Raw genomic sequence first — 144,179 nt, 5'->3', positions numbered from 1 at the left:
AGAGAGGTTCCAGGTGTGAAAAATGCTTTAATTTGCTCCCCAAGTGTATAAATGTCTCACAACAGCACCACATGTGCTCCTTTAAAACATGTAAACGGTATGTGAAGTAACCTCTGTAGTTGCATGAAAAATGGGATTTGCGATGTGCCTACAGACAGACAAACAAACAAAAAGACAAATCCTGGAAAGAAGAGAGCAGGGAGCCTCGCTGTAGGTTGGCACAGATATTGCAATGTTTTAGAGTGCAGACACACACCAATGCAGTTCTAAAAACATACTGCCTCTCTACAAACAGACTCTTAGCAGCAGGAGTCAAAAGTGTTGGTGTGTTGACTCTAAACAGCTGGGTGGATAATCAGAATCCCACATCAGTCTGAAAACAGGCAAGCCTCAACGAATCATATGATCAAGACACATGCATATCATGTGCCAGAATATACAGCTGCACAGCTGTATATTCTATTCTCCCCCGATCACAGAGAGGAAAAGAAATGTGGGATTGAGTTCAGTTCAACAGTATGTCCCTGTGGATGGTACAGAAAGAGCTACAATGTAAAACATTCAACAAAATTATGGTATTTTATAGAGTATAAGTCACATTTTCAAGAATATGCATGATGAAGAGGAAAGAAAATGTACATGCCGTAAGTCCCACCGGAGTACAAAAGTTGCACCTTTTTTCTCTATGTGGAACTGTCTTTGTAACACAGCGTTTCCCTGGAGGCGAGTTTAACAACAGACAGAAACTCAGTGTGGAACATATGCACACCACAGCCTGTGCTGTTACTGAACTCAAGGATGTTAATACTTCAAAAACAAGCGTGATGGACAAATAAATGTGAGTTAGACAACATACTGGATGTTATTTGACACAATCTGGCCACAAGAAATCATCAGATGGACATGGACTGGTGGTCTAGAAAATGCTACAATAAAAATTTGTGAGTCTGTTGTGGTTGTTTCCAGCAGGTTCCCGGTTCGAACTCCATCCCTGCCCATTTTGTAAAATGGGTAGGGGTGGAGTTCTGCCCATTTTCCAAAAAGCAGTTGCATCAGTGAGGGCATCTGGTGTAAAGGTTGTGTCAAATAAACATCCACCTTGGCTCTGCTGTGGCAACCCTGAGTGAAAACGAGGGAGATGCCGAAGGGACTTGCTGTTGTGATGGACTTTTGGCAGTGCGGTGGCCAAGCGGTTAATGTACTTGTTTCAAGTTCAGAAGGTTCCCTGTTTACGACCACCCATGTCCATTAACCGTGTAATGTGAAGCTTTGTCAAGAAGGCATCTGGTGTAAACTTTGTCCCAAATTAATGTAGATCCAAGTGAAAAAGGGAGAACCTGCAAGAACTTACTTTGTTGTACTGTACTTTTATTACTGATATTTATTAGTTTTGTAGTTGATTTTATTTAGTGCTCTGGCTCCTGGGAAAACCCTAGAATAAATACAGGGGGTTTCTCTAGAATAATGTAGTATAAGGGCGACTGCTACAGTGAGGGAGCAGAGCGATCAAGCAGGCGATTTAAAAATGCCAAGTCATAGTATTTTTAAATGGCCTATCTACCATGATTGGCATCTTTTTGGAGTAATTATACCGTTTCTAACAATCAGACACATTGTCATGTGGTGTTAACGTGATATTTGGTCAGGAAAAATATTGTAAAAAGTAATACATGAATGGCACTTGGAGCTTAACCGACATTTCGGTAAGGGGCGTACGCGAGTGTAAGGGTGAACAGCACCCCTGTTACACAGTTTAGAAAAACCCTGAAATAGTTACATTTATTATTATTAATGTACATGTGATTTTTCATTATGTAATTTGCACCCTTTAAGTCACAGCACCTCCCCAACAAGAAAAAACTACCCCAGGAAATACAGTAGGTGAAATTGACCAGGTTTCTCAATTGTGTAGAAGTGTGGAATAAGTTTGACAAAGTCTGCACATTTTTGACAGTGTTTTGGTGAAAGAAAATCCTCCTCTGTACCACTTCATCATGAAGCTGTATAACTGGGCATGCAAAATGCAAAATATGCACTATGTACAATTTCTCCAATCACAGCCAGAGAAGTCTATAACTTCTCCTAGGTTGTCTGGGTGCCTTGGTGCCTCACTCTACTCCTTCTTGAACAGTCACAGGGTCAGGGGTCAAGGTCAAAGAATTGTAATTCAACCGTACATTGGACTAAATGTGGCACACATATACAAGTGGTTTCTGTAATTTCCCTCGCAAGATCAACTGCCAAAAATAAATTAAGTGGGTGAAGAAGTATGTCAGTTTGCTCAGGGTCAACATGACTGGGGTCAAAAGTTCAGGTTTCCACAAGCAATTAAAAAATTATTGTCTGCCAGGAACTTCTGTCCTAAACAAGGTGACCAAATCCTTATTGATTATAATGATCCTACCTATCTGCCATAGCTCTTGGCATCTTCATGCCTGCACGTACTAACACCAATTAATTTTTGATGGCTTTCCTCACTCTTCTTCTTGCACAGTCACTCACTTTTTAAGAGCTATCTAATCCATACAGATTTACCATAGAGTGCCACACTGTTTGTATTTCTTCATAATTGATGTACATAAAGTCCAAGATGTATTTAGTGACTTGGAAATGTTCGTGTAGCCATCTCCTGACTTGTCTGAAGAAGACTGGCAATAAAACTGATTATTTACAGGTATTATATCAAAGTGTTCCACTACCTATGCAACCTATCACCTTGGCTTTTATATTTTTAATTAATTTGTATCAACTGTAGAGATTTGCTTTCACTTTGATTTTAAGGAAGATAATTTTAGAAAATTTTATTTTTTGTATTTGAAATGGCATAAACCAGAGGTTTTCAAACTGGCACCCCCCCAGAGGGGCCAGTTTTCTTGCTAGAGTTCTTCAGGAGAGGGGGCGCAACAAAATAACTGTAAAGACTGTTAACCAACAAAAAACAAGGGGAAAAAAAGAAAAAAAAACATTGTTAGCTAACATGCCAGGAACAAAATGGATACATTTTTAGCGTGTAAATCTACCAGTGGGAAGACAGAGTTTGGGGCAACCAAAAAAAGAAGTGCATCCCCGCATCAGCCACCTGTGTGCATCAAAGACCCAGAGTCATTGCTCACACTAAACAAGAGGTGAGACTAGATGAGAGACTAAATATGTATAAAAGTTTAATGAATATTATTTATGTTAAAATGTGTTACTTATGTCAAAGACATTTAAAACACACAGAGATGTTTAAATGTTTAAAAAAACGATGTTTAAACTATGACAAAAGATAAAAACAGAAGAATAGAAAGTTTTTAAAAAAAACATGTTTAAAATGTTTGAAAAGGGTGTAAAATGTGTGAAAGAATAGAAAGTTCTTTAAAAATATGTTTAAAATGTTTACAAAGGCTGTAAAATGTGTAAATGCATAGACAGTTCATTAAAAACATAAATATATTTAAAATGTGTTTAACGTGTAAAAGAATAAGAAACACATGAAGATGTTGAAATTGTGTGTATTTGTGTTGTGGGGGGCGCAGCTATTCATTTGTTCTCTTGGGGGGGGGGTGCTCACTCTACACTTTGAAAACCCCTGGCATAATATCAAGTGTTATATTTGTAGAGGGTTTTCATGTGACATATCAGTCACATCATTTTGTGTCCCGCGGCCATTCTGGATTACGACGCGGTGGCCGCTGTGATACGCTATGTGCATTTGGCGAACAATTGCAGAAGCTTCAACGTCGGTGTGAAGAAGCCTCATGGCACCATGGCGCTAAGAGAGATCCGCCGCTACCAGAAATCCACTGCTCCCAGAATTTTATTTTATTTTATTCGGCAATAAATTTACATAAGAATACATAAAAATACTGCCGAGGATAACACAAGAACGCTTCCAATGTGGATGCTTATTTACATTGTGGTCCTCGAGCACCGAGCTGCTGATCCGCAAGCTGCCCTTCTAGCGCCTGGTGAGAGAAATCGCTCAGGACTTCAAGAGACCTCCGCTTTCAGAGCTCCGCTGTGATGCTCTGCAGGAGGCCGGCGAGGCTGACCTGGTCGGCAGCTTGCTAGTTCAAAATGTCGCAGTGTGACACCGTCGGCCAGTTCGTTACATCGCCACTAAATTCACTATCTGGTATAAGATACAGAACCACTGAACCAGCGCATCGGAGGCAAAATATCTTGAGAATGGCATAAAATAGTCCCAAATACTTGTGCATTTTTATCAAGTTCTGTTAACTTAAATAAATATTTGTGTGTTAGCTCACTGTGTGGGACCATGGTATAAGCGGATTCAACAACGAGAAGCCATGCATTATATGGTTTGAATGCACTTCGCGGAGTAACACCACTCCGCTTTGCGTCGTGGTGTTTGAGACTCCGCGTCGTGCATTCACACCATATAATGCATGGCTTCTCATTGTTTAATCCTTACTTATAATACTCTTGGAGGGCACTGTATAAGGACCACTGCCCAGTCCACCAAACTCATCAATCACCCAAACTCGGGTGACTCAGCCTGTCAATCTTGGTGACACTGAGATACGTGGGCATGTTTAAGCTTCATTCATTCAACCCAAATCACACCGGTTGTGTTCATAGGTTGGCCGGGAGCTAGGCAGAGTCAGGCACTGCCAAGATGGTGACATCTAGTGTCGCTTCATTTGGGAATCAAACCTGCTCTTCCAAAAACCTACAGGGTTACTCCATTACATACTATAATGAAGACCAACAGCGGCTCTGTAGTGTGGTGAATGTGGCGACGAGCAGCATCAGCACACGCTCCCCGACCTGACCTGCATAACACACGTTACAGAGACGTGAGCCATCTGGTCATAGGCAGAGAATCAGTGGGGTGAAGAGCAGGTGGGAGGGGTTTAAGTAGACGCATAACCTATAAGGGAAAAGAGTGATGTTTGAAACATGAGACAATAATGTTAGTACATAGGCAGAGCTCAAAGTTCTCTCGGAGACTGGGAGAGACGGACATAAACATGTGTTATCACTCATCAGCTCACAGCAGCACAGCAGAAAAATCTGGCGCCTCAACATAATCATGAACCCACGAGAATTTACAAGATGATTATTTACAGAAAGTCTACTTGATTTGTATTTGAATTGGTGTCCCTTTATAGGATACTGCAGTGTGGTGTGCAGTGTGGTGCTGAGTCAATATTTCTTTCTTTCTTTTGTTGAGATTTTTAGGCACTGAGTGTGAAGGGTGGAGCTGTGTTTTGCATCATCGTGCACACACTACATTGCTTCCCTCTGGTCAGTGGCCATGGATTGACCAGAGGCCTGTAACTGTTTTTACAATGCACCATACACAATTCTTATCAGGACTAGGGCTGCACGACTAATTGAATTTTTGTAGGTCATTGTGATATGAGCATGCATGATAAATACACAGCAAAAGATGGCCTAAAGTGCAATAAATTAAGCATTTATTTCTTCATGCCATGAAGTAAGGTAAGATTTTACCCAGAATTACCCAAGCGCAATGCTGTTTTTACTGTAACTAGACTGGAAGCAGGGAGAAGTTCAACCTTTTTTTTTTTTTTTACGAAACTCTGGTTATCAGATGACATGGAGGAGCAAGGAATTACATTGTGTGGTTTTAAAATGTGCACAGTGATTACTTTTAAGGGTTTTTTGAAAAAAAAAAAAATAATTAGGGACAGAAACTGGTGTTAAAAGTGATACATCTGCTTGCCAGAACTTTTCCAGCAAAGGAACCAGACACCACCGGAGTTAGTGATGAAAAAAAAAGGTCAGATTACAGCAATATCTGTTCACTGAAGATGAAGGACAACTCCTGAATCCAGTGAAAACTGATGCAAATCAGAGGACATGTGAGGAAAAAAAAGACAACCTGTGAAATAAACGCTTGTGTGGACTTCATATCAAATGCATCTTCCTTTGTTATGTTGTTTTGATTTCATGTTTTCTATTTCTTCTGTTTTGTAAAACTTTGCAGGAACCTTGTAAGTGTTAGAATGGCCTATGGGTCACCTCTTTGTGTCTGGTCTGCTTGAGTTTTCTTCCTCAATATCACAGATGGAATTTTTCATTACCACTGACACCTACTTGTTTGCTCTAAGGGTTAGTAAGGTTAGACCTTACTTGTGTGAAGCGTTTGAGGCAGCTTTGACTGACACCTGTAAAGCAAACAAATAACCTCAACTTAGCAGATTCAGTGCTGGAAAACCTCATAAAATCCTACAAGCATAAAAATGCACCCTCATGCTATGTTGCACCAAAAGTTAATATAAGGCCCTTTTTAGAACTGAAAGTAAAATTTATTTGCGTCTTGTACTGACACAATTTGCCACAAAGCTTACATCAACTTACCTTTTGGCAGAAGCGCTCAAGTGACCTTTTGTCTCAGTGCTCATGCTCTGCATGAGATGTCCTGGCAACACTCTCGCTCAAAGCATTGGCACCTGCTTGACTACATCATTGTCCAAAGGTGCGACCAGAAAGATCTCATTAACTTCTGGATCTGTTCCTACTAGACATGGGCCGATAACCGGATTCATGGTATACTGCGGTATGAAAAAGCCATGGTATCAAAACCACTAAAAGTTTCCGTTATACCGTCCCTACGGTATGAGCGGGTTATGAGAATTCTTGACAGGCAAAGCGGAAGTGGCTGCTGCCGCCCTTCCCCCTGACGCGCACCTCTGTCTCTGTTTACAAACAGGGAGCTAACCTTAGCTAGCGCTGCATCATGGCTGAAGGAGGTGAAGCCTACGCTGATCTTTTCCCTCCATTTAAAAGGACTAAGTCGGCTTTTTTGTTTTATTTTCTGTGAAATAGCCCTTTAAACCAAAAACGGTGGCAACAACGCACTGTAGCTATGGCCTGTGTCGGACTCAGAGCGATTCAAGATACCCGCAAAGGATTACATGGAAGGAGTAAACTCTATTCCATCTTTGAATCCACTGAGAAGTACAACCGACTCCCTTCTGTCTGGTCATTTCTTGATAACATTTGCATTTGCTCTGATGGACTGCCCAGCAGTGGGGAATGGGTTTCATTGCACTGGAAGTCTTTCAGAGGGCGCTGTGGCTGGGTTCGGGGATATGATTCCTTCTTTGTGTTCTCTGGTGCCATGTGCCAGCGCAGTAGAGTGGCTACCTAGACTCTGTAAGTGAGATGGAGTATCTCGTCGGTGGTTTTGCATCCTCGTTGAGGACAACTTTGGATGCTGTGGCTCCTCTGGAGAGGAGAGCTTTAGATCAGGGGTGCCTGACTCCGTGGTATGACTCACGGGCTCGCAGCTTGGAGCGGATGGCCCGTGGGTTGGAGAGGAGGTGGCCTCTCGCTGGTTTGGAGGCTCTTCGCTTGGCCTGGAAGAGGAGTCTGTTGCTCTGTAGAAGGGGCCCTCCGTAAAGCTAGGACATCTTGCTGCTCATCACTAATTGAAGAAAATAATAAACAACCCCAGGTTTCTTTTCAGCACTGTAGCCAGGCTGACAAAGAGTCAGAGCTCTATTGAGCCGAGTATTCCTTTAACTTTAACTAGTAATGACTTCATGACTTTCTTTGCTAATAAAATTTTAACTATTAGAGAAAAAATTACTCCTAACCATCCCAAAGACGTATCGTTATCTTTGGCTGCTTTCAGTGATGCCGGTATTTGGTTAGACTCTTTCTCTCCGATTGTTCTGAGTTATTTTCATTAGTTATTTCCTCCAAACCATCAACATGTCTATTAGACCCCATTCCTACTAGGCTGCTCAAGGAAGCCCTACCATTAATTAATGCTTCAATCTTAAATATGATCAATCTATCTTTATTAGTTGGCTATGTACCACAGGCTTTTAAGGTGGCAGTAATTAAACCATTACTTAAAAAGCCATCATTTGACCCAGCTATCTTAGCTAATTATAGGCCAATCTCCAACCTTCCTTTTCTCTCAAAATTCTTGAAAGGGTAGTTGTAAAACAGCTAACTGATCATCTGCAGAGGAATGGTCTATTTGAAGAGTTTCAGTCAGGTTTTAGAATTCATCATAGTACAGAAACAGCATTAGTGAAGGTTACAAATGATCTTCTAATGGCCTCAGACAGTGGACTCATCTCTGTGCTTGTTCTGTTAGACCTCAGTGCTGCTTTTGATACTGTTGACCATAAAATTTTATTACAGAGATTAGAGCATGCCATAGGTATTAAAGGCACTGCGCTGCAGTGGTTTGAATCATATTTATCTAATAGATTAGAATTTGTTCATGTAAATGGGGAATCTTCTTCACAGACTAAAGTTAATTATGGAGTTCCACAAGGTTCTGTGCTAGGACCAATTTTATTCACTTTATACATGTTTACCTTAGGCAGTATTATTAGATGGCATTGCTTAAATTTTTATTGTTACGCAGATGATACCCAGCTTTATCTATCCATGAAGCCAGAGAACACACACCAATTAGCTAAACTGCAGGATTGTCTTACAGACATAAAGACATGGATGACCTCTATTTTCCTGCTTTTAAACTCAGATAAAAGTGAAGTTATTGTACTTGGCCCCACAAATCTTAGAAACATGGTGTCTAACCAGATCCTTACTCTGGATGGCATTACCCTGACCTCTAGTAATACTGTGAGAAATCTTGGAGTCATTTTTGATCAGGATATGTCATTCAAAGCGCATATTAAACAAATATGTAGGACTGCTTTTTTGCATTTATGCAATATCTCTAAAATTAGAAAGGTCTTGTTTCAGAGTGATGCTGAAAAACTAATTCATGCATTTATTTCCTCTAGGCTGGACTATTGTAATTCATTATTATCAGGTTGTCCTAAAAGTTCCCTGAAAGCCTTCAGTTAATTCAAAATGCTGCAGCTAGAGTACTAACGGGGACTAGAAGGAGAGAGCATATCTCACCCATATTGGCCTCTCTTCATTGGCTTCCTGTTAATCTAGAATAGAATTTAAAATTCTTCTTCTTACTTATAAGGTTTTGAATAATCAGGTCCCATCTTATCTTAGGGACCTCATAGTACCATATCACCCCAATAGAGTGCTTCGCTCTCAGACTGCAGGCTTACTTGTAGTTCCTAGGGCTTGTAAGAGTAGAATGGGAGGCAGAGCCTTCAGCTTTCAGGCTCCTCTCCTGTGGAACCAGCTCCCAATTCAGATCAGGGAGACAGACACCCTCTCTACTTTTAAGATTAGGCTTAAAACTTTCCTTTTTGCTAAAGCTTATAGTTAGGGCTGGATCAGGTGACCCTGAACCATCCCTTAGTTATGCTGCTATAGACTTAGACTGCTGGGGGGTTCCCATGATGCACTGAGTGTTTCTTTCTCTTTTTGCTCTGTATGCACCACTCTGCATTTAATCATAGTGATTGATCTCTGCTCCCCTCCACAGCATGTCTTTTTCCTGGTTCTCTCCCTCAGCCCCAACCAGTCCCAGCAGAAGACTGCCCCTCCTGAGCTGGTTCTGCTGGAGGTTTCTTCCTGTTAAAAGGGAGTTTTTCCTTCCCACTGTTGCCAAGTGCTTGCTCACAGGGGGTCGTTTTGACCGTTGGGGTTTTTACATAATTATTGTATGGCCTTGCCTTACAATATAAAGCGCCTTGGGGCAACTGTTTGTTGTGATTTTGCGCTATATAAATAAAATTGATTTGATTTGATTTTGACTGGAGTCGTGCTTGTGGTCAACCACAAACATGTCAAGAAGGACAAATACATCTATTCCAAGAACTCTGTTGGTGAAGCTGGGCCAAGTATTGAGCATCCGGAGTTCCGGACCTTATTACAGCCACGTTTTTCCCTCAGCAAGTAAGTCATGTTTCCCACAGGGCAGATGTCACGTGTCTAAAAGAGTGACTATTATTTTGGTATTTTCTCTAAAGTTATCAGTGGTATAGTGCTCGTAGCGGTAGACATCGCGTCAATTACTGTGCCTGAATCACAAGTGCTTCATATGCAAAAGCTATACATAACCGTGAAACTGTGGTATTTTTGCCCACGGTTATCATACCATCCAAATCTCATACCGATCCATGCCTAGTTCCTAAATGTTTCAAATCTGCAGTGATTAAATCATTACTTAAGAAATCTAATCTTGACCCTAGTGTATTTAAAAAATATAGGCCATTATCAAATCTATCATTTTGCTCTTAAATTCTGGAAAAAGTGGTTTCACAGCAGCTCATGGACCACGAGAATAATCTTTTCGAGCCACTGCAGTCTGCTTTTAGAAAATATCATTCCACAGAGACTGGTCTCATTAAAGTGGTGAATGATCTTCTGCTTGCAATGGATTTGGACACCACTACTGTTCTGGTTCTATTAGATCTTAGTGCTGCGTTTGATACCATGGATCATCATATTCTACTTGATAGGCTGGAGAATCATTTTGGAATTACTGGGAGTGCCCTTGAATGGTTGCCATCATACCTGACCAGTCGTTCTCACTGTGTTTTGGACAATAACACTACCTCTAACCTCAGTGACATGAAATTTGGGGTTCCACGGGGGTCTGTCTTAGGCCCCCTGCTTTTCTCCCTTTATATAGCACCTCTTGGGCACATATTGTGGCATTTTGGGATTACGTTTCACTGCTATGCTGACGATACTCAGTTATACATGCGATAACTGATGGTAATCTCATCCACATAAAAGCCTTAGAAAATTGCCTTGCATCAGTAAAAAGCTGGATGTCTAGAAACCTGCTACTTTTAAACTCTGATAAGACTGAAATGATGGTTCTTGGGCCAGTGAGACATCGACATCAATTTGACCAGCTAACGCTTAACCTAGGCTCATGTGTCATACATCACACTGACAAAGTGAGGAACCTTGGGGTAATTTTTGATCCTACATTGTCCTTTGGCCTCCACATTAGAGATATTATGAGGACTGCTTTCTTCCACCTGCAAAATATAGCAAAGATTCATCCCATCCTGTCGATGGCTGATGCTGAGACCCTGATTGTCTCTTCTAGACTGAACTACTGAAATGTTCTATTTTCTAGTTTACCACAATCCAGCATTAGGGGTCTCCAATTGGTTCAAAATGCTGCTGCCACAGTTTTGACATGAAGCAGAAAGTCTGACCACATTACACCCATTTTGGCATCTCTTCACTGGCTTCCTGTCCCTGTGAGATCAGATTTTTAGGTTCTGCTACTAGCCTATAAAACTGTTCACAGACTGGCACCTCCCTACTTAGCTGACCTAATTAAACCCTACGTACGAGCCCAGGCTTTGCATTCTCAGGGTGCAAGACTACTTTGTGTCCCTAGGGTGAATAAAAAGTCTGCGGGTCACAGAGCTTTCTCTTATCGTACCCGTTCTGTGGAATGATCTCCCTGCGTCAAAAAAAAAAAAAAACAGTCAGATCCTGTAGAGACTTTCAAGTCCAGACTTAAGACACACTTATTTTTCCTTTCGCATGGCTAGCATACTGGCATGTGTTACTATGCTTTTTACTCTTTTAAAATCTTTTTTTTTTTTAGGAAACAGAGCAGGCCATGGCCTCAACTTTATCTAAATTCTGTCTTTTAGTGAAGCTTGGGGCTAGTGGCCGGCGATCACCTTAAGGTGCGTTTACACATAACGATGACAAGTCACGAATGCCACGAAGTACACATTCTTGGCTGCTGATCACAAATGTGATGATTCAGGGCAGAGGCGTCAGGTGTCCTCAGGAACTACTGCAACCTGTTACCACGCGTTACGATTAATGGCACGTGTTGCTGGAGAATTATCAGGAACCATTACGCACACTCAAGAATAAGTTTCTGCGCTGTTGCATGTAACAGCGCATTGTCACGTTGTGAATGAAGTGAACTGTCTCTACACACACCCTCATTTTCATCCATCAGCTGCTGAACAATTCAAATCGCTCCAGTTAGCTCCACAACAGAAGATCTTTGAGACTGCATGCTTAGTTGGGTTCATGCGGCTCTTGTCTCGCTCATTTTCCCAAACATGAGGCACGTGCAGCAGGTGGAACACCTGCAGGAGCGTGCTGAGGAGCATTGGAACAAGACTTTTAGCCGACTTGGCGTCACTGTCTTTCTTCAGAGCAGACCTTGCAAGAAAAGAAGTCTAGGCTCCAGCAACCAAAGAGCCTCTGCAAAATGAAACTGAAAATCAAAGATGGATCAACAAGCTTGCTGAAATCCAAGCCATCCGTGACAGAAATTATAGCAGAGGCTTTTTCAATGCCAGCAAAAGCAGTCTATGGTTCCTCCACCCAAGGACAACCCCCGCTTTGATGCAACGATGGCATGAGCCTGCTGAAGACTCATGCCTTCTTGATGGAAAGAACACTTCAAAAACCCCTTGAACACCAACTCAGTCATTAAGGAGGAAGTACTCAGACATTAACCACGACAAGATACCATCGAAGAACTCAGCTGAACCCCAACTCTCAAAGAAACTCTCCTCGCCCTTAAAGTCATCAAAAACAACAAAGCAACTGGGAAAGACAACATTCCCATTGAGGTCTTTAAACAAGAAGGTCTCTTTCAAATTCAAGTTTTTTGGTTTTTTTTGCTCCCAAAAGGACAATTAATGTGCAGCAGGAATACACCACATGAAAACCATACAACAATTAAGAGAGTTAAAAGAACAAATAGCTGCAGAGTTGTGTTGGAGTATTAAATAATGACAGTAGTAAAAAAATAAAAAAGAGAGATAAAAGCAGAGTAAACTAGGTCACGGCACTCAGAACACAAATCCCTGCCAACACCATTTTTCAATTCTACACATTTTTACCTTGAAAAAAATTTTCAAGGTCAAAGTCCTGTTAGAAGAGGCTTTTCATAAGCTAAAATATAGTAATACAAACTACAGATCAAACGGGCTTTTCAATGTTACAATTAAATATCCACTAAATCTGGATGAAACTGTTAAATGGATCAAACTATTCATTGAGAGTGTCAGATTGGACCTCACTGTCACAAATGAGAGTGAGTGAGGGACTTTTGAGAGATATAATGCAAAATGTACACCAATTGGGCTTTTCAATATTAAATTCAAATGTCCACAAAACCCACAATCCAAATCAGATCCTGATCAATCTTTGCCAGGCGATAGTGAGTGCCAGTCTGCACCTCACTTTCAAATATGAGGGTGATTGGGGTGTGTTTGATTAAGATATAATGTAAAATATACATTAAATGGGATTTTCAATGTTAAATTTAAATGGCAGCAAAATCTGTAATCCAGATCTGTAATCCGATCGGGATCACACTTTGTCAGTCGATAAAGGATACCATCCTATATAACAGTCTCAAGTACCAAAGAAACTCAATATTTTTTGACAGAGTTATGAAATTTTAAAAATTTGTTCAATGTTAAAGAATGGAGATTTTTCCAGTATTCCAAGATGTTTCCTGACTTTGACCTTGAAAAGTGAATCAGTTCTTGTCTATCAGTAGAGAAATCCTGTGTAAAACGTTTTGTAACAATATATGAAAAATTGTGGGTTACAGACTGTTCAAAAACAAACAAACAGGGGTGAAAACATAACCTCCTGTAATATTAAAAATGGATCAGGAAAGTCTGCACTTTTACAGCACAAAGTCTGAAAAAGACAAAATTGTACAGCTTACTTTTGATTTGGAGGTGATGACTGTAGAAAGAAAAGCTTGTTGAGGGTTAAATTAATGCACAAACATAATCCAGAGACGGAGAACTTTAAAACCGTCACACGTCATTGCATGACATGGAGTTACAGAGCTGCAGAAGCATAAATCAGGTTTTAAATTAAATAAATCATCATAAATTGTAAATTTACATAACTTTGATAGCTCAACTATTTTTATATTTATTTTGACAGCACCTGTACGTGTTGCTGTATGTGGTTAAATGATTAAAAAAAATGTTGAAAACATAAAAGGTTCATTCAGTAGTTCAGCGCAGTTGGAACCAAAATGGCACCATGTTCTAAGCTGACATTACTCTCCTCAATCAAGGGTCTGTAATCCTGCTCAGTGTTTGAGCATAGATCTGTAAAGGCCACTAGAGAGGACATCAGCCTTCAGAACTGCCCTTTTAAGAAGACAACGGCATTAATTACATGACACGTCATGTGACTAGTCAAAAAAGTAAATAAATAAATCTGGATGGTTTTTTTCCTCTTTTGTCCGGAGGACACAACGTCCATGATTTCCAAAAACCACAGCACACTTTTCCACTTTACATCTGTCCATTTCAAATGAGCTTCGGCCCAGAGAAGGCGGCAGCGTTTCTGGATGTTCTTGATGTACAACCCCTGGCAAAAATTATGGAATCACCGGCCTCGGAGGATGTTCATTCAGTTGTTTAATTTTGTAGAAAAAAAGCAGATCACAGACATGACACAAAACTAAAGTCATTTCAAATGGCAACTTTCTGGCTTTAAGAAACACTATAAGAAATCAAGAAAAAAATTGTGGCAGTCAGTAACGGTTACTTTTTTAGACCAATCAGAGGGAAAAAAAATATGGACTCACTCAATTCTGAGGAATAAATTAAGGAATCACCCTGTAAATTTTCATCCCCAAAACTAACACCTGCATCAAATCAGATCTGCTCGTTAGTCTGCATCTAAAAAGGAGTGATCGCACCTTGGAGAGCTGTTGCACCAAGTGGACTGACATGAATCATGGCTCCAACATGAGAGATGTCAATTGAAACAAAGGAGAGGATTATCAAACTCTTAAAAGAGGGTAAATCATCATGCAATGTTGCAAAAGATGTTGGTTGTTCACAGTCAGCTGTGTCTAAACTCTGGACCAAATACAAACAACATAGGAAGGTTGTTAAAGGCAAACATACTGGTAGACCAAGGAAGACATCAAAGTGTCAAGACAGAAAACTTAAAGCAATATGTCTCAAAAATCGAAAATGCACAACAAAACAAATGAGGAACGAATGGGAGGAAACTGGAGTCAACGTCTGTGACCGAACTGCAAGAAACCGCCTAAAGGAAATGGGAATTACATACAGAAAAGCTAAACGAAAGCCATCATTAACACCTAAACAGAAAAAAACAAGGTTACAATGGGCTAAGGAAAAGCAATCGTGGACTGTGGATGACTGGATGAAAGTCATATTCAGTGATGAATCTCGACTCTGCATTGGGCAAGGTGATGATGCTGGAACTTTTGTTTGGTGCCGTTCCAATGAGATTTATAAAGATGACTGCCTGAAGAGAGCATGTAAATTTCCAGTCATTGATGATATGGGGCTACATGTCAGATAAAGGCACTGGGGAGATGGCTGTCGTTACATCATCAATAAATGCACGTTTACGTTGATATTTTGGACACTTTTCTTATCCCATCAATTGAAAGGATGTTTGGGGATGATGAAATCATTTTTCAAGATGATAATGCATCTTGCCATAGAGCAAAAACTGTGAAAACATTCCTTGCAAAAAGACACATAGGGTCAATGTCATGGCCTGCAAATAGTCCGGATCTTTAACCAATTGAAAATCTTTGGTGGAAGTTGAAGAAAATGGTCCATGACAAGGCTCCAACCTGCAAAGCTGATCTGGCAACAGCAATCAGAGAAAGTTGGAGCCAGATTGATGAAGAGTACTGTTTGTCACTCATTAAGTCCATGCCTCAGAGACTGCAAGCTGTTATAAAAGCCAGAGGTGGTGCAACAAAATACTAGTGATGTGTTGGAGCGTTCTTTTGTTTTCATGATTCCATATTTTTTTCCTCAGAACTGAGTGATTCCATATTTTTTTTCCCTCTGCTTGGTCTAAAAAAGTAACCGTTACTGACTGCCACAAATTTTTTTCCTGATTTCTTATAGTGTTTCTTAAAGCCAGAAAGTTGCCATTTGAAATGACTTTAGTTTTGTGTCATGTCTGTGATCTGCTTTTTTCCTACAAAATTAAACAACTGAATGAACATCCTCCGAGGCCGGTGATTCCATAATTTTTGCCAGGGGTTGTATATCCACCCAACGCCAATGACAAACTACATTTAACGAAAAACAGAGATTATATTTACACTGTCTCATGGTGCCCTGTGACAGATTGGCGTCCTGTCCAGGGTGTATCCCGCCTCGCACTCTATGGCTGCTGGGATAGGCTCCAGCCCCCCGCGATCCTTAATTGGACTAAGCGGTTGAAGATGAGTGAATGAGTGTCTCACAGTGTTAAAGTGTCTGATCAGCTCTCTGATGTTCAGATTAAAGATACTGTGCAGAGATTTTTGAACATAGCAGCAAACACTACATCCATCCAATATCAACTTGCGTTTAACATTATTTATGACTAATATATAACAAATGGTAAATAAATGGTAAATGGACTGCATTTATATAGCGCTTTTCCGTCTGCATCAGACGCTCAAAGTGCTTTACAAATAATGGCTCACATTCACCCCGATGTGAGGGTACTGCCATACAAGACATGTGTTACTTTAACGATGGTTCAGATGAGTGGAAGGGGCAAGGGCGGCAAAGGACTCGGAAAGGGAGGTGCTAAGCGGCAGCGTAAAGTTCTTTGCGATAACATCCAGGAAATCACCAAACTGCTATCCGCCGTCTGGCTCGCCATGGTGGCGTCAAGTGGATCTCCGGTCTTACGCACTTAAGACGCACTTATTTTCCCTTTCATATGGCTAGCATACTGGTACAGTTTTGTTTTACGCTTTTTACTCTTTTAATTCATTTATTAGTAATTGGAGCGGGCCGCGGCTTCAACTTTACCTAAATTCTGGGTCTTTTAGTGAAGTTTAGGGCTAGTGGCCGGCGATCACCTTAGTATTTCTCTGTTTTTCTTGTTGTTTAATGCTGACAAATTATACAGTATTTCTTGTCTTTCTGATGCCTGATTCTGTTTTTTCTCTCTGTTTAAGGTGCAGCTCCATCCAGAGATAGGAGATGTGTTCGTGTTGGCGATCCTCCTGTCCTGTGCGCCAATAGCATTTCTTGTATATTCGTCCGTGAATTGTTCTGTGAATTGTTCTGTAATTTATGTTTTGTAGCATGGCCCAAGCAGAGGACAACCCCTTTGAGTCTGGTCTGCTTGAGGTTTCTTCCTCAGAGGGAGTTTTTCCTTACCACTGTTGCTCTGGGGGTTGGTAAGGTTAGACGTTACCTGTGTGAAGAGCTTTGAGGCAACTCTGTTGTGATTTGGCGCTATATAAATGAAAATAAATTGAAATTAAATTGAAAAATTACATAACAAATGACATGAAATATAACAAAATAATGAAATATTAAGTGTGCATCACATTTAAATTAAATTGGCTCAAGTTGTGGTTCTTACAATAGATAAAAACATTACAAATCTTGAATCATTTCTCATTTTATTCTGTTTTAACAAATTTCCAGCCAATTCTGAACATGCATAGTCTTTTCACACAACTTGTATCGTCACAATACAAGCTGTGTGAAAACACTATATTTTTACATATTGGCAAGATGACAAAACTATAATACACAGTCTGTCACATGGATTAGAATACAGTGTTTTTCCTGTTTCATAAAACCACATATTCACATTGGCCTGTTGCTGTTCTTTCTACATTTATCTCAACATTTGACTTCAGCAGTTTGTGCTTTTATAACAACTGATAGTGTCTTAAAATAAACTAACATAAAATTTGAAACAGGTAAAGCTGCACTGACTGTTCATTAAGTCACCAATATCACTTTTAGTTCTCAGGAGCACTGATTTGGGTTTAAATTAGATTCTTACTCACTTCTATAAATGGGAAATGCAATAACAGATTTTTTTTTTTTCCATCCAGTGTTGACATCAGCATTTCTGGGATAAGGACAACTTAACTATTGTGCAAAACGACACACAAACATTTTTCACGTCATTATTAAGCATATTAAATATTCATCATATTTTCCTCCACATGAATATTTCACACCCATGTAACAGAAGAAATCACAAAATGCAGATTTAGCAGGCTAACATATCACGCTTGCATGGAGACAGTTTGATATAAATTCATCCCAAGGACAGATTTTTATTTGTGTGAAATAACTTGAATAAATTTGACAATGAATTCCGTGAAAAACATGATATACTAAGATTAATGAGTTACCGGGAGTGCTAGCTTTTCCATATAAACAATGATTAAAAAAAAAAAAAAAATCAGGTCAGCGTTTTGGTCCCTTTGGTCGAACCAGCCCCAATGAATTTATTCCTGATGAACTTTAAATCACCTCCCTGCAGCAGAACAATGTTTCATCCATTTCCTTTGTCATTTCAACATGACGTGGAGCTCAAATTAAAATCTGTAACGGCGTCTCTCATTCACTGCTGTGTGGTTGAGTAGAGGCAGATCAGGGTGTGAAAATGTGAGACCTAATGTCCACTGTGATGTCTGATCAGAGACGTTTCCAAAGAATTTTACAAATACAAACACTGTGAAAACAGACCACAGACTAAATTCAACACGAGCCAGGAAAAAAAATAACCCTTCTTTTCTTCTTCTTTCGAGTTTATTGGTGGTTTGCAAACCAACATGGTCCATTACCACCACCATCTCTTTGGGTTTGAGGCATTAATGGTTTCTGATGTATGCTATCAAAAATAACCCAGAAACGTTCACTATGTAAGTAAAAACGTGGTGTCACAGACCGAACGGTCCCCCTAAAACTCACCCCGCCGCCCCCAATGACGCGGTTCACAGATTAACACCTCATTTCTGCTTCAAACTTCACTCCAGTCATCATCTATCTCAGCACCAGATAGCTGAAGCTTTTGTACAACAATCGTTTCCACATAAATTCAGCATTATTTCATAAAATGTGGCGGATGCGATCAAAGTGCTGCGGCTAAACGAGCTGCTAGCTGATGCATTCACGGCACGTCTGACATTTCAAAGTATCACAGAATTTTGCCTCGTTTCTGCTTAAAACTGACTTTAGAATGATTTAAGAGATTTTATCTTTATTATCTGATGGTCAATAATCCCATTAATCCATTTGATTGCTTTGGATGAAGACACTCCACCTTTGATAACTGTGGTCCGAAATGATGCATGCGCAGATGCAAAAGGTGGACCGATTTTTGGGGGCGGAGCGTTCGGTCTGCGACACTGGATTTCTGGGAATTCACAGAAAACTTCCATCACTGTATGTATCATTATGTGTGATATTGAACATGTGTGCTATCACATTTCTACACAACTGCCAAAGTTGCTTCAGAATCATCTGCAAATATTCTGGTATTTCAAGAGCAGTTAGCTCCAAGTCAAAGATGCCATCTTCCTTCTTTATGTTCTCCTACTGAGCAGTTAGATGTGGCACTAACAAAGAACAGACAGACACATCTGTTTGGCTTTAATTTACTCATGAAAGGACTGATTGACTGATTGACTGATTGATTGATTTTTGGGGGCTTGATTTTGAAGTTGGTGGTTGTATTACAGACTGCAGTGATCCACATCAGATAAGATGCTGCATCCATCAATGAAGATTCTTGAGTACAGCTGTGAGATGTTTGTGACACAAACAATGGAGAAGGAAATTCCTCAGAGTCAGAATGAGAGAGAAATAAAAAACCATAGTGCAAGAAATAATAATTCTAGCAGAGGCTCTCACTGGTTGTTAGCCATGTGAGGGGGCAGAATAAAGTCCGAGGAGTGTGTGGATGGGAAGATGGAAAATGTTTGTTCCCCAGAAGTGGGGAACAAGGCAGTATGTGTGATATACAGAGTGGAATGTTTCGCAGGCTGCACACATGAACAGAAACCTGTTTGTGTGTTCTCCAGTCTGTGGGACTCGTGGGGTTCTCCACCAATAAAATGACACTCATGAGACATGCGCAGAAATATACATCATGATGTTTACCCTTCACACTAACTTGCGGATTCCTTTTGCTCCTGCTCAAGGTTCTGTTTTCCGTCTCCTCTGTGTGCAATCAGTTCCTCTGTGTTTCTCTCCCGATCATACAAGCCTTCATTCTCGGCTCTATTTGGCCCACTGTAACAGCAGTGAGACCCAAAGTTCCAGTAAATACCGCGGCATGAAGCTCATGTTGTCAGCGATTGGCATTACAGCCATAGCAGCATGTGGCTGAGTGGAAGATTCCACGTGACAGATTCCACAAGTGGTGGATAACTGCTGGAAAATACATCTGTGGGGTGGTTAGCAAAACCAAAAAAACATACCATACATACTCAAATCACTGCATCTAAGAATCAGCTGTTTGTTTGTTTTTGTGTGTGTGTTTTCCATTTACCATTTTCAAGTACTTAAAAAAAGCAGGAGTAATTATGTACCAAAAGTTGCACTTCTGTTTTACATCAAATCAGTCATCAACATGTGAAAGCTAAACAATGTCCATGCTTACATGAATGTAGAATATTTACTGGTGGAAGTAGAGGAGTGTCAAACTCATTCCTCCACTAACGTGATCCAATCTGACTCACCCACCTGAACTAAACTGGCCTTTTGGCACATGTGCATTAGGAAATACACGTTGTATTTTCCAGAGTATAAGTCACAGGTTTTTTTTTTTTTTTAATTAGTTTTTTTATTTGCTTTCAGACTCCCGTCCGTGGTGCATTCAATCAATGCAAGCACGCAGCCACCGATCCATTGCGATTTCATCTGTCAATTGAATCGATGCATACTGAATGAATCACACTGCGCACATTTGTATCTAGATACCGATTCGTATCGATTAATCTCCACATCCCTAGAGCATACGTCACTTCCAGTAAAGTGGTGAATCCGAAGGCAAGAACTGGTAGAACTGGCTGCTCGATGAAAACAAGCCTGGGCTGTACTGCTTTCTATTGAAAACAGCTGGTTTTGTTTTGTCTCTAGTTTGCTTGTAACAGCCAGCTGATAGCTATCATTTCCTGGAAGGACGAGATTTATACACCAAGATGACCTGAAATAAACCACTGTACATTAAATTGACTTTATTGACGAGTCTGACCCCTTTGAAAAGTGATCAAATTACATGTATTTGTATTGAGCTCACCGATGTGTTCATTGGCCAAAAATGGCCACCAGAGGGCACTGGGGTAAAGTCTGCACTAGAGTACCTTAATTGAGAGAGTGGTGACATGATGAGTCAAAAAGAAAAAAAAAAAGGTCACGCGACTCATGGTGCCATCTTGGGTTCAAAATAGCATTCCAGCTATTTTATTTATTTAGTTGCTGAAAATGCGGGGTTGCTGTGCATTTGGAGTCGCAAATAGACACAACAAGGATTTCAAGATGTACAGATTCCCTTCAGATCCAAACAGAATAAAAATTTGGGAAAATAAAATCAGCCGTGTGGGATGGAAGCTGAGTTAGATAAACTATGTTGCAGGCATCCATTTCAAAATGAGCAAATATCTGCACAAAAACAAAGTTTATCAGTTTGAACATTAAATGTCTTTGTGGTGTATTCAACTGAATATAGGTTGAAGAGAATTTTCAAATCATTGTATTCTGTTTTTATTTGCATTTTACACAACGTCCCAACTTCATTGGAATTGGGGTTGTACAATGGATTTTTTGCTCATATCAGATAAAATGTCCCGTCCGATCGCAGTGTATTTCCATTAAACCCCTCGCATGTGGGACCGGACTAATTTCTGTGATAAATAAAAAGCCCGACCCACAATGTGCTCAGACTCGGAGCTGCAGCCTGGCGTGCACCTGTTAAATCAGACACAGCAAAAGGCTGTGATTTGACACTTTTCTGCTTTCACTTTTTCATATTATAATAGTTTTTACAGTGCGCATGCTGATTAAAAATGGATCAGAAAAGTCCGCAACTTTACACCACAAAGTTGGAAAAAGAGGAAATTGTTCAGCTTACCTTTGATTCGGAGGTGATGACTGTAGAAAGAAAACCTTGTTGAGGGTCAGATTAGTCCATAATAAATCATAATCCAGACACGGAGACCTCTAAAACTGTCACGCACGTCAGTGCATGACACGGAGTTACAGAGCTGCAGAAGCATAAATCAGGCTTTAAATTAATTAAATAAATCATCAGCATTTGTAAATTGATGTAAATTTGATATCTTAACTATTTTTATATTTATTTTGATAGCACCTGTACCTGGATCTGCTGCTGTATGTGGATAAATGATTTTAAAGAAATGTTTAAAACATAAATGTAGTTCAATAATTCAGCGCAGTTGGAACCAAAATGGCGCCATGTTTGAATTGACGCCACTCTCTCAATTAAGGCACTCTAGTCTGCGCCAACCCATAAAAAAGGTATGAGAGTGAAAAACTATGACCAGGATATTGCCTTTATAATCCTGACAATACCAGTGTAGCCAGTTTCACCAAGCAATTGATACCTGCTAAGTAAAGCTAACAGTGCTACATGAAAATTCAATAAGACAATCAATCAATCAATCAACTTTTTTCTTATATAGCGCCAAATCACAACAAACAGTTGCCCCAAGGCGCTCCATATTGTAAGGCAAGGCCATACAATAATTATGAAAAACCCCAACGGTCAAAACGACCCCCTATGAGCAAGCACTTGGCCACAGTGGGAAGGAAAAACTCCCTTTTAACAGGAAGAAACCTCCAGCAGAACCAGGCTCAGGGAGGGGCAGTCTTCTGCTGAGACTGGTTGGGGCTGAGGGAAAGAACCAGGAAAAAGACATGCCGAGAAGGGGGGCAGAGATCGATCACTAATGATTAAATGCAGAGTGATGCATACGGAGCAAAAAGAGAAAGAAACAGTGCATCATGGGAACCCCCCACAGTCTACGTCTAAAGCAACATAACCAAGGGATGGTCCAGGGTCACCCGATCCAGCCCTAACTATAAGCCTTAGCGAAAAGGAAAGTTTTAAGCCTAATCTTAAAAGTAGAGAGGGTATCTGTCTCCCTGATCTGAATTGGGAGCTGGTTCCACAGGAGAGGAGCCTGAAACAATAATTTTACCCAACTACAATACTGGAGCACAGACTTCTTTGGTTGTCCGTTAGTAAAATGAAATAAAAACCAAGCCATATTATCTCAGATATTTCTAATTAAATGCTTAGAAAGGGCAAACATGGCCGTGTCCTCGGCAGCTAACAGGCACTGCTAGCAGTCTCTGCTCCTGAGCACATTAGCTATCACTCAAAGCAACCATTTCTCTAATTATTACTAATTATATGGATTAAAATAAATTGGCTGGATGACATATAACCTCACCTCCACCCCACTCCCATGCCCACAGTTATCATGAACAAGAAAACTAGCGAGAGACTAAAAGTGCTTTTTGTACCAAGCACGTTTATTTCTTATGTAACTTTGGACATTTTAATATTGTCTTCTAGGGGGAACTACTCACTTTTGGAGCCAGCCTCAAGTCAACAGTCAAAAAATTGCAAGTTTGGGCACTTATACATTAGCTTAGTTTTTTTTTTGTTTGTTTGTTTTTTTTCAGCACTGGAGACTACCATTTGGAAACACACTAGCTGAAATTTGAAGTTTCAAGTATCTGAAAATATCACACTGCTTCCGAAATAAAGATGATAATTAAAATGAGACATGAATGTTGCCAAACGCCCATCCTACGGGATTGCAACAATGTTATTGTGCTGCATTCACACGTCGGCTGTAAGTGGCACACAGAAAACTGGATGTTCCACTGTTTTCAATAACAGACTAATAGAAAAAAAATTTACTACCTCTGGTTGTGACTGTGACAAAAGCACGCTGCAATGGCACTCACACCAAACGTTATAAATTTTCAACTTTTGCCACTTCCCGCAGTGAAAAGGACAAACCTAGGAGGAAAGACTGACAATGAGAAATGGATTATTTAACTGAAGAGAGTCAGCCGGTTTCAATAAGTAAATGTGAATAATCTGTGATAAAACAGACAGGAATTGATTTAAAACCTCAAAAAAGTTAACTTTTTTCAGCTGCCATTAGTGCCAGGGCTTCCCATTTTAATTACCATGCTGTGTAAAATGCTAGGAACTGTATATGAATGTTTCAATTAAGTAAATTATTGTCCAGGACGTCAGCATTAAAAATGACGGCTCCTCATGCTATCACCTACAGTGTAACACTGCAGACGACTAGAAATTTGCTATTACAACTGCTATGATGGTTTTTCTGTCACCGACATGTGAATGCTGCATCAGAATATGATGTCTGATCATGTTTTGACTGCAAACATTTTTTCCACTGGTGAAAAGGAAGCTTGGTTTGGCTTACTTTAGAAATCTCTGTTGCATTTGTTCAGGCTTCTGTTTGATTCATCATGTTTACTATGTCATGCAAAACATTTCTCACATCAAACTTGTATCACAATCTGCAATGGAAACATCATACATATGTTTGAGTCATGTAGTTTTGATTTTTAGAATTTGTGCGTTTCATTTCATGGCTAGCTGACAAGTGGTCGCAAAATGCTGTTGTGAAGCATCTATGAGGTACTCCAAAAGGACATGTGACACCAATCTAGATTTTCCAACATTGGTCCCCCATAAGTGTTAGAATTCAAGACTTTGGTGATCACATTGGGAGGTCTGCGTTATCAGATTCCTCCCCAAAATTAGTCAACATCTACATTGGTTTTTCATATTTGTCCATGTTGTAATACCTGGCCAACAGATCATGTAAGGGATTACCGGCTGGGAGTGAAATACAGTTGGTACCTTGTGTACCCCACGGCTGCTATGGTAACCCAAAAGGAGTGCTGAGCACAACACAGCTAACGAGGCTCTGGTGAAACAAGACAATTTCAGTGGTGGACCAGGCAAAGGAGATGGCTTTTAACCCAGCAGTGGTGAAGGCTGATGAAGGCTGCAGCAGTTCCTCAGACGCCGACTATCTGGGACTTCCCAGCCATCAGACCAGGCTGAGGATCTGTCAAGCCCCATGTGTTTGTTGGTGTGCAAGGACATTCCCACGTTAAACAAACCTACGCACAAAGCATCTCCAGATTGAAACAGTATTTAGATTTTCTACCGCCCATCTGGGAATCGACTAGAAGACCACCTTCCTCGCTACCAAGGGATTGCTATGACTAGGTCAGGTCTGGAAGCTTGCACTTATAGCATGTCACCACAACCATATCCACTACACCATGGATAGGCCTTGGATGTATTTGCATCCACCCAAGGAGACAACCGGTCTACCCCCCCTCAAAAGTAAATAACCATCTCCTGTGGCCAGGTGAAACGTGGGTGTCTCCTTTGCCTTGTCCAGCCCCTGGGAACCTCAATACTGAGGTACCAGCATGCTGGACCATGAAAAAAGCACCATACTGCCAAAATGATATAGCTGATGTTCCCTCACCATGCAAATGAGCCTCCTCATCAGACACTCCCAAACTAACCACTCATTTAATACAAAGAAATCCAGTGGTACCAGACTTCTGCTTTTGAAGCAGTGGCTCTCTAAATTGCAGATCCATCTGTTCAGTGTATTTTTTAAAATGCCTTTGTTTCCTGACCATGAAGAACTTTGTGGCCTGGCTCTGTAATAGGCACCACATATAAATTTTACTTACTTACACTTGTATTTGAGGTCACACTTTATTTGCTATTGTGGCAAGTGTGACTAGTTAAAAAGAAGTGATGGGGAGAGAGAAAGGCAGGTGTACAGGATAATCAGGTTTAACAGTGGTGACGACAGACATCACTGACAGAAGCAGCATGCCAATAACGTGGAGATGTCCAACGGCTAACTGGAAGGTCATTCATAGGCTCTCTCTCTCTCTCTCTCTCTCTCTTTCTCTCTCACACTCACACACACACACACTTCTACTCTCCAATCTGAGGCAGCTGGAAGATTTTATGCTTTCCAATCTAAGATGGACAAAACCCTTTCACAAAGTTCTGCAATATTCTGTTTTATTATGTGGCTGCAACGCTACACGAGCTCTGATTGGCTGATTGATTACTGGTCCGATATTTTCCCATATCTGGACCGGTTACAATCGGTGCGCAACGGGTATTTTCATGACAAACCAGGAACCTAAAACACGATTAGAAAAATGAAGTTGGACATGAATGTACTCCATAAATATCTAAACAGCATCTGAAAAAACACACAGATTGAAAGCTTACCAGCTAACGACCGGACCATCTGTTAGCAAGTTCTTTGTGGAGGTGAAGCAAAAGCTGTTTCACTGAAAGCTATTAACTGATTTATGAGGACTTGGACTTGCAGAACTCATGGACAGATAAATGGATACACGGTTGGATGGATGGGGTGATTCCTATAGACCACACCAAAATTTGCTTGTGGAGGGTGAAACGAGAGAGAGAGAGTCCTGTTGCATCCTCCACCCCTCCACCCCCACCCCATATTGGCCATAATACACAGGAAAACACATGATATGTGCAGGCAAACAAGGTGTACTTGTTTATTGTACAGCACTCATAGAGCATATGTATCAATTATTGGAATGTTCTAAGAGCAGTCTATGAAAAACTGGCAAACAGAGAAAAACAATGTAGAAAATTAAAGATCTGAACCTGCCTCAAAATTCAATCAACTCTGCCTCAGGTGATCTTACAAAATCTCAAGGAAATCTGATCCCTACTTTTTGAGTGCAGAGAGTCACAAGGGGATCACATAACCTTTGCACTCCTATGCCAGTTGGCAGTGGAAGGGGTGAAAAAGCAACATTAAAATGTCAGAAAAGAAGGCAAATGAAATCAATTGCTGATGAACTACAGACCTGATTAAGCTTTCCTGGGTGAAAAGTGAAGCATTTCCACAAAATTAAACAAGTACAATTGACCTGAATCTAAAATAAATTAAGATATATTCTTTCAGAAAGCTGTTTCAGAAAACATGATGGCAAACAAAATGAATGAAAGTCTTGATAAAATTGCAAGACAGCAATAAATGGCGTAAACACATGGAGCCTTGGCTAGTTTACAAATGGAGAGCCATGTGAATGAAGGAGGTTTTCCAAGCCACCCCCACACACTCCAGGCCCAGCCAAACCTCCCATTCACTACGCGTCTACGGAATAAAGATATAGATAAACGAGGAGAAACAGCCTGGCTCTCACGTCTCTTAACTGAGAGCATCACTGTCAGATTCAGTTCCTTCTTAACCACAATCCAAAGCAATACCTGGTATTACAGACACTGCCCTGACCCATCTGTCTATATCACAGACTTTAGCTTTATATAAATGACTTCTGAGAAACCTGATTTGAGTCTGCCCTTAATCCTGCTGCAACAAAGGGCATGATGCCTTCATGACCATTTGAGACCTTAATTTAAAAGCTGTGGAAAGTAGATCTCAAGCAGCAAAGATAATTACCTCCATCAAGGAGGTTATGTTTTCATCATGTTTGCTGTAATTATAGGCCATGAGACCGATGGAGCAGATTTATGTGATGTGAAGCAGATGAGAGTCCATGACTCCCCCTGGACAGGATGCCAGTTCATCACAGGCTGCTTCCCAGCCAAGCCCAGTGCCCATTTTACAGCTAGATGGACTGACACAACCCAGATAAAGTGCCTGGTCCAAGAACACAGACCAGGAGCATAAGCAGGATGTAAACCCGGGTCTGGCAGACCAGTTCATCCACTGAGCATCCTCGTCCTTCGAACTTGGGCTGATATAGATACATCAGGGCACGATACAGGGCGTGACACATAAACAGACATGTAATAAAGATATCATATATTACAACAAAAATAAAGAACAAGAACTATATAATTATCATAGACTCCATTTCTCAAGTTTCACCAGAGAAAGAACAAGGAGCCCTCTTCTCCTTCTTGGTTCCACTCAGCCATTCAGTGAACAAGTTCACATCACTCTCTGTCTTCCTAGTGGTGTTCTTGTTCTTATGTCTCTCTATAAAGTCATGCGTGTCCTCTTCACTAACTTCTTGATGTCTCACAACTTCAGGATGAGACTCAAGTTGTAGAATTCTCCCTGCTAGTGAGGCTAAAGCTCTCCCACCTTGATCAGACATCTTGATTGAATGAATTGATCTGGATCCTGTATCAGGATCCTCCACCAGGGTAACCACCAGGGTAACACAAAATGGGAGTGTGTCATTGGTGGGGCAGAGAGATGGGGGGCTCCTGATTGGATAAAAAGCGGGGCAATACAAAGCCTGGTATTTGCAATGTATTTTTGTATTGCCCTGTTCTAAGTTTTGTATCACCCTGATTTTATTGCCACAGTTTCCAGGGTAGTAAAACTGACAGGAAAAGTGTATGCTTTATCAGCCCTTTTTTTTTTTTTTTGTATCTCATGAGGGCTGTTTTACGAGAACAGGACAAATTTTTGTTGTAGTATGTGATAAAATACCATCTCTCATCATCGGCTACTGTAATGACCACTGTTCTTTATAAAACATAACAGATCAGCCAGGTTACAGAGTGTTTTGTGAAACATTTTTGGTGGGAAACAAAGTGAAATCTAAAAGCAAACTGTTTAGGCGAAGTCTGACATTTTTCTACCTTGGCTGTATTGGTAGATGGTTTGGCATTAATCTTTTCATTCAGGACAAAAACAACTTTAATCACTACAGTATTAATTAAGAATGAAAACACCATCATGGGCTAACTGGCTACTCAGTGCAATAGCTACTTAAAAACAGTAACAGTAAAAACTGCTTCTTGTCAATGTAAGCCTGTGTCTTACATAACAAGCACCTGATTGGCAGCTGACCTGTAGCCACTCAGGGGCGAGCAGCGCAGGGGAGGACGGCAAGGCTAAGGTAAGCATCTAACTACATAATTGGTCATGTTCAAAAGATTCTTTACATTTATTGAGGTAAACATGTTCAATTCAATTTATTAAACTTATAGAGCGCCAAATCACAACACCGTCATCTCAAGGCGCTTTACATAAAACAACTCAACAATAAAAACCAATTTAAAAAAAAAAATCAAAAAGCATGATGAAAAGGTTAAAAACATGATGAAATAAAGTTAAAAAGGTAAAAAAAAATAAAAGAATAAAAGCATAGTAAAGAATATATTAATCATATAAAATAGCAAACAAATGCATCTTCAGATGCGACTTAAAAGTCTCCATAGAGTCTGACTGCCTCACTAAAACAGGGAGATCATTCCACAGGACCGGGGCACAACAGGAAAAAGCTCTATGTCCCACAGACGTTTTATTCACCCTAGGGACACAGAGCAATCCTGTGTCCTGTGAGTGCAGAGCCCAGGCCAGTACGTAGGGCTTAAGTAGATCTGCCAAGTGGGGTGGTGCCAGTCCATGAACAATGTTATAGGCCAGTAGCAGGACCTTAAAATCTGATCTCGCAGAGACAGGCAGCCAGTGAAGAGATGCCAAAATGGGAGTAATGTGGTCAAACCTTCTGCTTCGTGTCAAGAGTCTGGCAGCAGCATTTTGAACAAATGCATGTATCAGGGTCTCAGTGTCAGCCATAGACAGGATAGGACAGATATTCGCTATATTGCGCAGATGGAAGAAAGCAGTCCTCGTGATGTCTTTAATGTGGATGTCAAAGGACAACGTGGGATCAAAAATTACCCCAAGGTTCCTCACTTTGTCCGTATTATGTATAACACATGACCCTAAACTAAGCGCTAACTGGTCAAACTGATGCCGATGTCTCACTAGACCAAGAACGATCATTTCAGTCTTACCATAGTTCAAAAGCAGGAAATTACCAGACATCCAACTTCTCAATGCAGCAAGGCAATCCTCTTGGAATTTTCTATGAATAAGATTACCACCAGTTATCGGCATATACAACTGAGTATCATCAGAATAGCAATGAAAGGCAATCCCAAAATGCAGCAGTATACACCCAAGGAGTGCTACATACAGGGGGAAAAAAGCAGGGGGCCCAGAACAGATCCCTGTGGAATCCCAAACTTCATATCACTAAGATTAGAAGTAGTGGTATTGCAGATTTGAAACATTTAGGAGCAGATCCGGAAGTTAGTGAGAGATTAAAAATTTCCAGCACAGTCAGCCCAAGAATGGGTCATAGGTCCTTAAACAGTTTTGTTGGTATGGGATCAAATAAACAGGTTGTGCTTTTTGTAGACATCACAAGTTTCGTCAGCGCGCCTAATGAAATACTATTAAAATCTGTAAATTAAGTAACACCTCAGTGGTAGCACCCACTTCGATAGCAGGGTACAGTGGCTGGGCCAAGGCGTGCTGAGATATGCTCAATCTACCTCTCCGTGTTACCGTTCACTCAATAGCATTTTAACCTGTTCAGTGGTAACAAGAAGTGGTTTACTGAGAGAGTTTTAAAGATGCAATGAGCCATTACATCAACTGCAGATTTGCCAGTAATCCTGTTTGCCTTATAAATGAATACTGTACCGATTACATTTGCTCTTGACCCAACTGACAAGATTAACACCCAAACATCAAACAACAGAGTTGAGGTTGAAACATGTCAAATTTCCCCTTTCAACCTGACTTTCTTTAAAGCTACAGTGTGTAGAATTTAGGTGCCTTTACAAGCAGAAATGGAATACAGCATTAATAACCATCTGTTCATCAGTGTATAATTACAACCCCAATACCAATGAAGTTGGGACATTGTGTAAAATGTAAATAAAAACAGAATATAATGATTTGCAAATCCTCTTCAACCTTTATTCAATTGAATACACCACAAAGACAAGATATTTAATGTTCAAACTGATAAACTTTATTGTTTTTGTGCAAATATTTGCTAATTTTGAAATGGATGCCTGCAACATGTTTCGAAAAAATTGGGTTGGGGCAACAAAAGACTGGGAAAGTTGATGAATGCTCACAGAACACCTAATTGGAAACAGGTGAGCGTCACGATTGGGTATAAAAGGAACATCCCCAAAAGGCTCAGCCGTTAACAAGCAAAGATGGGGCGAGGATCACCACTTGTGAACAACTGCATGAATAAAATAGTCCAGCAGTTTAAGAACAATGTTTCTCAATGTTCAATTGCAAGGAATTTAGGGATTCCATCATCTACAGTCCATAATATAATCAGAAGAGTCAGAGAATGTGGAGAACTTTCTACACGTAAGTGGCAAGGCCGAAAACCAACACTGAATGCCTGTGACCTTTGATCCCTCAGGTGGTACTGCATTAAAAACAGACATCATTGTGTAAAGGATCTTACCACATGGGCTCAGGAACACTTCAGAAAACCATTGTCAGTTAACACAGTTTGTCGCTACATCTACAAGTGCAAGTTAAAACTCTATCATGCAAAGCGAAAATCATACAACCCCTGGCAATAATTATGGAATCACCGGCCTCGGAGGATGTTCATTCAGTTGTTTAATTTTGTAGAAAAAAAGCAGATCACAGACATGACACAAAACTAAAGTCATTTCAAATGGCAACTTTCTGGCTTTAAGAAACACTATAAGAAATCAGAAAAAAAAATTGTGGCAGTCAGTAACGGTTACTTTTATAGACCAAGCAGAGGGAAAAAATATGGACTCACTCAATTCTGAGGAATAAATTATGGAATCACCCTGTAAATTTTCATCCCCAAAACTAACACCTTCATCAAATCAGATCTGCTCGTTAGTCTGCATCTAAAAAGGAATGATCACACCTTGGAGAGCTGTTGCACCAAGTGGACTGACATGAATCATGGCTCCAACACGAGAGATGTCAATTGAAACAAAGGAGAGGATTATCAAACTCTTAAAAGAGGGTAAATCATCACGCAATGTTGCAAAAGATGTTGGTTGTTCACAGTCAGCTGTGTCTAAACTCTGGACCAAATACAAACAACATGGGAAGGTTGTTAAAGGCAAACATACTGGTAGACCAAGGAAGACATCAAAGCGTCAAGACAGAAAACTTAAAGCAATATGTCTCAAAAATCGAAAATGCACAACAAAACAAATGAGGAACGAATGGGAGGAAACTGGAGTCAACGTCTGTGACCAAACTGTAAGAAACCGCCTAAAGGAAATGGGATTTACATACAGAAAAGCTAAACGAAAGCCATCATTAACAGCTAAACAGAAATAAAACAAGGTTACAATGGGCTAAGGAAAAGCAATCGTGGACTGTGGATGACTGGATGAAAGTCATATTCAGTGATGAATCTCGAATCTGCATTGGGAAAGGTGATGATGCTTTGGTGCCGTTCCAGTGAGATTTATGAAGATGACTGCCTGAAGAGAACGTAAATTTCCACAGTCATTGATGATATGATGCTGCATGTCAGGTAAAGGCACTGGGGAGATGGCTGTCATTACATCATCAATAAATGCACAAGTTTACGTTGATATTTTGGACACTTTTCTTATCCCATCAATTGAAAGGATGTTTGGGGATGATGAAATCATTTTTCAAGATGATAATGCATCTTGCCATAGAGCAAAAACTGTGAAAACATTCCTTGCAAAAAGACACATAGGGTCAATGTCATGGCCTGCAAATAATCCGGATCTTAATCCAATTGAAAATCTTTGGTGGAAGTTGAAGAAAATGGTCCATGACAAGGCTCCAACCTGCAAAGCTGATCTGGCAACAGCAATCAGAGAAAGTTGGAGCCAGATTGATGAAGAGTACTGTTTGTCACTCATTAAGTCTATGCCTCAGAGACTGCAAGTTGTTATAAAAGCCAGAGGTGGTGTAACAAAATACTAGTGATGTGTTGGAGTGTTCTTTTGTTTTTCATGATTCCATAATTTTTTCCTCAGAATTGAGTGATTCCATATTTTTTTCCCTCTGCTTGGTCTAAGAAAAGTAACCGTTACTGACTGCCACAATTTTTTTTCCTGATTTCTTATAGTGTTTCTTAAAGCCAGAAAGTTGCCATTTGAAATGACTTTAGTTTTGTGTCATGTCTGTGATCTGCTTTTTTTTCTACAAAATTAAACAACTGAATGAACATCCTCCGAAGCCGGTGATTCCATAATTTTTGCTAGGGGTTGTACATCAAGAACATCCAGAAACGCTGCCGCCTTCTCTGGGCCAAAGCTCATTTGAAATGGACAGATGTAAAGTGGAAAAGTGTGCTGTGGTTTTTGGAAATCATGGACGTTGTGTCCTCCGGACAAAAGAGGAAAAAGACCATCCAGACTGTTACCATCGCAAAGTTCAAAAGCCAGCATCTATGATGGTATGGGGGTGTGTTAGTTAGTGCCCATGGCATGGGCAACTTACACATCTGTGATGGCACCATCAATGCAGAAAGGTACATCCAGGTTTTCGAGCAACACATGCTGCAATCAAAAAACATCTTTTTCAGGGACGTCACTGCTTATTTCAGCAAGACAATGCCAAGCCACATTCTGCATGTGTTACAACAGTGTGGCTTCATAGTCAAAGAGTGCAGGTACTAGACTGGCCTGCCTGCAGTCCAGACCTGTCGCCCATTGAAAATGTGTGGTGCATTATGAAGCGCAAACTACGACAATGGAGACCCCGGACTGTTGAACAAGTGAAGTCGTAAATCAAGCAGGAATGGGAAAGAATTCCACCTACACAGCTTCAACAACTAGTGTCCTCAGTTCCCAAAAGCTTATTGAGTGTTGTTAGAAGCAAAGATGATGTAACACAGTGGTAAACATACCACTGTCCCAGCTTTTTTGAACGTGTTGCAGGCATCCATTTCAAAATGAGCAAATATTTGCACAAAAACAATAGTCTATCAGTTTGAACATTAAATATCTTGTCTTTGTGGTGTATTCAACTGAATATAAGCTGAAGAGAATTTGCAAATCATTGTATTCTGTTTTTATTTACATTTTACACAACATCCCAACTTCACTGGAATTGGGGTTGTATCTACAACAAACAAAGTGTTTTTTTTTTGGGGGGGGGGGGTTTGAGCTAAGAATAAGCCCTTCATAGCTACATGAGAGTGAGCCCCCTCATGGAGACCTTCATGTTGCATCGCCATTTTGATACGGTCACCCAAAAAGGGAGATACTCCACCTTTCACATTTTGCAGTGCAGCCAGAAGACTGAAGAAACAAAAAGAGGAATGAGTGGTTGCTAACCTATACCGTCTCCTTGTTAACCTGTTGCTAGTCCAGGCGAACAAGTTTGAGAACCTTCATTTGTGTGAAATGAAGGATCATGCATATTGCTTATCATAAGAGAAGGCAAGGGAGCATGAAAATCCATCACCAAAGAAGCAAAAACATGAAGGGAAACAAACCTGTGACTGGCAAAGGCACAATGTAATGTGCAACCACGCCACTAGATGACAGTGGCAACAAATGCTACACACTGTAGCTTTAATATGTTTATAGCAAAGGCTGAGAACACAATAAGAAGACACGTAGAAGAAAAAAATCATATTACACTGACACACGCACAACATTGATATTATTATTTCAAACAGGTGGACAAGAGTGACTTACATACAGTCAATATTGAAAGACATTCTAAAAATTCAGTGTTACATACTTTAATTATAACCAGGCTTAAAATCTACTTCCTCAGTGAACTGATGTCTTAAGCAGAGACACAAATACACACACACGGTAAACCATGGAGTCGATCAAACACAAATCCCATTTTCTCAGACATGATTTTGGCATATATATATATATATATATATATATATATATATATATATATATATATATATATATATATATATATGTGTGTGTGTGTGTGTGTGTGTGTGTATGTGTGTGTTTATGCAAGCAGATGCCTGTCAGGATGTGACTCTATTCTCAACACTTGATTTCTTCATTTCATTTCTGGGGCAGAAATGAGAAATCTGAAAAACTCTCATCAAGCCAAGTTCACACGATGGACACGATGTCATGAATTTGACAGCCAATGAATAGAAACAGTGGATGATAGAGGGGTGGGGGAGTGGGGAACTTTTCAAACTTCAAGTCGTAAAATGACGACTATTTCTTGATACTGTCTCTTTGTTCCTCCTTCTCTTGTTCTTTGTGGCTGGACGAGAAAGACAAGTATTTTGGCTCTGGAGGAAGGCTGTGCAGGTGTGTCTGAGTCCTCGCTCTGCACGTATTATACCTGGATGACTTCTTGCACAGATGTAATGATCTTTTCATGACTTAACAGTGGAAATACCTACCACCATGTGATGAAAGAGCAGCTCCCAGCTCTGACATAGCTTTCGGTTCAGGACCATATCAAGGAAGTCATAGATGAAGTAACCTGTGGAGACAAAACGACTCGGGTCAGTCTCTCCGTACGGTTTAAATAACTAGCATAAATCAGCTCCCTGTGACAGCGGCAGCCTTGGGCATATCAAGCGTGCTGGTAGGGGGGAACCTTGCTTCCATGGTGACAAAGATAGCAACCAAGACATGTGTTGGAGAGGGTCTATTCATATCCACCAGTCCCGCACCGTCCCCACCACCAGCAGTAACCATAGTGACAGCTTTTCAGAATGCTGATACAATAATGAAGTGGTGAAGACCATGATGAATGACCACAGGGGTTTGAGGATCACTTTGGGTTTCAGTGAGGCTGAAATGAACTTAACTACACTGAACATTTAACACCATTCAAACTGCTGTAAGCAAACTTAAACACGGTACAAACTAGAAGAGAACTCCAGAGTGCTCAACATGCATTGTCTTGCAAAGTAGTTTCATTTATTTATTCAACTGTAAGAATTTCCATTCCAGGTTAGAGTAAACCATTTCAGAAAATGTTAAAACAATTTTAAAATGTAATGTAATGTATTCTTTAGTTCATCTGGATGAAACCCAAAATCTAACATCACCTGAAGGCCAGACATTTTGAGCATATTTTGTGAAAATGGGTTCTACCAACAGGGCCGATCTTGCAGTTAGGTCATGTTAGACTTGGTACCATGTAATGGTGCATGCATCTCCACATCCACCACACGACAGAACCACCCTGCATCACAGGATGTCCGGATTCCATCCACCCAGGCAGACAACCAGACCATTCCCACCTCTCTAAAGTTAACCATCTGTCTGTCACAGGCATGGTCTTCTGCAGCTGCTGCGGCCCTCAACACTGAGGCACTTGCATGTGGAAATTGGTTTCCTAGACATGTCTATTTGGTTTTCACCAACTATTTCGAACTACAATGGCTTAAAACCTTTATCCACACCAAAATGAATCCATTCCAAGATAGAACAACCATTTTAGCCAGGGTTCATAACTGTATTAATACAGTTTACCTTGAAACTTACAAAGTTTACATTCCCTGGCTGGGACAGGTCTGATCCAAAACTCTTTTTTTTTCCTAACAGGATAGATAGGCGGTGAGATGGCCAAGTGGTCACTGCACTTGTTTTCCAGAGCGGAAGATGAAGGTTCCCAGTTCAAGACCAACCCTGCTCATTCTACACACAGCACAAGGAGCTGTGTCAAGAAGGGCATCCAGCGTAAAACTTGTGTCAATTCAACATGCATATCTGCTGTGGTGACCCTGAGGAAAAAGGGAAAAGCCAGAACAACTTAGGAAAACAGGATACACACAAGTTGTACTTTTTTAAACCATTGGATTTCATGAAAAATTGTGTATTCTGATTTTTGAGTAATTCTGTTAGCAAACCAATGTTTGTAGGTGAAACAAAATAGTTACAAGTTCATCATGTTGGTTTATTTCCTTCCTATGTGATAGAATTGTTCATTCAACCATTCCTTCATTTTCTAAACTCACTTATTCCAGGTTAGAGTCAGACAGCTGGAGCCTATCTGAGCTGTCACTGGGAGAGTGGAAGAGTTTTCCCTAAACTGGTCACTCCTCTATCGCAAGGCTGATGGAATTCTTGTTAACGTTAAATGTCATTTAAACTGTGGAATTGGAAATTGATGTTTTGTGTTTTCTCTTGAGCACTTCTGCAGCAATGGTCATCAGCTATCCGAGTCATCCAACCTAGAGTTGCAATACTCATTCAAATTATTTATTAAGACAGACCGAGCAGCTCACCCCACACCGCCCTATCCTGAGCCAAGTCCTCTAATTCTTCCTGGGGGACCCCAAGGTGTTGCCAAGACAGCTGTAAAATACAAACCCTGCAGCGTTTCCTAGGCAGACTCACATTTGGATTTGCTTGGAAAACCTCCCTTGATAGACAACCCTGGGGCATCCTTACCACATGCCCAAACCACCTCAGCTGGCTCCTTTTGATGTGAAGAAGCAGTGGCTCTACTCGTAGTCCCCTCATACCAGACAAAGGAATCTCATTTCCGCCACTTGTATCGGCAACCTTATTATCTCAGTCATTACCAACAGTTCATGACCACAGGTGACGACAGGAGCAGAAATCAACTGCTAAATCAAGAGTCTCACCTTCTGGCTCAGCTCTTTCTTCAGGACCAAAGCCCAGCACAGTATTCGCAGGACATCAGACGGAGCGGCAGTCCCTCTACTGATCTCGCATTCCATCTTACCCTTACTCGTGATTAAGACCGCGAGATATTTGATCTTCTCCACTTGGGTCAATGACTCTCCCCTGACCCACATGCTATAATCCACCCTTTTCTGACAAACGACCACAATCTCAGATTTGGAGGTACTGATCCTCATCCCAGTCGCTTTACCCTCTGTACCTCAAACCTGCCCAGTGCACATCAGAGGTCACAGAACCATATTATCCGCAACAGCAGAGATGTAATTCTGAGGTCACCAACTGGCACCCACTACTCCTCACTGAACCTTGAAATCCTGTGCGTGAAAAATCACAAACAGGACTGACGTCATGGTGCAGCCCTGGCAGAGTCCAACACTCATCGGGAACAAGTTAAATGCGATGCAGAGAATGCAGAGTTTAGATAGTTTATCTTTTCTTTTGCAAGACACTGAGTTTGGACAAACACAAGATATTGAGTAAAGTACCATTCAGCTCAGCTCAGGTCTCATCTTGCCCTCTTTGTTTCTGAATGATTCATTCACTACTTTTTCAACATATAGTAAATACACATGAGAAATATCTGGTTATAAATAGGAAGAAAAACTCATTTTGCCTTTACTGCTCTTTATGTTGTGGCACAAGGGTATGATGGCAGTTTGCATCACAGATTCTGTGCACAGATAACTTCTAAGAAGAAGGGATTAAAAACACTGCTCAACTTTCCACTGACTCTGATCCCAAGAATGAACAGGATAACCATTGGAACATATAAGCATCTTTCCAATGAATTCCCTAAAAGTAATACAGTTGGTTTGCTATTTTCCCAGAATGATAAATCAATGATTCAATGGAATGTTTACACGTTCCTTTAACCCTTAGTCAAACAGTATGATTTCAGTCTGTTGCAAGCGTGCTTACGTCATAACTGATGGTACAACTCTGTAAAGGTAATAGAGCAAATACAAGATAAGTGGTTGTGGCTCAATAAGCTCAGTGTTTTACTGCTGAGGTGACTTCAATAAGTCAACATATTGCCACATTGGGTTTCCATCGTCTGTGCAAAATCTAACACCCATTAAGACTTAGCCATCAAAATATACCCACAGAGCAACACTCCAGGATACCAAAGTTTTGGCACCAAAATGAAGCAAACTCAAAACTTTGTGTGTATACTCAAAATACAGACATTGAACTGCAAACCACAACTCAAAAACAACTTAAGCCACACACAAAGCTGACCACTGGGGAGTTTTTCAAGATCTACATTCACAAGTACACAGTCCTGTATGGTACGTCCCAATGAGGACTGCAACATGACTGTATCACAACATGATGCTCCAAACAGACATGACTGATGTCCAAATGTCAAATTATGGGTGAGAGGACCCAGAGGGAAACACGCCATTTGTTAGGCACTGATCACTCCTCTTTCTGTTATCACTTGCATATGAAGTGGACAGACTGCATAAATTAATTACTTGCACACTTGCAGTCATGGTGATGTCACATGATGGTACGGGTTACGCCGGTCCGTAGGATGACACATAAAGACGTCCTTTGACGTTTTGTCCTTTGACATACAGATGCAGATCATTGCTCTGCCAGCTTCCAGGGTTAGGCTGTTTGAAGGAATGGCAGGCATCCCAGGAATCCTCGGGAGCTCTCGGTGCCACTGTGGATTCTTTACAGTTGCTGTAAAAAAAGCTTCTATCCCACCAAATGATCTAGAACTCCTTAAAGTTTAAAAATAAACATAGGGTGAATTGCTATTTTAAGAACCAGGAGCATCTTGCAGACTCAGGTTTAGAAATACACCAAAATAGTCAACTAAAACGTATTTGTGTGTACCGCTATATCTCATCTTCTGGAAAACAGTTGAAATTCATTAACAGCATTTACTACCAGCTGCAGGCCACAATTCAATTCAACTACAAATGAACCAATTTAAGTGAAAATGTAATTTTAATACAAGACAGTGTTTAATTTTTTTTACCTCCGCCAAGGAGGTTCTGTTTTCGGTCGCGTGCGTTTGTTTGTTGATTGGATGGTTGGTTGGTTGGTTTGTTAGCAGGATTATTCAAAAAATCCTCAATGGATTTCAATGAAATTTTTACCAGGGGTGTATCTTGGCCTAATTTAGAAGTCATTAAATTTTGGTAATGATCTGGAACACGATCCGGATCCAGTAATTTTTTTTTAAGGATTCTTTCTCATTGCAGGATAGGGACAATTTCAACATTTTTGCATCTGACTTCATGAAGACGGGTCACAAAGGCTGAACAAAAATTAAGTTACGACACAACAATAATTTAGAATTTGTTTCTCCTCATTGAATAAACTTTTTATTAGAAAATAAAAAACTTGTGTAGTTCATGCAGTTTCTCTTTATAAATACATTTTCTGAAGCTCTAAGGGTTTAACCCTCTGGGGCCAATGCCGTCGTATACGACGGCTGAGACCAAGCTTTACTAAATTATAAATAACACTTTAATGGTATGAGATAGAAGCTTACTTTTTTTTGCTGAAAAGTTAACTCCGCGGACTTTTGAGCCACCATCCACCATCTTTGTACTCCTCATAGAAGCTGTGTGATGATGTGAGCAATGTGACTGTCCAATCGGAATTGGTTCACCGTTACATGATTTTCCAAAATCCAATCGTAGGGCAGATTCACCTCACGTGACACACCAAAGATTGTTTTTAGGAGTGATGTGGTTACTAGTTTATTATAGTTTGCTGTGTGTTTTGAATAAATATGTGTGGAAATTTTTCCACTTTACTTTTTCCTTTCTTATTTCTGATTGTAAACCTTTATTACACTTATAAAACATAACTATAGCATATATATTTTGAAAGTACAGGTTGTCCTGAAATAAAGAGACATAAAACTTGATTATGGGATGCAGGGAGAGCTGTTAACAACAATAATAAAACATTTATGCCAGGCGAGTGAACTGTCCAAAAAAATGCCCTCAGACCCCAGAGGGTTAACCACTGAATCTGAAACATGACGGTAGATGCGTGAAACGACGTGGAATAAGTCTCTTTGCCAAAGGGTATTCCATGTGACGTCAGTGACCCTATGGCCTTGGCGGAGGTTTGCGCTCTCTGAGTGCTTCTAGTTTATACCTGGAAATACATACAATATTACAACGGCATTTTAGGGCCACACTGAATTTTTTGTTGTTGTTTTAGACTAAAGTTGTAATATTACGAGAATAAAGTAGTAATATTACGAGAAAAAACTTGTACTATTACGAGAAAAAAAGTCATAATATTACGCAAATAAAGTCGTAATTTACGAGAAAAAACTTGTAATCGTGAAAGAGAAAAAAGCTGGATTCCGAAAATGAAACATTGGCAGCACACAAAACAGCCTCCGTGACTCCTCTCTGTTGCACCGCATCCACATCAACATCTATAAAATGGTTTTACTTGTTATAAACCCAAGTTTGAAGCACTGTTTAGTTACCGGTAACTACTTCTAAGGCTGTTTCCAAAAAAAAAAAAAAAAAAAAAAAAAACCTTCTAAGGCTGCTTCCACATGATAACGTTAGCCTACATTAGCTGTGCTGATGTGTGTCGACCGGGAAACTTGTTTTTTCTCATAAAAATATGACTTTATTCTCATAAAATTACGACTTTATTCTTGTAATATTACAAGTTTTTTTCTCGTAAAATTACGACTTTATTTTCGTAAAATTACGACTTTATTCTCGAAGTCTAAAAAAATAAATAAATAAATGTTGCCCTAAAGCGCCTTCGTACATTTTACCTCAAATTAAATAGAATATTTAACATGAAATAAGGGATTGCATATGAACTCACTCCCTCTGCTAAAATGATACAAAAAAAAACACTGGCAATACTGAACGCACAGACGGTTATGAATCCTCTCTTCCATTTCTGCTCACAAACACTTTTAAATCCTGCAAGCTTTAAAACACTTCTATGATGGACGAAACTACTTTATGTGCACAATTGACACAAAGTTTGTGAAATCTGACACGCTTAAATAAGGCTGGAGTAAATACACACACACATTTTGTAATTGAGCACAGAGCACAGGCAGGCTACTCACCAATTGAAAAAGACACCAACATGTGAGAAAACACAGAGTGAGTCTCTATCAAATCCTCTGCCATTTGAGGGTGAAGAAAAAAGCTGAAAGGACACAAAATGTAAAGCGATCAGACGAAGAACAGCGTTACAGTGTGTCAGGCTCTACTTTTAAACATTTTCTGTTTTATATTCTGTTTCATTTAAAAATAGAGTTGAATCATCCAATCAATTAGTGAAACAATTTTAAAAAGTCATTCGTTTTCATAAATTTAGTAATGAAAAATAGTTGACAGTTAGTCAACTATTTTCATTTATTTTCATTACTAAATTTTAATTATTAATGGACACTGAACCTATAAACATAAAGTCAGTCCTGTCAACCTACAAACAAGTGCATAATCTGCACTAAACCACTGCACCCTGGACAACCGCTGATAAGTTGACCATTGACAAGTGAGGCTTTTCTCCACTGATTTTGACCTTGATCCCCACACTCAATAAGCTTCTTGGAGTCACCATGCCTACCAGACATACCAACTTTGGTGACAATCAAGCAATTAGGAAAGACATTATTCAAGCAGGGTGGTGGCCAAGTGGTTAAATTCGCTTGGTTTCAGTTCAGAAGGTTCCGTGTTCAAATCCCACCCCTGCCACATTTCTCCATGTAATGTGGAGTTGCATCAGGAAGGGCATCCAGCATAAAACTTTTGCCAATTCAACATGCAGATCCACCTTTGATTTGCTGTGGCGACCCCGAGTGCAAACAAGGGAGCAGCCGAAGGGACTTACTAGGAAAGACATTATTCAGCGTACAAGATTTTTATAAAGTATGCTCCAGTGACCTTCACCTTTTAAACCCCAAATCAATAGGCTTCTTGGGGTCACTATGCATTACGCACATACCAAGTTTGTTGACAACCAGGCCAAGACAGCTGATGTAATTTCTTTCACAAGTAAATGGCGCATGACTGAGTGACTGACTCAACGCACAGTGACATCGAGCCCTCGGGCAACAACAACAAAACAGAGAGAGTTCTATAATTACTAAATATCTGCTATAACGGACATTATGAACAACTGGTGACCAAGCTAGAAAAGGAGAACAAGCCAAGCTACAAGAATGTCAGTGTTTTCTGATTCATTCTGAAAAACAGGACCTTAGCTGAAGACATGATGACTGAAAATTCCAAGTTGCCAAAATGGCATGAATGCACTCAATGCACGGATTTTGGGTCAGAAAGACTTGTAATCTATGATACAGACCAAACAGCACATTCACGTCAAACCAGATTTCCTATCAGATCATCTTGAGTTTGTGTCAGGTTGGCCTGCGTGGTGTCTGTCACCTTTAGAAGTTAGCTGCGGTCAGTTTGCTAGTAAACAGTCCCAATATTCATTTCACATTGCCATCAAAAATATATGAAGCAATAATATGTACTGTAACAATAACAACAAATGCAAGAACACTTTAGAGCTAGACTGAAGTTGCCCAATTGACACCCAGGTATGTATTTGTTGAACAGCAGTTTATGATGTAAAAAACAAAACAAAACAAACAAGCAACTGTAAATCAGAGGACTGGTAGCTCAAAATAACAACTTTCTATATAGGCCCTGAGGATCCACAGTGAGATGTAGATGAGAGTCTGTATGACTCGCCTTGGATGGGACACCAGTTCATCACAGGCTACTTCCCCAACCAAAGGGAGGTACCCATTTACAGCTAAGTGGACTGGGACACTGCAGCTGAAGTGTCCAAGGACAAAGACAGGATGACTGGGAATTGAATCCAGGTCTAGCTGTTCCACATAGTTTGTGAATCTGAACTATTCCCAAACTGGATCTGGACCATATCAGAATTGTGCTACTGTACAAGACTCATGGAAGTGTGCAAAGCCACGGTCCAGAAGCAGAAGTATTGCTCAAATTTCCAAACTATTTTTGTATTTCACAAAATTAAACCCTTATTTTTATCCTACACCTAACCACTTAAGATCAAATAATTTGCAAGGTTCCCAGGTAACTGAGACAGGTTTAGAGCCTGGTTCCGACACCAGAAGCACATAGCACCCTTCCAGAAATAGCAGTCAGATTTGGAAGTGAAAAAAAAAACAAAACAAAATACAAATCCAAGATTGCCTCAGTTCACAAACTGTGTAGAACATAAGTATTAGTAACAACCCTACTGAGTTACCAATTCTGCTTTGAAGCTATTGATACAGTACTGTACGCAAACCGAGACTTGTTAATAGTACAAGCGCCCGTTGTTACGTAAGATACTCAAGATCCCAGTTCTTGCACAATCCTCAGCTTAACCCAAAGTTTTGAGCTTGATGTACAGGAAGCTTCAATTGCTTCCTGTACAGCTTTGAAACCATGATGTTTATCTTTATCTCACAATAATCACGGCAGTTAGTTGTTGGATGTCATACAAAATGGTGAAATACAGTAGCACATTAACAGCCAATTAAGAAAGCGGGTGTTCTTAGACATAACATGCATTTAACATAATGTGGTAAAAAAGGGGAAATTGTCCTTTAATATGATTTTAGTGGAATGCACAAAGGTAAGTGTTCTACTGAGTGCCCCTTTAACTTACAATTCAATTAATTTCAAGTCATTCAGCAAATATATTAGAAACTCAATATCAACAAAACCACTAAATATATTCAAATTCAATTTTAAATGTGCTAAAAGCCTGTCTGGCAAAAAGACAAACTTAATTAAAGCCTAGTTATAATGACACCTGGAGGGTTTTCTTTTTTAAATCTAAACTTCACTTTAAACTTACCAAAGTACTGCCCATATGGCAGTGACCAGGCTGTGGGACGAAGGACTGGCAGATGTTTCTCCACTTCGACGCATTTCCACAGACAGATTCTGGCACGAGCATCCTTCCCACTCCCGCGTTTCACAAGCGAGAAAAAGCCCACGGAGCCTCCAGTGGTCACGAACACTGAGCTCAGCTCCATACCTGAAACCTTCCTGTCAGTCAACACGCGTCCAAAATTATTACGGCCGAGCGAAAACCACGCTGACATTCCGGTGTGTTCCCGATCCGTTCGATCCGCCACAAGGGTCGTGAAACGAGGAAAAAATGTTTGTTTGTTTTTAAAGCGCGAGGGAAGAGGCGCGTGCCGCTTTGACGTAGGAGACAGTTTTGTGGGGTTTTGTCGTTATTTCTCTGCGGGAACTTCTGTAAAAAACACGCTTGTGTAACTTTGACGTAACAGAACGCGAGCAGCAAATTCTGCCCGCCCTACTACGAAGGGCGTGTTCCTGTGATTCACGCGCCCCGATGCGTTCAGGTGCTGAATATTTTGTCAGGGAAATGGGATTTTTTTTTTTTTTTTTTTTTTTTTTTTTTTTTTTTTTTAATGGTGCGTTTTAAAAAGCCATGTCTGGGATTATGGATACGTTGACCCCATTTGTACTATATACGGAGAGCATCTGACGTCTGTGGAAAAATCTGCTTACAGTTATGCTACTTTAAGTATTGACATAGAAAAATGTCTTGGCTTTTATGAAAGTCAGTTGTGTTCAGTTTTCTAAAATTCATTTTGTAGTCAATAAGCTTTTCTGAAGCTGCTTAACCAGTACAATATTCCATGTAAAGAAATTACGATTAACTGAAGTTTTATATTTGCACTGTAACAGTGTTCACATTAGATCAGTTTTCCACCCTTTTTTTGGGGGGGGGGGGGGCTGTTGAGTGCAAACATGTTAATTCTCGGTTTGGGGTCACATAGGAAATGTCCAGATTGAATCTGCTGTCTGGGATGTTGGAGGATGCACAGACTGATAAACTCTGTCAGGTCTGCAGCAACCTCACAAGCTTTATTTGAAATACAAGATCTTATTGTGGAAGTGCAACATCAGTGGCGGTTCTACACTGAATTATTCCCAGGCTAGGACACCCCCCCCCCCCACCCCCAAGCACAACACAAAACACGAAATTTTGCACAAACGTTTAATTATTATTTTTAATATTTTAGAAATTCCGCTGAAATTGCAATTGAAATTGACATCAAAAGACCGCAGGCTACAATATAAATCTTATACAAAATGTCCATGAATTGCAAATTTGAATACACATGCTAAATGCACATGCTAAATGTCTTAGACACTACAACCCCTGGCAAAAATTATGGAATCACTGGCCTCGGAGGATGTTCATACAGTTGTTTAATTTTGTAGAAAAAAAGCAGATCACAGACATGACACAAAACTAAAGTCATTTCAAATGGCAACTTTCTGGCTTTAAGAAACACTATAAAAAATCTGGAAAAATAAGTGTGGCAGTCAGTAACGGTTACTTTTTTAGACCAAGCAGAGGGAAAAAAATATGGAATCACTCAATTCTGAGGAAAAAATTATGGAATTATGAAAAAACAAAAGAACGCTCCAACACATCACTAGTATTTTGTTGCACCACCTCTGGCTTTTATAACAGCTTGCAGTCTCTGAGGCATGGACTTAATGAGTGACAAACAGTACTCTTCATCAATCTGGCTCCAACTTTGGACCATTTTCTTCAACTTCCACCAAAGATTTTCAATTGGATTAAGATCCAGACTATTTGCAGGCCATGACATTGACCCTATGTGTCTTTTTGCAAGGAATGTTTTCACAGTTTTTGCTCTATGGCAAGATGCATTATTGTCCTGAAAAATGATTTCATCATCCCCAAACATCCTTTCAATTGATGGGATAAGAAAAGTGTCCAAAATATCAACGTAAACTTGTGCATTTATTGATGATGTAATGACAGCCATCTCCCCAGTGCCTTTACCTGACATGCAGCCCATATCATCAATGACTGGGGAAATTTACATGTTCTCTTCAGGCAGTCATCTTTATAAACTTCATTGGAACGGCACCAAACAAAAGGTCCAGCATCATCACCTTGCCCAATGCAGATTCGCTGAATATGACTTTCATCCAGTCATCCACAGTCCACGATTGCTTTTCCTTAGCCCATTGTAACCTTGTTTTTTCTGTTTAGGTGTTAATGATGGCTTTCGTTTAGCTTTTCTGTATGTAAATCCCATTTCCTTTAGGCAGTTTCTTACAGTTCGGTCACAGACGTTGACCTCCAGTTTCCTCCCATTCGTTCCTCATTTGTTTTGTTGTGCATTTTTGATTTTTGAGACATATTGCTTTAAGTTTTCTGTCTTGACGCTTGATGTCTTCCTTGGTCTACCAGTATGTTTGCCTTTAACAACCTTCCCATGTTGTTTGTATTTGGTCCAGAGTTTAGACACAGCTGACTGTGAACAACCAACATCTTTTGCAACATTGCGTGATGATTACTCGATTTTAAGAGTTTGATAATCTCTCCTTTGTTTCAATTGACATCTCTCGTGTGGAGCCATGATTCATGTCAGTCCACTTGGTGCAACAGCTCTCCAAGGTGTGATCACTCCTTTTTAGAAGCAGACTAACAAGCAGATCTGATATGATGCAGGTGTTAGTTTTGGGGATGAAAATTACAGGGTGATTCCATAATTTATTCCTCAGAATTGAGTGAGTCCATATTTTTTCCCTCTGCTTGGTCTAAAAAAGTAACCGTTACTGACTGCCACAATTATTTTTCTTGATTTCTTATAGTGTTTCTTAAAGCCAGAAAGTTGCTATTTGAAATGACTTTAGTTTTGTGTCATATCTGTGATCTGCTTTTTTTTCTACAAAATTAAACAACTGAATGAATATCCTCAGAGGCCGGTGATTCCATAATTATTGCCAGGGGTTGTATATTAATCTGTCTTTCAGGGAGGAACAATTAGTTCCTTGGTTACTGCCTCAAATTTTATGCTTGACACACTTTTAGTTATGACTGGGTTAAGTATGCTTTTTCACAAAATAGAGTTGTAGCAAATGGCAAATGTTCATCTTTGAAACTACCTACAGATTATATGAAAAACCCCAGATATGGGTTACATATATGTTAACCCAAATAATGGATAATAATTAACTGAATGTTGTAACAGCTTTGTTGCAAGTATGAGTCATTCTTCTATTGAAGCATGTGTTAATTTTACACACATTACTACTAAACTTACTACACATTACTAATATCCACACAAAAAATAACGAAATTTATGTTTGCACTAGTTAAATAATTATTTTATTTACCTGTAGCTCAGCTTCACCCAATTTACCTCACAATGTCCCATAAATAATTTACAATTATTATTATTATTATTATTATTATTAGTAGTAGTAGTAGTAGTAATAGTAGTAGCAGTAGCAGTGCATCCCTCTGAAAAAGTCCAGTTAGCAGTGTGTAAAATAATTTTAAAAGCCTGACAATTTCTCTAACCATTTTGAGTACAATTTTATGTGAAATTAGATGTTGTGTTTGTTAAGACCGAATTATTGTATATAAGCATACCAGTTTGGTAAGCGGTCATAGCAAGAAGGCTAACAAACGTGTTACACCACCAATTAAACATTAGCCCTTCATTCATGACACGGATGCTGTAATCATACAGAGAGAACACATTTGCATACCTTTATCCTTTGCTCGTTCTCTTCTCCTTTATCCTTTGCTTGTTTTTGTAATTTTTTTCCTAAATTAGGCACCTGATGATCATTTTCAACCCCCCCACCTCACTTAGACCAGAAGTCAGGACTAAACAATTCACCTGGGTGACCACATAATTGGTTTTGTATCACCTATTTTTGTTAGTCAGAAACTGTACAGGAATTATAGGCCTGTATTTATAATAGTATGAAGAGATCTGCATTATTTGGAAGACAGTTGAGGTGTAACCACTTTAGCCCACTAACCCTAACCTTCCATGAGAGAAACCCAGAGGTTAGCCCGACAACCGTCCCTGAATTGGCCAGATACTGGCCTCTCTCTCCTCCAAAATGGAGGCCAGTATCTGGCCCATTCATAGCCGGGCGGTTGTCGGGCTACCCAGGTAATTGTTCCCCACGTGCCCCTCCCCTTTTTCACACTGCTTCTGTGTACCACCCTTCTCAGGAAGCAAGGGCACCTGTGCAGCAGCAGGGAGCGCCAATTTGCCGATTCCACACCACCAGCCCACAGTGCCGTGACTGCAACCCCCCCCCATAAATGCCACCCCAGGTGTCTCCCCGTTCGCCTGTACCAAAAACTTGAGCGTCCGTACACATACCATGCGCATTACTGATTTCTCAAAAAATATTGGTCTGATCACATTGCTATTTTCACGACTTGAATCCTCATGAAAAAATAATAAGTATGTGTAAAGGATGAAAGTTGGCTGTTTTCTGGATTTCAATGATGCTCCAGATACACAAACACACAGAGGCCACGTGGCCTTTTATTATATGGATTGTAGGTATAATGAAGGCAGGATTAACCAATGCAGGGGCAGATCTAGTGGATCCCACTATCACAGACCAAAAAAAAAAAAAAAAAATCCCTCTATTCAGCAACAAGTAACTACGTAGATACCTCTGTACCAGACAATGATTCAGCAAGGTGTAGGCAAGGATGTTCACTTTATAGCCACAGACATTTCAAATGTTCTCTGTTACTTGTTTGTTACCATAACACCATAGCATCACATTCAATATTGTACAAGTTTTAAATTAATAAAACAGGTTATAAATATATTTTCTCTGTGATATATTTGTGGTGAAATAATCACCAAAATGCATAAAATGCACCAATTATTTTATTTTTGATTCCCCTAAGGAAGTGCCTGACTGGTTCACAAATACATTGCCCCCACCCCCTCCCCCACACCCTTATAAAATCCTAGATATGCCCCTGACCAATTAAATTACTGGTTTATATGCTTGAACAAGTTCTTTTATTTCTGACCTTTAAAGATGCAATAATTTGGAACATAATGAATTACTTATTACTTTTTTGTCACCTATGATGAAACAAGAGTGAGTCTAATCACTTTAGAGTGTAGAAGAGTTTATGGTGAGGATTTAAATGTTTTTTTTAATACTTTTGATTTTTATTAGGTTTCACAATTGATTATACAAAACATTTCATAACAATTTCACAATGACAAAACAACATATTAACAGTCGGCTATTGTAACATAATCTATCCGATGAATGATATAAACAGAAGTCAGGGATGAACATGAGCAAAACTTAACAAGTTTTATGAACAGTAATTTATATGACATTTGGAAGGAGCTTAAGATCAATCATTCATCAGATCCATGTAAATTAGGCCATTTCCCCCACCTTCTTACATAGAGATCTGGGTTGTAGTCTAAGCATATATGTTAGTCTTTCCATCTTGCGAGTTTCTTCAAGTTTTCTCAGCCAATCTTCCAACGTTGGTGGATCTGGGTGAAGCCATTTTTGGGTAATCTTTTTTTTTGGCAGCAGCTCCCATCATTCTAATAGATATCCGTCATTTTTTGTAATTTCCTCTGGAGGTCTCCTAATAATAATGTCGACATGGGTTGCAACAGTTCTAAATCCATAATCCGTTCAATTTCTAGTATGACACTGTTCCAAAATCCAGCAATTTTGAGCAGGACCAAAAAATGTGGGTGTGGTTGGCCTCCATGTCCCCACAGTCTCTCCAACACTTAACAGCTCCCGAATTTCTCCTTTGTTGTTTTGGGGTTATGAAAAATCGGACCAAACATTTCCAACAAAATTCCCTCCAATAAAAAGAACAAGAGGTAGACATTGCTGATTTACACATATTTTCCCATTGTTCATCTGAAATATTCTTATCTAGTTCTTTCTCCCATCTTCTTTTAATATAATCTGTTGATTTACGGTTGCCATTCAATAGACCTTGGTTAGAGTTTAGAATGATCGATTTGCATGATTGTGGTATGTCTGTGAGCCAAACCGTTATCTCATTATATTCTGTTATCTTCACCACTTTTGTAAGTAAGTATTGACGTAGCTCTAAGTACCTAAAAAAATCTCTGTTTTCTATATTAAATTTCTGTTTGTAAATTTTGGAAAACTCCGCATGGCATTCTTATTAATAATTACAGTATGCAGTATAACCTTTATAAGACCATGTTTTAAATGTTAGTCCATTTGGTTTAGGTATGACTCTGAGTCGAATGCAGCCCATCTTAAAACTCTTATCTGATCCCACATTTTTTATTTTTCACCACCCCGAACCAAATCGATAATGTAAAAGAAACCAAGCGGACTTAAATCTTTTGACATGCCTGCCGCCATTATAATCGCCAATCAAGCTTGTATTGGAATATCTCCGTTTTTCCTTTCTATTTCTTTCCATCTAGCCTCATTTGTGTCATCACACCACAGTATAACTGCCCTAAGGTTGGCCGCAAGATAATAGTCGTGTAGGCTAGGAAGAGAAAGTCCTCCGTTTTCTTTTTTGATCTTCAGTGTACAGTATTTAACTTCTAGGTCTGTGACCTTTTCAAATAAATCTGGATATTTGTTTATCCACTCATGAAACTGTGATGAGGAATTTTAACAGGTAATGACATAAATAAATATAATAACCTGGGCAGTATCGAGATCTTTATCACCTCTGTTCTTGCTCTAAGATCTAATATATATGTTGTCCATTGTGTGAGGTCTTCCTTAATCTTCCTATTTACATCGTCATAGTTTTTCCTATATAAATCTCCTAAATTGTGAGTAAGCCATACTCCCAAGTATCTAATTGCTTTCTTAGACCAGTCTACTGTGATTCTATTTTTATTCTCTTTGAAGGTGTATAGTTAAAAGTCATAATTTGGGTTTTACCTATATTTAGTTTATATCCCTGAGTAACTACTAAATGTGTCTAATAGGTCTAAGAGGGCCCGAATGGATTGTTCTGGATTCGAGAGGTATAAAAGAACATCATCTGCATATAGTGCTATTTTGTGTTCTCTTGAATTTATTTCTAAGCCTTGAATATTGCTATTTCCTCTTATAGCCTGGGCTAGTGGCTCTATATATAAAGCAATAAAGTAGGAGATAATGGGCAGCCCTGACGAGTGGATCTCTCCAGCTTTATTCGGTCTGTTAACGTCCATTTATCTTTATTCTTGCTGTGGGTGCTGAGTATAATGTTTTGATGCTATTCATTGAGCTTTCAGAAAAAACGAAACGTTTCAGAACTAAGAATAAATATTCCCAGCTAACACAGTCAAAGGCTTTTTCAGCATCTAAACTAACCAGTACTGCTTTCTCTTTTTTGCCTGAATGTGGTGATTATATGTAGAGAGCGTCTTATGTTATCCTGAGTTTGTCGACCAGTAACAAATCTGGTCTGATCTTCTTCAATCAATTCCGAAATAATAATTCAGTCTGTTGGATATTATTAGTGCATATATTTATAATCTTGATTTAAAATTGATATTGGTCTATAGGAGCTACACAGTGTTTTGTCCTTGCCTTCCTTAGGTATAACTGTGATAATCGCCTCTGACCATGAAGGTGGTATAGTCATTTTCTTTAGTGTCCAGTTCAGTGATTTTAATAATACCGGTAATAATTCTTCTTCAAACATTTTATACCACTCGGCTGGCAGGCCATCTGTACCTGGTGTTTTATTATTTTTTAGTTTTCTCAACATCATTTTCAGCTCCTTCTTGTCAATTGGTTTAATTAAACTTTCATTCTGCTTTTCTCCAATTGATGGTAAGTCTAATGAATTTAGAAATGTTTTAACCTCTTCTAAATTTCTTTGTTCGGCTGTGTATATAAATTTGTAATAAGTTTGAAATGCTTTATCTATTCCTTCAAGGTTGTTTTCTAATTTCCCTGTGCTGGGATCTACTATGTGTGTGTATGACTGTTGCATTTGTTTTTGCGGATTTTCCTAGCCAGTAATTTTGTTGCCTTTGGTCCTGTTTCGTAGTATGTTTGTTTCAAGAATTTATATTTCTTTTCCTCCTCTTCTTTATGGATATCTGAATTTTGTCTTTATCTGTCGAATTAAATCAAGGGTCTGAGTAGTTGATTCCTAATATGTTCACTTTCGAGGATTTAAATGTTTAAAATAATAAACGTCTTTGAGTCAGTGGATCGAAATGCATTATTTGTGAGAAAAGGTACAATGGTCTTTCCAAGTGATAAATTCACTGCTCAAGTTAATAAATGTATAGGAAATACTATTTTGTTAAAAGGACAACTACTTTAGATTAGATTAGCCAGAATTTTATTAATCCCTTGGGAAGACCCCCTCAGGGAAATTGAGGTTCCAGCAGCATTGTATAGCAGCACACAGGGTAAGAAGCACACAGAGTATCAAAAGTGAAAGTAAAAAAAAAAAAAAAAAAAAAAAACAGTCTGCAAGTTTCCAGACTTACTGCTCGCTACTGGCTTCCTCTCCTTCCTATCCTCTGTCTTCCTTTTGCTCCTCCTCCCCCTGAGTGAGGAGTTGTACAGTCTGATGGTTTGAGGGACAAAGGAGTTTTTCAGTCTGTTGGTCCTGCACTTGGGAAGGAGCAGTCTGTGGCTGAAGAGGCTCCTCTGGTTGCTGATGACGGGGCACAGAGGGTAACTGGCTGCACAGAGCTCTCAATTCTCACTCATTCAGAGTGAGACTCACGCTTAAAAACGGTCCTGTCAGGTCTCATGCATTCAGCATGAGACTCAACATGTTATCACGCTCTCATGCAAATGCATGACATTCTGAAATATTTCACCACTATGCCACCGTCACCAAAGAGTCCAGCTTTGTGGAATACTTTATTGGCATATGTTGTTCTCTGATCCTATATAAATGTTTAAAAAATTATGACAATTATAGCTGTTATAGCAATTGCAGCACCATAAAAGTTTTTATTTAATCACGTTGGTGTGTTGTACATGGTGTGTGCTATTATGTACATACAAATTGTATAATTTTTTACACAAATAAATTAATTATGAATAAATTACCATACTAGGACTGCCCAGTCACACGGCACACGACGATTCCTGAACGAAGGGAAAAAGTAAAAAAACGTTACAATTCGTTGAGAAAAGGTGGACGAAAGAACTTTTATCACTGAACAGTCTGCGAAGCAAGAGCGCAAAAGGGACGAAAGAGGACTTAACAAAACCGAAGCTCACGATCTCAACGAAAGGCGCCCATGGAGCCACAGCTGGAGCAGTGTGTGTCTGCCATGTCTGCTCCAGCACTTGGCGCTGGAACGGAGCTCATAGCGCCTGAGTCCTGGAGAAACTGCAAACAGAATCTGTGGAGATGTCGATGGAACACCTGCTCTGGTTCCTTGTCCGTTTTTCATGATTCCATAATTTTTTCCTCAGAATTGAGTGATTCCATATTTTTTTCCCTCTGCTTGGTCTAAGAAAAGTAACCGTTACTGACTGCCACAATTTTTTTTCCTGATTTCTTATAGTGTTTCTTAAAGCCAGAAAGTTGCCATTTGAAATGACTTTAGTTTTGTGTCATGTCTGTGATCTGCTTTTTTTTCTACAAAATTAAACAACTGAATGAACATCCTCCGAAGCCGGTGATTCCATAATTTTTGCTAGGGGTTGTACATCAAGAACATCCAGAAACGCTGCCGCCTTCTCTGGGCCAAAGCTCATTTGAAATGGACAGATGTAAAGTGGAAAAGTGTGCTGTGGTTTTTGGAAATCATGGACGTTGTGTCCTCCGGACAAAAGAGGAAAAAGACCATCCGACTGTTACCATCGCAAAGTTCAAAAGCCAGCATCTATGATGGTATGGGGTGTGTTAGTTAGTGCCCATGGCATGGGCAACTTACACATCTGTGATGGCACCATCAATGCAGAAAGGTACATCCAGTTTTCGAGCAACACATGCTGCAATCAAAAACATCTTTTTCAGGGACGTCACTGCTTATTCAGCAAGACAATGCCAAGCCACATTCTGCATGTGTTACAACAGTGTGGCTTCATAGTCAAAGAGTGCAGGTACTAGACTGGCCTGCCTGCAGTCCAGACCTGTCGCCCATTGAAAATGTGTGGTGCATTATGAAGCGCAAACTACGACAATGGAGACCCCGGACTGTTGAACAAGTGAAGTCGTAAATCAAGCAGGAATGGAAAGAATTCCACCTACACAGCTTCAACAACTAGTGTCCTCAGTTCCCAAAAGCTTATTGAGTGTTGTTAGAAGCAAAGATGATGTAACACAGTGTAAACATACCACTGTCCCAGCTTTTTTGAACGTGTTGCAGGCATCCATTTCAAAATGAGCAAATATTTGCACAAAAACAATAGTCTATCAGTTTGAACATTAAATATCTTGTCTTTGTGGTGTATTCAACTGAATATAAGCTGAAGAGAATTTGCAAATCATTGTATTCTGTTTTTATTTACATTTTACACAACATCCCAACTTCACTGGAATTGGGGTTGTATCTACAACAAACAAAGTGTTTTTTTTTGGGGGGGGGGGGTTTGAGCTAAGAATAAGCCCTTCATAGCTACATGAGAGTGAGCCCCCTCATGGAGACCTTCATGTTGCATCGCCATTTTGATACGGTCACCCAAAAAGGGAGATACTCCACCTTTCACATTTTGCAGTGCAGCCAGAAGACTGAAGAAACAAAAAGAGGAATGAGTGGTTGCTAACCTATACCGTCTCCTTGTTAACCTGTTGCTAGTCCAGGCGAACAAGTTTGAGAACCTTCATTTGTGTGAAATGAAGGATCATGCATATTGCTTATCATAAGAGAAGGCAAGGGAGCATGAAAATCCATCACCAAAGAAGCAAAAACATGAAGGGAAACAAACCTGTGACTGGCAAAGGCACAATGTAATGTGCAACCACGCCACTAGATGACAGTGGCAACAAATGCTACACACTGTAGCTTTAATATGTTTATAGCAAAGGCTGAGAACACAATAAGAAGACACGTAGAAGAAAAAATCATATTACACTGACACACGCACAACATTGATATTATTATTTCAAACAGGTGGACAAGAGTGACTTACATACAGTCAATATTGAAAGACATTCTAAAAATTCAGTGTTACATACTTTAATTATAACCAGGCTAAAATCTACTTCCTCAGTGAACTGATGTCTTAAGCAGAGACACAAATACACACACACGGTAAACCATGGAGTCGATCAAACACAAATCCCATTTTCTCAGACATGATTTTGGCATATATATATATATATATATATATATATAATATATAGATATATATATATATATGTTTGTGTGTGTGTGTGTGTGTGTGTGTATGTGTGTGTTTATGCAAGCAGATGCCTGTCAGGATGTGACTCTATTCTCAACACTTGATTTCTTCATTTCATTTCTGGGGCAGAAATGAGAAATCTGAAAAACTCTCATCAAGCCAAGTTCACACGATGGACACGATGTCATGAATTTGACAGCCAATGAATAGAAACAGTGGATGATAGAGGGGTGGGGGAGTGGGGAACTTTTCAAACTTCAAGTCGTAAAATGACGACTATTTCTTGATACTGTCTCTTTGTTCCTCCTTCTCTTGTTCTTTGTGGCTGGACGAGAAAGACAAGTATTTTGGCTCTGGAGGAAGGCTGTGCAGGTGTGTCTGAGTCCTCGCTTCTGCACGTATTATACCTGGATGACTTCTTGCACAGATGTAATGATCTTTTCATGACTTAACAGTGGAATACCTACCACCATGTGATGAAAGAGCAGCTCCCAGCTCTGACATAGCTTTCGGTTCAGGACCATATCAAGGAAGTCATAGATGAAGTAACCTGTGGAGGACAAAACGACTGCGGGTCCGTCCTCTCCGTACGGTTTAAATAACTAGCATAAATCAGCTCCCTGTGACAGCGGCAGCCTTGGCATATGCAGCGTGCTGTAGGGGGGAACCTTGCTTCCATGGTGACAAGATAGCAACCAAGACATGTGTTGGAGAGGGTCTATTCATATCCACCAGTCCCGCACCGTCCCCACCACCAGCAGTAACCATAGTGACAGCTTTTCAGAATGCTGATACAATAATGAAGTGGTGAAGACCATGATGAATGACCACAGGGGTTTGAGGATCACTTTGGGTTTCAGTGAGGCTGAAATGAACTTAACTACACTGAACATTTAACACCATTCAAACTGCTGTAAGCAAACTTAAACACGGTACAAACTAGAAGAGAACTCCAGAGTGCTCAACATGCATTGTCTTGCAAAGTAGTTTCATTTATTTATTCAACTGTAAGAATTTCCATTCCAGGTTAGAGTAAACCATTTCAGAAAATGTTTAAAACAATTTTAAAATGTAATGTAATGTATTCTTTAGTTCATCTGGATGAAACCCAAAATCTAACATCACCTGAAGGCCAGACATTTTGAGCATATTTTGTGAAAATGGGTTCTACCAACAGGGCCGATCTTGCAGTTAGGTCATGTTAGACTTGGTACCATGTAATGGTGCATGCATCTCCACATCCACCACACGACAGAACCACCCTGCATCACAGGATGTCCGGATTCCATCCACCCAGGCAGACAACCAGACCATTCCCACCTCTCTAAAGTTAACCATCTGTCTGTCACAGGCATGGTCTTCTGCAGCTGCTGCGGCCCTCAACACTGAGGCACTTGCATGGTGGAAATTGGTTTCCTAGACATGTCTATTTGGTTTTCACCAACTATTTCGAACTACAATGGCTTAAAACCTTTATCCACACCAAAATGAATCCATTCCAAGATAGAACAACCATTTTAGCCAGGGTTCATAACTGTATTAATACAGTTTACCTTGAAACTTACAAAGTTTACATTCCCTGGCTGGGACAGGTCTGATCCAAAACTCTTTTTTTTTCCTAACAGGATAGATAGGCGGTGAGATGGCCAAGTGGTCACTGCACTTGTTTTCCAGAGCGGAAGATGAAGGTTCCCAGTTCAAGACCAACCCTGCTCATTCTACACACAGCACAAGGAGCTGTGTCAAGAAGGGCATCCAGCGTAAAACTTGTGTCAATTCAACATGCATATCTGCTGTGGTGACCCTGAGGAAAAAGGGAAAAGCCAGAACAACTTAGGAAAACAGGATACACACAAGTTGTACTTTTTTAAACCATTGGATTTCATGAAAAATTGTGTATTCTGATTTTGAGTAATTCTGTTAGCAAACCAATGTTTGTAGGTGAAACAAAATAGTTACAAGTTCATCATGTTGGTTTATTTCCTTCCTATGTGATAGAATTGTTCATTCAACCATTCCTTCATTTTCTAAACTCACTTATTCCAGGTTAGAGTCAGACAGCTGGAGCCTATCTGAGCTGTCACTGGGAGAGTGGAAGAGTTTTCCCTAAACTGGTCACTCCTCTATCGCAAGGCTGATGGAATTCTTGTTAACATTAAATGTCATTTAAACTGTGGAATTGGAAATTGATGTTTTGTGTTTTCTCTTGAGCACTTCTGCAGCAATGGTCATCAGCTATCCGAGTCATCCAACCTAGAGTTGCAATACTCATTCAAATTATTTATTAAGACAGACCGAGCAGCTCACCCCACACCGCCCTATCCTGAGCCAAGTCCTCTAATTCTTCCTGGGGGACCCCAAGGTGTTGCCAAGACAGCTGTAAAATACAAACCCTGCAGCGTTTCCTAGGCAGACTCACATTTGGATTTGCTTGGAAAACCTCCCTTGATAGACAACCCTGGGGCATCCTTACCACATGCCCAAACCACCTCAGCTGGCTCCTTTTGATGTGAAGAAGCAGTGGCTCTACTCGTAGTCCCTCATACCAGACAAAGGAATCTCATTTCCGCCACTTGTATCGGCAACCTTATTATCTCAGTCATTACCAACAGTTCATGACCACAGGTGACGACAGGAGCAGAAATCAACTGCTAAATCAAGAGTCTCACCTTCTGGCTCAGCTCTTTCTTCAGGACCAAAGCCCAGCACAGTATTCGCAGGACATCAGACGGAGCGGCAGTCCCTCTACTGATCTCGCATTCCATCTTACCCTTACTCGTGATTAAGACCGCGAGATATTTGATCTTCTCCACTTGGGTCAATGACTCTCCCCTGACCCACATGCTATAATCCACCCTTTTCTGACAAACGACCACAATCTCAGATTTGGAGGTACTGATCCTCATCCCAGTCGCTTTACCCTCTGTACCTCAAACCTGCCCAGTGCACATCAGAGGTCACAGAACCATATTATCCGCAAACAGCAGAGATGTAATTCTGAGGTCACCAAACTGGCACCCACTACTCCCTCACTGAACCTTGAAATCCTGTGCGTGAAAATCACAAACAGGACTGACGTCATGGTGCAGCCCTGGCAGAGTCCAACACTCATCGGGAACAAGTTAAATGCGATGCAGAGAATGCAGAGTTTAGATAGTTTATCTTTTCTTTTGCAAGACACTGAGTTTGGACAAACACAAGATATTGAGTAAAGTACCATTCAGCTCAGCTCAGGTCTCATCTTGCCCTCTTTGTTTCTGAATGATTCATTCACTACTTTTTCAACATATAGTAAATACACATGAGAAATATCTGGTTATAAATAGGAAGAAAAACTCATTTTGCCTTTACTGCTCTTTATGTTGTGGCACAAGGGTATGATGGCAGTTTGCATCACAGATTCTGTGCACAGATAACTTCTAAGAAGAAGGGATTAAAAACACTGCTCAACTTTCCACTGACTCTGATCCCAAGAATGAACAGGATAACCATTGGAACATATAAGCATCTTTCCAATGAATTCCCTAAAAGTAATACAGTTGGTTTGCTATTTTCCCAGAATGATAAATCAATGATTCAATGGAATGTTTACACGTTCCTTTAACCCTTAGTCAAACAGTATGATTTCAGTCTGTTGCAAGCGTGCTTACGTCATAACTGATGGTACAACTCTGTAAAGGTAATAGAGCAAATACAAGATAAGTGGTTGTGGTTCAATAAGCTCAGTGTTTTACTGCTGAGGTGACTTCAATAAGTCAACATATTGCCACATTGGGTTTCCATCGTCTGTGCAAAATCTAACACCCATTAAGACTTAGCCATCAAAATATACCCACAGAGCAACACTCCAGGATACCAAAGTTTTGGCACCAAAATGAAGCAAACTCAAAACTTTGTGTGTATACTCAAAATACAGACATTGAACTGCAAACCACAACTCAAAAACAACTTAAGCCACACACAAAGCTGACCACTGGGGAGTTTTTCAAGATCTACATTCAACAAGTACACAGTCCTGTATGGTACGTCCCAATGAGGACTGCAACATGACTGTATCACAACATGATGCTCCAAACAGACATGACTGATGTCCAAATGTCAAATTATGGGTGAGAGGACCCAGAGGGAAACACGCCATTTGTTAGGCACTGATCACTCCTCTTTCTGTTATCACTTGCATATGAAGTGGACAGACTGCATAAATTAATTACTTGCACACTTGCAGTCATGGTGATGTCACATGATGGTACGGGTTACGCCGGGTCCGTAGGATGACACATAAAGACGTCCTTTGACGTTTTGTCCTTTGACATACAGATGCAGATCATTGCTCTGCCAGCTTCCAGGGTTAGGCTGTTTGAAGGAATGGCAGGCATCCCAGGAATCCTCGGGAGCTCTCGGTGCCACTGTGGATTCTTACAGTTGCTGTAAAAAAAGCTTCTATCCCACCAAATGATCTAGAACTCCTTAAAGTTTAAAAATAAACATAGGGTGAATTGCTATTTTAAGAACCAGGAGCATCTTGCAGACTCAGGTTTAGAAATACACCAAAATAGTCAACTAAAACGTATTTGTGTGTACCGCTATATCTCATCTTCTGGAAAACAGTTGAAATTCATTAACAGCATTTACTACCAGCTGCAGGCCACAATTCAATTCAACTACAAATGAACCAATTTAAGTGAAAATGTAATTTTAATACAAGACAGTGTTTAATTTTTTTTACCTCCGCCAAGGAGGTTCTGTTTTCGGTCGCGTGCGTTTGTTTGTTGATTGGATGGTTGGTTGGTTGGTTTGTTAGCAGGATTATTCAAAAAATCCTCAATGGATTTCAATGAAATTTTACCAGGGGTGTATCTTGGCCTAATTTAGAAGTCATTAAATTTTGGTAATGATCTGGAACACGATCCGGATCCAGTAATTTTTTTTTAAGGATTCTTTCTCATTGCAGGATAGGGACAATTTCAACATTTTTGCATCTGACTTCATGAAGACGGGTCACAAAGGCTGAACAAAAATTAAGTTACGACACAACAATAATTTAGAATTTGTTTCTCCTCATTGAATAAACTTTTTATTAGAAAATAAAAAACTTGTGTAGTTCATGCAGTTTCTCTTTATAAATACATTTTCTGAAGCTCTAAGGGTTTAACCCTCTGGGGCCAATGCCGTCGTATACGACGGCTGAGACCAAGCTTTACTAAATTATAAATAACACTTTAATGGTATGAGATAGAAGCTTACTTTTTTTTGCTGAAAAGTTAACTCCGCGGACTTTTGAGCCACCATCCACCATCTTTGTACTCCTCATAGAAGCTGTGTGATGATGTGAGCAATGTGACTGTCCAATCGGAATTGGTTCACCGTTACATGATTTTCCAAAATCCAATCGTAGGGCAGATTCACCTCACGTGACACACCAAAGATTGTTTTTAGGAGTGATGTGTTACTAGTTTATTATAGTTTGCTGTGTGTTTTGAATAAATATGTGTGGAAATTTTTCCACTTTACTTTTTCCTTTCTTATTTCTGATTGTAAACCTTTATTACACTTATAAAACATAACTATAGCATATATATTTTGAAAGTACAGGTTGTCCTGAAATAAAGAGACATAAAACTTGATTATGGGATGCAGGGAGAGCTGTTAACAACAATAATAAAACATTTATGCCAGGCGAGTGAACTGTCCAAAAAATGCCCTCAGACCCCAGAGGGTTAACCACTGAATCTGAAACATGACGGTAGATGCGTGAAACGACGTGGAATAAGTCTCTTTGCCAAAGGGTATTCCATGTGACGTCAGTGACCCTATGGCCTTGGCGGAGGTTTGCGCTCTCTGAGTGCTTCTAGTTTATACCTGGAAATACATACAATATTACAACGGCATTTTAGGGCCACACTGAATTTTTTTGTTGTTGTTTTAGACTAAAGTTGTAATATTACGAGAATAAAGTAGTAATATTACGAGAAAAAACTTGTACTATTACGAGAAAAAAAGTCATAATATTACGCAAATAAAGTCGTAATTTTACGAGAAAAAACTTGTAATCGTGAAAGAGAAAAAAGCTGGATTCCGAAAATGAAACATTGGCAGCACACAAAACAGCCTCCGTGACTCCTCTCTGTTGCACCGCATCCACATCAAACATCTATAAAATGGTTTTACTTGTTAATAAACCCAAGTTTGAAGCACTGTTTAGTTACCGGTAACTACTTCTAAGGCTGTTTCCAAAAAAAAAAAAAAAAAAAAAACCTTCTAAGGCTGCTTCCACATGATAACGTTAGCCTACATTAGCTGTGCTGATGTGTGTCGACCGGGAAACTTGTTTTTTCTCATAAAAATATGACTTTATTCTCATAAAATTACGACTTTATTCTTGTAATATTACAAGTTTTTTTCTCGTAAAATTACGACTTTATTTTCGTAAAATTACGACTTTATTCTCGAAGTCTAAAAAAATAAATAAATAAATGTTGCCCTAAAGCGCCTTCGTACATTTTACCTCAAATTAAATAGAATATTTAACATGAAATAAGGGATTGCATATGAACTCACTCCCTCTGCTAAAATGATACAAAAAAAAACACTGGCAATACATGAACGCACAGACGGTTATGAATCCTCTCTTCCATTTCTGCTCACAAACACTTTTAAATCCTGCAGCTTTAAAACACTTCTATGATGGACGAAACTACTTTATGTGCACAAATTGACACAAAGTTTGTGAAATCTGACACGCTTAAAAATAAGGCTGGAGTAAATACACACACACATTTTGTAATTGAGCACAGAGCACAGGCAGGCTACTCACCAATTGAAAAAGACACCAACATGTGAGAAAACACAGAGTGAGTCTCTATCAAATCCTCTGCCATTTGAGGGTGAAGAAAAAAGCTGAAAGGACACAAAATGTAAAGCGATCAGACGAAGAACAGCGTTACAGTGTGTCAGGCTCTACTTTTAAACATTTTCTGTTTTATATTCTGTTTCATTTAAAAATAGAGTTGAATCATCCAATCAATTAGTGAAACAATTTTAAAAAGTCATTCGTTTTCATAAATTTAGTAATGAAAATAGTTGACAGTTAGTCAACTATTTTCATTTATTTTCATTACTAAATTTTAATTATTAATGGACACTGAACCTATAAACATAAAGTCAGTCTGTCAACCTACAAACAAGTGCATAATCTGCACTAAACCACTGCACCCTGGACAACCGCTGATAAGTTGACCATTGACAAGTGAGGCTTTTCTCCACTGATTTTGACCTTTGATCCCCACACTCAATAAGCTTCTTGGAGTCACCATGCCTACCAGACATACCAACTTTGGTGACAATCAAGCAATTAGGAAAGACATTATTCAAGCAGGGGTGGTGGCCAAGTGGTTAATTCGCTTGGTTTCAGTTCAGAAGGTTCCGTGTTCAAATCCCACCCCTGCCACATTTCTCCATGTAATGTGGAGTTGCATCAGGAAGGGCATCCAGCATAAAACTTTTGCCAATTCAACATGCAGATCCACCTTTGATTTGCTGTGGCGACCCCGAGTGCAAACAAGGGAGCAGCCGAAGGGACTTACTAGGAAAGACATTATTCAGCGTACAAGATTTTTATAAAGTATGCTCCAGTGACCTTCACCTTTTAACCCCAAATCAATAGGCTTCTTGGGGTCACTATGCATTACGCACATACCAAGTTTGTTGACAACCAGGCCAAGACAGCTGATGTAATTTCTTTCACAAGTAAATGGCGCATGACTGAGTGACTGACTCAACGCACAGTGACATCGAGCCCTCGGGCAACAACAACAAAACAGAGAGAGTTCTATAATTACTAAATATCTGCTATACGGACATTATGAACAACTGGTGACCAAGCTAGAAAAGGAGAACAAGCCAAGCTACAAGAATGTCAGTGTTTTCTGATTCATTCTGAAAAACAGGACCTTAGCTGAAGACATGATGACTGAAAATTCCAAGTTGCCAAAATGGCATGAATGCACTCAAATGCACGGATTTTGGGTCAGAAAGACTTGTAATCTATGATACAGACCAAACAGCACATTCACGTCAAACCAGATTTCCTATCAGATCATCTTGAGTTTGTGTCAGGTTGGCCTGCGTGGTGTCTGTCACCTTTAGAAGTTAGCTGCGGTCAGTTTGCTAGTAAACAGTCCCAATATTCATTTCACATTGCCATCAAAAATATATGAAGCAATAATATGTACTGTAACAATAACAACAAAATGCAAGAACACTTTAGAGCTAGACTGAAGTTGCCCAATTGACACCCAGGTATGTATTTGTTGAACAGCAGTTTATGATGTAAAAACAAAACAAAACAAACAAGCAACTGTAAATCAGAGGACTGGTAGCTCAAAATAACAACTTTCTATATAGGCCCTGAGGATCCACAGTGAGATGTAGATGAGAGTCTGTATGACTCGCCTTGGATGGGACACCAGTTCATCACAGGCTACTTCCCCAACCAAAGGGAGGTACCCATTTACAGCTAAGTGGACTGGGACACTGCAGCTGAAGTGTCCAAGGACAAAGACAGGATGACTGGGAATTGAATCCAGGTCTAGCTGTTCCACATAGTTTGTGAATCTGAACTATTCCCAAACTGGATCTGGACCATATCAGAATTGTGCTACTGTACAAGACTCATGGAAGTGTGCAAAGCCACGGTCCAGAAGCAGAAGTATTGCTCAAATTTCCAAACTATTTTTGTATTTCACAAAATTAAACCCTTATTTTTATCCTACACCTAACCACTTAAGATCAAATAATTTGCAAGGTTCCCAGGTAACTGAGACAGGTTTAGAGCCTGGTTCCGACACCAGAAGCACATAGCACCCTTCCAGAAATAGCAGTCAGATTTGGAAGTGAAAAAAAAAAAAAAAACAAAATACAAATCCAAGATTGCCTCAGTTCACAAACTGTGTAGAACATAAGTATTAGTAACAACCCTACTGAGTTACCAATTCTGCTTTGAAGCTATTGATACAGTACTGTACGCAAACCGAGACTTGTTAATAGTACAGCGCCCGTTGTTACGTAAGATACTCAAGATCCCAGTTCTTGCACAATCCTCAGCTTAACCCAAAGTTTTGAGCTTGATGTACAGGAAGCTTCAATTGCTTCCTGTACAGCTTTGAAACCATGATGTTTATCTTTATCTCACAATAATCACGGCAGTTAGTTGTTGGATGTCATACAAAATGGTGAAATACAGTAGCACATTAACAGCCAATTAAGAAAGCGGGTGTTCTTAGACATAACATGCATTTAACATAATGTGGTAAAAAAGGGAAATTGTCCTTTAATATGATTTTAGTGGAATGCACAAAGGTAAGTGTTCTACTGAGTGCCCCTTTAACTTACAATTCAATTAATTTCAAGTCATTCAGCAAATATATTAGAAACTCAATATCAACAAAACACTAAATATATTCAAATTCAATTTTAAATGTGCTAAAAGCCTGTCTGGCAAAAAGACAAACTTAATTAAAGCCTAGTTATAATGACACCTGGAGGGTTTTTCTTTTTTTAAATCTAAACTTCACTTTAACTTACCAAAGTACTGCCCATATGGCAGTGACCAGGCTGTGGACGAAGGACGTGCAGATGTTTCTCCACTTCGACGCATTTCCACAGACAGATTCTGGCACGAGCATCCTTCCCACTCCCGCGTTCACAAGCGAGAAAAAGCCCACGGAGCCTCCAGTGGTCACGAACACTGAGCTCAGCTCCATACCTGAAACCTTCCTGTCAGTCAACACGCGTCCAAAATTATTAACGGCCGAGCCGAAAACCACGCTGACATTCCGGTGTGTTCCCGATCCGTTCGATCCGCCACAAGGGTCGTGAAACGAGGAAAAAATGTTTGTTTGTTTTTAAAGCGCGAGGGAAGAGGCGCGTGCCGCTTTGACGTAGGAGACAGTTTGTGGGGTTTTGTCGTTATTTCTCTGCGGGAACTTCTGTAAAAAACACGCTTGTGTAACTTTGACGTAAACAGAACGCGAGCAGCAAATTCTGCCCGCCCTACTACGAAGGGGCGTGTTCCTGTGATTCACGCGCCCCGATGCGTTCAGGTGCTGAATATTTTGTCAGGGAAATGGGATTTTTTTTTTTTTTTTTTTTTTTTTTTTTTTTTTTTTAATGGTGCGTTTTAAAAAGCCATGTCTGGGATTATGGATACGTTGACCCCATTTGTACTATATACGGAGAGCATCTGACGTCTGTGGAAAAATCTGCTTACAGTTATGCTACTTTAAGTATTGACATAGAAAAATGTCTTGGCTTTTATGAAAGTCAGTTGTGTTCAGTTTTCTAAAATTCATTTTTGTAGTCAATAAGCTTTTCTGAAGCTGCTTAACCAGTACAATATTCCATGTAAAGAAATTACGATTAACTGAAGTTTTATATTTGCACTGTAACAGTGTTCACATTAGATCAGTTTTCACCCTTTTTTTGGGGGGGGGGGGGGGCTGTTGAGTGCAAACATGTTAATTCTCGGTTTGGGGTCACATAGGAAATGTCCAGATTTGAATCTGCTGTCTGGGATGTTGGAGGATGCACAGACTGATAAACTCTGTCAGGTCTGCAGCAACCTCACAAGCTTTTATTTTGAAATACAAGATCTTATTGTGGAAGTGCAACATCAGTGGCGGTTCTACACTGAATTATTCCCCAGGCTAGGACACCCCCCCCCCCCCACCCCCAAGCACAACACAAAACACGAAATTTTGCACAAACGTTTAATTATTATTTTTAATATTTTAGAAATTCCGCTGAAATTGCAATTGAAATTGACATCAAAAGACCGCAGGCTACAATATAAATCTTATACAAAATGTCCATGAATTGCAAATTTGAATACACATGCTAAATGCACATGCTAAATGTCTTAGACACTACAACCCCTGGCAAAAATTATGGAATCACTGGCCTCGGAGGATGTTCATACAGTTGTTTAATTTTGTAGAAAAAAAGCAGATCACAGACATGACACAAAACTAAAGTCATTTCAAATGGCAACTTTCTGGCTTTAAGAAACACTATAAAAAATCTGGAAAAATAATTGTGGCAGTCAGTAACGGTTACTTTTTTAGACCAAGCAGAGGGAAAAAAATATGGAATCACTCAATTCTGAGGAAAAAATTATGGAATTATGAAAAACAAAAGAACGCTCCAACACATCACTAGTATTTTGTTGCACCACCTCTGGCTTTTATAACAGCTTGCAGTCTCTGAGGCATGGACTTAATGAGTGACAAACAGTACTCTTCATCAATCTGGCTCCAACTTTGGACCATTTTCTTCAACTTCCACCAAAGATTTTCAATTGGATTAAGATCCAGACTATTTGCAGGCCATGACATTGACCCTATGTGTCTTTTTGCAAGGAATGTTTTCACAGTTTTTGCTCTATGGCAAGATGCATTATTGTCCTGAAAAATGATTTCATCATCCCCAAACATCCTTTCAATTGATGGGATAAGAAAAGTGTCCAAAATATCAACGTAAACTTGTGCATTTATTGATGATGTAATGACAGCCATCTCCCCAGTGCCTTTACCTGACATGCAGCCCATATCATCAATGACTGTGGAAATTTACATGTTCTCTTCAGGCAGTCATCTTTATAAATTTCATTGGAACGGCACCAAACAAAAGGTCCAGCATCATCACCTTGCCCAATGCAGATTCGCTGAATATGACTTTCATCCAGTCATCCACAGTCCACGATTGCTTTTCCTTAGCCCATTGTAACCTTGTTTTTTTCTGTTTAGGTGTTAATGATGGCTTTCGTTTAGCTTTTCTGTATGTAAATCCCATTTCCTTTAGGCAGTTTCTTACAGTTCGGTCACAGACGTTGACTCCAGTTTCCTCCCATTCGTTCCTCATTTGTTTTGTTGTGCATTTTTGATTTTTGAGACATATTGCTTTAAGTTTTCTGTCTTGACGCTTTGATGTCTTCCTTGGTCTACCAGTATGTTTGCCTTTAACAACCTTCCCATGTTGTTTGTATTTGGTCCAGAGTTTAGACACAGCTGACTGTGAACAACCAACATCTTTTGCAACATTGCGTGATGATTTACTCTATTTTAAGAGTTTGATAATCCTCTCCTTTGTTTCAATTGACATCTCTCGTGTTGGAGCCATGATTCATGTCAGTCCACTTGGTGCAACAGCTCTCCAAGGTGTGATCACTCCTTTTTAGAAGCAGACTAACAAGCAGATCTGATATGATGCAGGTGTTAGTTTTGGGGATGAAAATTTACAGGGTGATTCCATAATTTATTCCTCAGAATTGAGTGAGTCCATATTTTTTCCCTCTGCTTGGTCTAAAAAAGTAACCGTTACTGACTGCCACAATTATTTTTCTTGATTTCTTATAGTGTTTCTTAAAGCCAGAAAGTTGCTATTTGAAATGACTTTAGTTTTGTGTCATATCTGTGATCTGCTTTTTTTTCTACAAAATTAAACAACTGAATGAATATCCTCAGAGGCCGGTGATTCCATAATTATTGCCAGGGGTTGTATATTAATCTGTCTTTCAGGGAGGAACAATTAGTTCCTTGGTTACTGCCTCAAATTTTATGCTTGACACACTTTTAGTTATGACTGGTTAAAGTATGCTTTTTCACAAAATAGAGTTGTAGCAAATGGCAAATGTTCATCTTTGAAACTACCTACAGATATATGAAAACCCCAGATATGGGTTACATATATGTTAACCCAAATAATGGATATAAATAATAACTGAATTTGTAACAGCTTTGTTGCAAGTATGAGTCATTCTTCTATTGAAGCATGTGTTAATTTTACACACATTACTACTAAACATTACTACACATTACTAATATCCACACAAAAATAACAGAAATTTATGTTTGCACTAGTTAAATAATTATTTTATTTACCTGTAGCTCAGCTTCACCCAATTTACCTCACAATGTCCCATAAATAATTTACAATTATTATTATTATTATTATTATTATTAGTAGTAGTAGTAGTAGTAATAGTAGTAGCAGTAGCAGTGCATCCCTCTGAAAAAGTCCAGTTAGCAGTGTGTAAAATAATTTTTAAAAGCCTGACAATTTCTCTAACCATTTTGAGTACAATTTTATGGTGAAATTAGATGTTGTGTTTGTTAAGACCGAATTATTGTATATAAGCATACCAGTTTGGTAAGCGTCATAGCAAGAAGGCTAACAAACGTGTTACACCACCAATTAACATTAGCCCTTCATTCATGACACGGATGCTGTAATCATACAGAGAGAACACATTTGCATACCTTTATCCTTTGCTCGTTCTCTTCTCCTTTATCCTTTGCTTGTTTTTGTAATTTTTTTCCTAAATTAGGCACCTGATGATCATTTTCAACCCCCCCACCTCACTTAGACCAGAAGTCAGGACTAAACCAATTCACCTGGGTGACCACATAATTGTTTTGTATCACCTATTTTTGTTAGTCAGAAAACTGTACAGGAATTATAGGCCTGTATTTATAATATTATGAATGAGATCTGCATTATTTGGAAGACAGTTGAGGTGTAACCAACTTTAGCCCACTAACCCTAACCCTTCCATGAGAGAAACCCAGAGGTTAGCCCGACAACCGTCCCTGAATTGGGCCAGATACTGGCCTCTCTCTCCTCCAAAATGGAGGCCAGTATCTGGCCCAATTCATAGCCGGGCGGTTGTCGGGCTACCCAGGTAAATTGTTCCCCACGTGCCCCTCCCCTTTTTCACACTGCTTCTGTGTACCACCCTTCTCAGGAAGCAAGGGCACCTGTGCAGCAGCAGGGAGCGCCAATTTGCCGATTCCACACCCACCCAGCCCACAGTGCCGTGACTGCAACCCCCCCCCATAAATGCCACCCCAGGTGTCTCCCCGGTTCGCCTGTACCAAAAACCTTGAGCAGTCCGTACACATACCATGCGCATTACTGATTTCTCAAAAAATATTGGTCTGATCACATTGCTATTTTCACGACTTGAATCCTCATGAAAAAATACATAAGTATGTGTAAAGGATGAAAGTTGGCTGTTTCTGGATTTCAATTGATGCTCCAGATACACAAACACACAGAGGCCACTTGCCTTTTATTATATGGATTGTAGGTATAATGAAGGCCAGGATTAACCAAATGCAGGGGCAGATCTAGTGGATCCCACTATCACAGACCAAAAAAAAAAAAAAAAAAATCCCTCTATTCAGCAACAAGTAACTACGTAGATACCTCTGTACCAGACAATGATTCAGCAAGGTGTAGCAAGGATGTTCACTTTTATAGCCACAGACATTTCAAATGTTCTCTGTTACTTGTTTGTTACCATAACACCATAGCATCACATTCAATATTGTACAAGTTTAAATTAATAAAAACAGGTTATAAAATATATTTTCTCTGTGATATATTTTGTGGTGAAATAATCACCAAAATGCATAAAATGGCACCAATTATTTTATTTTTGATTCCCCTAAGGAAGTGCCTGACTGGTTCACAAATACATTGCCCCCACCCCCCTCCCCCACACCCTTATAAAATCCTAGATATGCCCCTGACCAAATTAAATTACTGGTTTATATGCTTGAACAAGTTCTTTTATTTCTGACCTTTAAAGATGCAATAATTTGGAACATAATGAATTACTTATTACTTTTTTGTCACCTTATGATGAAAACAAGAGTGAGTCTAATCAACTTTAGAGTGTAGAAGAGTTTATGGTGAGGATTTAAATGTTTTTTTTTAATACTTTTGATTTTTATTAGGTTTCACAATTGATTATACAAACATTTCATAACAATTTCACAATGACAAAACAACATATTAACAGTCGGCTATTGTAACATAATCTATCCGATGAATGATATAAACAGAAGTCAGGGATGAACATGAGCAAAAACTTAACAAGTTTTATGAACAGTAATTTATATGACATTTGGAAGGAGCTTAAGATCAATCATTCATCAGATCCATGTAAATTAGGCCATTTCCCCCACCTTCTTACATAGAGATCTGGTTGTAGTCTAAGCATATATGTTAGTCTTTCCATCTTGCGAGTTTCTTCAAGTTTTCTCAGCCAATCTTCCAACGTTGGTGGATCTGGGTGAAGCCATTTTTGGGTAATCTTTTTTTTTGGCAGCAGCTCCCATCATTCTAATTAGATATCCGTCATTTTTTGTAATTTCCTCTGGGAGGTCTCCTAATAATAATGTCGACATGGGTTGCAACAGTTCTAAATCCATAATCCGTTCAATTTCTAGTATGACACTGTTCCAAAATCCAGCAATTTTTGAGCAGGACCAAAAAATGTGGGTGTGGTTGGCCTCCATGTCCCCACAGTCTCTCCAACACTTAACAGCTCCCGAATTTCTCCTTTGTTGTTTTGGGGTTATGAAAAATCGGACCAAACATTTCCAACAAAATTCCCTCCAATAAAAAGAACAAGAGGTAGACATTGCTGATTTACACATATTTTCCCATTGTTCATCTGAAATATTCTTATCTAGTTCTTTCTCCCATCTTCTTTTAATATAATCTGTTGATTTACGGTTGCCATTCAATAGACCTTGGTAGAGTTTAGAAATGATCGATTTGCATTGATTGTGGTATGTCTGTGTAGCCAAACGCGTTATCTCATTATATTCTGTTATCTTCACCACTTTTGTAAGTAAGTATTGACGTAGCTCTAAGTACCTAAAAAAATCTCTGTTTTCTATATTAAATTTCTGTTGTAAATTTTGGAAACTCAGCATGGCATTCTTATTTAATAATTTACAGTATGCAGTTATACCTTTATAAGACCAGTTTTTAAATGTTGAGTCCATTTGGTTAGGTATGAACTCTGAGTCGAATGCAGCCCATCTTAAAACTCTTATCTGATCCCACATTTTTTATTTTTTCACCACCCCGAACCAAATCGATAATGTAAAAGAAACCAGCGGACTTAAATCTTTTTGACATGCCTCCGCCAATTTATAATCGCCAATCAAAGCTTGTATTGGAATATCTCCGTTTTTCCTTTCTATTTCTTTCCATCTAGCCTCATTTGTGTCATCACACCACAGTATAACTGCCCTAAGTTGGGCCGCAAGATAATAGTCGTGTAGGCTAGGAAGAGAAAGTCCTCCTTTTTCTTTTTTGATCTTCAGTGTACAGTATTTAACTCTAGGTCTGTGACCTTTTCAAATAAATCTGGATATTTGTTTATCCCACTCATGAAACTGTGATTGAGGAATTTTAACAGGTAATGACATAAATAAATATAATAACCTGGGCAGTATCGAGATCTTTATCACCTCTGTTCTTGCTCTAAGATCTAATATATATGTTGTCCATTGTGTGAGGTCTTCCTTAATCTTCCTATTTACATCGTCATAGTTTTTCCTATATAAATCTCCTAAATTGTGAGTAAGCCATACTCCCAAGTATCTAATTGCTTTCTTAGACCAGTCTACTGTGATTCTATTTTTATTCTCTTTTGAAGGTGTATAGTTAAAAGTCATAATTTGGGTTTTACCTATATTTAGTTTATATCCTGAGTAACTACTAAATGTGTCTAATAGGTCTAAGAGGGCCCGAATGGATTGTTCTGGATTCGAGAGGTATAAAAGAACATCATCTGCATATAGTGCTATTTTGTGTTCTCTTGAATTTATTTCTAAGCCTTGAATATTGCTATTTCCTCTTATAGCCTGGGCTAGTGGCTCTATATATAAAGCAAATAAAGTAGGAGATAATGGGCAGCCCTGACGAGTGGATCTCTCCAGCTTTATTCGGTCTGTTAAACGTCCATTTATCTTTATTCTTGCTGTGGGTGCTGAGTATAATGTTTTGATGCTATTCATTGAGCTTTCAGAAAAAACGAAACGTTTCAGAACTAAGAATAAATATTCCCAGCTAACACAGTCAAAGGCTTTTTCAGCATCTAAACTAACCAGTACTGCTTTCTCTTTTTTTGCCTGAATGTGGTGAATTATATGTAGAGAGCGTCTTATGTTATCCTGAGTTTGTCGACCAGTAACAAATCTGGTCTGATCTTCTTCAATCAATTCCGAAATAAATAAATTCAGTCTGTTGGATATTATTAGTGCATATAATTTATAATCTTGATTTAAAATTGATATTGGTCTATAGGAGCTACACAGTGTTTTGTCCTTGCCTTCCTTAGGTATAACTGTGATAATCGCCTCTGACCATGAAGGTGGTATAGTCATTTTCTTTAGTGTCCAGTTCAGTGATTTTAATAATACCGGTAATAATTCTTCTTCAAACATTTTATACCACTCGGCTGGCAGGCCATCTGTACCTGGTGTTTTATTATTTTTTAGTTTTCTCAACATCATTTTCAGCTCCTTCTTGTCAATTGGTTTAATTAAACTTTCATTCTGCTTTTCTCCAATTGATGGTAAGTCTAATGAATTTAGAAATGTTTTAACCTCTTCTAAATTTCTTTGTTCGGGCTGTGTATATAAAATTTTGTAATAAGTTTGAAATGCTTTATCTATTCCTTCAAGGTTGTTTTCTAATTTCCCTGTGCTGGGATCTACTATTGTGTGTATTGACTGTTGCATTTGTTTTTTGCGGATTTTCCTAGCCAGTAATTTTGTTGCCTTTGGTCCTGTTTCGTAGTATGTTTGTTTCAAGAATTTATATTTCTTTTCCTCCTCTTCTTTATGGATATCTGAAATTTTTGTCTTTATCTGTCGAATTAAATCAAGGGTCTGAGTAGATTGATTCCTAATATGTTCACTTTCGAGGATTTAAATGTTTAAAATAATAAACGTCTTTGAGTCAGTGGATCGAAATGCATTATTTGTGAGAAAAGGTACAATGTCTTTCCAAGTGATAAATTCACTGCTCAAGTTAATAAATGTATAGGAAATACTATTTTGTTAAAAGGACAACTACTTTAGATTAGATTAGCCAGAATTTTATTAATCCCTTGGGAAGACCCCCTCAGGGAAATTGAGGTTCCAGCAGCATTGTATAGCAGCACACAGGGTAAGAAGCACACAGAGTATCAAAAGTGAAAGTAAAAAAAAAAAAAAAAAAAAAAAAACAGTCTGCAAGTTTCCAGACTTACTGCTCGCTACTGGCTTCCTCTCCTTCCTATCCTCTGTCTTCCTTTTGCTCCTCCTCCCCCTGAGTGAGGAGTTGTACAGTCTGATGGTTTGAGGGACAAAGGAGTTTTTCAGTCTGTTGGTCCTGCACTTGGGAAGGAGCAGTCTGTGGCTGAAGAGGCTCCTCTGGTTGCTGATGACGGGGCACAGAGGGTAACTGGCTGCACAGAGCTCTCAATTCTCACTCATTCAGAGTGAGACTCACGCTTAAAAACGGTCCTGTCAGGTCTCATGCATTCAGCATGAGACTCAACATGTTATCACGCTCTCATGCAAATGCATGACATTCTGAAATATTTCACCACTATGCCACCGTCACCAAAGAGTCCAGCTTTGTGGAATACTTTATTGGCATATGTTGTTCTCTGATCCTATATAAATGTTTAAAAAATTATGACAATTATAGCTGTTATAGCAATTGCAGCACCATAAAAGTTTTTATTTAATCACGTTGGTGTGTTGTACATGGTGTGTGCTATTATGTACATACAAATTGTATAATTTTTTACACAAATAAATTAATTATGAATAAATTACCATACTAGGACTGCCCAGTCACACGGCACACGACGATTCCTGAACGAAGGGAAAAAGTAAAAAAACGTTACAATTCGTTGAGAAAAGGTGGACGAAAGAACTTTTATCACTGAACAGTCTGCGAAGCAAGAGCGCAAAAGGGACGAAAGAGGAACTTAACAAAACCGAAGCTCACGATCTCAACGAAAGGCGCCCATGGAGCCACAGCTGGAGCAGTGTGTGTCTGCCATGTCTGCTCCAGCACTTGGCGCTGGAACGGAGCTCATAGCGCCTGAGTCCTGGAGAAACTGCAAACAGAATCTGTGGAGATGTCGATGGAACACCTGCTCTGGTTCCTTGTCCAGAACAAAAGAGGGATCATCTCCATCATCATCATCAGAATCCACGTGCTCCAATTAAAAAAAAAAAAATGTTCCGTGGTCACTGCTGTATCACAGTATTATGTTCTAAGACATATATATTGATTTATAACAGAAAACTGTCAAAAGGGCGAATAAATATAAGTTTAAAGATGATTGAATATATCAGAGCAGTAAATTAATCAGTGCGTGTGAACGCGCGCATTGACTTAGTGCAGTTATTTCCACCAGCTGATCACTGATCCACAACGTGAATTCTTCCTTCCAGAACAGCTCTTTATATCATCATTTTGATTCATCTGCCTGTTGCCACATGTACAGAAGGACTGGATTGTTATTCCTACACTCATATTGTTATATTTAATACAAAATAATAAGCACATGCAGGAGCTGCTCCTGCTGCCGCTGATGCTGCATTCCAGTACCGTCGGAAATTACACAACGTTTTCGTTGTTTCAAATTCAACAGTTGCTTGTGGCAAAATAATTAATTATATCCACACAAAAGATTGATTCTGGCGTATGTAATGTGCCTGAGCCCATTGAAGCTGCCCCCCCACACAGATAAAAAAAAAATCCAAGCAAGCAGGCTGTTTGCCCTGTAATTTCCGACGGTACATGAATGCAGCAGCAGCCTCAGCGCTCACAAACCGGCTTCTGCACCGTGTGAAAACGTTCAGCTGCTCCAACGAAGTCAAATTAAACAATAACGTTACAAAAACTACACAAACGATTAAGAAACGTCAAGAATGACAGCAAAACGAAACAGATGAACTGAGGTTTTTGTTGCCCTTCGTTCAAATTATTCAACAGTTTAAAAATCCTGACGAAGTGCCAGCTGCAGGAACGAAGCTGCGCCAAGGTTAAAGATGCCAACGACAGTCAACGAAAGTCCAGATTTCTTGTTTCGTCAGGGCTTCGTCACCCTTCGTTAAGTGCCGTGTGACTGGGCCATTTTGAGCCATGAAGCAAGAAACCAGGATACAGCATTGATGTGTATATGAGTCAGTATCACCAGAGGTATTTGTAAACAAGAACACATTTATTTACTGTTACTACATAAATAAAAACATTATAAACATACCATATGCATTGAAACAATTAAAGTCTAAAATAATCTCTACTATCTATTCCTTGATGGTCTCTTCAATTAGTAAATGAACAGTAGAAAAATAAAGTGACAATTCCCGAGGCCACACTCTGTTGTCTGGTGGAGATGTGTCACCTTAGCAGCTGCTGACAGCAACGTACAGAGTCCAGTGTGTGAAGGCAGCTGGTTGTTATATTTTTGACCAGTTCCATGGCTTCATCAAAAGAGTCCAATATGGAGTCGCTGGTCTTAGTCTGACCTTTGACCCTGAAGGATGGGCCCTTTTTGTTGATGGAGATATGTGGGCGGGACTCTGAAACAGCACTGGAATTGAACCTGAAGACAAAGCGGAGTTGATAAATGATGACAATTAATGAAAAGCAAAAATAACCACATTATCATTTCTGGGATTTTAGTCTGTGAATTTTCCAAGATGTTATAAAAACAAGTGGAGACGTCTTCAAATTAGAGGTGGGCGATACCGGGAATTTTGGTATTGATCCGATACCAAGTAAATACAGGCCCAGTATCACCGATATCGATACCGACACTTTTTCATATTTAAACTTCATAGATCCAAAGGATCCAAAAGACCTAGGATAGAATTTAGCCAAACATTGTATGTCACAACAAAATACTTTATTATCACAATCAACGTTTATAATAGAAACCATCGGCGGAATCAGCCAGAGGAGAAAATAAAATACAGGCGAGTGCGGACAGAGGAAAACATGAACACACTAAAGAAGGATTTACAGGAGCAAAACTGGGAAAAGGTATACAGTGAAAGTGATGTTGATAGTGCATATGAAACTTTTTTACAAATATTTACATCATTATATGATAAAAATTGTCCAATTAAACAAGACTACAGAAAACAAAAAATCCAAGATCGACCATGGATGACGAAAGGGTTACGAAATGCATGTAATAAGAAAAATACACTGTATAGAGAATTCATAAAACTAAAGACTAAAGAGGCAGAAAATAGATATAAGAAATACAAAAATAGATTAACTAATATTATACGGGTATGTAGGAAGGAATATTATAGTAACATATTATATAATAACAAAAACAATATTAAAGGAATATGGGATATATTAAATAGCATTATCAAAAATGGTAATAAAAAACAGTTACCCTCAGTATTTCATTGATAATAATGTCAAGAAGGAAAATAAGGATGAGGTAGTCAACGGTTTTAATAATTTTTTTGTAAATATTGGACCAAGCTTGGCAGAAAAAATTCCCAATTCCCAACCTGAGGATTGGGATAATAATCTCATAGAAAGAAATCCCTGTTCAATGTTCCTCACAGCAGTGGATGGAAAAGGAATTATAGACATTGTGAATAATTGTAAATATAAAACATCTACCGATTTAAATGAAATTGATATGGTGGTGGTAAAACAGGTCATTGAATGGATTGTAGAACCATTAACATACATCTGTAACTTATCATTTCAAACCGGTAAATTTCCCAATCAAATGAAAATAGCTAAGGTTGTGCCGCTGTATAAGACTGGGGATAGACACCACTTCACAAATTATAGACCTGTTTCTTTGCTTCCACAATTTTCCAAATTATTAGAAATGTTATTCAATAATAGATTAGACAAATTCATAAATAAACATAAATTACTTACTGATAGTCAATATGGATTCAGAGCACATAGTTCAACATAACTTGCATTAATAGAATCAGTTGAGGAGATTACAAACGCCATAGACCACAAATTACATTCAGTTGGAATATTTATAGACCTTAAAAAGGCTTTTGATACAATCAATCATGACATATTAATCAGTAAACTTGAACAGTATGGGATTAGGGGGTTGGTGTTGCACTGGGTGAGAAGCTACTTAAGTAACAGAAAACAGTTTGTGAAGTTGGGGGAATATACATCATCATGCTTGGACAATGCTTGTGGCATCCCACAGGGGTCAGTATTGGGTCCAAAACTGTTTCTAATTTATATAAATGATATTGTCAATGTTTCCAAAATATTAAAATTAGTATTATTTGCAGATGACACAAGCATTTTTTTGTTCAGGGGGGGATTTGCAGGAGTTACTGAGGAGGATCAGTATAGAAATGGGAAAATTGAAAATATGGTTTGACAGAAACAAATTATCATTAAACTTAAGTAAAACAAAATACATGTTATTTGGCTATTGTAATACAGACATACAGGTTCAGTTACAAGTCGAGGGGGTAGATATTGACAGGGTACATGAAAATAAGTTTCTGGGGGTGATAATAGATGATAAGATAAACTGGAAGACTCATATAAAACATATACAAAGTAAACTGTCAAGAAGCATTTCAGTTCTAAACAAAGCGAAACATATTCTGGACCACAACTCACTCCGCATTCTTTACTGCTCACTGGTTTTACCATATTTACAGTACTGTGCAGAGGTATGGGGTAATACTTACAAAGGTACAACACAATCACTATCAGTAATGCAGAAAAGAGCTATAAGAATTATTCATAATACTGGCTATAGAGATCATACAAATCCACTATTTTTACAATCCAAATTCTTAAAATTCACAGACTAGGTTCATTTTCAAACAGTACAAATTGTGTATAAAGCAATAAACAATTTACTTCCAGCAAATATTAAAAATATGTTTTTTAACAGATCAGGGGATTGCAGTCTGAGGGGGAAATTTAATTTAAAGCATCAGTGGGCATGAACAACATTAAAAGGTTTCTGTAGTTCTGTCTGTGGGGTGAGGATGTGGAACAGATTTGGAGTGGGGCTCAAGCAATGTCCAAGCATGAACCAGTTCAAACAGCGGTACAAAAATATGGTTTTTTCTAGGTATAGGGAGGAGGAAGGGTAATGAGGGTTAGGGTGTTTTTGTTTTTTGCTTTGGCTTGTAAATATATAGTATTTTGTATGTAAGTAGGTATGTGTAGGTGTATATTTATGTTTGTGTATATATGTGTGTATATGTGTATATATATATATATATGTGTATGTATATATATGTATATGTGTGTGTATATGTGTGTATATATGTATATATATGTGTACGTATGTTGATGGATATATATATATATATATATATATATATATATATATATATATATATATATATATATATATATATATATATATATATATATATATATATATATATATTGATATCGGTTTAGGTGTGTAGGAATCTATGTGTATATGTGGCAAAGGGTATTACTGGTTGTGGGGAAGAAGGGGTAGGGATAAATAAGCTGATGCTTCACCCTACCCCTTTTCGGACATGTTGGGTACACAGTAGGAACTTTTTTGTTGTTGTCTTTACTGATCTATCTTGTAATTGTTGTTGTATCAAATGTTCGAAATAAATAGTTTTCATTCATTCATTCAAACATTTTTGTTTAAAAAAAAATCACTCAATACAACTTAAAACAAAATCTCCTGAGGTAGAGGGCTGACAAACCACAATACAAGGGTGCGCTGCTCCGTGTTGTGACACAGCGCAGCGCTGCTCTTACAGAGAGAGAGTAGACTTTGATGAATCTGCGTGCACAGCAGTCAGTGCATGCGGGAGAGAAAAAAGGTTGAGTATCGATCTTTTTACACAAAGATCATTCAATATAAATACCAGCATTGGTATTGATATTAGGATCGATCCGCCCACCTCTACTTCAAATGTTTCTTCAGGGACAATAAACTCACTGTGACACTATGATATGATACATAATGTAAGAAAAACCAACAACATGTAACGTAAATAACAGCTACACAAACATAAATGCATACATGGATCTTAAAGCATCGCTGAATAATAAAATTATTCCCTTCAAATAACTGTTAATTTCCCAGGTTAACAGCTGAGCAAGCAAGCTATCTAGCCTAGCTCAGTCTTTACCAAGAGAACTTGCTTGACATGTTAGCATGTAGCTACCTTGTTGAGAATTTAGGGCAAAATATAAACACAAATCATTGAGGATTCAGGATTTGTTTTTTGGGGGGTTTAAGGCATATTGGCAATGACCCCTGGTTTCTAACTGAGCGAAAGCACCCAAACAAAAACAGTATTTAGAAACACGTCCCAATTATTATATTGATATCCTAATTTGATACCTTTTCATCATGTATACTGATCATGAAGAACTTATCTACATTGAAAAGAAGTGAAATTTTTAATCAACTTCATTTGTTTCACCTTAATTTATGAGCTTTTTCTTAAAGTACATTCATAATATGGTTGAAATTTTACATTACAAATTTACACTGAGACAAATAAATGTGGTATAATAAACTTTTAAGAGTTAGTCCAAGTTTCACTTTTTTCAGTGTGTCATCACACTGACGGATGTTACATGAGAAGTCAGACCACTAAAGGTGTCGTTATTGTGTCTTGTGTGTTGTTGTGCGGGTGGTTACTCACTGATGTGTCGGCATGCACGCTGCTAGAGAAGGTGCCGTGCACGTGTGCGGGTCAGCAGCAGCTAGAACAGCTGTTTGGTACTTTACATCTGATAATCAGAGAGCAGAAAACTTAATGTAATTCTCATCCCACTGACCAAAATCTGATTCATGTGATGAGATCAAATTAAACATCAGGTCACATAAAAAGATTAAAGAACAAATACATTTTTTAAGCAAACTAATATTAGTCAGCAGGGTTCTTAAATGCAGAAATTAAACACGATAGCTACAAAGATCCCAAAACAATGAAGTGACCCCTTTTAAAAACAAATAAATAAAAGAAAAACCTGTTGCTTTCATCAGAAAGGGGCTGCTTGCCATGTCCTCTCTCTCATAGACCACACATTGATCACTCTGACTCATTCAAAAAAAAAAATCCCAAACTATCTTTTAAACTACTTGAAAAAAAAAAACAAAGGGAAAAAGAAAAAGAAATGATCAGACTGTGTAGCGCCGCCTCTTACCTGCTTCATGCTTGCAGGGTGAACAGTGACACCTGTATATATACACTCTGTGGTGACACCCGCAAGGCATTGTGCAGCATCTCACTATCGCCACCACCTGGTCATAAACATAAAGGACAGGGAAAATAGAAGAGTTTCAATCAGGAAAATGTCGAGTTGATGCAGAGTTACAGCAACAAATATGTAAAAATCATTCATAAAAACTTCTTCTAGTTCTCGGCTGCTGATTCAAATGTTTACGATGTTCCACAACTCTGTAGCTCTGACAGAAGGACCATATTCAAGTGTTTGTGAAAAAGTACATCTATTCTAAGGATCTGCAGTGCCAACGGTCTTAATCCAAAGAGTCCAAAATTACTGAAGCTCAAGACCACAAACATTTGAATTTTAACATTTCTTTCCCCTTTGATGTCTTTCTATTAAAGCCACAGTATGTAGGATTTAGGGGCGTTCATTCACAGAAATGAAATTTTCATAACCATCTGTTCATGAATATAAAATTACCTGCAACAATGAATCGATGTGTTTTCATGAGCTTAGAATTAGCGCTTCATATCTACATGGAGGGCGCCCCCTCATGGTGGCCGCCATGTTGATACACTCACCAAAAGGGTCAGACTTATTATGCCTTTCACATTTTACAGCAGAGCCGGAAGACTGAAGAAAACAGAGGAATCAATGGCCCCTCTCTTACTAATGGTTGCTCGTGGAGGCTAACAAGTTTGAGAACCTTCATTTTTGTGGAGGATCGTAAATATTGATTATCAAAAGAGAAGGCAAGGGAGCAGAATGTCATAATGCAATCTCCAACTTCACCACTAGATGCCACCAAATGCTACATACTGTAGCTTTAATTCATAACTCATATAACGTGTATGACAAAAATCCAGGTGCAGTTTGTTGTGAAATATGTAACTAAATTTAAGGTAATATGTGGCTAAATTTAAGGTAAAGTTCAGAGTTAAGGGTCAGATGCTGCTGTGTTATTTTTTTAAACCTTACAGAAGTTCAGCTCTGGTTTGGGTGCAGGAGCTGATCTGTTTGTCTCCGCCTGCGTGGACTTATCAGCTGTTGGTTGCGCTTTAATTCTGCTGCTGACATCAGAGATTGCCTCTTCAGTGCTGAGCAAAAACAAAAAAAAAAAACATTAAGTTCAAGAAGAAACATAAAAGTTGCTGATATTGACTGAAGCCTGATGGGAAACTGAATCAAAGGTCATCAGTCAAAGCTTCATGACCTCTACTCATGAGGTCAAGTTTCTACCTGTCACTGTTTGCTGTATGTTGTTCAAATTAATTTTTTGACTCCACAAACAAACTTGTCTGAGATATACACACACACACACACACACACTTACTCATAACTGCTGCTCTCTGTGGAGGTCAGAGAGGTCTGAGAGTCGCTGCGGTGAGTCAGACTGCAGCTGGAGAAAGAAGAATATTTAGATCCAAGGACATAAATCATAAATATAATCATCATTTATGTGCACTTTGTCTCCTTGCCTCTCTGGAGCCCTCTGCTGGAGAGAACTGAGATGTGAAGGAGAACTCAGAAGTCTCTCTGAGGAGTCAAAGCTGCTTGGTGTCTCTGCAGAGACGATGTGATCCTGTTGAACAGAAAGCAGCACAGATTTGATCCACTGTCTGTCTCTAAAGCCTCTGTGTGCAGATGGTGTTTCTTCTGCTGCACGGCTCACACCACATTTTAAACACCACAGTGCTCAGACTCTGTCTGGGGAATCATCATGAACAGTCTGGCTTCATTTGATCTTCCTCTTTTAGAAATTAAGGCCAGTACCTCACTGGGCTGCAACTGGTGGACAGGAGGTTGAGACAAAAACTCACACAAAAACAGGCTAAAAGGTGACGGCTTTCTCATGTGGAATCTCACTGAACTGGTTCTCCCAACATGTGCGCACATGGTGGCCGACTGTACACTGAATGCTGCCCGGAGTGGCAGCAAAAATATGACAGTCCAGACACATACCATGCAAGAGCCACTGACATGGCGCGCAGCACATACGTGAAAGTCGAGCGGCGCTGTCGTGGTCTTTGCAGGCACAAGGATTTGGACGCAAATGCTGCGCGGCACTCTTCAACCACTGGCTTGGCTGAAATGATGACACATTTGCATCCACAGTGCTCAGGATAGATGTGAACTATTACATCTGTATTATGTGAAAATTCTCCCGACTTTAGGCAGAAAAAGCACTATAAATAATAATAAAATAAAACAAGAAGAAAACTGTGAGCAATGACTCACGACTTACAGAATGATGTCCAGGAGCTGCATCTCTCAAGTTCCACTGACGTCCTCACAGACAGTGAAAATGTAAAACAGAAAATCCGGATCGCCTCGTCAGTGTAGCAGCCCACTGTCCCTGCGTGGACCAGCAGCATTAAACTGTGGTCCTCAGATAAATAAATATATAAAAACACAATAAATCTGGACTCTTCTGTGGCCAGATAGGACACGCTCAGCGCCTGATGCACATTCACAGCTGGACCACGCATAAATTGTAGTTCCATTAGACGGCACAGCTCCTCTGTCGCAGAACAGCATGCTCGGGCACTGTGATCCTTTGGAAGCACTCCAACAAAAGATAATAACAGAAGATAATTTCGTTGCACTTGTTGTAACTTTGCTGCACTTGTTGTAATGACAACAAAATCTATCTATCTATCTATCAAAAATAAAATGAAAGTATAAAGCTGAGTGCTGTTGTCCTCATGCTTTGCACAAGTGATGACCAGCTGTCCATGTGTGCACGAAGGATCTGATCGTTAAACGTAATAAAAATAAAATACAAAAATAAATTTGGAGTGTTAGTGTAGTCCTTATTCCCCGCACAGGTGACATCCAGCGGGCTGTCCAGATGTGCATGGTGGGTGACCACTGGCTAGCAGCACTAAACTTAATTTCCACTTCCCTCCTCAGAAAAATAAATTAATAAATACAAAGCGATAAACACAATACATCCTGTTTGTACGGTTCATCTATGACTGAACAGGATGCTTCCAGCTAACTCACACGTGTGCATGGTGTGTGGGTGCCGGTCCAGCAACAGAGCGGGATGACTGGAAGCTGCTGGACTCGTTTGGCCACTTCCGGAAGCGCTGCTCCTCTCCGAACATATAAAAGGAAAAGTGTGTGTCAAACCCTCACTAGTTGTCCCACACATTGTGCACGTTCTGTGTCGCAGAGACTACCTGGTGAGGGGTACAAGGCACCCACTTGACGATTTGGTGAGGACGTTTGCTCCACAAATTTTTTTAGTCTGTTCAAAAATAAACTGAGGACCAGGCGAGGGGACGTGAACAGCTGCAAACCTCACACTGAACTGCACAAATTTCCATGTGGATGCCATTTGCAAGCTGTCACAGCCCAGTGAGATACTAGTCGAAGCGATGAGTCTGTGTGTCACCAGCAGGTGGTGTCTGTGTTTTTACCCTCAGCGTGACTGCACACACCATCAAACAGGGATGGGAATCTGATGTCCACGTTAAATACTGTACCTTAGCTTTCAGCAGCTCATCGACTGTGTTCTTTGCGTCAGAAAGCTGGAAAACCAACTTGTTGTGGATCTGCAAGGAGAAAAATGAAGAAAAAGTGAAAAACAAAGCAAAAGTTCAATCATATTTACATCTTATTTACAAATCTCTCAAAAGATCTGAGACTGTTACATCACACGTTCAGTTTTTGGCCGTGTCAAAGATGTGAAAGAGCATCAGTACCTTCAAGAGCAGCCTGTTGTCCTCCTGGTAGGTCGTCACCTCCTTCAGAGCAGAGGAGTGAAGGTCAGACTCCTTCACACCAAACCTGCTCTTTGGTGGCCTGTAGGAGTTTTGGGGGAAGTTTACTTTTGGCTTCACCTGAGAATAATCAGGTGTCTTATGATGCAAAGCCCACTTCCTGAAAATGAAATAGAATTCATCTTTTAATCTGTTTTTTTTTACATACCTGCTGCAATTCTAAATTCAAAAACTTTAAAAGGCAAATGCCTGCAGAGAGTGGTGAAGACTGCTGAGAAGATCAACAGTATTTTGTCTGCAGAGCATCTTCTGAGAGGAGAGCTGCCTCCATCCTCAACCAAGACTGTTCACACTTCTACCCTCAGGCTGCAGGTATAGAAGTGCGACATGCAGGACTTCCAGACTTAAGTACTCTTTCTTTCCCACTGCCACCAGACTCCTAAACAGCTGACGGGAGTCCACAGTCATGGTCTACCTCATGCACACTTGACGGTTTACATCCTCAGTTGCACGTGTGTATTTGCACACTCATCTTGGTCCATCACACATACAACTAATTTGCACAATTATGCACATAGTTGCCACTCCATAGCTACATCTCTGCACAGATTTATACTGTATTTTTCATGCTGCTTTTTATAATTGCATTTACTTCTCTTAGAGTCTCTTTATTGGCCTGACTGTACATTGTACACTGTACACAACCTTGACTCTTGAATCTTTAAGTCAAATCTAGGAAATAACTATTTTTTGGTCAGTTATCAAAAATATTACTTACAAACTAGCAAAGAGGCTTCAATTTCCCATTTTCAAATGAAACCCCTAATAAAATTTAAAAAAAAAAATCATTCTTTAATTTTTATCTGGGATTCACTGAAGGCAGGGAATCCTCTAAATTCCTGTCTACAGTGGATGCAGAGATATTTATTCAGGTCTTTGTCTCTTCTAGGTTAGATAATCGTGACATCCTGTGTTCTGGCATCGTGCAGTCCAGCATCAGAAGTCTCCAAATGGTTCAAAGTGCTGTCTGTCTACAGTCTGATTCTGTGGAGTCATTCAAATACAGATTAAAGACACATCTGCTCTCCTTTTTGTATGACTAATATTTGTGTGTTGTATTGAACTACTTTCCTGTCCATCTTAAATTATGTTAATATAATGGAGCTGAGAAATAGTGTTTATGAGTTGTTGATTGATTTCGGGACACCTTATTTTGCATATATATATATAAATAAACTGATTTGAATTAAAATGTAATAAGACTATGACTAATAATAATAATATTATTATTATTACTACTATTATTATCATTATTATGCCAGATTGAGGTCATATCAGCCAATAATTTGCCCATAGTACAAATCAAAACCTGACAGACACTGATGTTAATTTCTTGTGAAACATACCTCAGATCCTTCGTTCCATCAGCAACAAATCTGCTCTCACCACTTATTTTTGGAAAGCAGACTTTGGGTTTGACTTTTGAAAAGTCAGGCGTTCTATACATGACAATCTGTTTCCTGTAAAAACAAAAAAAAAAACAAAAACAAAAAAAAACATTCTGTTTTAATGAAAACTATAAACACTCTATTACAAAATTCAAACAAATGGTTATATACAAACAATAAATGTTATTTTCACTCCTTTGACAAAAATAATAGTTACAATGTTGAACAGGAACTTCATTTTCCATTTACGAATAAAAACCTGAATGCAAAACAATTGTTTATTTATTAATTAATCAGAAGTCAATCTTTTTCAGTGAAATTTAATGTACCTCAATTTAGTTCTGATGTCAGTAGAGGGGAGGTTGGCCTCTTTCTTGGCACCAGAGCTCATCTTCTGTGTGTCTGTGACTTTCCCAATGCAAATTTTGGACTGGATGTTTGAATAGTCAGGTGTTTTATATACCACAGACCTTTTCCTGTATGTACACAAATTAAAACATATATATATATATATATATATATATATATATATATATATATATATATATATATATATATATATATATATATAGATAGATAGATAGATAGATAGATAGATAGATAGATAGATAGATAGATAGATAGATAGATAGATAGATTTAAAAAACAAACAAATAATCAGATTTTTAAGAAAAACTAGAAATTCGGAAAATATAAATATTCTGTGATTTGAAGACATTTAAATAAACTAGTAATTACAAGGACCACTTTGATTTTACTTGAATTTTCTTTTGAATGTGTGTGAAGAAAACACAATGGTAACATTAATTTCAGTTTTAAATCTAAACAAGAAATAGCATTTTTACTCATTTGAAAATATAATAGTTACAAAATTGAATGGTCTTGATTTTTAAGACAAATAAGTGGTTATTTTCCCTGCATAATATATTGAATCTGAAGGCAAAATGTCTCATCATATATTCATGTCACTGCTAAGTTCTCTTCCATAAACTTGTGTGGGCATGTCACACAGAGCAGGCATAAGTCCATATATACATTTCTGTGACATATGTCAAGGAAGCTTAAAATTAGCTGTTTCAGGCCAAAATTTCATTTAGAACATGATAGTTTCTACATGTACAGTACTGTGCTGAAGTTATACACATGCCAGTAGTATACTAAAAGGAGCGTTTGATACTCCAACCCCCACGCCTCCTTTTTTATTGGCATGTCAGCCCAAAATCAGTTCTCATAAAAGTGAAAATGTGACCTATATTTTTTATTCCACAATAATAAGACTTTCTTTGTAGGTGCACTGGCCAGTAGAATACAGCACAAACACAGTTGCAAATGATCATGCAATATTAAAATGACACATTTCACTTATTTATGTATATTTATCAGGTTTAAATATTTTTAATGCTTTTATGATACATTAAATGTGCCTGAAACCTTTGCACAGTACTAGCCTATACATCAGAAAACTGTGGGAATATGAGGATCTTTAACATCACATTCAGCCATGATCAAATGTAAAAGCTAAATAAAAACGTAATTTTACACAAAATAACCACTTTAAGAAAAAAACCTTCAGTTATTTGAAATTCAGACTCAGAAGACGTGCTAACATACCTGCGTTTGAGCGGACAGAATGACTGACTATATCTTCAAAAGTTAACTATGTTGCCAAAGCCGGGTTCATGCTTCACACAGTGAACTTCTTCCTTATTTTGACAATGTGATTAAGGAAATGATGTATATAATGTACATAAGTACGGTGGCCGACAGGGGCCAAACGCAAGAAAAACAAACAAACAAATACATCAAAAATGCGCTGCAAATAGAGAAACGATGCTTTTCCTTTGAATTAAAAATGATTTTTAGAGTAAATATCTCTTACTTATTTACTTTTGTGGTTTGCTTGATTTTGTTTGGCTGTTTCTCCAGCAGATGTCGGGTTTCGTCCTTAACAGCTGTGAATGAAGCCTCCACTCTTGAACCAATTTTCGACACAGTAGTTCACGAAAGTTTAGGGCTTTTAAAAACAGCTTTTTGTTTGTTTGTTGCTTGTCTCTTTTTGTTTTAGCTAAAGACAGAATATGTCGTTCTATATACACAATGATGTGTCTTTGTTACCATGGCAATCACGAAACAGAACAAACCAAAAATCTTCTTTAAATAAATAAATAACCCTTTTAATTAAAGAACCAACATAATTTGTGATTAGTCCGTTTTCTACTCATTTATTTAAATTATTTTATTTTGTTAATAAGTTTTATATTTTTGGTACATTTAAATCTCAATACATAGACCTATATGTGACCTTTTAATAAGAGACTAAATTTATTTTTAAAGTCTCAAGTCAAAACAGTTTATCTGAAGTTACTGTTTGTATTCCTTCATGATTGATGTAAATGAATTTCGAGACATGTTCAGTGACTTGACTCTTCATATGTGTCACCATTTTGAGTGTGCACAAGTAGTTTGATTAATTAAAAACATACCTGGTGGTGATACTTTGCTTCTTAGAATCTCCCATCTTCCTGAAAGGTAACACAAGTTCACAACTTGTTTATTATTCTCTCACTCCAAAATAGGACTTGTTTCTAAACAGGAAAAAATCAATTTAAGAGAGAACGTTTGCTGAAGTGCCTGTGTCTGAGTGGACAGAACGGACTGTCTACTATATGTGACCTAGGCTTTGTTAGAATGCTAAACCAGGGCTCTTACGTCATACAGTGAGCTTCCTCTTTGTTGAGACAACGTGACTCAGACCTTCCCACTGTCACCATGGCAACCATGCAACAACAAAGCACTATAAAACATACAGATTAAAAACACTATTTATATATTTATTTATTAAAAAAAAAAACTGTCAAGATAATTAACCATTAATACGTTTTTCTACTTATTTAAAAATGTTTTATTTATAATTCTATATTTGTATATTTAAACCTCAATATGTATACAGACCTCTTATTCTCAAATTTATATTTAAAGTCCCAACTCAAAACTCACCCTTGACCTTACCCATGAACAAGCACATTGGTAAAAGTGATTTATTTATTTATTTATTTATTTATATTATTTATATTATTATTATTATTATTATTATTATTATTATTATTATTACTGAGACGTGGTTAAAAGAAGAGTATGTTGATTCTGTCCAGTTTGAGGGTTAGGATTTTTTTTTTTTTGCCAGAAATTGGGCAAACAGACGAGGTGGTGTGGTTCTTTAAATCAGAGCTAATCATAATTGTGAAACTGTTCCAAATATGACATTTTCTTTGGATGGTGTTATGAATGTATTACTGTGGAAATTATTTGTGAAAAGTCAAAAAACATAATTATAAATTGTATTGACAGAGTTCCCAGGTGAAGTATAAACATTTTTGTGGAGAAAGTGACTGAGATGTACAGCTCAGTTAAAAACAATAAGCTTTTATTTGTTTGTGGAGACTTTAACATAGATTTTCTAAATCCTCATGGCCACATAGATATAGCGGAATTCTTAGATTCTGTATGGGATTATTTCCAGCAATAACACACCCAACCAGGATTACTACAAACACATTGACTCTCATTGACAATATATTGACAAACGTTATTGTTAGGAATTTAAGGGGGGAAAACTTAGTGACATCAGGAATCACCTGATGTCTGATGTTGTTGTATACAATTCTTTAGTTGATAAAGTTGATCATATTGACTCTCCAGATTTCAAAAGAAAAATCATTTCAACAAAAATCTATTTCAATTTTCAAATAAACTGAAAATTGAAAATTGAAATTTTGCATGGTAAAGTTCACATTCATAAGTGCAAGTTTGCAAAAACATCCACAAAACGTTTTTGGATATACTCAAACTTTATCCTTCATGAACTGCAAAAAATATCAGAGCTTTGAAAATGTACAGTATGGGGACTTTTTAGAATGAGGATTAAAACTGTTTTGTATTTATTTTCCTTTTCTTTATTTTTTAATAATTTAAATTTCCTGCTAAACCCCTCTTCCTGTTATTGTACACGTTGTAAAATTTCTGTGTGATTATGTCTATTTTGTATTTTTTGTACAAAGGATATTGTTGAAATAAAAATTAAAAAGCCAATGATATTACTGAAATATGTAACACAATGACAAGAACGAGTCTCCATGTTTGGGGCCATTGTTAATGCAAAATTATTTATTTGCAGCTGTTTTCAAAACATTAATAATTATTAAAATAATAACACATCCATCCATCCATCCATTTTCTTCCCCTTATCTGGAGTTGGGTTGCGGGGGCAGCAGCTCAAGCAAAGCCGCCCAGACCTCCCGATCCACTAACACCTCCCCCAGCTCCTCCGGGGGAACACCGAGGCGTTCCCAAGCCAGCCGAGAGACGTAGACCCTCCAGCGTGTCCTGGGTCTTCCCTGGGGCCTCCTCCCAATGGGACGTGCCTGGAACACCTCTCCAGTGAGGCGTCCAGGGGACATCCGGAAAAGATGCCTGAGCCACCTCAACTGACTCCTTTCGACGTGGAGGAGCAGCGGCTTGACTCCGAGCGCCTCCCGAGTGACCGAGCTCCTCACCCTATCTCTAAGGGAGCGCCCAGCCACCCTGCGGAGGAAACTCATCTCAGCCGCTTGTACTTGCGATCTTGTTCTTTCGGTCATGAGCCAAATCTCATGACCATACGTGAGGGTCGGAGTGTTGATCGATCGGTAAATCGAGAGCTTTTCCCCCCTACTCAGCTCTCTCTTCACCACGACGGTCCGATACAGCGACCGCATCACTGCAGACGCTGCAACGATCCGTCTGTCAATCTCACGCTCCATCCATCCCTCGCTCGTGAACAAGACCCTGAGATACTTAAACTCCTCCTCCTTTGAGGCAAGGACACCCCACCAACCTGAAGAGGGCAAAGCACCGTTTTCCGGTCGAGAACGATGGCCTCGGATTTGGAGGTACTGATCTTCATCCCGGACACTTCACACTCGGCTGCAAACCATCCCAGTGCACACTGAAGGTCCTGATTTGATGAAGCCAACAGAACCACATCGTCCGCAAACAGCAGAAAAAAAAACTTCTCAATACGCAATATTAAATTAATATTGTGTTATTATTATAGCTATTACAATAATAACACAATATTATTAATATTAATGCTTTGTGGGTGCCCACAAAGCATTTGTGGGCACCCACTAGCACCGGCCCTGCACCTGAGCTCAATTTAGAGCTTCATGGTAAAGGCTGTGAATACGTATGTACATGTGATTTCTTAGTTTTTATCATTATTATTATTATTGCTATTATTATTTTTAAGAAATCTGCAAAAATCTTTTTCACATTGTCATTATGGGGTATTATGTGAAGAATTTTGAGGGAATTTCATCTGTTTTGTAATAAGGCTGTAACATAACAAAATGTGGAAAAAGTGAAGCGCTGTGAATACTTTCCAGATGAACTGCACCTCACTGAAAGATTGAAACCTCTCCCTGTGATTTCCTCCCACGAGCCGTGGATCGATCCACGGCGGCTATTTATAGCCGATGAAAGGGCCGGTCCTGGATCACCTGATCAGCTGACTGCCTCGCGCGATGTTCTCGCGTGTTCTGGTCATGATGAGAGCTTCTTGTTTTCATCATTTCCCCGCTCGGCCGCTGCGCTCGGGGCCTCCAGCGGTTGGAGGAGGTGCGTAGGAGGAAAATGGACTGCGCATCTTCCGCTCGGCCCGTCCTATCGACCGCTTGGATGCTGCAGCGGGGACCGGTGGCGCCGTGCACGGCGGCGACGGCAGCGGCGCCTCTACGCTTTTACGCTCATCTACCTCCTGCAACCAGCTGCGCTTTTACGCTTCACTATCAGATGTTTTTTTTTAACTAAATGTCGCAGCGCGTAGGATTTGGAGCAGCATGCACGGATCCGAATACTCATTCTTGACGCTTCTGAATCAGATTTGTTAAAATTTTGGCCGTTCACATCACATTAAAGGTAAGCACGGGATTTTTACATTTATTGAACGCAAGTTTCCACACGGTGGCATCCAAGTCAAGATCGAGCTGCACGCTATTATTTTGACGATTTCTGCGATCGTCAGTACCTTATTTATAGTTCCCACGTGACCACAGTGGAGCGCTTTTATTTTTGTGGTTGCGTTTACACTGTGAAGAAAGTGTCACGAATCTGTGTGAAGTTGTAAAACCTTCAAGGCCACAACTAGTCTGTTTTCTTTCATTTTCAAGTCCAAGCCAAGTCAAAACATCAAAAATGCTAAACACTGAAATTTAATGTGGCATCACATGTGTTTTTCAAAAGCAAACTATGATATTAAAAAAGACAAAAGCATCAAATGCTCATTCTGAAGAACCAGATGGCTAAATGTGGTGACAAACGGATGCCACCCTACAGGTTAAAAGATTTCAACCTTTGGCATGCTTAAAATCTTTATTAAAGGAGTCATATTATGCAAGACATTTTTAAATCTACTCTTTCCAGTGAGGTTTGTCAGGGATTGATGTTAAAACCTCAAAATTTATTGAATTATACTAGTAGTCTTGTGACACATGTCACAAAAATCTATAATATTAGGACTCTTGCTTGTTAGATAATATCTGTGCTTATTCTTTATGTTATGTTAGCTATCAAGTATTTGTGTTATTTGTTGGAAGTTCTAAGAAATATAAGTTAAGTTTTACTTCATCATATGTCCAAGTATCAGAAACATGGAGATCTCCCCCTGTTGGTGAGAGCCAGTAACATTAGAAATGTGAGACTAAACCACACCCATTGTTAACGCCCACATTGTACAAGCTGCTTCGGGGGCCTTTCACAAATTGGGCGCTGTCTGTGAGGGTCCCGGTTCAGTTTTCATTGTGACCTTTAATAAATTCAAATTGAGGAATAATGCTTTGGTTCTTGGAAAGGGGCAGTAAATTACATAAAGAACCGGATAGAAATTCCATGCTCAAAAAACTGATTTGTGGGATTGGATTTCCATCTAATAAATATATGTAGTCCCAACTAAATTAAATTAAATTATCTTGCATGGATGTGCTTTATTTGAGCTGGAGTTACATATATTTATTAGATTGGAATCCTGCTCATAATTGATTTGAGTTCACCCAATGAGTCAATTTTTTGAGAGCATGTGAATCAGTCTGTTTCCTTTGTGATGTGCCCATGACTCAGAGGGATGGAGATGCCATCTATGGGCGTGGCAGGAGTAGCTTCTTTGTGTTTAAAGCAACAGAAACAAGTTGTTTCTTGCAAAATTTCACGGTCTCTGAGTTATTTTCAGCTGCAAAATTTATTATATCTTTTTTAAGACAAGTGGTGAACTTTATTAGTTTGTTCCAAAGATACATAATGTGACCTCTTGAAATAAGATTACAGTGTTCGCTGTCTATACAGGTTGTATACATTAAACCACATCCACTAAAAACAATCACTACAGACATCACGTCTCATATGATAAAACACCACAGCCACGATTTTTCAGTTGTGTGATCATCTCAACCTAACTCCAGCTCTGAGCTCAGCCAGTCATGAGGTACTTTCAGATGGAGGATTTTTTCAGATCAAATTGGATGAAAAACCAGATCAGATTCTTGCTTTTTGCCTGATTGTTCATCAGGAAACAGTAGTAAACACTTAAACCTTTGTAAAACACTTTGATGACGGCTGAGCAGTGAGGCCGTATATGCTGATGTTTTTTTTTTTTATAGCATGGTTATTGTCTTTCTGTGATGGTGTGATTGGAGGAAGTGGTCCTCTGGGAAGACAGAACCTGGTCAGCAAACCTCGGTTAACTTGAGTTTCAAACCACAAACTTAAATCAAGGATGGGGGACATGAATGCTGCTCCTCCTGTGTCTTTTTGATGCAGTGTCCTGATTTGCTCCGTCTCTGCAGACGCAGCCATGGACAGCAAGAGCAGCTTGTCTCGGCAGATCGAGAGCGTGGAGAGGAGCGTGCTGTTCCTCAGGCAGGAGCACCTTACCATGCTCCACGGCCTCCACCTGGAGATCCTCTCCCTCCAGAAACGCTGCTCAGGTGGGAGAAATGCTGCTGCATGTGTGCATGTGTGCACGCTCATAAACATGATCACAACCATAAGGGCCCCTTCACACATAACATGAAAGACGCAGAAACCGGAAGAAAATCTGCAAACCAAAATGAAATGGGGAACTGTGAACCATTCCACCTGTTGTCGGGAGGGACATCCGGTCGGACAGACGTGCATGATACCACAGCAACGGCTTTGTGCACGCTCGTGTTCGGATGCGCGAACACAGTGCAAGCACGTGGAAAGTCGCGCGCACACAGCAGCGGAGCAAAAAAATGAATAAAACATTACAATTTATAATACTTAATTCCTGTTATCAAGAGTGGATTTATCCTCCGCCTAGACACACACCAGGAAGTAATGAAATGACATGGATTACTGTTCTCCCTTTTATGTCTTACATGAATTATCTGATGTGCTCATGTCATGAAGAGCCGGGCTCTCGGGTCGTGAACACATCGGCCGGTGTCACAGACCGAACGGTCCACCCCTAAAAATTGGTCCGCCCTGCTTCCACTGCGCATGCGTCATTTCGGAGCTCTGAGACAGAGTCTCTTCACCCAAAGCAATCAAATGGATTAATGGGATTATTAACCATCCGATAACAAGGTAAAACCTCTTAAATCATTCTAAAGTAAATTTTAAGCAGAAATGAGGCTGTTGTAAGCAGAAATGAGGCGATACTTGGTGACTTGGGGGGGGGGAGCAACAACGACTAGTGTGCCTTAATTGAGAGAGTAGCGACATGACGAGTCAGAAGAAAAAGGTCATGTGACTTGTGGTGCCATCTTGGTTCCAAAAATAGTGTTCGCTGTTAATCTGTCTGCATGAATATCCAGCTATTTTTGTTGTGAAAGTGTAGTGACACGGACCCACAACAGGGGGCGTAAATGAACGGACAATAGAAGGAGTTAAATTTGAACACTTTACTGTTGTGAATGCCACAACCACACACAGCAGATTATAGAATAAATACAAAGTCAATGGATAAAGGTGTCGTGTGGGCAGGCTCGACGATAGGAGACGTCCGTCTAGAGAAGGACCGGAACCACACAATTTCCTCCGCCACCGAACCCGAAGGATACTGGAGCCGCCAGGTACCGAGTCCCTCAGTTGGCCACCGTCTCCACGTGTCAGATCTGGTACTGCTGGCGAGGAGCAGAGACAATCATGTGTGGGTGTGTGTACACCCAGTAACAACAACGGTGGGAATTCCACCTCCACCTCTAACACACACTCGTGCAGCTCCTGTCTCAACACTTATCTGGTGGGGGTGTAAAGCGAAGCTGTCGCCGGTCACGCCAATCTCCAGATTAAACACTCTGCAGGAAAACAGCTGCAAAAACGAGTTCACTAACAAAGTCAGTACGGCACAGATTCAGGCTGAGAATGTTACCTCCGTAGAAGAACGATATCTCGGCGACGTGGTGGAGGTGTCATCCTGCTTTTATCCGGGGTGAAGTGCAGATGATCGGTGACAGCTGTCATAGTTGATGAGTGACAGCTGTCACCTCCGCTGTTCCTGTGAGGCGGCAGCGCCCTCTCGTGCCTGAAGCCCGCACTTCAGGCAGGGCGCCCTCTGGTGGTGGGCCAGCAGTACCTCCTCTTCTGGCGGCCCACACAACAATTTTATTTAGTTATTTGCTGAAAATGCCAGGTTGATGTGCATTTGGAGGCACAAATAGACACAACAAGGGCTTCAAAATATACAGATTCCCTTCAGATCTGAACAGAAGAAAAATTTGGGAAAATAAAATCAGCCATGTGGGATGGAAGCGACTTCATCGTCAAAGCTTTGAGAGGTAAATTTATTGTTTAGTCCCATGTACAGTAAAACTCACCTAAACCATCATCGTATAAACCAGATAGTCACAGTCACCGGACAGAAAAGTCACAATGTTTTTATATTGTTTTCCATGTAATAAACACTGTATATAACAGATTTTGTATAACGGATTTTCACTCACATCAGATAAAATGTCCCGTCCGATCGCAATGTATTTCCATTAAAAACCCAGAGCAGTTTGGATGTGCACAGTAACAGAGATGCAAATTATAGTTCAGCGCTGACACTCGCCAATTTGAGTAAAGTGTGACCAGAGTCATTTCCATGATTAAAAGTCCAACCGTCACACCGTGCTCAGACTCTGACCCGCAGCCTGACATGCACCTGTTAAATCAGATACAAAAGGCTGTGGTTTGACACTTTTCTGCTTTTACTGCTTCGTCTGCCATCATATTATAATAGTTTTTGCAGTGCGCATGCTGATTACAAATGGAACAGAAAAGTGCGCACGTTTAAAGCACGAAGTTGGTAAAAGAGGAAATTGTACAGCTTACCTTTGATTTGGAGGTGATGATTGTAGAAAGAAAAGCTTGTTGAGGGTCAAATTAGGCCACAATAAAGCATAATCCAGAGACGGAGAACTTTAAAACCGTCACACGTCATTGCATGACATGGAGTTACAGAGCTGCAGAAGTATAAATCAGGTTTTAAATTAAATTAATAAAACTTTAAAACTGTCACGCACGTCATTGCATGACACGGAATTACAGCTGTGCAGCTGCATAAATCAGGCTTTAAATTAATTAAATAAGTCATCATAAATTGTAAATCTTATAGCTTAACTATTTTTTTTATATATTTTGATAGTACCTGTATCTGGATTTGTTGCTGTATGTGGTTAAATTATTAAAAAAAAAATTGTTAAACATAAAAGGTTCATTCAGTAGTTCAGCGCAGTTGGAACCAAAATGGTGCCCTGTTCTGAGTGGACGCCACTCTCTCAATTAATGACAATGACATACCCATGTGTTGCTAGGTTACACCACAGTCATGTTACACTTAGACAATTTTCATAAATAGCTCGAATGTGGTCGCCTGCTGTCTACTCTCATACTGAGAGTGTCCAGCGAGCAGTGTTGGATGTTCGTGTGTGACACCTGGAATTTGGCCGACACCTGCCAAGAGGGGGCTCAAATGGGCACTCGTATGGCAAGCTCTGTCTTTCGGCCGCTTGTGTGTGCGAATAGTTATAGCAACAGGTGTACGAGGCGTTAGAGGTAGCTCCGATTTTTCACGAATGGCATGCAATTCCTCCTTTGGGCACTAGTCAGCTTCAATCGTGTTATGTGTGAAGGGGCCCTAAAATCAGTATTTCTTTTCCCCTCATTAAGCTCTAGTTGTACGACTGTGCATATTATACCATCTGTTTTCACTCATTAAAGTGTTTTACTACCATTTAAAACAAGATTCCCAATCAGTAATTTCATTCATACTTTAGTTAAAATAGGTTTTTAAAAGTCAACAAATTGGTGCAGGCCCTGAAAAACAGCAGTTTCATTTCATTTAAAGGGACAGACACACAAAGTCAGTTAAAGATCAGAAAATTATTTTATTTATTTTCCATTGAAGACATTTTACTTATGTTTTTCAGCAGATTTTGTTGTTGTCCATTTGGCTGCTCCCATTTTGTTCATGGTCGCCACAGCGGACAGAGCTAGATACACATTGGTATTTGGAACAAGTTTTACGATGGATGCCCTTCCTGACGCAACTCCAGTGTTACCTGGAGAAACACACAGCCACTGGTGTTCCAAAGAGGTCTCCCATCCAAGTACTAATGAGCCGCTGCACTGCTTAGCTCCTGAGATCTGATGGGATCAGGCTGACACTGTTGGGAAAGTTTAAGTACACGGACCCACAACAGGGGGCGCAAATGAACGGACAATAGAATAGGTCAAATAACAATACTTTACTGTTGCGAACGTGCACAACAAACACAACAGATTCCACAATAGATCAAAGGTCAAATTACAAGGTGTCGTGTGGGCAGGCTCGAAGATAGGAGACGCCTGTCCAAAGCAGAACCGGAACCACACGATTTCCTCCGCCACCAGACCCCGGGAATACTGGAGCCGCCAAGTCCCGAACTCCCAGGTGGCCACTGCCTCCGCGTGTCGGACCTGGTACTGCTGGCGAGGAACAAAAACACAATTAAACGTGGGTGCGTCTGCACCCAGCAATCTGCACGGCAGGGAAGCTACCTCCACCTCTCGTTGGAGAAAAAGTCTGTTATCACTCACAAAAATCACAACAAAAAGGGCTTTCTATCAAGCAGTCAGGCTGAGGATATTACCTTTCAGGTAGAACGATATCTCGGCAAAGAGGTGGAGATGACGTCTTGCTGATATACCGATGCAGATCAGATGAGTGGTGACAGCTGTCACAGGTGATGAGTGTCAGCTGTCACCCCGGCTGCTCCTGTGAGGCGGCAGCGCCCTCTGGTGCCTGGAGCCCGCACTCCAGGCAGGGTGCCCTCTGGTGGTGGTGGGCCAGCAGTACCTCCTCTTCAGCAGCCCACACAACAGACACAGCGCAAACCAGCTGCATGTTTTTCAGCAGATTGAATCCCTTTTTTCCTCAAAAAGGTGAAGGAATAATGCCTCACATTTGTAAATCTGAAAGAAGTCAAAATTTGTCTGTTTTTATTAAGTTAATCAACCAATCATAAACACAAAAATCTGATTTTGCTTAATTAGTTTACCTCTTCTGACTGAAAAATTATCATTTTCACATCCACTTCCATTGTTGGTTTGTCTTTTAGTGAATATCATTATTTAATAATCTGCAGGATTGTCTCACACTGTCCCCATAACAGCCTGCAGGAAGGATTTAACAAAATTTTTAATGAACAGCTTGATGGGGATTTTTTTTTTTTTTTGCAAAGAGGAAAATCCCAAGACCTTTCACGGGTGAAGTTTTTGACTTTGCATTAATGCATCAAATGTGTTCCCAGACAGAGGTCGGTAATTACATTTTGGAGCTCCTAACAGAACTTGTAGGCCGAAAATAATTAATTAATTAATTAATTAATTAATTAATTGCCTGCATTTGATCGACCATTTGATCACTTTTGAGTGAATCCAGCAGCCACACGGGCTTCCGTGTTAATCTAATGTACGTCTGAAGTGTCAGTCGATGACAGACCGTGAAGACACGATGACATCATCCCACAAGTCCTGGTGATTACATCATTTCCAGTTTGGGAGCTAATGGATGTCTCGTCCATTTAATCAGCCTTAGTAGCCATGCAAGTGCACGCACACACATGCACTAATTTTAACAATACTGCACGTGTGAGGACATGAATTTAATACCTCACCTTAAATGTAGACATGTCCTGAAAACCACATCCTACCCTGAAAACTAATCCTCCTCCAAGGTCAGCGTGCAACCAAGCTCCACTAATGTTTGATTGTCTTTAGATGGATTTATTTGTTCCTTTGGTTTTTGTCAGTGGTGAGGGAGGCCTTGGCTTAAGGTAGTGTTTATTCAGTTATTAAGCGTACTTGTAGCGATAATCATTTATTAAAGCAACAGTGTGTATGATAAATAGGATAAAGCATTCATAGCCATATGTTCATTTGTTTAGAATTTACCTGCAACAATGAATCGATGTGTTTTCAGAAGCTTAGAATGAATCCTTCATATCTACATGGGAGGACGCCCCCTCATGGAGGATACTGTAATCTGAATGACAGCATGTCATAGTATGAAAATGTAAATTACATTCTCACTTATGGCATGCAAAAAAGTCACAATGCACTCACACTCACTCATCTTCAACCGCTTATCCAAGATCGGGCCACGGGACAACAGCTCCAGCAGGGGACCCCAGATTTCTCTTACCAGGCCACATTGACCACCTCTGACTGGCGGATCCCGAGGCGTTCCCAGGCCAGTGTGGAGATATAATCTCTCCACTTAGACCTGGGTCTCCTCCCAGATGGACGTGCCTGGAACACCTCCCTAGGGAGATGCCCTAGGGGCATCCTTACCTGATGCCCTAGACACCTCAGCTGGGTCCTTTTAACACGAAGGAGCAGTGGCTCTACTCCAAGCTCCCCACGGATGACCCAGCTTCTCACCCTGTCACCTAGGGAGACACCAGCCACCCTCCTGAGGAAGCCCATTTCAGCCGCTTGTACCCGCCATCTAGTTCTTTCCGTCATGACCCAACCCTCATGACCATAGGTGAGAGTAGGAATGAAGATTGACTATTAGATCGAGAGCTTTGCCTTTTGGCTCAGCTCCCCTTTTTCATCACAACAGTACGGTAGAGTGAATGCAACACCGCCCCTGCTGCGCAGATTCTCCTGCCAATCTTATGCTCCATTGTTCCCTCACTCCTTCACTTGGGGCAAGACCACATTCCCTACCCGGAGTAGGCAATCATCGGTTTCCTGCTGAGAGTCACAATGCCTCCATTTGAAAACAAACTGTATTGAGATGGATTAAAATCAGTTCCTCATCACATTATATACTTCTAGAAAAATGCAAAGGCACAAATATATGAGACTCACGTATGACCACATTGATATTTTTGTCACTGATTTGCTTCCATCTTTCTTGTATTCATGGAGGAGATTAAATGTTAGTACATTTTTATTTAGGGCTTTTGTTTGTTTTTTTGTTAGCTTGTTTTTGCTTTTGAGTGTGTCCATTTGGTTGTACCACAGAGGATCCTCCATCTCTATCCACCAAATTTGGTATAGATCTAAGATTTTTGTGATCCACATACTGACAAATTTTGTACCAGATACCCTTCCTGGAATGACTCCAAATCGACAAGGAGAAAAAACCTAATGTTCATATTTTTGTTTTATTATTGATTGATTGATTGATTGATTGAGAAAAGGCAGTACAGTGGATTAGTAGTTAACACTGTTGTCTCACAGCAAGAAGGTCATAGGATCGATTCCCACCTGTGGCCTCTCTGTGTGGAGTTTGCATGTTCTCCCTGTGTTTGTGTGGGATCCCTCCAGGTGCTCCGGCTTGCTGCCACATTCAAAGACACGCAGGTTAGGTGAATTGGAAACTTTAAATTGTTCGTAGGTGTTTGTGCAGATGTAAATGTGTTTGTCTGTATGTGACCCTGTGACAGACTGGCGTCCTGTCCAGGGTGTAGCCCGCCTTGAGGTGCCCTGACACTCTTACAGCTACTTTGATCACGCGTTCTCTGCCGTGCAGGAGAGTAAACTCATTGTAAACTGTTGTGCGCAAAGAAAATTTTGAAATGTTCAATATCTCCATCATGCATTAATTACGTGAACTCCACGTGAACATTGCACATACAGTTAAAAAATCACTGTGTGTGAGTGCGAGTGATTGCATCAGTGCACATGGCAGCTCATCTGATCGATCAGAACGAGATGTTAAATCTGTCATAAATATACTTTTACAGCTGCTCATGAGAAGGACAACCTGGTCTTTTGGCAAGTCTTGCTTCAGCAGCACGAAATAAATATACGTTAATCTATTGGTTTGTGATATTGTGATGAAAAGCACCTCATTTTCGTGACAGCAGCACAAATTCATTCTCATTCATTCCGTGATGGCTGCACGAAATTAAAAGTGAAGCTGGGGGGTCGGGGTGGTTATGGTTAGGGGGGGGGAAGGAGTAAGATTAGTTTATGGTTAAGGTTAGGTTTGGGGGTGGGAGTAGGGTTAGGAATAGTGAGTTAAAAAAAAAAGCTCCGTCACGAAAATTTGACTAATTTCGTCACGGGAGCACGAAAAAAAGAAACGTGAGACTGGGCCGGAGAAGGAATGAACATGCAACTGTTTTACCAAGCCATTACAATATAAACATTACAAATGATTCCCTTTTAGACTGTTCTAAATATGTTCTCCACCTCATGAAGCGCACAAGAGAGAGAGAAAAAAATTCCAGCTGAAACGATCCTCTGTGATTCTGGAAGCGATTAGAGGTGTTTTCATCAGCCAAACTCTTGAGAGTAAATGACTAATCCACTACTAAATAATTATTTTTTATACGCAGCATCCAGCACACAAAACTCTGCATCCAGCGGACCAAAGCACAACATCCAGCTGGGACCACAGCAGGTGGGATTGTCATGAAAAAGCGCACGACAGTGCGGAGCCAAAATGCGTGCAAGTGTCAGGGCACCTTTACGCCCTATGACTGCTGGGATAGGCTGCAGCTCCTGCAACCCCATCTTGGATAAGCGGTTGACATTGACTGTGGATGTGTGTGTGAGATTGAAAAAAGTAAGGCACATATGAGACCAAGATGTGTGGATGCGCTGATTTTTCTGTTGTGGCATCCGTATGTCTTGGATTTCTTTACTTGGTGACAATATCCTATTTTATTTATTTGCTTTTGGTTGCATCAGTTTGGAGTCACCACAGAGAATCATCAGTTTCCATCTCACATGAATTTGGTACAGAACTCCAATTTTTTATGATCCAGATATTGACTGAGCACAAGTTTTCTACCAGATACCCTTCCTGACACACCTCCAGATCTCCAAAGAGAAATAACATAATTGTTTGTTTGTTTACATGGGGGAAAGCAATACACATATGAGATTCACATATGATCAAATTGATATTTCTGTCATTGTTTTGCTTCTGTGCATCCTGTATTTGTGGACTTGGTGCCTTATTATTATTATAATTATTGTAAAGTATCCAAATATGGAAATGGACCTTTTGTTCACTTTGATCAGTGAGCAAAAAGTGAAACTTTATGATGGATGACAGAATTGATGTTGATGCAAATCACTGTTAGATTGAATTGTTAAACCCAAATACAGAGACACAGGCGATGCCATATTCTCTCTCTCTCTCTCTCTCTCTCTCTCTCTCTCTCTCTCTCTCTCTCTCTCTCTCACACACACACACACACAAAAATATCCATTATGATTAATTCAAAGGTCTCATAGCTGTACTAATCCATGTGAGACGGTTTTCCCTTCAGTACAAGCAGTCATGTTGGGGGAGGGTGTGTGTGTGTGTGTGTGTGTGTGTGCGCGCGCGCGCGCGCGCGTGCGTGCATGCATGCGTGTGCGTGTGTGTGAGTGAGAATGAATGATGGCTCTCATCCAGTGTGACGGTCGAGGAGAAAGAAATGGATCATCCTCCCTCTCTTAGCAGTCACATCTGGTGTGTGCGTGTTACTCTAGTTATGTCGACATGTTGTGAGGACACAAAACTGTGAAAACACTGTTGTGTGGACTCACTTCCTGCTTTGTAAAAAGATTATTTTGATAGTAGATGCTAGCCCACATGGCTCTTCTATAGCTTATCTTGTGTATTGTTGTTGTTGTTGGTGGTTTTAGTGTTTGTATTAATGCAGCCACTAATGGTAGCATACAAATAATGAATTTTTATGAGTTCAATGGTACAAACATTTCATGAGGTGAAAGCTGGAACATACCATTCAATGAGGCGAAGCCGAGCCAAAAATCACGTCAGCTTTTCATCTGAACAGCTCTTCATGCATCCAGATGGCTTACAGCGGAGTGGATTTTGTGCGAGTGTGTGTGTGTGTGTGTGTGTGTGTGTGTGTGTGTGTGTGTGTGTGTGTGTGTGTGTGTGTGTGTGTGTGTGTGTGTGTGTGTTACAAGAACTAGCACCGTCAGTTAGCATTTTGGTGTTCCACTGGTGCTTAACAGTCCCACTTGAACTTTAAATTGAAGTCGAAAATTGTGACGATGTAGTCCGTGATGCCGTCCACTGACTTCAAGCACTTCAAAAAACAAAACGTGTTCTTCAAATTAAAAAAAAAGACTGTGTAGTTCCTCAGTCCAGTGAAAAATCACATCAGAAATTTGCCCAGCTTTTCATTCTAACATCATCCTAACAGCTCTTCGTGCCTCCAGACAGCTTACAGCGTAGTGGATTTGTTTTGTGTTTTTGTGCGTGTGTGTTAGAAGAATTAGCAGTGTCATTTAGCTCCTTCTAATTGTTGGCTGCCAGCAAAACAAACTCTGCAATGTTTAGCTAACACCGTCCCCGGTAATGTGAACACACGCGGTGGTCAGGGCGTGCAACAGCACATTTCATATAGCGCCAAAATTGCACGCTAATAAAAGAACTATTGCATGGCTGATGAGAGATTATGGACTGTTGCTGTCGCTTTAAGGACTGCCCACGGAGCGGGACGTCGCGATGTGCTCTGAGCCGCCACTGTCTGCCTGTTTCGAGCTGAAAACTTCCAAATTTAAGCCTCTGTTGACCCAGGACGTCGTAAGAGAACAGAGAACTTTCAGGAGAGGTCGGGATCAGCAGTTTATCCGGACATTCCACTGTTAAAGGAGATTTTGTAATGAAAGAAAGTGCGGACGGGTCCACGCGTCGGGACACAGCCGGTGCAGGGCGCCGCCACAGGAAAAACACCTCCGTTGGAAGCACGAGGGTTCAAGGTTGGCTGATGTAATCGCACGTGATTCAAATCCATATAGTTTTTGAAAAAAATAAAAAGGTACGTTTCTTTATTGACAGACCTTGTAAAAGCCAGTCACCATTTGCTTTATTATACAGGTGTGTAGTTAATAAGTAAAATAATCTCCAGGACGATTCGCGCGCGCACGTAAAATAAAAATAAAAAGAAACTCCGCTCCATGCTGCCGTGGTGCTGCTGCTTGCTCCAAAAACTCTGTCATGATTGTGAAATAAAGGACAAAAGAGACATATAAGTCCTGCTCACAGGCTGCTACCAGATACAGGACATGTTCACATCTTCAGTCAAACTCCAGACATCTCCATGTCACCACATATTCAGTCCCTGATTGGTCATCGCGCCACAACGAGACGAAAAAGTTCAGATTTTTGAACTTGGGGAGGAGGGCAGCGCGACGTGAGGCGACGCAATATCACGCAACAAACGCGCAAAACGCTCAAAATCGCTTCACTCGCGTCGTTTCACTCGCCTCCATCGCGTCGCGCTGTGCGGTTTGGCGCCAAAACGCGTCCTTACATAGGGATTACATGGCAACCTGTGGCTGCAGTCGCTCGCGTCGCGCCCGGTGTGAACGCGGCATTAGTTTAAGATATTTTTTAAGCCATAAAAGTATGCATAATTAATGGCATTGTCCCTTTGAGTGACATCTAGTCTGTGCTGATAAGCGTAGCGCTGGTTGCACCAAGGCTGCTAGCTGTGACTTCTAGTTGTTGTGGAGGACTTTGTCTATCCTTTATTAGCATTTTATTACAAATATCTGTAATAATATAGCTTGTGTGGTTAATTGTCCTAATGGATCATCCAAGATGTCTGGGCTCCAGTATTTCCATTGAGTAAAATTGCACTTTTAGCAGCTATCGGTAGCTTGATGATGTTCAGTATAGTCAATCCATGATTACTGAGAAAATAAGCAGGTCATAATTTTTTATGCCCACACCAAACCAAGCTGTTATGAAAACTACCGCCAGTCTCCAAAAATATGATTTATTAAACACCCGAACCAAAATTAGCCTGTTAGCTTAGCTTGCTTGATAACGCAAACATGAGGGAGTGTTCGGGCTTCATTTATCTCACCCAGGTCACACATGGTCTCCCCCACGCTCCATCTCATTATCTGTTTATGGGTTGCTCTTGAGGTAGGCAGAGTAAGCACTGCCAACATGGCAACACTCAGACAGCACTTTTTGGCCGCAAAACAGCTCTTCTGGGTCTTTATCAAAAACCTGTAGGTGATGTCACACAGGGTTTGTCCAGTATAAATACAGTCTGTGGGCAGAACAACACAATTTGCATCAAATGTGCAATTACATTTGTAAATGTCAAGTGTCTGTTTTATATGATGTTAATTCACACATGCAATACGCAATAAATAGGTGTCCGGATAGCAACTGTTGTTTAAAATATTACAGTCATACTTTTGACAGGATGCAGTGTACCACCAATAGAAAGTAAAAATTTACAGGCAGCACACTAGGTGGAGCTGTTTCTCCTGATCAGTTTTTGTATGTTGGATTTACATCCTCTTGTTTCTCATTTTCACAAGGTTCTGTTTTCTGCACAGAATTGTTTTACAAGCTAATGATCAATTTAATACCATATTAGCATATCAAAGTAAAATGAAGAATGACAAAAATGCATCTTGTGTGTTGTGAGTGATGTCAACTCAGTTGGTGCTAGTGCAAAGCATAAACAAAGTGTTGTGGGTGTTTTGGAAAGTTAGGATATTATATAGGGTTGGATTAGTCAATGAATGTAAAAAAACAAAACAAAACAAAACAGGCTGCTGAATGGCAAATATCTATTTTCCAGTTATGGTGAGGCTACTGAAGTTTTTTTTGGTGTGGGGGGGGGGGGGTTGAGCCACTTTAATACACACTCTAGAGCCGCCAATGGTCAAATCCTCCCTTTGGATCCCAAGCCTGTATTTCCTGTATTTTTATTGCATTGATCAGGTTTCTTTTATCTTACTCGTCTGATTGCCATCAAATTTCATGCATTTACCAACACTGGAAATTTTTTGTAATTACAACCTGAATGCTTATGTGGATATTTTTGTTTTCCTGTCATCTTCTAACGTCATGACAAGAGTTATTTTCAGAGCTGCATGTGAACTTAAAGGGAGTGCAAGTGTCACATCTGATGCACTCTGCAGGTGGTGTCCGTGTTCGCCGTCAGCTTGTTAATGTGAAACCTGGAAGGACGTCGAGAGGTCATGCTGCCTTTGTGGTGTGATGACCTCTTTTTATTTTCTGAATGCCCCATCTCCTCATCAGCAAAAAGCTGTGCACCCTTGCATCTCCTTGAAAAATAAGCAACTTTAATGCTGTGTTCCCCAAAAGAGGGATTTTTCTCTGTCATAATGTGATTATTGTGCGTGTCTTCATGGTGATAAATATGTGTGGCTTTGAATGTGTCTTTGCAGCGATGAAACACAAACCTGAATGCTCAGCGTGTCTGAAGGAGATAAGCTCTAACTACAAAGTGTTAGATGTTGCTGATGCTTCATTTTTCATTGCCTGATTGGGATTTAATTTTTTTTTTTTTGTTACCCCTTAAATGTCAGCAGAGCTCTGGTGGAATCCGCCGCCGTTGCTTATCTATTGAAAACATGAATAAATCGCTCATAAATCAATTTGATGTGCTTCCACTTATCCTATTTGAGTCTCGGGGGTTTGGAGGAGATGCTGGGTAACATCCTGGAAGCGTTCCTAATCCAACAGAGGGATAGCACTTTCAGACAGCAACGTTAATGAGCAATTTAGAGCCATTAATTTGTTTCAGCTGCAGGATTTTGTACTGTGGGAGAACCACAGAGTGCCACCTACAGGGACAGACACAAACCACAGGTACAAGGTTACAGAATCAAATGCCATATTAGCTCTGCTTGCTGAGGTTAGATGTCACATGCTGAAGGTGGATATTTCACAGACCACAGTTTTAAATACGCCAGTGTTGCACACCGAACGGTCTCCCCCTAAAAATTGGTCCGTCTGCCTTCACTGCACATATGTCATTTCAAACCACAGCAGCACGTCTGAGGTGGAGCCTCTTCACCCAAAGCAATCAAATGGATTAATGGGATCATTAGCTATCAGATGACAAGAAAAACCTCTTAACTCATTTAAAAGTCAGCTTTAAGTAGAAATGAGGCCGTTTTAAGCAGAAACTTAGCGAAACTCTGTGATGCTTTGAAATGGCCGACGTGCAGTGAACGCATCAGAAAGCAGCTCGTGTAGGCGCAGAGCTCTGATCACTTCCTCCATCTTTTATTATTGAATTATATAACGGCTGAGTGGATCCTTGTCTTGACACATGGATGACATGGATTATTTGTCCTATTTGTGTTGCATTGCATTTAGAGTGCAAATTTGGTTCCATACTTTTGGTACCATTGCACTCTGCGCACACACACCTGCATACACATGCACACGCACACATACACACCCCTGTGCACACATACATGCACACAATGCGCGCGCATGCACACACAAAACAAATCCACTGCGCTGTAAGCCTTCTGGAGGCTGTTTGCAGGAAGTTAGAATGAAAAGCTGGACTAATTTCTGACTTTTTTTTTCACTGCACTGAGGAGTGCACAGTCTTTTTTGTGGCACATTTCTAATAAATATATGAAGAGTTCAAGCGCGAAACCCCCTAAACGCCACACCCACGGAAAATGAGATAACCATTGCAAGTGAAAACTTACTGAGGCTCCTATCCGATAACAAAATCAATTCTGCTGCAGCACCCCATAAATCCTGTGGAAAATGCAAGTCAAGATGCGGTTTGTATGCAGAACCTCATAAGCGCCAACCCAGTTTGTGTGCAAAACCACATAGTGAACAGCGCACCACTCACTGACATGTATCTCGGTCACGTGACGCAAAGATTGCGGCGCCCACAAGAGCTTCTCTGATGCTGCGTTTACACATAATGATGGCACGTCACCAATGCCACGAAGTATACATTCTTGGCTGCTGATCATGAATGTGATGATTTGAGGCAGAGGCATCAGGTGTCCTCAGGACCTGCTGCAACCTGTTACCATGCATTATGATTAATGTAACATGTTGGTGGAGCATTATCAGGAACCATTACGCACGGTCAAGAATAATGTTCTGCGCTGTTGCGCGCTATTGCAGCATAACAGCGCAGCGTTAAGTTCTGTCACGTTGTGAATGAGGTAAATTGTCTCCACACACACCCATATTCGTCCATCAGCTGATGAACAATTCAAATCGCTCCAGTTTGCTCCTTTAAATCCACACCATAAGAACTTTGTGACTGCATGCTTAGTTGGGTTCTGTGCCATGGAGTGGCGCAGAGAGGAAGAGGAGACGGAGAGAGCCACATGTGTGGCTCCATGCGGCTCTCATCTCGCTTGTTTTCCCAAACATCAGGCACATGCAGCAGGTGGAAGAAGTATGTCCTTCTTCAGCATACTGCAGACATGAAACTGAATGCAGTACAGCAGGGTTGAATTGTGCGCATGTCAGAGAAGAACGCTGTCACGCTCTATTAAGGATCATCACTAATTAAGATGAATCAACACGCACAGTTGCGACCTCCACGACATGAGGCGAAATGACAGTGGTGCGTGACATTCATGGAAGAATTTTTGACAGCCAAAAACATGCTCCATGAAAATCACGAATATCACACACCAACATGCACTATTAAGAAACCTATTTAGATGCATTAAGTGTTGTGTGGGCCGCCAGAAGAGGAGGTACTGCTGGCCCACCACCAGAGGGCGCCCTGCCTGAAGTGCGGGCTTCAGGCACGAGAGGGCGCTGCCGCCATGGACACAGCCGGGGGTGACAGCTGTCGCTCATTACCTCTTGACAGCTGTCACCCATCTACTCAACATCATCTCACTCCATAAAGACCAGACGTCATCTCCACCTCGTTGCCGAGATATCATACTTCATTGGAGGTAATATCCTCAGCCGTTTTGTAATTGCAATATTTGTATATTGTGAGTGTTTGCAGGAGTACCAGTTCCTCCGTCGGTGGAAGCTGTGAGAGCGCTGAAGGCACTCTTTTCCCCTGAGGAATCTACAGAACTCTGCAAGTTATTGAGTGAGAGGTGGAGGTGGCATTCCCACCGTTGTTGTTACTGGGTGTACACACACCCACACTTGACTGTCTTTGTTCTTCGCCAGCAGTACCAGATCCGACAGTCGGGGACGGTGATCACCTGGGAATTCGGGACTTGGCGGCTCCAGTATTCACCAGGTTCTGGGGCGGCGGAAATCGTGTGGTTCCGGCTCTTCTTAGGACAGACGTCTTCTATCCTCGAGCCTGCCCACACGTCACCTTTGTGTATTGACTGTTATGATATTCTGAGATTGTCTGTATGTTCGTTGTGCACATTCATAACATTAAATTGTTATATTTTGGCTCATCTATTGACCGTTCATTTGCGCCCCCTGTTGTGGGTCTGTGTCACTACACTTTCCCAACATTAAGTCATGTTAAGAATGTCAGGAATGTGCCAAGAATGACGCAAATATGACATTCATAACGCATACTGCCTATGAGTAAACGCAGCATTAGCGTACATTAAAGTGATGGACTTACTGAGTTTTGCAAACAAACTGAAGGTGGAGATACCAGGTTTTGCAGCCAAATCTATTAAAGGCTGCTAATTAACACATGTCTGAATAAGGGTTGATTTTTGAGATTCCGCTGTTTTGTTCAGTGCACCATAACCATTTCATAACAAGAAAGAATGATTCATGGAGATGTACAACTTCCATCAGGTAAATATCCTTATTTAAAGCAAGAGTGGTCTGGTGGAGATACAGGGTTTTGCATCTGAACTCTTCATATATAGCCCCAACTCCAGTAAAACACATCTATGCAAGATAATGTAATTTAATTGAGTTGGGACTACATATATTTATTAGATGGAATCTAATCCAATGAGTCAGTTTTATATCACACAAACAAATGACCCATTGGATGACCTCAGTTCAATTATGAGCAGGATTTCCAAACCTCAATAGAAATGCAACATTTGGTGAGGGGAAACGGGAATACAAATGAGGACAAAATCATTAGCCCCCCATAAAATTTAACATTTTCTTCAAAATGTTCCCAAGTTGCTTTTTAACATAGGAAGGAATTTTCTACACAGCATCTCCAAACATCCTAGCTTTATCTTGAATGCCTACATTATTTTACTTTGCACACAGAAACAAAACTATTTCACAAAAACCAAAAACTACCAGGGTCAAAATTATTAGCAACTCACACACGCTAATAATCAATTGTGTGTCCTTTTTGTTGGACATTTGCTCAATCCGCCACATTGTGACTTAGACTTAAGGGATTCGTGCTCTTTTGTCCTCTTATGTGATTATCAATATGTTTGATCCTCCGTCTCAAAATAAGGGTTCTCAAACTTGTTAACCTGCGCTAATAACCAGTAGACAGCCTATAGGGGAACAACCACTGATTCCCGATTCTTTTTTCTTCAGTCTTCTGGCCATGCTGCAAAATGCAGTAAGTACATCCCTTTTTGGTGACTGTGGCAAAGTGGCAGCCTCCATGAGGTGATGGGCTCTGATGTAGATATGAAAAGCTTATTGTAATCGAATGAAAACCCATCAATTCATTGTTGCAGATAACTATACACTCCCGAAAAGAAAAATATGAATGCAATTTAATTATATGTATGTAAAATGACAATAAAGTATAAATAAAAATATATTCTGTTTCAGCTAAGAAACACCCCTAAAACCTACACAGCTTTAAGGATTACAATTTCTGATTTCAAAGTCTTGAATTTTCAACAGCAGCTCTGGAAACTTGTCACAGATATTTAACCAAGTTCATTAACTTGCTGTGTGTGTAACATTGAAAGTGTATAGTCAAAAGGGTGCAAAGCTCATCTGAGAGTGTAAAAGTTGATCCACAGTATCATATTACGGAAGCGTATTGCATTCACTGGATAAAAAAAATGTGACCACTGATGTCGTAATTACGAGAAAAGATCTCATAATTATGAGAAAAGATCTCGTAATTACGAGAAAAGATCTCGTAATTACACCATCAGGATGAGAGTAATTGAGTAATTGAGAAAAGATCTCATAATTATGAGAGCTTTTCTTATATGAGATCTTTTCCCATAATTACAAGATCCTGATGTCGTAATTATGAGATCCTGATCTCGTAATTACGAGATCAGTGGTCAAATTTTTTTTATCCAGTGAATGCAATACGCTTCCGTATCATATAAGCAAGTATTCAGTAAAAACAAAGTACATAACAGAAGAACTCAAGAAGATTTACGTTTTTTTTTTCTCAAATTCGGTAAATCCAGTTAAAAAGTAGCAGTAGTATCCACACTTTTGTGCAAAACCGCATATTACTAATTACTCTGAACTATAAGCCGGCATTAAAATATAGCTTATTTGTTCTCAAATACAGTAGCATCGCAATTAATAGTTTAGGCACATCACACATTTAATTAACAAGGTTATGCGTAAAATCGCTGTTTGATTTATATTTCTTTTAAACAAAACATGTAGCCAGTAGTTTTATTTAATTTAACAGTGATTTCAGTGAGTCATGGTTGTGATGCTTATTGATGTTACAGTAAAAGTTATTTTTCTTCACTGTAAGATGTGATGTAATAGGAAATTAATTAACCAAGTCTGATACACTTTCTTTCTTTGATGTGAAATTTCATATTTAACCTCATAAATGATGTATGAATTATCTGAAAATGTGCCAGAAACTGCATCACCCATCTGTCACATTAACCCAGCAACAGAGAAAAGCAACTGACAATAAGAGCATGGCTCTTGATACAACCCCAATTCCAGTGAATTTTGTTGTGTGGGCCGCCAGAAGAGGAGGTACTGCTGGCCCACCACCAGAGGGCGCCCTTTCTGGAGTGCGGGCTCCAGGCACCAGAGGGCGCAGCCGCCTCACAGGAGCAGCCAGGGTGACAGCTGTCACACATCACCTGCAACAGCTGTTACCAATCACCTGATCAGCAGGGGTACATCAGCAGGACGACATCTCCACCTCTTTGCCGAGATATCGTTCTACCTGGAAGGTAACGTACCTCAGCTGACTGTTTTGACAGTATCCTTTGTGACTTTGTGCATTATATTGTGGACTGCTTTTCCAACGAGAGGTGGAGGTAGCTTTCCTGCCGAACTGATTCCTGGGTGCAAACGCATCCTCAGTTAATTGCTTTTTTGTTCCTCGCCAGCAGTACCAGGTCCGACACGCGGAGGCAGTGGCCACCTGGGAGTTCGGGACTTGGCGGCTCCAGTATTCCCGGGGTTTGGTGGCGGAGGAAATCGTGTGGTTCCGGTTCTGCTTTGGACAGGCGTCTCCTATCTTCGAGCCTGCCCACACGACACCTTTGTGAATTGACTCTTGTCTATTGTTGCAATCTGTTGTATTTGTTGTGCACATTCACAACAGTAAAGTGTTGTTATTTGACCTACTCCATTGTCTGTTCATTTGCGCCCCCTGTTGTGGGTCCGTGTACCTACACTTTCCCAACAGGATATCTCGGCCAACGTCATGGACCCCGTGGGGCATCAACCGGCTGTTGAACGGCCAATGGAAGAGCAGGGCTCACAGGCGTCTGCAGGAGGAATGATCGGTGAGTTGCAGCGAATCCTCACCGCTTTTACGGCTCGGCTGGATCTGATGACCGAGCAGAACGTCCTCCTTAACCGCAGGGTGGAGGCTCTCGCCGCGCAGGTGGAAGCGCACCCTCAGGGCGCTGCTGCGGCTCCCCCTCCTGTCGATCCTGTGCGCAACAGTGACGTTCCACAGGTCATTCAACAACCCCTCCCACCTTCCCCGGAAGCATACATAAGCCCTCCAGAGCCGTACGGGGGTTGTGTGGAGACATGCGCGGACTTTCTTATGCAGTGTTCGCTCGTCTTCGCACAACGTCCCGTCATGTATGCGACTGATGCTAGTAAGATAGCTTATGTAATTAATCTGCTTCGCGGCAAGGCACGCGCTTGGGCTACAGCGCTTTGGGAGCAAAATTTACGGCTCCTTCTGATATATGATGGGTTTGTGAGGGAGTTCAGAACAGTGTTCGATCACCCAAATAGAGGAGAGACCGCTTCAGCCGTGCTGCTGTCAATGAGACAGGTGCGCCGGAGCGCAGCTGTTTATGCAGTCGACTTCCGCATCGCGGCTGCGAGGTCCGGCTGGAATAACACTGCCCTCCGTGCCGCCTTCGTAAACGGACTGTCGTTGGTCCTGAAGGAGCTCCTGGTGGCCAAGGACGAACCGCGGGATTTAGACGGGCTTATTGATCTCGTTATACGATTAGACAATCGGTTAGAAGAACGCCGTCGGGAACGAGACGAAGGGCGTGGCCAGGCACGCGCCATCCCTCTCCCTTCCAGTTCCGATCCAAGTTCCGCCCTCCCCACGCTCCACGGCCTCTACGCTCCGTGTGGTTACAGCTCCCCCTGCTGATGAAGCTATGGACACGAGCAGGGCCACATTTAGGGCACCAGATAAACAGAGGAGGCTGGCCCGCAGAGCGTGCTTTGTTTGTGGCTCAATAGAGCATCAAGTGAGGGACTGCCCCGAGCGGTTAAAACACCAACGCCCGCCCCTAGAAACTGGGTTAGGGGTGGGTCAAAACATTCACGTGGGACATACCCATATTGCCACACGACTCCCAGTTGCAATCCTTTATGAGGATTTAACCCTGAAGGCCCCAGCACTGGTGGACACGGGCTCTGAAGGGAATCTGTTAGACAGCAGATGGGCCAGGGAGATAGGGCTCCCTCTGGTGGCGCTTACCTCGCCTGTGCAGGTGCGGGCACTAGATGGCTCCCTACTCCCTCCGATCACACATAAGACACCACCAGTAACTCTGGTGGTGTCAGGAAATCACCGGGAGGAGATCGAGTTTTTTGTGACTCCTACCACCTCCCGTGTGATTCTAGGGTTCCCCTGGATGTTAAAACACAATCCCCGGATCGATTGGCCGTCCGGGGTAGTGGTTCAGTGGAGCGAGACCTGCCATCAGGTATGTTTAGGTTCCTCGGTTCCTCCCGGTTCCCAGGCTAAGGAGGAGGTCAGAGTCCCGCCCAATCTAGGGACGGTGCCGGTGGAGTACCATGACCTTGTGGATGTGTTCAGTAAGGATCTGGCGCTCACCCTTCCCCCCCACCGTCCGTACGATTGTGCCATTGATTTGGTTCCAGGCGTTGAGTTCCCATCCAGCAGGCTGTACAACCTCCCACGACCTGAGCGCGAATCAATGGAGACCTACATCCGGGACTCTTTAGCCGCCGGGTTGATCCGGAATTCCACCTCCCTGATGGGTGCAGGTTTCTTTTTTGTGGGTATAAAAGACGGCGGACTTCGTCCATGCATTGATTATAGGGGGCTGAACGAAATCACGGTTCGTAATCGATACCCGTTGCCCCTGTTGGATTCAGTGTTCACGCCCCTGCATGGAGCCCAAATATTCACTAAGCTAGATCTTAGAAATGCGTATCACCTGGTTCGGATGCGGAAGGGAGACGAGTGGAAGACGGCATTTAACACCCCCTTAGGTCACTTTGAGTACCTGGTCATGCCGTTCGGCCTCACAAACGCCCCCGCGACGTTCCAAGCATTAGTTAATGATGTCTTGCGGGATTTCCTGCACCGATTCGTCTTCGTATATCTAGACGATATACTCATCTTTTCTCCGGATCCTGAGACTCATGTCCGGCATGTACGTCAGGTCCTGCAGCGGTTGTTGGAGAACCGGCTGTTTGTGAAGGGCGAGAAGTGTGAGTTTCACCGCACATCTTTGTCCTTCCTGGGGTTTATCATCTCCCCCAACTCCGTCGCTCCTGATCCGGCCAAGGTTGCGGCGGTGAGAGACTGGCCCCAACCCACTAGCCGTAGGAAGCTGCAACAGTTCCTCGGCTTTGCAAATTTCTACAGGAGGTTCATTAAGGGCTACAGTCAGGTAGTTAGCCCCCTGACAGCCCTGACCTCACCAAAAGTCCCCTTCACCTGGTCGGATCGTTGCGATGCCGCGTTCAAGGAGTTGAAACGGCGCTTCTCGTCTGCACCCGTTCTGGTGCAGCCCGATCCTAGTCGCCAGGTAGTGGGTGAAGTGGACGCCTCGGACTCAGGGATAGGAGCTGTGCTTTCCCAGAGCGGGAAGACCGATAAGGTCCTTCACCCGTGTGCCTATTTTTCCCGCAGGTTGACCCCGGCCGAACGGAACTATGACGTCGGCAATCGAGAACTCCTTGCGGTGAAAGAGGCTCTTGAAGAGTGGAGACATCTGTTGGAGGGAACGTCCGTGCCATTCACGGTTTTCACTGACCACCGGAACCTGGAGTATATCAGGACCGCCAAGCGGCTGAACCCCAGGCAAGCCCGCTGGTCACTGTTCTTCAGCCGTTTTGACTTCCGGATCACCTACCGTCCCGGGACCAAAAACCAGAGATCGGATGCCCTGTCCCGGGTACATGAAGATGAAGTCAAGGCGGAGTTGTCGGATCCACCGGAACCCATCATCCCGGAGTCCACTATCGTGGCCACCCTCACCTGGGACGTAGAGAGAACCGTCCGGGAGGCCCTGGCACGAAGCCCGGACCCCGGAACTGGGCCGAAGAACAAACTATACATCCCACCAGAAGCTAGGGCTGCAGTCCTGGACTTCTGTCACGGCTCCAAGCTCTCCTGTCATCCAGGGGTGCGAAGAACCGTGGCAGTTGTCCGGCAGCGCTTCTGGTGGGCGTCCCTAGAGGCCGACGTCCGGGATTATATCCAGGCCTGCACCACCTGCGCCAGGGGCAAGGCTGAACATCGCAGGGCATCAGGACTACTCCAGCCGCTGCCTGTGCCTCATCGCCCCTGGTCCCACATCGGCCTGGATTTTGTCACGGGCCTCCTGCCGTCCCAGGGTAACACCACCATCCTCACGATAGTGGACCGATTCTCCAAGGCGGCCCACTTCGTGGCCCTCCCGAAGCTCCCAACAGCCCAGGAGACAGCGGACCTCCTGGTCCACCACGTCGTCCGGCTGCATGGGATTCCAACAGACATCGTCTCCGATCGCAGTCCCCAGTTCTCCTCGCAAGTCTGGAGGAGCTTCTGCCGGGAACTGGGGGCCACGGTGAGTCTCTCGTCCGGGTACCACCCTCAGACCAACGGGCAAGCAGAACGGGTAAACCAGGAGGTGGAACAGGCCTTGCGCTGCGTGACTGCCGCACACCCGGCGGCCTGGAGTACCCACTTGGCCTGGATCGAGTATGCCCATAACAGCCAGGTGTCTTCAGCCACCGGCCTCTCCCCTTTTGAGGTGTGTCTGGGGTATCAGCCCCCGTTGTTTCCGGTGGTTGAGGGAGAGGTCGGTGTGCCCTCGGTCCAGGCCCACCTACGGAAGTGCCGTCGGGTGTGGCGTGCCGCCCGTTCTGCTTTGCTAAAGGCCCGGACGAGGGCAAAAGCCCATGCAGACCGTCGGCGGACCCCGGCCCCTGCGTATCGGCCAGGGCAGGAGGTGTGGCTATCCACAAAGGACATTCCCCTCAAAGTGGACTCCCCCAAGCTACAGGACCGTTACATCGGCCCTTTCAAAATCCTTAAGGTCATCAGTCCAGCCGCAGTGAGGCTTCAGCTTCCGGCCTCACTGCGGATCCATCCTGTGTTTCACGTGTCCCAAATTAAACCGCATCACACCTCACCCCTCTGTACTCCGGGTCCGGCGCCGCCTCCTGCCCGGATCATCGATGGCGAGCCGGCTTGGACTGTACGCCGGCTCTTGGATGTCCGTAGGATGGGCCGGGGCTTCCAGTATTTGGTGGACTGGGAGGGGTACAGACCCGAAGAACGCTCCTGGGTGAAGAGGAGCTTCATCCTGGATTCGGCCCTCCTGGCCGATTTCTACCGCCGCCACCCGGACAAGCCTGGTCGGGCGCCAGGAGGCGCCCGTTGAGAGGGGGGTTCTGTTGTGTGGGCCGCCAGAAGAGGAGGTACTGCTGGCCCACCACCAGAGGGTGCCCTTTCTGGAGTGCGGGCTCCAGGCACCAGAGGGCGCAGCCGCCTCACAGGAGCAGCCAGGGTGACAGCTGTCACACATCACCTGCAACAGCTGTTACCAATCACCTGATCAGCAGGGGTACATCAGCAGGACGACGTCTCCACCTCTTTGCCGAGATATCGTTCTACCTGGAAGGTAACGTACCTCAGCTGACTGTTTTGACAGTATCCTTTGTGACTTTGTGCATTATATTGTGGACTGCTTTTCCAACGAGAGGTGGAGGTAGCTTTCCTGCCGAACTGATTCCTGGGTGCAAACGCATCCTCAGTTAATTGCTTTTTTGTTCCTCGCCAGCAATACCAGGTCCGACACGCGGAGGCAGTGGCCACCTGGGAGTTCGGGACTTGGCGGCTCCAGTATTCCCGGGGTCTGGTGGCGGAGGAAATCGTGTGGTTCCGGTTCTGCTTTGGACAGGCGTCTCCTATCTTCGAGCCTGCCCACATGACACCTTTGTGAATTGACTCTTGTCTATTGTTGCAATCTGTTGTATTTGTTGTGCACATTCACAACAGTAAAGTGTTGTTATTTGACCTACTCCATTGTCCGTTCATTTGCGCCCCCTGTAGTGGGTCCGTGTACCTACACTTTCCCAACAGAATTTGGGACGTTGTGTAAAATGTAAATAAAACAGAATACAATTATTTGTAAATCCTCTTCAACCTGTTTTCAATTGAAAACACTACAAAGACAAGATATTTAATGTTCAAACTGATAAACTTTATTGTTTTTGTGCAAATATTTTCTCATTTTGAAATGGATGCCTGCAACACATTTCAAAAAAGCTGGGACGGGGCAACAAAATACTGGGAAAGATGATGAATGCTCAAAGAACACCTGTTTGGAACATTCCACAGGTGAACAAGTTAATTGGAAACAGGTGAGTGTCATGAGTGGGTACAAAGGAACATCCCCAAAAGGCTCAGCCGTTCCCAAGCAAAGGGGTGAGCAATGGTGTGAGGATCATCCCTTTGTGAACAGATGCGTGAAAAAATAGTCAAACAGTTTAAGAACAATGTTTCTCAATGTTCAATTACAAGGAATTTAGGGATTCCATCATCTACAGTCCATAATATAATCAGAAGATTCAGAGAATCTGAACTTTCTATACGTAAGTGGCAAAGCCAAAAACCAACAGTGAATGCCCATGTCCTTCAATCCTTCAGGCGGCACTGCATTAAAAACCAACATCAGATCCTTTACACTGCGTAAAGGATCTTACCGTGTGGGCTCAGGAACACTTCAGAAAACAGTTAACACAGTTCGTCGCTACATCTACAAGTGCAAGTTAAAACTCGACCATCCAAAGCGAAAGCCATACATCAACAACATCCAGAAACGCCGCCACCTTCTCTGGGCCTGAGCTCATTTGAAATGGACAGACACAAAGTGGAAAAGTGTGTTGTCGTCTGATTCCACATTTCAGATTTTTTTTGGAAATCATAGACTTTGTGTCCTCCGAACAAAAGAGGAAAAAGACCATCCAGATTGTTACCAGTGCAAAGTTCAACAGCCAGCATCTGTGATGGTATGGGGGTGTGTTAGTGCCCATGGCATGGACAACTTACACATCTGTGATGACACCATCAATGATGAAAGGTGAGCCTTTTGGGGATGCTCCTTTTATACCCAATCATGACACTGACCTGTTTCCAAACAGGTGTTCTTTGAGCATTCATCAACTTTCCCAGTCTTTTGTTGCCCCGTCCCAACTTTTTTGAAACGTGTTGCAGGCATCCATTTCAAAATGAGCAAATATTTGCAATAACGTTGCAATAACAATAACGTTTATCAGTTTGAACATTAAATATCTTGTCTTTGTGGTGTATTCAATTGAATATAGGTTGAAGAGGATTTGCAAATGATTGTATTCTGTTTTTATTGACACTTTACACAATGTCCCCAACTTCATTGGAATTGGGGTTGTAGACTGGCTTGCCTGCAGTCCAGACCTGTTGTCCATTGAAAATGTGTGGCGCATTAGGAAGCGCAAAATATGACAACGGAGACCCCGGACTGTTGAACAACTGAAGTCGTACATCAAGCAAGAATGGGAAAGAATTCCACCTACAAAGCTTCAACAATTAGTGTCCTCAGTTCCCAAACACTTATTGAGTGTTGTTAGAAGGAAAGATGATGTAACACAGTGGTAAACATACCACTGTCCCAGCTTTTTTGAAATGTGTTGGAGGCATTCATTTCCAAATGAGCAAATATTTGCACAAAAACAATAAAGTTTATCAGTTTGAACATTAAATATCTTGTCTTTGCGGTGTATTCAATTGAATATAGGTTGAAGAGGATTTGCAAATCATTGTATTCTGTTTTTATTTACATTTTACACAACGTCCCAACTTCATTGGAATCGGGGTTGTACTTAATTATTTGTTAATATTAAAATATTATGTTCTCTGTTTTTCAGAGTTGACAAGTGATTTGAATGTGAAGCCTGCAGGTAGAAGCCAAATAGGTAAGTCAATCAATCAATCAATTTTATTTATATAGCACCAAATCACAACAAACAGTTGCCCCAAGGCACTTTATATTGTAAGGCAAGGCCATACAATAATTACGTAAAACCCCAATGGTCAAAACGACCCCCTGTGAGCAAGCACTTGGCTACAGTGGGAAGGAAAAACTCCCTTTTAACAGGAAGAAACCTCCAGCAGAACCAGGCTCAGGGAGGGGCAGTCTTCTGCTGGGACTGGTTGGGGCTGAGGGAGAGAACCAGGAAAAAGACATGCTGTGGAGGGGAGCAGAGATCAATCACTAATGATTAAATGCAGAGTGGTGCATACAGAGCAAAAAGAGAAAGAAACACTCAGTGCATCATGGGAACCCCCCAGCAGTCTAAGTCTATAGCAGCATAACTAAGGGATGGTTCAGGGTCACCTGATCCAGCCCTAACTATAAGCTTTAGCAAAAAGGAAAGTTTTAAGCCTAATCTTAAAAGTAGAGAGGGTGTCTGTCTCCCTCATCCGAATTGGGAGCTGGTTCCACAGGAGAGGAGCCTGAAAGCTGAAGGCTCTGCCTCCCATTCTACTCTTACAAACCCTAGGAACTACAAGTAAGCCTGCAGTCTGAGAGCAAAGCGCTCTATTGGGGTGATATGGTACTACGAGGTCCCTAAGATAAGATGGGACCTGATTATTCAAAACCTTATAAGTAAGAAGAAGAATTTTAAATTCTATTCTAGAATTAACAGGAAGCCAATGAAGAGAGGCCAATATGGGTGAGATATGCTCTCTCCTTCTAGTCCCCCGTTAGTACTCTAGCTGCAGCATTTTGAATTAACTGAAGGCTTTTCAGGGAACTTTTAGGACAACCTGATAATAATGAATTACAATAGTCCAGCCTAGAGGAAATAAATGCATGAATTAGTTTTTCAGCATCACTCTGAGACAAGACCTTTCTAATTTTAGAGATATTGCGTAAATGCAAAAAAGCAGGCCTACATATTTGTTTAATATGCGCTTTGAATGACATATCCTGATCAAAAATGACTCCAAGATTTCTCACAGTATTACTAGAGGTCAGGGTAATGCCATCCAGAGTAAGGATCTGGTTAGACACCATGTTTCTAAGATTTGTGGGGCCAAGTACAATAACTTCAGTTTTATCTGAGTTTAAAAGCAGGAAATTAGAGGTCATCCATGTCTTTATGTCTGTAAGACAATCCTACAGTTTAGCTAATTGGTGTGTGTCCTCTCGCTTCATGGATAGATAAAGCTGGGTATCATCTGCGTAACAATGAAAATTTAAGCAATGCCGTCTAATAATACTGCCTAAGGGAAGCATGTATAAAGTGAATAAAATTGGTCCTAGCACAGAACCTTGTGGAACTCCATAATTAACCTTAGTCTGTGAAGAAGATTCCCCATTTACATGAACAAATTGTAATCTATTAGATAAATATGATTCAAACCACCGCAGCGCAGTGCCTTTAATACCTATGGCATGCTCTAATCTCTGTAATAAAATTTTATGGTCAACAGTATCAAAAGCAGCACTGAGGTCTAACAGAACAAGCACAGAGATGAGTCCACTGTCTGAGGCCATAAGAAGATGATTTGTAACCTTCACTAATGCTGTTTCTGTACTATGATGAATTCTAAAACCTGACTGAAACTCTTCAAATAGACCATTCCTCTGCAGATGATCAGTTAGCTGTTTTACAACTACCCTTTCAAGAATTTTTGAGAGAAAAGGAAGGTTGGAGATTGGCCTATAATTAGCTAAGATAGCTGGGTCAAGTGATGGCTTTTTAAGTAATGGTTTAATTACTGCCACCTTAAAAGCCTGTGGTACATAGCCAACTAATAAAGATAGATTGATCATATTTAAGATCGAAGCATTAAATAATGGTAGGGCTTCCTTGAGCAGCCTGGTAGGAATGGGGTCTAATAGACATGTTGATGGTTTGGATGAAGTAACTAATGAAAATAACTCAGAACAATCTGAGAGAAAGAGTCTAACCAATACCGGCATCACTGAAAGCAGCCAAAGATAATGATACGTCTTTGGGATGGTTATGAGTAATTTTTTTCTCTAATAGTTAAAATTTTATTAGCAAAGAAAGTCATGAAGTCATTACTAGTTAAAGTTAAAGGAATACTCGGCTCAATAGAGCTCTGACTCTTTGTCAGCCTGGCTACAGTGCTGAAAAGAAACCTGGGGTTGTTCTTATTTTCTTCAATTAGTGATGAGTAGTAAGATGTCCTAGCTTTACGGAGGGCTTTTTTTATAGAGCAACAGACTCTTTTTCCAGGCTAAATGAAGATCTTCTAAATTAGTGAGACGCCATTTCCTCTCCAACTTACGGGTTATCTGCTTTAAGCTGCGAGTTTGTGAGTTATACCACGGAGTCAGGCACTTCTGATTTAAAGCTCTCTTTTTCAGAGGAGCTACAGCATCCAAAGTTGTCTTCAATGAGGATATAAAACTATTGATGAGATACTCTATCTCACTTACAGAGTTTAGGTAGCTACTCTGCACTGTGTTGGTATATGGCATTAGAGAACATAAAGAAGGAATCATATCCTTAAACCTAGTTACAGCGCTTTCTGAAAGACTTCTAGTGTAATGAAACTTATTCCCCGCTGCTGGGTAGTCCATCAGAGTAAATGTAAATGTTATTAAGAAATGATCAGACAGAAGGGAGTTTTCAGGGAATACTGTTAAGTCTTCTATTTCCATACCATAAGTCAGAACAAGATCTAAGATATGATTAAAGTGGTGGGTGGACTCATTTACATTTTGAGCAAGCCAATAGAGTCTAATAATAGATTAAATGCAGTGTTGAGGCTGTCATTCTCAGCATCTGTGTGGATGTTAAAATCGCCCACTATAATTATCTTATCTGAGCTAAGCACTAAGTCAGACAAAAGGTCTGAAAATTCACAGAGAAACTCACAGTAACGACCAGGTGGACGATAGATAATAACAAATAAAACTGGTTTTTGGGACTTCCAATTTGAATGGACAAGACTAAGAGTCAAGCTTTCAAATGAATTAATGCTCTGTCTGGGTTTTTGATGAATTAATAAGCTGGAATGGAAGATTGCTGCTAATCCTCTGCCTCGGCCCGTGCTACGAGCGTTCTGGCAGTTAGTGTGACTCGGGGGTGTTGACTCATTTAAACTAACATATTCATCCTGCTGTAACCAGGTTTCTGTCAGGCAGAATAAATCAATATGTTGATCAATTATTATATCATTTACCAACAGGGACTTAGAAGAGAGAGACCTAATGTTTAATAGACCACATTTAACTGTTTTAGTCTGTGGTGCAGTTGAAGGTGCTGTATTATTTTTTCTTTTTGAATTTTTATGCTTAAATAGATTTTTGCTGGTTATTGGTGGTCTGGGAGCAGGCACCGTCTCTACGGGGATGGGGTAATGAGGGGATGGCAGGGGGAGAGAAGCTGCAGAGAGGTGTGGAAGACTACAACTCTGCTTCCTGGTCCTGACCCTGGATAGTCACGGTTTGGAGGATTCAAGAAAATTGGCCAGATTTCTAGAAATGAGAGCTGCTCCATCCAAAGTGGGATGGATGCCGTCTCTCCTAACAAGACCAGGTTTTCCCCAGAAGCTTTGCCAATTATCTATGAAGCCCACCTTATTTTTTGGACACCACTCAGACAGCCAGCAATTCAAGGAGAACATGCTGTTATGTGTCGGACGCGGGCGGAGGACCGACCAGCGTTTGAAGAACCCAGTATAAAATAAGCAGAGCACGGTACAAAGGATAACAGAATTTAATAACATAACAGTGAGTGCTACAATATAACAAATGAGTGCGCGGTCTGGCGTGGTGGAATAGCGGTGCGCTCCCAGCAGCACAAACGGTCCGGAGCCAGAACAGTTCGGACCCAAGGACCCCGCCGACACCCCCCAGGTGGCCGAGACCAACCGAGTCTGTGAAAGAAGAAACCATCACGTGAGTCCACCACTCCACACACATAGAGACCACTCAAAGGTGTACACAAACAGCAAACACTTCCTGGCTTAATCACCAATCAGCTTCCCACCCTGCAGGCATGAAACACCCAGTTCAATTCTCCACTGCAGTGGAAGCTGATTAAACGACTAACATAACAGCTCAATATAATAAGGTGTAAGGGACACCACATTTAGTGACTGTACTCATGTTAGTCACAAAACCTAAAGTACCTTAGGAAGTGTGCTGACGAGCGTGAGACCTCACCCCCTCCTCTTTCACAGACCATGGCGTCAAACCTGGTACGGTCTCTGCATCCATGATGATGAGATGGCTCTCTAGACGACGATCTCACCCGTCTGGTCACAAGGTCGAGTCTCTGGCAAATACACACTGTGTACTCCAGACTTAAATGCAACCATGCCCCAATCCATAAAGATGCACCACAGCTGTGAGTCCTGACGAGCTGCACATGACCAGCCTCAGGTGATCAGGGTGAGGTCCTAATAACTCAGCCACACAGCCACTCAGTCCTGAACGCAAGCCACCTGGAAGGAAAAACAAAAGACAGAAAACAGAAGACAGAAACAAAAGGCAGCCAGGCACGCCAGCCATACAACAGCACCCCACCCTCACGGGAAGCCTCCCGGCGACCACACAAACCTGGCCCAGGAAAAACACCCCCCTCCAGGGACCATGGCTGGAAACAATATCTGCATTCATCTTCCAACTGAATCTTCATTTAACAGAACTGTTGACGTCATCTCCTCTGACTGCATCTTTGCCTTTGTTTCTGTCATTCAATTTGCACAGGTGTGGCCAGGAGTTCTTAAACCTGTGCGGTCAGCCTTTGTCCAACCTTGTTTAAAGTCTGTGTAGTCAAAAACAAAAAAGACAAACACAAACAACCAAACCACCACCCCCCCCCCCTCCCCAGAGGACCGTCCCATCAAACCCCGGGAAGAGGAGAAAAGAAAAACACAACCCAAACTTAAGCTTGCAAACAAAAGAAAAACACTAACACCCCCCCCCCCCCCCCCCGGACGACATGTAGGGACCAACACCCCCCACAGGACATCCCGCCAGCTCCAGGAGTAATAACCACAGCCGAGGTCTCTCTGGGATCCAAAGTCACCCACGGGACTCCCAGCGCCTCCCAGAGGACCGTTCCATCAAACCCCAGGAAACGCCCCCCCTCATGACTAACGGACCCAGCCCCGGCCATCTATGGCTAGATGGACCCACAGCCCTTTCCCCCCCCAGAGGACACCACAGTCACACCCTGAGGGCGGAAACTGGGGGGAAAAAACAAAAGAAAAAAAAACATACAAACAAAACAACCCCAACCCCACCCCCTCGGCGCAGTGGAAACTGGAAGTACGTCCAGTGTCACCAACCACGACTATACCCCAGAAGTCAACCGGGAGAAGTGGAACAGCGGTAATGGCAGACGGCACAAAATGGCGCCACCCCTCCGACTTTCAAACCAGCCACCAGCTGCGGGTATATTCCACTGCCCCAAACCTCAGCTACGCTGATGGCAGACGGCTCAAAGGCGCGCTGAAGCCGGAGGTGGAACAGGGAATCAACAAAAAAAAAACAACACCCCGAACCCCCCCTCCCCCTCCCGGGTGCAGAGGTTACCTGGGAAACGCCCAGCATAACCAAACTGCACCACTCCAGCAACGCCGATAAGCTACGGCTCACACGGCTGGAGCCAGAGGAGAAGAGAGGGCACAACAAAAACAAAAAAAAAGAAAAAAGAAAAACCAACCCAATTACACCCCCCCCCCCCATCACCCCCAGAGGACCGTCCCATCAAACCCTAGGAGGTGAATCCAAAAGAAATAAAAAGAAAGACTAACAGACTAACATAAAGTTACTTGGGTCCTTTCTATGCTCCAGACAGCCTGCATGGTCACGACCCCAGAACACTAATGGTGTAGAAAATCCCACACAAAAACCAACTCAAAAAACACCCACAAAAAATGAACCAACACAAAACTAATAAGTGACTTATACCATCAAGCTCAAACAAATGGAACACACCTGTTCCACCTTAAGAGCTATGACAGTAATGTGACTCAGTCACCAACAGGGGGAGCCAAAGTGCTAAAAAATAAAAAACCCCTTTGGTAACCGAGAAAACAACTCAGGCTGCTTTCCCTGTGCACAGCTACGTGTAACACACAACCAAAATGTGCTTCAACTAAATTACGCCGGAGCTGACACAACAGACGCAGTAGCTATCTTAACCCGGGGAGACGGGGCTACAACTGTAACAACAGGAAGCACAGCGACCCGTGCCACAGAACTCCGCCGTGCGCGTTCACCCATTACAGACACACTCATGCAGCTCCCGTTTTACCTCTTATCCGGTCGAAGTGTGACGCGAAGCCGTCGTTAGTCACACTCCACCACAACCCACGGATAAGGCAACAACACAGGAACACGGCTGCAAGAGAGCTCAAATCAGTATTCAATAATGGGTTCTCCGAAACGCACCATCCGGGCGGAGAGCACCCGCAACTGATCTGGATAACTTCTGAACGTCTGCTGCCGCCTTCCCGGCACAGTACCATCTCTGCTACCGCTGGGTCCGTGATGTTTTGGCCAGAGACTACTGTTATGTGTCGGACGCGGGCGGAGGACCGACCAGCGTTTGAAGAACCCAGTATAAAATAAGCAGAGCACGGTACAAAGGATAACAGAATTTAATAACATAACAGTGAGTGCTACAATATAACAAATGAGTGCGCGGTCTGGCGTGGTGGAATAGCGGTGCGCTCCCAGCAGCACAAACGGTCCGGAGCCAGAACAGTTCGGACCCAAGGACCCCACCGACACCCCCCAGGTGGCCGCGACCAACCGAGTCTGTGAAAGAAGAAACCATCATGTGAGTCCACCACTCCACACACAGAGAGACCACTCAAAGGTGTACACAAACAGCAAACACTTCCTGGCTTAATCACCAATCAGCTTCCCACCCTGCAGGCATGAAACACCCAGTTCAATTCTCCACTGCAGTGGAAGCTGATTAAACGACTAACATAACAGCTCAATATAATAAGGTGTGAGGGACACCACATTTACTGACTGTACTCATGTTAGTCACAAAACCTAAAGTACCTCAGGAAGTGTGCTGACGAGCGTGAGACCTCACCCCCTCCTCTTTCACAGACCATGGCGTCAAACCTGGTACGGTCTCTGCATCCATGATGATGAGATGGCTCTCTAGACGACGATCTCACCCGTCTGGTCACAAGGTCGAGTCTCTGGCAAATACACACTGTGTACTCCAGACTTAAATGCAACCATGCCCCAATCCATAAAGATGCACCACAGCTGTGAGTCCTGACGAGCTGCACATGACCAGCCTCAGGTGATCAGGGTGAGGTCCTAATAACTCAGCCACACAGCCACTCAGTCCTGAACGCAAGCCACCTGGAAGGAAAAACAAAAGACAGAAAACAGAAGACAGAAACAAAAGGCAGCCAGGCACGCCAGCCATACAACACATGCGGCTAAACATGTCACTCCCGGTCCGATTGGGGAGGGGCCAGAGAAAACTACAGAGTCCGACATTGTTTTTGCAAAGTTACACACCGATTCAATCTTAATTTTAGTGACCTCCGATTGGCGTAACCGGGTGTCATTACTGCCGATGTGAATTACAATCTTACCAAATTTACGCTTAGCCTTAGCCAGCAGTTTCAAATTTCCTTCAGTGTCGCCTGCTCTGGCCCCCGGAAGACAATTGACTATGGTTGCTGGTGTCGCTAACTTCACATTTCTCAAAACAGAGTCGCCAATAACCAGAGTTTGATCCTGGGCGGGTGTGTCGCCGAGTGGGGAAAAACGGGATGTGAACGGGTTGGCGGGGTACATGGGGCTTCTGTTTAGAACTACGCTTCCTCCTCACCGTCACCCAGTCGGCCTGCTTTCCCGGCTGCTCGGGATCTGCCAGAGGGAAACTAACGGCGGCTAAGCTACCTTGGTCCGCACCGACTACAGGGGCCTGGCTAACTGTAGGATTTTCCACGGTGCGGAACAAGTCAAACAACAATTTCACCCCCATGCTCTCTTTCCACCCTGCAGAATGTGGTCCTGATGTGAACATTCATCCCAGTAGAGGATGGGAAAACTGTATTGTGAGTATAACTTGATTGTCCAGTAACTGAAATCAGCTGACTCTGAATCAAGATCCAGAATTTTTTAAAATTTACTCAGAATGTTTTTAATTTACTCGGAATATTTGTTTCAGCACAACTATGCACCTTCAATGCAGCTTCATTCTCAAAGGTGATGTGTGGTGTACCTTGAGGGTCAATATTAGGCTCAATCTTCAATTCAGTTTTTTTCCAATTTATTTTCATTCATATCGCACCAAATCACAACAAAGTTGCCTCAAGGCGCTTCACTCAATTAAGGTCTAACTTTACTAAACCCCAGAGCAAGCACACAGGCAACAGTGGTAAGGAAAAACTCCCTCTGAGGAAGAAACCTCAAGCAGACCAGACTCAAAGGGGTGACCCTCTGCTTGGGCCATGCTACCGGCACAAATTAAAAACAATTCACAAAACGAATATACAGGAAATGTTGCCGTGCACAGGACAGGAGGATTTCCGGAACAGATACCACACCCATCTCTGGATGGAGCCGCACCTCAAACAAAAAGAAAAGAAAAAACAGAATCAGGCATCAGGAAGACAACAAATACAGTATAATTTGTCCGCATTAAGCAACAAGAAAATCAGAAGAAATACTAAGGTGATTGCCGGTCACTAGCCCTAAGCTTCACTAAAAGACTCAGAAATTAGATAAAGTTGAGGCCGTGGCACACTCCATTTCCTAATAAAATGAATTAAAAGAGTAAAAAATATAGTAACATACTATGCTAGTATGCTAGCCATACGAAAGGGAAAATAAGCGTGTCTTAAGTCTGGATTAAGTCTGGATTTTTTCTTAAATCTTAAATCTTGTTCTCAAAATAAGTGCTTCCACAGACTGAATCCATGAGTGGGTCTTTTGGTGCTGGATTGTTTATTTCCGTTCTGTTTGTCTGATAGGAACACTTGTTTCAGAATCAGTAACTATGTACCTTCATTCTCTAACGTTGTGTGGTGCACCAACAGGGTCAACATGAGGCCCAATCCTATTCTCAAAAAAATAAGTGCTTCCAGCAGAACACATTATTCATGAACATGTTTTTTTCTGTTGAGTTTTATACTGATATATACCTCCTAAACCCTGGAGGATGACCCCCAAACTACCAAGGCCAAGGCTTTGACTCCAGTTGTCCAGGCTAAGGCCTTGACCCCTCATAGTCAACACTGAAAAGCTCAAGGCCAAAGAACAAATAAAGGAGGGTTGAAAATGGATTATACAAAGATGGGGGTTTGCACAAAAATAGACTAAGGACACAGGCTTTTTAAAAAAAATCTAAAACATCGTGAAAGTAGTTTCAAGAATACCAGATGCTTCCAATAAAAGTAGTATTCTGTATTATATAGGTTGTATTTTGTTGGGAAAGTGTAGGAACACGGACCCACAACAGGGGGCGCAAATGAACGGACAATGGAATAGGTCAAATAACAACACTTTACTGTTGCGAACGTGCACAACAAAAACAACAAATTACAACAATGGACAAAGTTCAATTCACAAAGGTGTCGTGTGGGCAGGCTCGAAGATAGGAGACGCCTCTCCAAAGTAGAACCGGAACCACACGGTTTCCTCCGCCACAGGGCCCCGGGAATACTGGAGCCGCCAAGTTCCGAACTCCCAGGTGGCCACTGCCTCCGCGTGTCGGACCTGGTACTGCTGGCGAGGAACAAGAACACAATTAAACGTGGGCGCGTTTGCACCCAGCAACCTGCACGGCAGGGAAGCTACCTCCACCTCTCGTTGGAGAAAAAAAGTCTGCAATCACTCACAAAAATCACAAAGGTTACTGTCAAGCAGTCAGCTGAGATTATTACCTTCCAGGTAGAACGATATCTCGGCGATGAGGTGGAGATGCCGTCCTGCTGATATACCCCAGTGATAATTGCCGTCAGCTGTCTCAGGTGATGGGTGACAGCTGTTACCGAGGCAGCTCCTGTGGGGCGGCGGCGCCCTCTGGTGCCTGGAGCCCGCACTCCAGGCAGGGCGCCCTCTGGTGGTGGTGGGCCAGCAGTACCTCCTCTTCAGCGGCCCACACAACAGTATTTTATAGGTTGTTCAGCAACCTAAATTGCATTAAAATAGCATAATTATATATATGCATTGAATTGTCTTAAGATGATGAAGATTTGAAGTAGAAATTGCTCAAAAGCAAACATCAGCCATAAAGTGTGTAAAAAAGTAAATTTTCCACAAACAATGCGATGATTGGATCCAAAAGAAGACTCTGAAATCTGATTATGGATAATGTCTGGATGATGGCAGAAAAGGCTGCGAAGACATAAACATATTTGTGGTGACTGGCTGTCGGGACACACAGATGGACACCGCTTTGTCAGACGGAATTAGGATGAAGGAGGAGGGGAGGAGATAAAGGGGGAGTCCTGCCTGCATGTCTCAGCCATTAGACAGCATCTCTCTTTCTGAGACAGGTTATCCCCCCCCCCCACTCTGACAAATTGATCTGTGCTCTTTGTTTTTTTTTTTCTTTTTTAATTTTCCTGCTCTCATTTTCCGTGTGGTCCCAGTGGTGGTGTCCGTTTACACACTCGCTGAGAAAGACAGACATGCAACCAGGAAGAGTGAGAGAGAGAGAGAGAGAGAGAGATGGAAGGAAAGAGAACAACTGAGGGGAAAGAGTGCTAAAGGAGAAAAAACAAAGCAGGGGGATGGAGGAGTGCAGAGATGATGTGCAGGGATGGAATGATATGAAGATCATATTAAGTTAATCCATAGTTGGGCTGTGAGCTCAGTGTGGGTGTGGCGATGTGGCGACAGAAAGCCTGAGTCTGATCCGGTGTCCTGAGGAGGAACCTGAGGCCGAGGTCATGCTGTAACACAGAAAAACAAAGAGACAGATGAACAGGAACACCAAAGCAATAAGACAAGAAGACTGAAGGGGGGATAACTCAGGCTGGTGATTAGAAAGCATAAATGGAAATGATAATGAATGAAACAGGTTTAACCATTTTTTTTAACGGGTTCGTATAGTTCAATAGGGGTCCAATAGTCTGGTGCTGGTTCTCTAAAACACACCCACTAATACAGGCTGTGCTCTGTGTGACACAGTCACATACAGTGCGTTCAGAAAGTATTCACAGTACTTTACATTTTCCACGTTATGTCTTATTCCAAAATGGATGAAATTCATTTTTTCCCATCAAATTTCTACACACAATACCCCATAATGACAATGTGAAAAAGGGTTTTCAGATTTTTGCTAATTTGTTAAAAACAAAACAAGAACAACTAAGAAATCCCATGTACATAAGTATTCACAGCTATTGCCATGAAGCTCAACATTGAGCTCAGGTGCATCTTGTTTCCACTGATTATCTTTGAGATGTTTCTGCAGCATAATTGGAGTCCACCTGGGGTAAATTCAGTTGATTGGACTTGATTTGGAAAGGCACACCCCTGTCTACATATAAGGTCCCACAGTTGACAGTGCATGTCAGAGCACAAATCAAGCATGAAGTCAAAGGAATTGTCTGTAGACCTCCGAGACCGAGACCTTGAGGCACAAATCTGGGGAAGGGTACAGAAACATTTCTGCTGCTTTGAAGGTCTCAATGAACACAGTGGCCATTATGGTCTGATGAGACAAAGATTGAACTCTTTGGCCACTCGAGGACATTCACAGAGTTGTCCTGAAGCCACTCCTTTGATATCTTGACTGTGTGCTTAGGGTCATTGTCTTGCGGAAAGATGAACCATCACCCCAGTCTGAGGTCAAGAGCACTCTGGAGCAGGTTTTCATCCAGGATGTCTCTGTACATTGCTGCATTCATCTTTACCTCAATCCTGACTAATCTCCCAGTTCCTGCTGCTGAAAAACATCCCCACAGCATGATGCTGCCACCACCATGCTTCACTGTAGGGATGGTGCCTGGTTTCCTCCAAACATGATGCCTGGCATTCATGCCAAAGAGTTCAATCTTTGTCTCATCAGACTAGAAAATTTTGTTTCTCATAGTCTGAGAGACCTTCAGGTGCCTTTTGGCAAACTCCAGACGGGCTGCCATGTGCCTTTTACTAAGGAGTGGCTTCTGTCTGGCCACTCTACCATACAATCCAGTCCACTTTATTTCTATAGTACATTTTACAAGCATAATGTTACCAACGTGCTGGACAAAAATCGAGTACAATAGTGCTCCTACCATGAAAATAGTATAAATGCATTAAAACCATAAATAAATAAATGACTATATCATGAGAAAACTATAAAATCAAACCGTAGGTAAAATCCATAATAAAATATCATAAACGTACAAGTTAAAACACTAAAAGACAACAGAGGATCATACAACTCACACAGAACTAAAAGCTAAAGAATAAAAGTGGGTCTTTTGGCAAGACTTAAAACACTCCACTGTGGGGGCAGTTCAGACTTGGAGGGACAGAGCGTTCCAAAGTCTAGGACCTGCCACAGAAAAGCCTCTGTCGCCCCTGGTTTTAAGCCTGGTCTTTGGCACCACGAGCTGGAACTGGCTCTCAGACCTCAGAGCGTGCGACGGAGAATAAATTTGGAGGAGTTCCATGATGTACTGTGGGGCCAGTCTGTTTAAGGCTTTACAAATAAATAATAAAATCTTAAAATTGATTCTAAGATTAACAAAGAGCCAATGCAGAGATGCAAGACTAGGTGTGATATGGACATGTTTTTTGCTCCCTGTTAAAAGGCGCGCAGCAGCATTCTGGACTAACTGCAATCGGTTAAGGGTATTTTGATTTATTGCTAGGTAGAGTGAATTGCAGTAGTCCAGACGTGACGAGATAAAAGCATGCATGACGTGCTCAAAATCTGAGAAGGATAAAATCAATTTAATTTTGGCTAAAAGACGAAGATGATAAAAACTAGATTTAAAAACCGTGTTGAGGTGCTTGTCAAGTTTAAAATCAGAGTCCATAATGACGCCAAGGTTGGTGGCTGTGGGTTTTATGTGTTGGTTTAGAGGGCCCAGGTATAAAGGAGCTGTCGAACTGACACTGGGCCCAAACACAATCACCTCAGTTTTGGTTTCATTCAAATTAAGAAAATTTTGTGCCAACCAAACCTACGTCATTAAGGCACTCGAGCATGGGTGTCAGGGAGCTGCTACTGTTCTTTTTAATTGGCAAATAAATTGGGTGTCATCTGCATAAAAATGATAAGAAATGCCATGTCTTTTAAGCACTTGGCCAAGAGGAAGAAGGTACAGGGTAAAAAGAACAGGCCCAAGAATAGAACCCTGGGGCACTCAAAGGGGCAGAGGACGAGGTGGAGTCCCCCAACCTGACAGTGAACAAGCAGTCTGTCAGGTATGAGTGCAACCAGTCAAGGGCTGTCCCCCTGACACCCACACAGTTTTCAAGAAGAGTAAATAAAACAGTAAATAAAAGACTTGCATGGTCAACCGTGTCAAAAGCAGCAGTCAAGTCTGTGCAGGCCTGTAGCATGTCTGTTTTTCTACTAGACTACAGACTTAAATAGATTAAAACTAAAAAGAATTATCAGATTAATTGATAATAAAAATAAATGAATCTTAAGCAATCAAGATTTTTGTGAGCACATGTACGCACATATACACACACTACAAGTACATTTTGATTGTTTCATTTCAGTTCCATTGTGATAATGATGTTGTTTGCCTTTCACCTGCTCCCATTTGGTCAGGGTCACACAATGGAGCCAAAACAGGCCTGCGTCGGAATATGGCACAAGTTTTATACCGGATGCCCTTCCTGATACAACACCAGTCTTGCCCGGAGAAACACACAGCCCAGTTCTTATAAAGAGGTCTCCCATCAAAGTACTCACCAGGACCCACTCTGCTTATCTTTTGAGATCTGGTGGGCTCAGGCTTACACAGTGTACAAAGGCAAAATTACAAAAACTGCATCATTGTCCATCTATCTATCTATCTATCTATCTATCTATCTATCTATCTATCTATCTATCTATCTATCTATCTATCTATCTATCTATCTATCTATCTATCTATCTATCTATCTATCTATCTATCTATCTATATATATATATATATCCATCTATATATCTATATATATCGTCGGATTTTTATTTCGAATAAATGTCTGAATGATTTGGAGCTTTGCTGCATCAATTTTTTCCAGAAACTGTGAGAGACCTCCAGGTGGACACCTTTTCAGAAAATTCTGTTGGCTTTCAGGGACGATTTTATGGGGATTGTGCTCCAGCCAGTTTAAAGATCGCCCACAACTGCTGAGCGCCGATCGACAGGCTGAATCAACCAGATCATTTCCAACGTGAAGGCTTTGTTGATCCGGGACGTCGTCTGACTTTCACAAAAAGGCAGGAAACGTGGACATCAGCACTTTTTCAGCACATTCCACTGTTACAGGAGTTTCATGGAAAGAAAAGCGGAGGGACGCACCACGGAGTCGTTCATTACGCGGCACAAAACCACCTTCGTGTTGGTCTCACAGGACGGCTTTCAGGTGGATTTCAGACAGCTGTCGGTTGCTTTTCAGTCGTGTGATTATCCGAGAAATTGCGCATGAGCTGGACATGCCCCAACACGTCCTGTGAGGCTTCATCACAGCGTTGCTTTGCGCCATGCGACTCCACTGCGACACGCGTTGTCGTTGTCATTCAGACATTTATTCGCAATAAAAATCCGACGAGAGGGGTGGACCACTGCTCACACAAAGCCTGCTCACAGGCGAATGACGCAACCGACAGGCGTGAAAAAACTCACGCATGCTCACGAAGGTTCAAGCTTGGCTGATGCAATCACACGTGATTCAAATCCATATGGTTTTTGCAAAAAATAAAAAGGTCCGATACTTTTTGGACAGACCTCGTATGATAATATTTTGTGTTAAATTTATATTCAACATTGTCTGTCCATTTTTCTTCTGTCTCCATACTAGAGCTACAGGAGGAAGAAGAGTTTCTGGAGGCCCGCTGTGAGGAGGTTGAGAGCCGTCTGGCTGAGCAGGAGTACACTATAGCAGAGCTGCGCAAAGAGCTGAGCCACAAGGGGTCGCTGGTGGGAGCCCTCAGAGCCAACCTTAAAGAAAAGGAGCGCCATTTCCTGGAGGAGTTGAAACGCCGTAGCCACTGTTCCACCACTCTCAACACCGAGCTGCAGAAACAAACAGAAGCAGCAGCATACCTCTCCTTCCAGCTACACGCTACCAGGCAGAAACTGCACCAGCAGCGGATGCAGCAAAGGCATGGACTCCTAGCCAGAGCCAGCAGCCAGGGGACCCAGTATGGTGCCGAGCAGAACTCCATTTCTCCACAGATGCCGTCAGTATCCTCCTCATCTCCCCCTGTGGTCAAGCCCAAGCGTAAGAGTGGGAGGTATTCCTCGGGACATGTGAGAGGAGAGCGTTCACGGGAATGTGTGCCCATAGAGAAAGTGACTGGCCCTGCAGAGCCCACAGCCATGCCGGACCCTGCACTTTTCCTGCACCCGCAAAGGCACAGAGCACGCACCAGGCATGCTATGGCACAAAGACTGCCTCCACTGGGCCTGGAAAAGAAGGATGAGGACGGAGGTGTGGAAGAACCAGTGGAAACCCATGATGAAGCTGTCAGACTTGTGACTACAGCCACACCGCCCCCTGCTGCTGAGGCAAAGGCAGAGTAGCAAAGGAGGTTTGGACACTAGGATTTATTCTCTGACTGTTAATTCTCTTAACCGTTGTTCTGCACCTTCACTGAGTTGATACTGAGACTGCTTTTATCTATTTAGTACGTATATTACAATTAGAATTGATACTTTTCTAACACAGACTTTGATATAACCCTCATTTTCCAAGCAAAACTCTGTTGTGAATCTTTATAAAAAGTAGATACCCTATGTGTTTACATATGTGTCACATGCTCTGTATACTATTGGGCCTTATTTAAGAGTGACTGTGAGTTTCCCTTTAGTACCAGCTGTTCTTAGGTAAAGGTTAATTAGCCGAACAGCTGTCTAACCTCGAGGTTGTCAGGGTCTGGGGTCAATCATTTCTCTGGCTTCAGGTGAAAAAGTGCAGGGTGCCTCAATAAGAGTCCTCCATATTAAAAGTGACTGGTAAAAGCAGTGACAAATCACAACTTCACAACTTTTCTTCTTATCAGAATATAAATTATGTATTCATTGTTGTTTTATATGGGAAATACATATTTCTGTTTGGCTACTGAGGAAATTACAGAGCTTACAGGAAATCTCAAGGATATTGTAGCTCCAACCTCCATTTACAAGCATGTTGGTCAATGGTCCCTATCTTGACAATCTGTGGCACATAGTCTAAAGTGCATAATGCAAGAGCAGCATGTTCAGCTCCACTTTACTATTTGCACAGTGCGCAAAGTAGGGTGCAGGGTTCAAAAAAGTTTGTATTTAGTCACTTAATTAGTCATGGGTGTGTTTGGGCACAAACCAGTGTGTCACCTGTCCTTCACTTTAAGAGAAAGGTGCACCAGCGACTGGCACATTGCTATTTAGATAGTGAGCTCAGAAGTGAGAGGTTTTCTGGCCAGGAACAGGACCTCCTTCTCTGACCTCCATATCCCACCAGGCACAGACAAACATCCCTACTGGCCATTGGCCAGGGTGGTCAGCCTTGTCTTTGTGCTCCCCGCCTGCAAACCAGGGAATAGAAACTGGTGTAAAAAGTATTAATTTTTATTCTGTTTTATATATTTGTTTTGCATTCAGTTTTGTTGCTGTCTGATGCACTAATGTGAATCTTGGCGCGTAGAAGCATAATGTTATGAACCCATCCCTATAAGGCATATTGTAATATTGCACTGTATAAATACCAGAAACCTCTTGCCCTAGACAAGGTTTTTGGTGCTCTAAGGCGTAGCCACTTCCTGGTGCCTCACAATAGCAATCCACCAGCACTGCGCCTGATAGCCTCTTTTTAAGACCAACACTCCAATGGGTGCACAAATAAACAACTGCATGCATTCGAAATTAGCAACGACATTTGCGCTACGCTGTGTGTCGCTTTGCACCAGGTGTAAGATATGGCCCTAAAATGTTGAAAGTTCAATATTAATTAAAAATGTAGCAATAACAATTAAGCTTTGCTGTAAATGGGACATGTTATATACATTTTTAGCAAGCTAATGTAACTCACCAGGCTTTTTTAACAACAAATATTAAAGGTTGTAGCCAAAAATACCCTGTCAACACTGTGCTGATGCATCATAAAAATACTTTCAGGTCTCAAAGAAACAATCTGCTTCTGTGTCTGTCACTTTAAACAGAAAGAAGCTTATATTAGCCACACCCTAATCAGAGATTAGACATCATTGTGTCTTTCTCACACTGCCTGTGGACGCGTCACACAGACTGCAGACCATCCAAATGGGCATGTTGCACAGATCAAGCACGAGACCATATATGGGCTTCCGTTACATATGTCACAAAAGTCTAAAAACAACTGTTTCAGGCTTACAACAGGAGACTGTCTCCAGTCTCAGAGCTGTGGGACTTTGAGGATTTAACATGTTCTATACAGCTACAGTTGTATGTAAATGTTCTGTTAGACCTCAGTGCTGCTTTTGATACTGTTGACCATAAAATTTTATTACAGAGATTAGAGCATGCCATAGGTATTAAAGGCACTGCGCTGCGGTGGTTTGAATCATATTTATCTAATAGATTACAATTTGTTCATGTAAATGGGGAATCTTCTTCACAGACTAAGGTTAATTATGGAGTTCCACAAGGTTCTGTGCTAGGACCAATTTTATTCACTTTATACATGCTTCCCTTAGGCAGTATTATTAGACGGTATTGCTTAAATTTTCATTGTTACGCAGATGATACCCAGCTTTATCTATCCATGAAGCCAGAGGACACACACCAATTAGCTAAACTGCAGGATTGTCTTACAGACATAAAGACATGGATGACCTCTAATTTCCTGCTTTTAAACTCAGATAAAACTGAAGTTATTGTACTTGGCCCCACAAATCTTAGAAACATGGTGTCTAACAAGATCCTTACTCTGGATGGCATTACCCTGACCTCTAGTAATACTGTGAGAAATCTTGGAGTCATTTTTGATCAGGATATGTCATTCAAAGCGCATATTAAACAAATATGTAGGACTGCTTTTTTGCATTTACGCAATATCTCTAAAATTAGAAAGGTCTTGTCTCAGAGTGATGCTGAAAAACTAATTCATGCATTTATTGTTATGTGTCGGACGCAGCTCGGAGAACCGACCAGCGTTTGAAGGACCCAGTATAAAATAAGCAGAGCACGGTACAAAGGCTAACTGAATTTAATACATAACAGTGATCATAATATAACAAAAAGGTGCGGTCTGGCGTGGTGCGCTCCCAGCAGCGCTAATGGTCCGGAGCCAGAAGCTGTTTCGGACCCAAGGACCCCGCCGACACCCCCCAGGTGGCCGCAACAACCGAGTCTGTGAAAGAAGGAACCATTATGTGAGTCCACACTCTACACACAGAACACTTAAAGGTGTACAAACAGCAAACACTTCCTGGCTTGATTACTGATCAGCTTCCAACCTGCAGGCATGGAACATCTCGTTCACAAATCACCACAGCAGTGGAAGCTGATACATGACTAACATACAGCTCAATACAATAAGGTGTGAGGGACACCACATTTACTGACTGTATAACTGTTAGTCACAAAATCCAACGTACCTCAGGAAGTGTGCTGACGAGCGTGAGACCTCACCCTCTCCTCTTTCACAGACCGTGCATCAAACCTGGACGTTTCTCAGCGTCCGCTGCTGATGAGATGGCTCCCAAGACGACGATCTCACCCGTCTGGTCACAAGGTCGAGTCTCTGGCAAATGCACACTGTGCACTTCAGTCTTAAATGCCAACATACTCCAATCCCTCCAGATGCACCTCAGCTGTGAGTCCTGACGAGTCGCAGGTGATCAGGGTGAAGTCCTAACAGCCTCAGCAACACAGCCACTCAGTCCCAAAAGCATGCCACCTGGGAGGAAACCACATGACAAACAAACCGGCAGCCAGGCCCCCCCAGCCATACAACATTTATTTCCTCTAGGCTGGACTATTGTAATTCATTATTATCAGGTTGTCCTAAAAGTTCCCCGAAAAGCCTTCAGTTAATTCAAAATGCTGCAGCTAGAGTACTAACGGGGACTAGAAGGAGAGAACATATCTCACCCATATTGGCCTCTCTTCATTGGCTTCCTGTTAATTCTAGAATAGAATTTAAAATTCTTCTTCTTACTTATAAGGTTTTGAATAATCAGGTCCCATCTTATCTTAGGGACCTCGTAGTACCATATCACCCCAATAGAGCGCTTCGCTCTCAGACTGCAGGCGTACTTGTAGTTCCTAGGGTTTGTAAGAGTAGAATGGGAGGCAGAGCCTTCAGCTTTCAGGCTCCTCTCCTGTGGAACCAGCTCCCAATTCGGATCAGGGAGACAGACACCCTCTCTACTTTTAAGATTAGGCTTAAAACTTTCCTTTTTGCTAAAGCTTATAGTTAGGGCTGGATCAGGTGACCCTGAACCATCCCTTAGTTATGCTGCTATAGATTTAGACTGCTGGGGGGTTCCCATGATGCACTGAGTGTTTCTTTCTCTTTTTGCTCTGTATGCACCACTCTGCATTTAATCATTAGTGATCGATCTCTGCTCCCCTCCACAGCATGTCTTTTTCCTGGTTCTCTCCCTCAGCCCCAACCAGTCCCAGCAGAAGACTGCCCCTCCCTGAGCCTGGTTCTGCTGGAGGTTTCTTCCTGTTAAAAGGGAGTTTTTCCTTCCCACTGTAGCCAAGTGCTTGCTCACAGGGGGTCGTTTTGACCGTTGGGGTTTTACGTAATTATTGTATGGCCTTGCCTTACAATATAAAGCGCCTTGGGGCAACTGTTTGTTGTGATTTGGCGCTATATAAATAAAATTGATTGATTGATTGAAATGTTTGGGCACCCCTGCTAATTTTCATGCTTTTCCTTTATAAATCATTCGTTGTTTAGATCAGCAATTTCAGTTTAATATATCACATAGTAGACAAATACAGTGATATTTGAGAAGTGAAATGAAGTTTATAGGATTTACAGAAAGTGCAATAATTCTCATGCAATCATGAGAAAGGGTATTGAAGGTGACTATTTGCAAATGTTTCCCCTCTTTGCATCTCTTCTAATGATAACATCATACTTTAGGGGAAGGATACAAAAAGCTATTTCAGAGATTTCAGCTGTCAGTTTCCACTGTGAGGAACATAGTGAGGAAATGGAAGATCACAGGTACAGTACTAGTTAAGGCCTGAAGTGGCAGGCCAAGAAAAATCTCAGATAAGCTGAAGTGAAGGATGGTGAGAACAGTCATAGTCAACCCACAGACCTGCTCCAAAGACCTACAACACGATCTTGCTGCAGATAGTGTCTCTGTGCATCGTGGAACTATACAGCGCACTTTGTACAAACAGAAGCTGTATGATGCTGTAATGCAGAGGAAGCCTTTTCTGCGTACACACCACAAACAGAGTCGCTTGAGGTATGCTAAAGCACATTTGGACAAGCCAGCTTCATTTTGGAATAAGGTGCTGTGGACTGATGAAACTAAAATTGAGCTATTTGGACATAACAAGGGGCGGTATACATGGCTGAAAAAGAACACAGCATTCCAAGAAAAACTTTTGCTAAGTACAGTCAAATTTGGAGGTGGTTCCATCATGCTGTGTGGCTGGGGCAGGTACTTGTTAAAGTTGAGGGTCACATGGATTCCAGTCAATATCAGCAGATTCTTGAGAACAATGTTCATGAATCAGTGACAAAGTTGAAGTTCTGCCGGGGCTGGATCTTTCAACAATACAACAACCCTAAACACAGCTCAAAATCTACTAAGACATTCATGCAGAGGAACATGTTCAACATTCTGGAATGGCCATCTCAGTCTCCAGACCTGAATATTATTGAAAGTCTGTGGTGTGATTTTAAGCGGGCTATCCATGCTCGGAAACCAACAAACCTGATTGAACTGGCGATGAAGAAGAATGGTCCCAAATACCTTCAACCAGAATCCAGACTCTCATTGGAAGCTATAGGAAGTGTTTAGAGGCTGTTATTTCTGCAAAAGGAGGATCTACTAAATGCTGATGTATTTTTTCTGTTGGGGTGCCCAAATTTATGCACCTGCCTAATTTTGCAGATGGTGTGAAATGACCTCTTTGCTTCCTCAGTGTAATAAATAGAATTGTTCATCTTGAAACAGGAATGTTTAAACCAGTTGAGTACAAGGAGAGGACAGGAAGGCTGTTTGATTTAGTTGAAGGGGAGTGAGAAGGGTAGACTCACTTAAAAAAAATGGATGGATTTTATATTCTCATCTAAGACTACAGGATGAGGTCACCATTAAAGATTTACAGGACGATAAAGGAAGCTATGAGCACAGTAAACCGTTTTGTCTCTGGTCATAAAATGCCCCACGATAACATCACTTCACTGTATTGTGGACTTATTATACCTTCTATTCTTTAGTTGGGGCTCCTAATCAGGTATTGGCAATAAATCAGTTTTGTTCGAATGACATAATTGGAGGTAATGCATATTTTACAAAAAAAAAAAAAAAACATAGCAAATGTTTAACAAAGCATACTCGTTACGGTGCATACCTCTGCCAAGGCTACAATATTCTGTGTTGCAATGTATCTTAAAAAGTTTTTTTTTTGTTTTTTTTTAATTTTCTTAATCAGCCATAAACCTCTGACAGGGGCATGTTCAGGTGTCTTTCGGCATATGTAGAGAAATTCACACGTTTATGCATTAATGAGTTTGTTGTTTAGCTTCTGTGAACATGCCGCCGTACAGAGCTTAGCCCAGACACGAGCTTCATTTAGGCTTTTCCGAGTCTCTGTAGAAAACCAATAAGTGACATCACACAGGCACTGTCCACTATATATACAGTCTATGGGTGACACCAATAAGTTTAATAAAAGTGACACTTATTTTTATTTATTTATTTGTTTGTTTGTTTTTAATGCTCTCCACCAGGAAGGTCCAGGATGTCCCTAATTATGTCTGTCCCGCACATTGCTTTGGTACAAGTTTTATGCCAGTGTCCCGTTGAGATGAGGTGAACGTCGAGATGAGGTGCGTCGCGCTACTGCGCATGTGCACATCGCTCTAACCCGGACTTGAAGACGTCACCCGTCGAGATGAGTTGCCTCGCGCAACTGCACATGTGGAGATGATGTAACTCGCTCAACGTGCAACTGCGCATGCGCACTTTTTAATTTTTTTTCTGTCAAAGTTTTTTTTTTATTAATTGTATTCAGTGTATTTATAGCCTAGTAAGTAAAACATTTCCTGTATTTTACATTAGGAGCATAAATGTATGTATATGTATATTTTGCCTGTCAAAATAAGCTAACTCCAGGTTAAAAATACTTATCGTTTTATAGTGAGTAGATTTTATACATTACTACGTTCGGATGAACAATTTATACATTTACTTGCCCATCAAAATAAGCGAACTTCGTCAAGTAATTTTTTCAGTGCACACATATGCAGTTACGCGAGGAACCTCATCTCGACAGAACACCGGATGCTGATCCTGATCCAACTATAAATGTATAAGAACAATGGGCAGGGCAGGCTTTAAACCCATGACCTTCTTGCTGGGAGTGCTAGCCAGTAATCAACCACTTTCCACAAAAGGTGGTGAGGAGGGGAAGAGGAGTAACAGGAAGACAGAGGATGGGAAGGAGAGGAACAGTAACAGCCAGTAGTGATCAGTATGTGTGGTACTGATATTTATATTTGCAATTTTTTTTTTTTACTTTTGATGTTCTGCATGCTTCTTACCCTGTGTGCTGCAATACAATGCTGCTGGAACCTCAGTTTACCTGAGGGAGCCTTTCCAAGGGTTTAATAAAGTTCTATCTAATCTAACCTAATGTTGAGTCTACCCTGAAATTAATAAATCACAAAATGGAGTATTTCTGGATAAACGGGCAGAAATAGGACATTTTAAAGGTTTTGTTTTCATTGTGGTACAGGATATTTAGTGTCTTGGCAGAGGTATTTCTCTCAAATGAGTGCCTTTGTAGTTACAAGTACAATGCAGCCTGCATTAAAAATGATTAAATATGGAAAGGTCAAAGGTCAGCCAATAGCAGTGTTTTGTTTTTGTCTTTGAAAAGCTACACAGTCAATGCTTTAGTTAAATTCTGAGCACTTGTAGCGTTTGTAAAAAAACAAAACAAAAACAGACCATGATGTATTTCCCTCAGGTGTACTACACACAACAGCTACTTCCAATGATAACAGGAACATGGCCCACGGGAGAACTCTACCCGGGTTCGGGTTAGGGTTAGCCCTGGCCCTGTTCACACCTGGGCTCGAGTTTAAAAATCCCCTCCAATCGTCTGTTCTTGTTGCTTTGTCGGTGTTTCTCGTCACCTCAGGAGAAATGGACAAACAAGATGACTGTCAGTTCTGCTTAGTCTGTCATTTCTTTTATGTTTCTTTTTTCATGGGCACATATTAGCTGTGTCATAGTGGACTGCGACAGTTTTAAATTGTGTGCTGAAAAGAGGTTTTGTGTGTGTCTTGTGCAAAATCAAAAGCAGATGTGGTTTTGGCGACCCCTACTGCAACAATGAGAAAGTGTCTTCAGAAGGAAGCAGCTGCTTCTTCTTTCGGCTGCTCCCATTAGGGAATCGTTCCCATCTCACCCTCTCCTCTGTATCTAACTCTGTCACACCAACCACCTGCATGTCCTCCTTCAGAAGGAAGCAACAAAACTAGAAAATGTACATTAGTGCTTCATATTAGATGTTTGCTTCTGTACGTTTGTGTTTTTATTCACTCATTCATTTTCTTTACCTGCATACTCCATTTAAGGGTCATGGGGTGCTGGAGTCTATCCCAGCAGTCACTGAGCAAGAGGCGGGGTTACACCCTGGACAGGCCAGCCGCCCGTCTATCGGCGTCAACTGATTTGAAGGGGTCATGTAATTGCTGAAAGTTGATATACATAATCTGGCTTTTTAACAACAGTTGTTAAGGTTTTTGGTCAAAAATAACCCACAGATACTAGGGTGATATATCCTATTTTTTCCCCCACAAAGTAAGAACCAATCTGTTTCTGTACCTGTTACTTTAAATAGAAAGAAGCTGCTGCTGGCCACGCCCCCTCTGCCTTCAGCGTGTGGACTCTAAGACCATTTGGGGTGTGTCACAGGAGGCTCAGTGGGCGTGTCTCAGATCAAAGCAGCAGACTGGATCTGGATTTTTGTACATATGTCGCAGAAATGTAAAACGAGCTTTTTCAGGCCTAAATTTTGCTCATAACAGAACAGTTTCTACAGGTGCAACCAAGGAACTGTGGAAGTTTGAGAATGTTTTACACAAATCCCACATGTTATAACAAAAAGTAGCTTATTATTATTACTACACAATATGCCCCCTTTAAAGGGTCAGTACACCAAAATCACATTTTGACCTCATACCTGGATTAGGGATTATGTTTGTGGGAACACTCAATGATAGTGTGAGGTGTTTTTTATGCAATTCTCAGTGAGTAGAGCAGGAACATCATCATTTCAATGATATGACCATAAATTTCACAATTTTTAACCAACATTCAAGTGTTTTTCATTTTTACTTGTATGCATTTTCTAAATGTTAGCACGTTTTTTTTTTTTTTTTTTCTGGACCGTAGAGAGATTTACCTTCTCTGTCCTGTCGGTTATAAC

At 41.0% G+C, this 144,179-nt stretch overlaps 3 protein-coding genes across 3 annotated transcripts in view; 1 reads left to right on the top strand and 2 right to left on the bottom strand.

The window, feature by feature from the left end:
• Nucleotides 1-44,173, bottom strand: part of LOC117509609 (TLC domain-containing protein 2-like) — a 67,348-nt gene extending 23,175 nt beyond the window's left edge. Inside the window, 5 exon segments of the mRNA XM_034169353.1 lie at nt 34,878-34,960; nt 41,222-41,304; nt 43,993-44,027; nt 44,029-44,112; nt 44,114-44,173. Coding sequence (XP_034025244.1) covers nt 34,878-34,960; nt 41,222-41,304; nt 43,993-44,027; nt 44,029-44,112; nt 44,114-44,173 — 345 coding nt within the window.
• Nucleotides 44,174-55,687: 11,514 nt separating this feature from the next.
• LOC117508894 (TLC domain-containing protein 2-like) lies at nt 55,688-65,280 on the bottom strand. Its single transcript, XM_034168737.1, has 3 exons — nt 64,869-65,280; nt 62,101-62,183; nt 55,688-55,836 (listed from the first exon to the last, which is right to left on the bottom strand). The coding sequence occupies exons 1-3, from the start codon at nt 65,045-65,047 to the stop codon at nt 55,688-55,690; spliced, it is 411 nt and encodes a 136-aa protein (XP_034024628.1). The 5' UTR covers nt 65,048-65,280.
• Nucleotides 65,281-91,086: 25,806 nt separating this feature from the next.
• Nucleotides 91,087-135,994, top strand: si:dkey-54n8.4 (coiled-coil domain-containing protein 92). Its single transcript, XM_034169352.1, has 4 exons — nt 91,087-91,491; nt 93,411-93,551; nt 119,309-119,356; nt 134,383-135,994. The coding sequence occupies exons 2-4, from the start codon at nt 93,419-93,421 to the stop codon at nt 135,105-135,107; spliced, it is 906 nt and encodes a 301-aa protein (XP_034025243.1). The 5' UTR covers nt 91,087-91,491; nt 93,411-93,418; the 3' UTR covers nt 135,108-135,994.
• Nucleotides 135,995-144,179: the final 8,185 nt, after the last annotated feature.

Source organism: Thalassophryne amazonica, chromosome 4 (genome assembly GCF_902500255.1).
Source record: "Thalassophryne amazonica chromosome 4, fThaAma1.1, whole genome shotgun sequence".
NCBI classification, from domain to species: domain Eukaryota; kingdom Metazoa; phylum Chordata; class Actinopteri; order Batrachoidiformes; family Batrachoididae; genus Thalassophryne; species Thalassophryne amazonica.
Note: the sequence above shows the minus strand (reverse complement) of the source record. Positions and strands in the feature narration are given on the sequence as shown.

Excerpts from the sequence above, each read along its gene's own strand:
- LOC117508894 (XM_034168737.1), bottom strand. The coding sequence starts at position 65,047 with ATGGAGCTGAGCTCAGTGTTCGTGACCACTGGAGGCTCCGTGGGCTTT. Across the intron at positions 62,184-64,868 it reads GCCATATGGGCAGTACTTTG|CTTTTTTCTTCACCCTCAAA; the intron begins GTAAGTTAAAGT and ends GTGTCCTTTCAG. Across the intron at positions 55,837-62,100 it reads GTTGGTGTCTTTTTCAATTG|GTTACTTCATCTATGACTTC; the intron begins GTGAGTAGCCTG and ends TGTCCTCCACAG.
- si:dkey-54n8.4 (XM_034169352.1), top strand. The coding sequence starts at position 93,419 with ATGGACAGCAAGAGCAGCTTGTCTCGGCAGATCGAGAGCGTGGAGAGG. Across the intron at positions 93,552-119,308 it reads CCTCCAGAAACGCTGCTCAG|AGTTGACAAGTGATTTGAAT; the intron begins GTGGGAGAAATG and ends TCTGTTTTTCAG. Across the intron at positions 119,357-134,382 it reads TGCAGGTAGAAGCCAAATAG|AGCTACAGGAGGAAGAAGAG; the intron begins GTAAGTCAATCA and ends TCTCCATACTAG.